The 144,179-nt window shown below is 44.9% G+C and overlaps 1 protein-coding gene across 1 annotated transcript; it reads right to left on the bottom strand.

Annotated features, from left to right (window-relative positions):
- Positions 1-26,556: 26,556 nt before the first annotated feature.
- SRD5A2 (steroid 5 alpha-reductase 2) lies at positions 26,557-124,856 on the bottom strand. Its single transcript, XM_073672827.1, is given in 7 exon segments — positions 26,557-28,449; positions 32,227-32,258; positions 32,261-32,377; positions 33,047-33,148; positions 33,393-33,556; positions 68,073-68,480; positions 124,751-124,856. Coding segments are annotated over 6 exon segments (726 nt in total). The 5' UTR covers positions 68,345-68,480; positions 124,751-124,856; the 3' UTR covers positions 26,557-28,410.
- Positions 124,857-144,179: the final 19,323 nt, after the last annotated feature.

Below are 144,179 nucleotides of genomic sequence, written 5' to 3'. Positions count from 1 at the left end.
ATTTGGGGGAAGGGAAGTGTTTGTATTAAATATGACACTTTGCAGAGGGAAAAAGAGGAGGGGGGTATAGCTGCACCAAATCAATGGCTGTATTTCTTAGTGACCCAACTTCAACAGTTCAAACTACTGCAAGGTAATATTGTGACCGTGCTGCAAGATCATACAGAAGGTATCCTGATTATCCCCTTTTTGGAGCTTGGCTACCTGGGGAGGCAGAAAAGAAACTTCCAACGATGCTCCTTATGATAAAGACATGGGAAAAATCTAAGCAGATGTTAGATATAGATGGATATACACTGTTTACCCCTATATGGCAAAACCCTAGACTTCCAGAGATGTTTAGATTAGAGGGCTTTAGTTCCTGGAGAAAAGCTGGTCTGGCTACTATTACCCAAGTCCAGATAAGTGGTATATTTAAAAGTTTCCAACAGCTAAAAGAGGAATTTCTGCTCCCAAATAAGTATTTCTTCCAATATCTCCAAATATGACATGCTTGGCTTAAACAAGACAAACTCAAAAAAATTTAAATAGATAATCATTTATTATTCTCTATGGTTACAAACCAGAGCCATATAAAAGGAGCCAGCTCTAGATTCTACAGACTACTACTATAACACTTTATTTCATTTCATTTCCATTAAGCCTTAAAGAAAAATGGGAGAAGGATATTGGTATAATTGATCTTGATCATTGGGACATAATAATGTCCTCAGTTGCACAGCTGTCCACTAGTGAAGCCCAGAGATTGTCACAGAACTCCCAAATTTCTCCATAAAATAGGAGTGTGAGCAGATGATGTATGTCCAAATTGTGGGATGGGTCCCCTGATATTTTACACATGTTTTGGGTATGTAGCTCTCTTGAAAATTTTTGAAAGCGCACTGTTAGTTACTTAAATGGTGTATTTGATGTAAGTATCCCAATGCAATCTATAGTTTGTGTGCTGGGGTATGTAGACAGAGTAATTGAAGACAAAAATGAAAGATTGGCGATTAAAAGGGCACTTTACCAAATAAGAAAAATTATAGCAACACACTGGTTGAGTAATTCTCCCCAAAAATTTAGAGAATTTAGTGAGAAGATGCATTTATTGGTTCGGCTAGAGGAAGGGGTATACAAAAAGGGAAAGCTTTGCACAAATATTATAAGATATGGGGAAGATGGAAAGCCTATCATGGTGCGTCGATTTTGTCATTACTAGGCTCTATATCTGTGTAAATTTCTTACTTTTAAATATGCTATAGTTGGAATGTTACATTAAATATATAACAGCCTAAGTTACACAGGATGAATATGGGTCTATGGAAAATGGATGTGAGCACACCACCAAATGCTAGAGTACAACAATCTGAGCCCACGTTTCTATGTACATGCCTATTGTCTTTGTATTGATAATGTGATAAATAATATACAGTACAGACCAAAAGTTTGGACACACCTTCTTATTTAAAGATTTTTCTGTATTTTCATGACTATGAAAATTGTACATTCACACTGAAAGCATCAAAACTATGAATTAACACATGAGGAATTATATACTTAACAAAAAAGTCTGAAACAACTGAAAATATGTCTTATATTCTAGGTTCTTCAAAGTAGCCACCTTTTGCTTTGATGACTGCTTTGCACACTCTTGGCATTCTCTTGATGCGCTTCAAGATATAGTCACCGGAAATGGTTTTCACTTCACAGGTGTGCCCTGTCAGGTTTAATAAGTGGGATTTCTTGCCTTATAAATGGAGTTGGGACCATCAGTTGTGTTGTGCAGAAGTCTGGTGGATACACAGCTGATAGTCCTACTGAATAGACTGTTAGAATTTGTATTATGGCAAGAAAAAAGCAGCTAAGTAAAGAAAAACAAGTGGCCATCATTACTTTAAGAAATGAAGGTCAGTCAGTGCGAAAAATTGGGAAAACTTTGAAAGTGTCCCCAAGTGCAGTTGCAAAAACCATCAAGCTCTACAAAGAAACTGGCTCACATGAGGACCGCCCCAGGAAAGGAAGACCAAGAGTCACCTCTGCTTCTGAGGATAAGTTTATCCGAGTCACCAGCCTCAGAAATCGCAGGTTAACAGCAGCTCAGATTAGAGACCAGGTCAATGCCACACAGAGTTCTAGCAGCAGACACCTCTCTTCAACAACTGTTAAGAGGAGACTTTGTGCAGCAGGCCTTCATGGTAAAACAGCTGCTAGGAAACCACTGCAAAGGACAGGCAACAAGCAGAAGAGACTTGTTTGGGCTAAAGAACACAAGTAATGGACATTAGACCAGTGGAAATCTGTGCTTTGGTCTGATGAGTCCAAATTTGAGATCTTTGGTTCCAACCACCGCGTCTTTGTGCGACGCAGAAAAGGTGAACGGATGGACTCTACATGCCTGGTTCCCACCGTGAAGCATGGAGGAGGAGGTGTAATGGTGTGGGGGTGCTTTGCCAAGAGTGTGCAAAGCAGTCATCAAAGCAAAAGGTGGCTACATTGAAGAACCTAGAATATAAGACATATTTTCAGTTGTTTCACACTTTTTTGTTAAATATATAATTCCACATGTGTTAATTCATAGTTTTGATGCCTTCAGTGTGAATGTACAATTTTCATAGTCATGAAAATACAGAAAAATCTTTAAATGAGAAGGTGTGTCCAAACTTTTGGTCTGTACTGTAGGTGTAATTAACTTTGTAAAATATTGCAGCCTCTAATTTTTGTACCATTGATTATTAAATTATACTAACAAGGTCTAGAACGAACAAATAGTGGGTGTGTGTGGGGGGAGGTTATATGGTAATTTGTGTTAATGTTTGTTTATGTTGTACTTGGAAAATTTCAATAAAAATCTTATTTAAAAAAATATATATATTATTATTATTAGACCCGAAATCAGCAAACAATTTTCCCTGGAGGTGGCTGCTTCATCATCTGGAGCAGGGGCGGTTCTCACACAAAAGTCTTCCTGCGTTTTTTTCTCCAAGATCTTCTCTTTCCCTGGAAGAAACTAATTGATTGGCGACCGAGAGTTGTTAGTGATCAAAATGGCCCTAGAGGAATGGAATTATTTATTTGAAGGAACAGTTCATCCGGTTGTCATGTATACTGACCATAAGGACCAGGCCTACTTACAGTCTGCGTAAAGGCTGAATCTGCACCAAGCTAGGTGGTCGCTGTTCTTTGCCCCCTTTGATTTCATCCTACATTTTTGTCCAGCTGATAAGAACATCAAGGCAGACGCACTCTCTAGGTCTTTTCTACCCTCTGATCTAAAGGTGGGTTTCCTCTCCACATTGTCACTGACAGGGGCATCCAGTTCATGTCTAGGTTCTGAAGAGCTACTTGTAAACTGTTGAATGTGGTCTTGGACTTCTTGTCTGCATATCACCCTCAGTTGGGCCACGGCCCCCTTATCAATATTTGGTCAGTATTCAGTCAGTATTTTTTCTCAGGAGTGGGAGCCAAAACCAGGTGGGGAACAATCAGAGAAAAGTTGTAATAGAAATAAGTGCACCAATTCTGCATTTATCACCCACTCCTGGTTTATGCTCCCACTCCTGAGAAAAAATACTGACTGAATACTGACCAAATACTGATAGTGGGGCCATGGCCCAACTGTCAGGTGGAGAGAGTTAACCAGATCCTGTCAACCTTTTTACGGCATTTCACTAATGTGCACTGTGAAGACACGGGGTCTTCCGTGAACATAATACTAAGACAACACAGTGTGAGGGTTAAACAGTGTGGCAATACTTTATTGAACCACCAAACAGACAATAACATATAGAACAGTCCCAGCAAATACCCAAGATGGTGCAAAATTACACAGTCTCACCCTTTCGCTGACCCGCCGGAATAGAACAACTGCTAATTTGGGACTTCCTGGGCCAACTACCTCAACCAGTGGCTCCTCGCTTTTGGTGGGCACCCACAGACTGCAGGTAGCGGCAAGCTTAGGGAGCTGGCGGTCCATTGAGGTACATGGCCAGGAGACCTGAAGATCCCACCCTGGCTTTCTCCGAACATATCCATGGATCCAGGTGACCGGATGGTCCCAACTTGGATTTCTCCAGGTGTATCCATGGGTTTCAGGTGACCGGATGGTCCCAACCTGGCTAACTCAAACATATCCATGGGACCAGGTGACCGGAGTGTAAAAATCCTGGCTTTCCCCAAATCTCTCCATAGGGTCAGTGATGGTCGAAGGAGCAAATCTGAATCCTCCCAGGCAGGGCAGTGTTCCCTTAGGCTGGCATCCTGTAGGATCCAAAGCTGTGTCCCTCGGGATGGAGCCATGCTACCAAGCTGACTGTCCTGAAGAGTCTCTCTGATTCTCTCTTAGTAGCACTATAGAAACCCCTTTTTTATATTTTTATATATATCCATCTGTGGCTCAGGTTATCATTCACATGTCAGGGGGGAAGGTAAAGGGCTCATGTCTCATTGTTTGAGCATTTTATTTTTCACAGTTTGTATACTACTATGTATACAATAAGTTGCAGTAAATATCAAGTCAAATGTCAACATTAAGGTTCATACAAATACTAGTCTGTCCTTCTTGACCCACCAAACAAACACATAAATTCAAAAGTCAGCACAAAGATAAGTGTATTTCTCCTGCCTTAACAAATCTAGATGTCTGGGTACCGTAATTAAGATTAGAAGCTGTGTCATGACATGCACCACGATGACTGGGTCAAGCTATTACCTTGAGCGGAGTTCACTTATAATAATCATGTAAGTGAGTCCTCCACAAAATCACTGTTCTTCATCTTTTATGGTCACCAGCCTGGTATTTCTCTTCCAGCGTTTCTGCCGTTCCCGCAGCCGATGGCCTCATTGAAGAATTATCCGAGATCTGGAGTGATACCAAAGCCGCTCTAGAGAGGTCCTCCGAACGAATGAAAAGGCATGCTGATAAGAGATGCCTGGATCCACCAACCTTTCAGCCATGTATGGCTCACTTCAAAATACATCCACCTGAAAATTCTGTCTTACAAGTTGGGCCCTCACTTCATCTGTCCTTTCGAGGTCCTCAAACAGCTCAACGCGGTATCCTACCAGCTGAAGCTCCCGGTTTCATTACACGTGCCTTACTTCTTCCACGTATCTCTCCTCAAACTAGTCGGTTTATCCTTTCTTTGAAGATCCGGGTACCACTCCTGAACCAGTCAGCTCCTAGGATATCTATGAGGTAGAGCGCATCTTGGCCACTAAAAGGGTAAGAGGAGAAACCTTTTTTCTAATGGATTGGAAGGGGTTCGGTCCCAAGGGGAGATCGTGGGAATCCAAGAAGAATATTCATTCCCCTCTTTTGATGGAGAGATTCTTTGCAGGTTTAAAGAAAAGGGGGTATAAAGTGGAGGTACTGCAGTGCCTACATCCATACGTATCTCTGCTCCCCCCCTCCGGCAGGGATGCCGACTTACTCATCACCCCAGCTGCCCGTTTGTGTCTCCTGTCTCTGCTTCCATGCCCCAGGGCCTGCGCCTTCCATGCAGGTCTCCTGGCAGTGCGCTTAGGGCCTTCGTACTCCCTCTCTCTAAAAGAGATAGAGCGCACTCTCCTAATGTGTCCCCAACCAAAAGGTAAGGTAAAGGTAAGTACTTAAGGTACTTCCACCTGTTGGGAGGTGCCTGAGCAACATTTGTGTTAGTTTGTTACTTGCCTGCCTGTTGTTAGGTCCCCTTGTCTGCTTTTTCTGATCATAATCCAATGTTGTCTAAACCTGTATCCTGCTTCCATACCTGACCTGTTTTCTATTCAGAGCCACACATTGTGTACCAGTACCAGTGGCAGTCTTGTTCTCTATACAGAACCGCACAGTCTGTACCCGTACCAGTGGCCGTGCTGTCCTCTATCCAAAGCCGCACTGTATGAACTCGCACCAGTAGCTGTCCTATCCTGTCTTGGACACTCTATCCAAACCAGCATCTCTTATCCTTGGGATCAACTGCTACTGTTCCACACTCTGCCCTGGAGTGGTACCTGTCAGCTACCTGCCGCACAAGCCTGAACTCACTATCAGAGGCTCCAGTGAAAACCAGGTAGATGCTTAGTTATGCCCCTCCAGGGTAAGCCCGGCCTGTGGCGCAGTGGGTCCACGATCCATAAAATCAAAGCAAGTAGGCTTCAGTATAGACAGCACAGTAGTCTCTCCACCTCTTTTGGCCATGCAGGCTTGGATGCTATGGTCCTTCAGTTCCTCTTTTTTTTTATAGCAGTAATTTTTATTAAAGTTCAATAAAGAATTCAACATAACAAACATCATATTGCATATTCATGTAACTTTACAAAAAATTTGTTGCAAAGTATTGGTTAAAATATAACCTTTTCTAATTCTAGGAAGACTCACTACAGCTGGGAACATCCCGATAAACACGTTCAGGATTGGGAGAAGCCCCAACGTCAGGCGCATCCTCACCTCTCTTTTTGGCCTTCCCACTACCAATAAACACTTTATCCAACCTTCAGTTTTAACAATGAAGTATTCACTTATGTCTCACCGACTGAAAGACAAAAGACAGAAAGATAAGGAGAGGGAGAAGAGCATAGGCGGATTATAGTGAGGGCAATCTGGACTACCGCCCGGGGCCCAAGGCTCCGGGGGGGGGGGCCATGACTAGATTGCCCTTATTATAATGTGTACCGCGCCAATGTGACGCACACATATCCCAGCAGGCAGAGGCGGGGGGCCCCCGGACCGCTCCCCCAGCAGCTGTCCAGGGCACTGCACCTGTAAACTTGCTTGTGTGCTGGCCCATCCACATCACAGCTAAGAGACACGGCCCTGTGCATGGCCGTGTCTGTTAGTGTAATGTTACGCAGTGTGCCCTGCACTGCTGCACCGGAGAGGAGCTGGACAACTGGAGCCGAGCCGGGGGTGGCCTCGCGCTGTATCTGGGGGGCGCCGTGCGACCTCCCGCTGTATCTGGGGGGCGCTGTGCATCCTCCCGCTGTATTTGGAGGGCGGAGTGCGGCCTCCCGCTGTGTATAGATGGCGCCGTGCAGCCTCCCGCTGTGTATAGATGGCTACGTGCGGTCTCCCGCTTTGTATAGATGGCTACGTGCAATCTCCCGCTGTGTATAGATGGGTACATATGGCCTCCCGCTGTGTATAGATGGCGCCGTGCGGCCTCCCGCTGTGTATAGATGGCGCCGTGCGGCCTCCCGCTGTGTATAGATGGCTACGTGTGATCTCCCGCTGTGTATAGATGGCTATGTGCGGTCTCCCTCTGTGTATAGATGGCTACGTGCGGCCTCCTGCTGTGTATAGGAAGATTATGTGGCAGCTCATATTGTATGTGGGGACTCAAACTGTATATAGGGGGATGTTAGCATACCTAATTGTGCTCAATATTAAGTCATACAATTAATGTTAAAAAAATAATTATAATTAATATATTAATATTGTGCAGAATTAATTTCACATGAACTATCACATGATCGATCAAAGGGGGATCACGTGACATGTCACGTGATACATCAGGGGTGTGGGGGGGGGGCCATACCTTCTAAACTGCCCGGGGCCCTTGCTACTCTTAATCTACCCGTGAAGAAGAGGGGGAGTAAAGTCCTGTGAACTGTTCAACAGTTATGTTGAGCCCAGTAATAGTCCCAAGGGTCGATTGTGTCGAAGAGAGTCACTTTATCATTTAGTACGGCTGACATATATTCCATCTTCCTAATATCAGAGATTCTACTCAACAGTTCCCGAAGGGAAGGGGGGGGCTCCCTTCCTCCAGTGCAAGGCTATCAGGCATCTGGCTGCCGTTAGTAGATGGAGCAGCAATATAGAAGAATTCTTACCCATTCCCTTTGGGATGACGTTGAGCAGGTATATAAGCGGGTCCAAGGGAATATCAGTGAATAATACTCTTTGAAGAAGGGATCTGACTTCTTCCAAAAACCCTGTGACCAATGTACAGGACCTGAAAATGTGTACCTGAGAAGCTCCCGAGGAGCCACTTAACCAGCAGACATCCGGGAGTCGGGGGGTCCATTTATGCAAGAGTTCTGGAGTGTGATACTAAAACATTATTATTTTATACTGTTTTTCCTTATACAATGTACATATGGATGTTTTAGCCGCCCTATTCCATATGGTCTGCCAGCACCGAGGTGAGATACCTACTAAGCAATTTCTCCCATCTAACCATGTAGGAGTGTTTAGGGAAGGGGCTGTTTTGAGGGGCATTAAGGATGGTATATATGCTAGAAATTAGTCCCTTGGTTGAAGGACTCCTCCTACATAGTATTTCAAAATCAGTTGGTCTGGATACTCTTGCGGAGCCAGTTAAGTTAAGGCTAAGTGTTTAATTTGTAAATATTGGTAAAATTCCCAATTCTTTATTGAGTATTTTGTTTTGATATCATCAAATGTTAAGATTTCCAGAGTATCTCTATTCACAATGTCCGCGTATCTAAAGAGGCCTGCTGATAACCAGGGATGTACCAATGTCGGATCTGAACTATTGGGTATTAGAGGCTGATAAATGAAAGAGACCATTGTTGAATTTAGCGAGACTAGACCAAATCGCTTCCTACAAGCTGAACAAATATCCCTAGTAAACTGGACGGGACCTAATTCAGTTCCTCTTTTGACACACTAACTTTGGGAGAGGGGCTGCATACACACATACAGTAATTCACTGATTTTCTTGAAGACTGGTCTTCTCCAGCATTCAAACTCCAAAACCTGTTGCATGACAAATAGCAGCATTAGCTGTGAACCACAGGCTGCACAGTCAAGAATAGAAGAAACTAACCCCTTCTCGAAATGCCAAATTTACATTTTTGCGTTTTCATTTTTTGCTCCCTTTCTTCAACGGGCCGTAACTTTTTTCATTTTTCGGTCCACATAGACATATGAGGGCTTTTTTTGCGGGACGAGTTGCATATTTAACTGACACCATTTATATTACCACATAATGTACTAGAGCATGTGAAAATTGTGAAAAACACACAATTTTGACATTGTGATTTAGGAATTGTTTTTATTGCATTACATTGTGTAGTGAAAATGACCTGGCATCATGATTGTCCATGTTGGTGCAATTATGGCGATACCAAGCTTGCCAATTATTTTTCATTATTTTAGTGGTGAAAAAAATGTCAGAAATTTGTACAAAAAAATATATATATTTTATTGTGTCACCATTTTCCGAGAAGCATAACGTTTTAATTTTTCAGTCAATGGGACTGTGTGAAGGCTTGTTTTTTTTCAAACACAAGATAACATTTTTAATTATATAATTTTGGAATAGATATAATGGTTTGATTGCTTATTACTACATTTTTTGTGGCATTGTGGTAACCAAAAACAGCAATTTTGGCTAGTTGTTTTTTTCTGTTTACAGTGTTTGCAGATTTGGTTAATTAATTTTATATATTGATTTATTAGACCTTTTGGGATGCGATGATACCACTTATATCAATTTTTTTTTTAGTTTTTTTTAATATCTATTTTAATAGGGGAAAACAAGGGTGATACAAACTTTCATGTTTTTTTTTTTTTTCATTTTTGTCATATTTTTTAAAACTTTTTTTTTCTTTTTACTATATTGCTTAGTCCTGTAGCATAGCTGGGAAGCACAAGGTTATATCTAGTGTTGAGCGAGCATGCTCGACACTGCTCGGTACTCGCCCGAGCATCACGCTACTCGGGATGTTCGGCGAGCACCGAGCATTTCCGGGTTACTCGGGCGGGAGCTCGAGTCTCCGCCCTGCATGTTTGGCGCTCTTTACAGAGCCAATGAACATGCAGGGATTGCCAGCCAGTCACTGTAATGCTGCAGCCATGTTGGTTGTAGGCATTACAGTGATTGGCTGGCCGCACAGCGTCACCTCGAGTATTTAAAACCGGGCGCCGCCATCTTGGACACAGTCGCTCCGGATTAGACAGTGTAGGGACAGCGCTGCTGATTTAGGGAGAGATATAAACTGTGAAATAGTTAGTGTAGGGTCTGTAAAGGCTGCCAGAACAAACAAACAGTCATTTTCAGGACTAATATCCATCCCAGATACCAGGCAGGCAGGCTGTATAGGAGACACAGTGGTTATACCAGCAAACGCTGCATTACAGTCCTGTGTGCTCCTGTTGCTGAAATTGCTGGACTTAGCACCAGGTGTCGGGGGCCAGGAAAAATCCTTTTTTTTTCATCTAAATCCTCCTTTTTTTTTCCTCCTTCACACTGTACAAATACCCGTCTTATTAACCTTTTGGTGTGTGTCCCCCCCCCCCCAAAAAAAGCGTGTCTCTGATTTTTCAGACACAAATATAACTGTTGTAAATAGTCTGGTGTAGGCTAGAGAAACAGAAGTGTTGTTTTGCACTTCCACGGTTCAAACCTCTGTATTATCCATTTTGGGCCATTTGTATCTAAAAAAAAAAACTGTTTGAGTGTGTCGCTCACTGTTCAGCTGCAAATATCTCTATTTAAAAAAGTGTGGTATACCCCAGTAAACAATAACTGTGGTTTTGCCATCCCACGGTAAAAAATCTCTATTATTCAGCTTTTGGTAGTTTTTTCCGTAAAGAAAAACAGTAGTGTCTCCTGACTGTTGTGACACAAAAATATATCTGTTGAAAATAGTCCTGTGTAGGCCCGACATCCCAGTGTGGTTTCGCAGTTCCACGGGTCAAATCGCTGTACTGTCCAGTTTTGGGCCTTTGGTATCTAAAAAAAAAAGCAGTTTGAGTGTGTCGCTCACTGTTCAGCCGCAAATATCTCTATTTAAAAAAGTGTGGTATACCCCAGTAAACAATAACTGTGGTTTTGCCATCCCACGGTAAAAAATCTCTATTATTCAGCTTTTGGTAGTTTTTTCCGTAAAGAAAAACAGTAGTGTCTCCTGACTGTTGTGACACAAAAATATATCTGTTGAAAATAGTCTTGTGTAGGCCCGACATCCCAGTGTGGTTTCGCAGTTCCACGGGTCAAATCGCTGTACTATCCAGTTTTGGGCCTTTGGTGTCTAAAAAAAAAGCAGTTTGAGTGTGTCGCTCACTGTTCAGCCGCAAATATCTCTATTTAAAAAAGTGTGGTATACCCCAGTAAACAATAACTGTGGTTTTGAGATCCCACGGTAAAAAATCTCTATTATTCAGCTTTTGGTAGTTTTTTCCGTAAAGAAAAACAGTAGTGTCTCCTGACTGTTGTGACACAAAAATATATCTGTTGAAAATAGTCTTGTGTAGGCCCGACATCCCAGTGTGGTTTCGCAGTTCCACGGGTCAAATCGCTGTACTATCCAGTTTTGGGCCATTGGTATCTAAAAAAAAAAGCAGTTTGAGTGTGTCGCTCACTGTTCAGCCGCAAATATCTCTATTTAAAAAAGGGTGGTATACCCCAGTAAACAATAAGTGTGGTTTTCCTCTTCCACGGTTCTAATCTACTCTTTATTACCCTTTTTCCATTGATAGAGCAAGTGTAAGCTATTTTACTTCATTTACAATGGGCAAGGCGCGTGGCAAGGGACGTGGAAGTGGACGTTCTGGTGATAGTTCGTGCAGAGGACGGGGCCGTGGCCAAGGTGAAAATGTGCCACAACCAACAGCCACATCTTCTCGCTCCCACTTCTTGACCGAATTACGAGGGAAGCACAGAGCAACACCAGTATTGAGAACTGATCAGTGTGAACAGGTTATTAATTGGATAGCAGATAATACTTCCAGTTACCTGGGCACCACCACCTCCGGTCTGTCTTCCACACGGTCAACTCTTAGTAGCCGTGAGTCTCGACCGCATACTCCTCCTCACCCTGATGCTCCTTCCTCCCACCATGCCGAGTGTCGTCAGACAGCAAGTGATCCCACACTTGGACACTGTGAAGAGCTGTTCACTGGTCCATTTCCATATTTGGGCCCCTCGCCTGATGCGCTTGAAGTGGTGGAAGAGGAGATCCCATGTTGCGATGCCCAAATATTTGAACAGCCACGGCCACAGGAAGTCGACGTTGGAAATCTGTCACAAGAGGTGGACGATGATGAGACACAATTGCGAGGAAGTGAGGAGGAGGATCGTGGTGCGCAAGTGGAAGAGGAGGAGGTGGTGGATGATCTAGTAACTGACCCAACGTGGAAGGAGGACATGCAGAGTGAGGCCAGCAGCACACAGGGGGAGGGAGGCAGAGTACCCCAACAGGCAGGAAGAAGCAGTGTGGTGGCCGCAGACAGAAGGCAGGCAACCGTTCCCCGTAACACCAACACGAGGGACGTTGCCAGTACAAGCGGTAGGTCTTCCAGAGTCTGGAATTTTTTTAAAGACTCTGCTGATAACCCCAAAAAGCCATATGTTCCACCTGCCATGCCAGCATCAGCAGGGGTGACAAAACTACCAGCCTGACCACCACCAGCATGATCAGGCACATGGCAGCAAAGCACCCGACTTTGTGGGGCGAAACCCAGGGTCCACGACCAGTGTCAGCGGGTGTCACCACTGCTTCTTCCACTGTTGTGCGTGCAATAGAACCCCCTGTTGTGTGTGCAAGGCAATCCCCTGTCCATACTGCATGTAAAGATGCCCCCTCCCTCAGTCTTCACTTGTTATGGCAGTTTCTCAAGAAACCGCATCAACGTCCACGTCCATGTCCCACCGCAGCGTTCAATTGTCCATATCCCAGACCTTTGAACGAAAGCGGAAATTCGCAGCTAACGCCCCACAGGCCACAGTCCTATATTCGCACATTTCACGACTGCTTGCGTTGGAAATGCTGCCTTTTAGGCTGGTAGAGACGGAATCCATCCGCAATCTTATGGCGGTGGCCGTCCCTCGGTACTCGGTCCCCAGCCGACACTATTTTGCCCGGTGTGCGATCCCCGCACTACACAAGCACGTGTCCCAAAGCATCTGCCATGCCCTCAACAGCGCAGTTACTGGGAGAGTCCACCTGACAACGGACACGTGGACAAGTGCTTGTGGCCAGGGACGGTACATCTCTCTGACGGCACACTGGGTAAACATAGTGGAAGCCGGTACCCAGTCGGACCTTGGGACCGAACACATCCTCCCCACACCGAGGATTGCGGGCCCTATGTCAGTCAGAGTTGCCCCCACAGTGTACAGCTCCTGCGCATCCTCCTCCTCCTCCTCATGTTCAGCCTCCATCTCAGATATCACCACATCAGTTACAAGCTGGAAGCATTGCAGTACTGCCTCCGCCAAGCGGCAACAGGCTTTGCTGAAACTCATAAGCTTAGGTGATAAACCTCACACTGCTTGTGAGTTGTGGACAGCTGTGAAAGAGCAGGCAGATCTGTGGCTGACACTGCTGAACCTACATCCCGGCATGGTCGTGTGTGACAGTGGCCGTAACCTGGTGGCGGCTCTGAGGCGAGGTGAGATCACACACGTACCATGCCTGGCTCATGTGCTTAACCTCGTGGTTCAGCGGTTTCTTAAATCGTACCCCGAGTTGCCAGATCTGCTCGTGAAAGTACGTCGCCTGTCAGCTCATTTTCGCAAGTCGGCTACAGCTTCCGCCGCCCTTGCTGTGTTGCAGCAGCGTTTACAGCTTCCGGCACACCGACTGGTGTGTGATGTCCCCACACGTTGGAACTCTACCCTCCACATGTTGCAAAGGATTTGTGAGCAGAAGAGAGCAGTTGTGAAGTACCAGCTGCAACAAGGCTGTCGATATTCAGGTCAGACTCCACACATAAGACCTCAGGAGTGGACCTGGATGTCTGACATATGTACCATCCTGACAAACTTTGAGGAGGCCACCAAGATGGTGAGTGGCGATGACGCCATCATTAGTGTCAGCATCCCACTTGTCTGTCTTTTGCAATGCTCTCTGCAGAGAATTAAAGAGGAGGCATTGCAGCCAGAGTATGATGAGATGGATCAAGAAGCCGTAGCGGGCGATTACACACAGCCCAGCCTCATCTCATCCCAACGTGCATTCGGGGACAATGAGGTAGAGGAGGAGGAGGAGGAAGAACAGGAGCTGCTATCATGCATTGTAGACGGTGGTACCTGTACAAGTGTCATACCGTCGGTTCAGCGTGGGTGGCCTGAGGACAGGGGGGAGGAGGAAGAGGAGGAGGAGGAGAGCATGGTCAGTCATCATCTTGGTGAGGACACGGAAATCTTTCCCGTTACCAGTCTGGCACGCATGGCTGACTTTATGTTACGCTGCCTTAACCGTGACCCTCGCGTTGTCAAAATGTTGGGTGACAGTCATTACTGGTTGGTGACACTTGTAGACCCCCGCTACAAGGAGAACTTTCACTCTCTTATTCCTGAGGTGGAGAGGTCTACAAAAATGGGGCAGTACCAGAAAGCCCTTGCTGCAGAACTCTTAAAAAAATTCCCATCTGAACACGCTAGCGGCAGAGGTCACAGTTCGTTGCCCAACCAAGGCGTACAGGCGAGAGAGATGAAACTCCAATCCAGCAGAGGCAGGGGAACACTGTCAACGTTCTGGGACAGTTTTCTGACACCCGCCCAGCTTACAGGCCCTGAGGCGCGGGTACTCTCACAAGGAGTGGAAAGTTTCAAAAGATGGTGAGGGAGTACCTTGCCGACCGTACCAGCGTCCTCCGTGATTCCTCTGTGCCTTTTAATTATTGGGTATCCAAGCTGGACACTTGGAATGAACTCGCTCTGTACGCCTTGGAGGTCCTGGCCTGCCCTGCCGCTAGCGTGTTATCGGAGCGTGTTTTTAGTGCCGCTGGGGGAATTATAACTGATAAGCGCACTCGCCTGTCAACTGACAATGCTGACAAGCTGACCCTTATCAAAATGAACAAGGGCTGGATTGGGCCAGACTTCTCATCACCACGAAATGACAGCAGAGTAACATAAAGTCAAATCCACTGTGTTATTTCGGGAGGTGTATTCACATGCACCGCTTCACACCCACACATGGGTATACGCTTCCTCGTTTCGGCTGTTTTATCTTTTTCTTATCCTCAGCCTCCACCACCACTATACCACCAGGGTGCCAGCATTGCAAGTTCCTTATTTTTGGCAGCTTTTGCTTTCAAGGCATAAGCAAATACTATGGGACACCCACTTCCCAATAATGGGACTTATGTTTGTAATATGCTGTACTGCATGGCTCTTGTAAGGGGCATTGCAAGTTGCTCCGTCCTAATTTTTGGCAGCTTTTGCTTGCAAGGCATAAGCAAATACTATGGGACACCCACTCCCCAATAATGGGACTTATGTTTGTAATATGCTGTACTGCATGGCTCTTGTAAGGGGCATTGCAAGTTGCTCCATCCTAATTTTTGGCAGCTTTTGCTTGGAAAGCATAAACAAATACTATGGGAGACCCACTCCCCAATAATGGGACTTATGTTTGTAATATGCTGTACTGCATGGCTCTTGTAAGGGGCATTGCAAGTTGCTCCGTCCTAATTTTTGGCAGCTTTTGCTTGCAAGGCATAAGCAAATACTATGGGAGACCCACTCCCCAATAATGGGACTTATGTTTGTAATATGCTGTACTGCATGGCTCTTGTAAGGGGCATTGCAAGTTGCTCCATCCTAATTTTTGGCAGCTTTTGCTTGCAAGGCATAAGCAAATACTATGGGACACCCACTCCCCAATAATGGGACTTATGTTTGTAATATGCTGTACTGCATCGCTCTTGTAAGGGGCATTGCAAGTTGCTCCGTCCTAATTTTTGGCAGCTTTTGCTTGGAAAGCATAAGCAAATACTATGGGAGACCCACTCCCCAATAATGAGACTTATGTTTGTAATATGCTGTACTGCATGGCACTTGTAAGGGGCATTGCAAGTTGCTCCGTCCTAATTTTTGGCAGCTTTTGCTTGCAAGGCATAAGCAAATATTATGGGAGACCCACTCCCCAATAATGGGACTTATGTTTGTAATATGCTGTACTGCATGGCTCTTGTAAGGGGCATTGCAAGTTGCTCTGTCCTAATTTTTGGCAGCTTTTGCTTGCAAGGCATAAGCAAATACTATGGGACACCCACTCCCCAATAATGGGACTTATGTTTGTAATATGCTGTACTGCATCGCTCTTGTAAGGGGCATTGCAAGTTGCTCCATCCTAATTTTTGGCAGCTTTTGCTTGGAAAGCATAAGCAAATACTATGGGACACCCACTCCCCAATAATGGGACTTATGTTTGTAATATGCTGTACTGCATGTGACGCGCCCCCTGGGCCGTGTGTACACGTGTGTGGAATACCCAGTGCCGGGTCTCTGGGGTCTGTAGTCTCCGTGGCGGTGACCCGGTCCCGTGGCTCAGGCTGGTCAAACCAGTGGCAGTCTTTCTTAGGTTTTGAGGTTAATTGTCCGACTGCGCCACCCGTGGATTGCGGTCAGGGAGTACCACCGCTGCGAGGCAGACCGCTGAGGCTGGTGTTGTGTGCGCAGCAGAGAATGGGATAACTCCCCACGGGAGGAGTATAGCCTCAGGGCAGTGAGTGTGGATGATGGGAGTGATGGTGCACGAGCGCAGCAGGAACGACTCAGAGTCTTTGCAGTGCAGTTCAGGGTCTTTACTGATGATTATAAGGTAGACCCTCCCGGGAGTACTGGCTAGCATAAGAGGCCTGGTCAGTCTGTGAGCAAGCAGGAGTTCCCCTGGCCAGGTGGAGTTGTAGGCCTCCCCGTCTGTCTGCACTCTTCCTGGCTACCTTGCTGTAAGCGGGTAGAAGTAGCCCACGTCCCTGAGTGTACTGTGTAGTGCTCACCCGTATGGCTGGTGACTTGGGGCCTTCTGTTAGCCTCCGCTCCACGACGGCGGTGCTGGTCCCTTGCTTGTGACTGAGCCTCCGGGCTTCTATGGCCAGAGGACCTGAAATCCCCTGCCGGCTGGTTTCTGCTGCTGGATATATAAGTCCTCACAGCCTCGGACTCCTGTGTCCGGTTCCTATTGTCTTCTGCCAGGGCGAGCTCTGCTCAGCTTCCAGCCCCTGGTCTTTAGCTCCTAGCTCCTACAGAGCTCCTTGATGTTACTTTCCCTTGCTCTCACTCTGACTCTGATTGTTCTCTGTTCTCTGACTCACTCAACCCCGCCCCAGATCCAGTTTATAAGGGCAGAATTCTCCCCTCCCAGGACTGGGGCAGGAGGATGTTGCATGTTTAAGGGATCCTGACCAGGAAACCTCCCACTTGCTCTCCGACGTAATATCTCTATTACTGTGGTGACCAGACCCCTGGGGTGCCACACATGGCTCTTGTAAGGGGCATTGCAGTTCCTCATAATTTTTGGAAAGCCTTCCATTCACTGCTTAGGCCAACAGTGCACAGGAGACCCAGTTGCTATAAATGGAAAAAAAGGTTTAGTTAACGCCCTCTGACCTCCATGTCATTTCCAAGGGGCATTGGAGTGCCTCAAAATTTTTGGTAGGCATTGCACTCACTGTATGCCCTATAACTGTGTAGCCGAACCGCTCCTTCTGTTACAGAAACATATCCTACAAGACTTATCTGGTTGACTGGCCTGATATTGATGTGAATGGTCCCTGTTCCTCCTGCTCTTTCTCCTTTGCCACTACCTCATCCATCATTTATCACCTGAAGCTTTGTTTTAACGGGAGTCATAGAACTTGGATAGTAGCAGGAAAACATCCAGCAATCCTCGGAGGAGGTAGGATATGCGCCAAAACGCTGACCACCTCAGGCCTAGCCGCTACTACATACATGCGCTTGCATTACAACAAAACAAAGCAGATGCTAACTTCTATCATCCTCATCATGCTCCTCACCTTGGCACTCTCAACTCCCCTGATGGAGAAGCCAGGGCCCACCGGAGGAGTCTGATAGTCCGGTGGGCTCGGCCAATGCTGCCCTAATGCAGGTCAGGCTAAGAAAAGTGTGGGAAAGGTTACCGGGACAAATAGGGGTGGCTGGGGATCGAGTATGGACACCCGGCCACCCCCTGGAGGCTGGGGAGCAAGCGGGGACACCCGGCCACCAGGCGGCTGGGGACTGAGTATGGGTACCAGGCCGCCGACACAGCCATGGCGTGGTGGGCAGATTCCGCCTCCACATGCCTAAAAGGCCCAATTTAAAGTGCAAGCAAGCAAACAGTATGGTATTGCAGCCTGGGGGTGGGTGGGTGGCAGGCTGCATACTTGCGCTTGCATTGCAAGGAATGGGAGAGGTACAATTGAACACTGCCCTGGGACAAGGACTTGAATGGGGATAGTTGCAAGTCTGCAACGACAGGTGCAAGGTGGGAGGCATCTTCGCATGTACCATGAACAGGGGTTTGGCATGCACACACTACAGCAGAATAGGCTCTCCTTCCCACTAAATGTACTGGGGAGGGCACAGGTAATGTTTTGGTATACGCGCTTAATCTTATGTATAAGGCACACCAGGACAAATAGGGGCGGCTGGGGACTGAGTATGGATACCTCGCTGCCGAAGCAGCCATGAGGTAGTGGCCAGCTTCGGCCTCCTCCAAACTAAAAGGCCCCATTTCAAGTGCAAGCTAGCAGTATGGAATTGCAGTCTGGGGGTGGGTGGGTGGCAGGCTGCACACTTACACTTGCATTAAAAGACAACATAGCAGATGCTAACTTCTGTCATCATCATCATGCTCCTCACCTTGGCACTCTCAACTCCACCGATGGAGAAGTCAGGGCCCACCGGAGGCCGGGATAAGAAAAGTGTGTGGGTGGATGTTCCAAGGAGAAATAGGGGCGGCTGGGGACCGTTTATGGACACCCGGCTGCCCCCAGGCGGCTGGGGACCGTGTGTGGACACCCGGCCGCGGGGCGGCTGGGGACCGAGTATGGACACCCGGCCGCCGGGCGGCTAGGGACTGAGTATGGATTCCAGGCCGCCAACACAGCCATGACGTGGTGGCCAGATTCCGCCTCCACAAGTCTAAAAGGTCCAATTTCAAGTTCAAGCAAGCAAGCAGTATGGTATTGCAGCCTGGGGGTGGGTGGGTGGCAGGCTGCATACTTGCGCTTGTATTGCAAGGAATGGGGGAGGTACAATTGAACACTGCCCTGGGACTAGAACTTGCATGGGGATAGTTGCAAGTCTGCATCTTTTGATGTGGCAAGGATCACTTATGATGGGCACACTTTTAGACAGTGACCTGGGAGTCAGAGATGCTTCCAGGGGTCTTCCCCATGCTGTTCCCATGTCTTTTCAGCACTTTATGCATGTGTCACACAGCACATGGCCAGATAACGTTGTAAAATGTTAAAATGACATTTCCCGGTGAATGCATTTGTCATAGTTGAAAGCAATACAAAAGTGCAAAAACGCATAAAAAATGCTACTTGTGAACATAGCCGAAGGTGTGGAGGAGTATTTTTGTTTTTGGTTATTTATTTTAACTTATACACAAGTCTTTTCCCTGGAAAGGATGTTCCTTAACATATTTCACAGGAAAAAAGTTTCACTTTAGTTTTTGAACGTTTTATTGTGAGCCCGTAAAAATGGCTTAATACCTCTGACCACGTTGTTGACAGCAGTGACCTGGGGGTCAGAAATGCTTCCTGGGGCGATCCCTATGCTGTCCCCATGTCATTTGAGCACTGTCACTATCGTTTTGGGCACTTGTTAGGCTTTTAAAAGACTGCCGGGGGTGCCACCGCAAAAATGCTCGAGTCTCCCATAGACTAACATTGGGCTCGTTGCTCGGGTCGAGCACCCGAGTATCACGGCGAGTTCGGCCCGAGCTTCGAGCACCCGAGCATTTTAGTGCTCGCTCAACACTAGTTATATCCCAACTCGGCAGTGTTTGATTAGAAGCACCTGCATGATTTCTCTTAAGAATAAGGAAGTAGATTCAGGGAAGCTGACCAGCCAAGACGTGAGCTATAACTAAGAGAGAGACGTCCCGGGCTCTCTCTATGAATGGAGTGATTGAGGAGTCAGTCAGTCTGCTGGATGTAGCAGAGGCAAATGGGTTAACTTGTGAATGCACAGATCGTGTGCGCCAGACTAGATGTGTCTATGATCTGAAAAGTGTTGGAAAGCCAGAATCCCTCTCTGAGAAGAGTCTGCACAGGCTGTGTGCAGAGGACCGCTAGTATCAGTGGTTGCTATGGACAATAGCTGTTTAGTTTGACTGAGCTGGGGCTAGCTCAGCCGTGTGTGAGTACCCAGAGTCTGTTCTGTTTAGTTAGTGCCTGGACAAGGCTAGGGTTTTATGATTCTGAGTTTGTTTTGGTGCTGTGCAATCTATGAAAGCAATAATAAAAACTGAACGTGTTTGGATCAGAGCTGTATTTTCTGTGTGAATGCTACCTATGGTCTAACTCCTAATGCTTACCAGAGAGAGTGAAACCCTACAGTCCCTACAATATTGATACATATAGTAAAAATCGCACTCTGCTTTGAAACCCAGCCACAGGCTGGGTTTCAATGGATCTTGGCGTTGGCAGGCACTGAGGTCTTAAGCAGACCAGCGGCTGCCAGAGCAACCCATCATGGCCCCGCAATTGTGTAACAGGTGTGCCGAAGTGCGCACAGAATGACATGCCCCCTGTCCTGGCGCAGTTATTGACAGTGACAGAGATAGACAGTGGCATTTAACAGTCATGGGTGGAGCTTGGTTCAACCCACGGCTGCCAGAGTCACATTCTGGTGGGTCAATTTTCAGAGCATTTTAGAGAGGCAGAGCCTCAAAAGCAAAGATGGTTAGAGGTTTATCCATCTGTGAACAACTGCGTCTAAAAATTGTGTAACTATTTCAGAAAAATGTTCTTCAGCATAAAATTGCAAAGACATTGAATATTCCATTATCTACAGATTTACCATCAAAAGATTCAGAGATGAGTTACCGGAAGGGGTTTGAGAAATCTCTATTTTGTGGTCCACTATATGTTCATAGAGCAGGGTGAGCAAAATATGCAGTTTAGATAGTCAGGTTTCTCTACTTCAATCGTTCATTGGCAACCCTCGCTTTTTTTAATGAAGTGCACCTTTAATATTCAGATTGTTACCAGATTAAGGTTGTTATCTTCTCCATAATCTGGTAGACCACAATCTCACTATACTTAAAGGGGTTATCGGTACTATTTTATTTTTCTTATGGAGCTAAGAACTTACAGGCAGGCTGTTGTTAACTCCCTGCCTGTTATGACCAGGTCTGGCTCAGAGCGGTCACGGACCACTCCTGCTGGCAATTCTGCTGCTTCATTTAAACACACATCAACAGAGCACCTTTTCCTCTTCTGGGCTGCTCTGTTGACAGAGCATAAGTGCCAACTTCATACTGACTGACAGTTGGCTCCCTGCCATAGGGAGTCGAGTGTCAATCAGCAGGACATTGACAGTAATGTCCTATCCGACAGAGCAGTCCATGACCCTTGGCCCATAAGAAAAAAAAAATAGTCACAGATAACCCTTTTAAGTTTGAGCTTGCCTGTGAAAAGCCTGTGTGTTTTGTTGGTGCTATCTCACATTTATTACTCTGTATAATCTTGATAAAGAACTCCTACAGGCCCAGAAAGTCGTTCTGAAAGGGAATTTAGTGCCTCTGCCTGTCATCGAGATCCCATTCGAGCACATCGCCATGGATCTAGTGGGACCCCTGGTCAAGTCCGCCAGAGGACATCAGTACATCCTGGTTGTACTGGACTATGCTACACGGTATCCGGAGGCCGTGCCACTATGAAACTCCTCCTCCTCCAAGTGTATAGCCCGGGAGTTGGTCCATATCTTTTCCAGGACATGGTTGCCTAAAGAGATTCTAACGGACCAAGGGACTCCGTTTATGTCAAAGGTGATGAGGGAGTTGTGCAGGATCCGTGGATGGAAGACTCCTTCCGGTGACCATCGTGCTCGTCACAGAGCCTGTGACCCTTCAGGTGGGAATGTTGCACTCGGAGAGGATCTCCTTCCAAGCTCTTCTCCTCGTCTGAGCGCAACTATTCCATAGGAGACCAAGAACTGCTAGCCATCAAATTGGTGCTGGAGGAGTGGCGTTACCTGCTAGAGGGGGCTCTGCTCCTGGTGGTCATCTATACTGACCACAAAAACCTGGCATATCTACAAAATGCCCAAAGACTCAATCCACGTCAGGCCCGGTGGTCTTTGTTCTTCGCCCGTTTCAACTCTACCCTTCATTACCGCCCTGCGGACAAGAACGTTAAAGCCGACGCTTTGTCCCGATCCTTCCTTTCTTCCGATCAAGAGGAGGAGCCTATGCATGTCATCGATCCCTCCAAAGTGATGAATGTGGCTCCCTTGGACCTGTCTCGTCTCCCACCCAGTAAGACGTTTGTAGTGGTTCCGGATCGTAAGTAGGTTCTTCACTGGGGTCATTCATCTAAACTAGCCGGCCATGCTGGCCAGTGGAGGACCTTCCTGCTCATTACCCGGCATTATTGGTGGCCTTCCCTGCGCAAGGATGTTGTAGACTTCGTCACGGCCTGTTCATCCTGTGCCCGCAACAAGGTTCCCAGACGTCTTCCAGCCGGCCGTCTCCTGCCTCTTCCCATACCTGCTGCCCCGTGGCAACACATTGCTGTGGACTTTATTACTGATCTTCCTGTTTCTGCCGATTGTACTGTCATTTGGGTGGTCGCTGACCGCTTTTCTAAAATGGCCCACTTTATCCCTCTGCCTGGTCTCCCGTCTGCATCTGTGCTGGCTAAGGACTTCTTCCATCACATCTTTCGTCTCCACTGCCTACCCCTCCACATTGTGTCTGATCGAGGGGTCCAGTTCACTTCGTGCTTCTGGAGAGCTACGTGTAAGTTGCTGGATGTCTCTCTGGATTTCTCCTATGCTTATCATCCTCAGTCCAATGGCCAAGTGGAACGCATCAACCAGATCCTTGGACTGACTACCAGTCCGCCAGCCTGACTACTAGTCCGCCAGCCTGACTACCAGTCCAGTCCGCCAGCCTGACTACCTGTCTCCGCCAGCCAAGTACACTCTCCAGCCCGACGGTCTGCCTACGGTCCAAACCCGCCAGTCTGTCTATGGGCCAGGCTTGCCTGCCTACCCTGAGAACGTACCAGTTACCTGCTGTGCCTACCAGCCTGCCTACCTGGAGGCTCCTGCCAGTTACCCGTGGTGTCTACCAGTCCGTCTGCCCAGATCACCCGTCAGCCTGCCTGCCGTGCTCATCCGCTGTACCGGTCAGTCCCTGCCTTCTGAACTGTGGGAGTCACCTGCTCTCATACAAGGACTGGCCTAGAGTAGCACCTGGTTCCTCTGCCCAGTCCTTCCCTGATTCACGGAGTCGATTGAGCCACCGTGCGACCTTGGTCAGTCCGATTTGATACCTAGTCACGCCCCTCTGGTCCCTCCTTGCACCGCAGCACAGAGGTTCCACCACCCGAATCCCTAACATTATGGAAGACTTCTTGCCTCATTCTGGTTGACAAGACTACTTTCCCAGCATCACTAAATGACTATCACCCTGTAGCCTTAACATTGCATGCTATGAATTCCTTGGAAAGATTAGTGCTTGCTTGAGTCCGAGGGTCAGGGCTTTTGCTGACCCCCTACAGATTGCTTACCAGCATAGATTGGGGGTGGACAATGCTGTTATATCTGTTACATACAGTACATTCATTTTTGGACAATGATGGAACCACTGTACGCGCAATATAGAAAGCCGGAAGGAGAAACGCGCGTAGAGGCGCTCGCACGGATCCCCAGCCTGCTCCACAATGCCAGCATGTCTCAAGGTATAGCACCTTTCTATTGAATATCTGCTATGCTTATTAGCCTCTAACTCATTAGGTACCTGCTTATGTGCTCTGTATATTATGATACTTTGAGAGCACCATTATTATTTCATACTTTTTGAATAATATGTAATACTAATAAGCATACATGCTGTCTCCTGATAACTTTCGAGTGAATCTTGTTGAGGATCCTATGTGTCTTTATTATGGGAATCCACCATGTATTACCATTTACAACAATTTTAGCAATTAGTTTTGTCTCACCTTATATGCCTTTTTCATTCATATGAGAATATATCTTTAATAAAATTTATTGTATGCATTATTAAACTGATCCCGCAGTTTTTTTGAATTTTTTTTTTTGATCTTTTGTTTAATTTTTAATGATTACAAGAACCTCTTGACATTTCTATTAGACTATTTTGGGACTTATTAACCGTATCATATTTTTCAGATCAAATTATTTCTCTTTTTTGGTTCACTGTACGCACAATGTTCTTTGACTTCTCCAGTGCATTCAATACCTTACAGCCACTCTTACTATGCAGAAAGATGACTGATATGAAGATGGAGGAGGGGATGAGAAATTGTATAACGGATTACCTATCAGACAGACCACAGTTTGTGGCAGATTATTGAACAGTGTAGGTGCCCTTCAGGGAACTGTGCTGTCGCTCTTTATTTTCACGTTGTATACAGCAGATTTTCAGTATAAAGCTGATTTTTGCCACCTCCAAAAATTCTCGGATGACTCCGTGGCAGTTGGATGCATTAGAGGGGGATGGGGTGAGGAGGAATATGGGAGGGTGGTGTCGGATTTTGTGGATTGGTGCCAGGCTAACCATTTACAACTAAACATAAAGAAAACTAAGAAGCTGGTGGTGTCATTATTGCAGGTCAGGAAGTGGAGCAGGTCGAGAATTATAAATATTTGGGGGTCCACTTGGACAGCAAACTGGACTGGAGGTGCCATACGGAGAGGATTTAAAAGAAGGGGGTGAGCAAACTGTACTTTCTATGGAAACTAAGGTTGTTTAATGTGTGCATCAAAATGTTAGAAATGTTCTACCAGTCCGTAGTGGCAAGTGCCATCTTTTTCGCAATCATATGCTGGGGAAATAGTGTGCGGGTGTGGCGCCCCTGAGGGTTCAGTCGCCACAGGGGTACTGCACCTCATATTGGGGTGTGGTATCTTCTCTCCAGGGTAAGGATGGAGCACCACACAGGACCCCAACCCACACACTCAACACTACACCACTCCAGTTCTGTAGGGGGCCTAAAAGCACCATAGTGCCACTCCGGTCCTGAATGGAGGAGTTGGGGGGAACCAAAGTTAGGGGGAACCAAGTAGTGAGTGAGGGTGGAGGAAGCGCTTTACTTTAGCACTTAATAGAATCATATATAACTGGAGGCCATTTTAATAGCCGGGTCTTTGGTCGTGGGTCTTTGGAACGGCAAGTCAGCGCAAAGCTGCTGCCGGCTGGAGGGTCCACGGTTCCCGGTCTCAGGCCTCGAGACAGGGGACTGGGGCAGAGTTAAAACCGGCTCTTTCCCCGGTCAGAGTCCAACCAAGAAGGCCCTGGAGTGGAGCAGAGGAGTTAAGCTCCACAGGCGAAAGGATCTCAGGGGGTGCGGACAGAGCAGAGTCACCACCTGAATACCTTATTCTGGTCCTGCCAGAGAGACCCTGCCGCAAGAGGGGGTACCGGTCCCCGATTATCTGACTTCGCACTTCACGTCTCTGTCGGAAAAGTCCGGAGGCTTATGTGGATCCCAGGGGGATACGGACGGAGCGGAGTCGCCACCTATATTCCCTAATCTGAGTTAATCCAGAGGGACCCGGCCTTACGCCAAGTTCTCACCACTAATAACCAAGAAGGGCACCCAGTCGGTCCGGGAGCTACACACTACCCATCAAGGACATCGCGGTACCCGTACGGGACACAGTGGGGGACACAAGGCGGGAAAAGCTTCACAAGGAGAGGAACACTTTACAAGCAGGGGGTCCTGTCAAGCGCTCCTGAACTACCTGGAATGTGCTGAACCCCACCCTGGCGGCCGCAGCTCGCCGTGTGACAGCAGAGAGGAGCTCTGAGCTGAGAAAGCACTACCGTAAGTAAAGACTTGGATGACTTCAAATCCTGCCTCTGTCTGTTCTTTCCTCCGCGGCTCTGCACCCGCCAGCGCTCTGTTCTGCCTCCCTTTTCCTACGCTGCCCTGAGGCCCCGCTCCACCTGTGGGGAGAGGCACCAACTAAGGTGCCTGACCACCGGCATCAGAGGACTGTAGCAGCGCTGGTGAGTCTCACCAGACACCATGGGTGGTGTCACGAACTTTCCCCTTTCCCATATACCTTTCCCCCAATTCCTTGCTTTTAAGAGTGACCCCAGGGTACGGCCCCGGGAGCCGGCCACCGCGACATCCCCCAAAACCAACAACAGGGCCCGGGCGCCGAGTCGTCCCCATCCCCTGGGCATGTCACGGGTGTCTGATGCTAATAAGCTAAACAAGCTTATCAAGAAGGAGAGCTCGACAGTTGGCTGACATCATGAAACTTTTGAGGAGGTAGTGGAGGAAAGAATTCAGAAGAAGTGTTTGGCAATAAAGAGCAATAACGCACACCCATTATATGAGCTGTTCATTAGGTGGAGGAACACCTTCAGCAACCTTCTACTAATCCTACTAAGGTGTAAGGAGGAAAAATACAGGAAATCGTTTGTGCCGACTGCTATGGGAATGTGCAACAATTACCTAAACGTGAAATTCTCCAAGTGACTGGTGTATTATAGGTGTCCTAATGGTATATTGTACTGACCGGTCATGAATAAGAATGTATGAGATTATACCTGCAAAATTTTTCTGTTATGTTGTAATTTATGTCTATTTTCTGCTGCTGTGATATTGTAATTCCCCTCGGGATCAACAAAGAGTATTGCATCGTGAATTAAACAAAACCACTCAGACAAATGTCATTTACATTGGGGTTGTTTTTATTATGTAAATACAATTGTCAGCAAAACAGAAATTACATGAGGAGTTTTTCAGATTTCCCATTTGTCCGGTTAGGAGTTTAGTGGGACAACTCTTCTTCTACGCTCTCTTTTTCTTAATTTTTCTTAGTTATGTTTTATTTTCAGCGCTGTTGTTTTTAAATGTAAACCTTCACCTTTAAAATATTGCTCAATCTAAAGGCAGCATGTTACAGGGCAGGAGATCCTGATTTATAAATTTGCGGTAAATGATTATTTGTAACTTACATTATTTTATCTATGCAGAAAATCAGCCAAGGGGGTAATGTGATAAAATAATAAAATAACCTTTCCTTGTTTACTTGGCTGAAGCAACAACCTTCCATTTAAACATGTGACTTTGTCCCGTCAGTTCAGCGTCAAAGCCAGGACCAGTGATAAGTAAAGGTTCTTTAATTATTGTTTTAGCACATCTGCGCCCCTCATTGACCTTTTCTTTTCTTTTTAATTTCTGCAATTTAAATCTCTGCTTATTCTACACTTATGATCTATGTGCACTAAATAAAGAAGATTTCTATATTCCACAATTTAATTTTCTTAAATTACCGTATTTTTCAAACTATAAGACACACCGGACCATAAGATGCATCCCAAATTTTGGGGTGGAAAATAGGAAAAAAAATATTGTTTATAAGATGGGGGTCTGTCTTATAGTCTGAATAGGTACTGTATCTTACCTGTGGGGCGGTGGAGCGAGGGTCACAAGAGGCAGGATCCTTCTGGAAACTGGTGGAAGTGGAGGAATGCTGCAGACCCTGGATACAAGAAGGTGGTGCTCCAGCAGCAGGGAGCTGTGGTGGTTGTGGAGCTTGATCGCAAGGTCCTCTGTTTCCTCCCTCCCTCAGGAACCCAGCGGCTGTAGCAAAAGACGTGAGATGCTGCGGGGCCGGTGCCTGTGCCTGGCTGGGGCCGGTGCCTGTGCCTGGCTGGGATCTGGCTGGGGTCAGTGCCTGTGTTGGTCCAGTGCGGGCTGTGAGTGGCGTGGCAGAGCGGCGTGCGCTGCTTTCAGGTGGCCACGGCCATCTTCCTGAAGCTGTGATCTACAGGAAAATGGCTGACCGAGCTCCCTGTGTGCCCATGCGCCGGCTCAGGCGGCCATTTTCCTGTACATCATGGCTTCGGGAAGATGGCCGTGGCCACCGGAAAGCGACGCACGCTACTCTGCCTCACCGCCGACAGCTAGACACCAGCCCCGCAGCATCTCACCTCTTCTTCTGCTGCTGCTGCGTTCCTGAAGGAGGGAGGAAACGGAGGGGCCTGCGATCCCGCTCCACCACCACCGCAACTATCCAGTAAGCTACGTTTGGACCATAAGATGCACACCCCATTTTCCTCCCAAATTTGGGGGGAAAAAAGTTCGTCTTATGGTCTGAAAAATATGTTAAGTGGTATTATATTTTGTGTGTTTGCAAATCTTATCACCATAGTACAATAGACCAATATTAGGTTTATTTTGACATTCAAAAAAAAGTTGTTTGATATTCTTCTAACTTCCAGATCTGTGCCGTACTTCTACAATGAATTCAGGAAATTAATTTTTTTCTTCTCCATTGTCTTGTTTTCTCTTATTTTTGTACAAAAAACATAAAAGAGAATATGGAACGGCGAGTAAGTGCAATACCATAAACTAATTGTTACAAATCAACATGAAATAATTAACATGATCATGTTAGTTGTAAAGTAATCACAATTTTTTTTAATTCATATATTGTGTAACTGTAAAACAGGCGGTCCATGGCCTTGCATATATGGAGTTAGAAAAGTCATGCTTAAAAAATGAAAGGAATCACAGCTTTCCTATTTTTGGGATAGTCTTTGAATTTTTGGAGGTAAAACCTAAAAAACAAATAATAATATTAGCAATGTAATAATAATAATATAAGTTTCACATTAAATAATCAGTTTAATACATTTTCAGGTTATTACAGTCATGTGGAACCCCAACAAGTGTAGTATTTTTGTTTTGATATAATCAACATCAAAGAAAATATATGTTAAAGGGGTATTTTGGTCTAAGTAAATGATCATCTCCACTGGATAGATGATAAATACAGTATTAGATCATTTTTTATCTGCTGGAAACACACTGATCACTAGACCTGTTGTGTATCTCACATGGCTCTTTCCTAGCCACAAGACGGCTTCTAGAGGGAAATTAACCTGGCATGCAAGTGATAACGTTCTCAGGCCACAATACCTCCTTTAACTGCATTTTCCATTATTTTATTACTGGCTGGAGGGGGGACTTTTTTATTACATTGTTTCTAACACTTGATACATTTATAACATTTTTGCTAATGCTTGATGTATATTTGTTACATAATATACATTACAGTTCTTTTGGCCAGTGATTTACGTGGAGGCCCAAAAGTACTGTGAATCCCGCCCCGAATGTCAGTTGACCACACCCACCACAAGTTTCCGTAGCCCATTGGTACCCCTGCCAGTGATAGAAGTTCCTTTTGAATGGATTGCAGTGGACTTGGTAGGGCCCATTGTAAAATCTGCTCGTGGCCACCAACATATACTGGTGGTCGTCGACTATGCCACCCAGTATCCGGAGGCTATACCGCTACGCCACACCTCGGCGAAACTGATTGCACGGGAGCTGTTTGCCATGTTCTGTCGCCTTGGACTACCTAAGGAGATCCTGATGGATCAATGGACCCCTTTTATGTCCAAGGTGACCAGGCAACTGTGCAAACTGCTAAAAATTAAACAATTGCGCACATCGGTGTACCACCCTCAAACCGACGGGCTAGTAGAACGGTTCAATAAAACCCTCAAGTCCATGTTTAAAAAGGTGGTTTCTAAGGACGGAAGGGATTGGGACATGTTGATACCCTATCTGATGTTCGCCGTCCGTGAGGTACCCCAGGCTTCCACAGGGTTCTCTCCCTTTTAGTTATTGTATGGCAGACACCCTAGGGGTCTGTTGGACGTAGCCAAAGAGACGTGGGAACAAGAGCCGACTCCACATAGGAGTATAATTGAACACATGGCTAGTATGCAGGACTGGATTGTGGCGGTCATGCTCATCGTGAAAGAACATCTGTTAGATGCCCAGGCAGCCCAGAGGCGCACATATCATAAAAGAGTGATCGGGTGTTAGTACTGGTACCCACAGCCAAGAGTAAGCTCATGGCCAAGTGGCAAGTGCCATATGAGGTTCGAGACAAGGTGGGGGAGGTAAATTACCGGGTGTATCAGCCCGGAAGGAGGAAACCTGAGCAGTTTTACCATGTAAACCTGCTAAAACCTTGGAAAGATAGAGAATGTTTAGTAACAGACGTCACTTCGGGCATGCTGTCAGAGAGTTCTCTACCTTCAGCCAGGGATGTGTCCGGGGGAGAGGTCAGAATAAGTGATGCTCTTACTAAACAACAGCGACGGGAGGCTCTCGCTGGTGCAGCAGAATACTGACATGTTCTCCAAGCTAACGGGTAGGACTACAGTTCTCCAACATGACATTGATTCTGGAGTAAGGGTGCGAATGAGACCATATTGGGTACCCGAAGCCCGGAGGCAAGCCATCACAGCTAAGGTAAAGCAAATGCTCCAGTTAGGCGTCATCGAGGAATCACGGAGTGAGTGGGCTAGCCCCATCGTACTGATTCCAAAACCAGACGGATCGTTACGCTTCTGTAACGATTTCCGGAAATTAAATGAAATGTCAAAGTTTGACCTTTATCAAATGCCAAGGGTGGATGAGCTGATTGAGAGACTGGGGCAGGCCCAGTACTTTACCACGCTCGATCTCACCAAGGGTTACTGCAGGTACCTCTTACGAAATCGGCGAAGGAAAAGACCGCCTTCATAACTCTGGAGGGTCTATATCACTATGTGGTCTTACCTTTTGGATTACATGGGGCCCTGGCTACATTCCAGAGGTTGATGGACATAGTGCTCAAGCCCCATCGGGAGTATGCGTCCGCGTATCTAGATGATATTATCATCTTTAGCACTGGCATACGCATCTATCCCAGGTACAAGTGGTGCTGGATTCTCTCAGAGCCACGGTGTTAACGGCAAACCCCAAAAAATGTGCGATAGGGCTAGAGGAATCCCGATATTTGGGGTATGTGATTGGCCGAGGAGTTATCAAGCCCCAAATCAATAAAGTTGAGGCCATAAAAAACTGGTCTAAACCGTCAAGTACAAAGCAGGTGAGGGCGTTCCTTGGCATCCTTGGGTATTACCACCGGTTTATACCTAATTTTGCTTGGAGAACGGCGGCCCTGAGCGATCTTTTGAAAGGAAAAAAAAAATCGGTAATGATTCGGTGGAACCCTCAGGGAGAAGAAGCCTTTCAGTTCATGAAGTTGGCCCTGTGTGGACAGCCGGTCCTCATCAGCCCCAACTTCAAGGAAACCTTCATTGTACAGACAGATGCATCGGAGGTAGGCCTAGAGGCGGTATTGTCACAAAAAGTGAATGGTGAAGAGGACCCGGTCACATACTTGAGTAGAAAACTTGTTCCGGCAGAGAAAAACTATAGCGTGGTAGAGAAGGAGTGTTTGGCTATTAAGTGGGCCTTGGAATCGCTACGTTATTATTTACTTGGGCGTTAGTTCCGCATGGTGACGGACCACTCAACCTTGGTATGGATGAGGAATGCCAAGGAGAGGAATGCGCGAGTCACCAGGTGGTTCCTGTCACTGCAAAATTTCAGTTTCTCTGTAGAACATCGCCCTCGGAAGTCGCAGGCAAACGCGGATGCCCTGTCCCTGGCACCCTGTATGGTGTCAAATGTTCAACCCCACAAGATTGAACAGAAGGGGGGGATATGTGAGACAGTGACCGGGATCGTATACGAGGGACGTTATATATCCCCCAGAATGTGTACAGAGTTCTTTTAAATCCATTGGAGTGCATTGCAGTCACAAACTCACCTGTGGCTGCAATGCAGGGATGAAGGTGAGCATTGACCTGGTCAGACTATCTGGCTAAGGCAGATTAGTAAAACCTGGCAGGGCCTTCATTTCTTGGAGGAGGTTACAGGAAGGCAGTGGGGCGGTCTCCTCCCTCCAACCCGGGTTTTCCAGTGGCTTACCACAAGTCCTTTAAAAACCCTGCACTAAGGATTAGTGTTGTTCAGTGTTTGGACCTGCTAGGAGGATAGCAGGAAAACTCGGCAGGACTGTGTATAGCTGAACCCACGCTTGGGAAGGCTCTGCACCCGTCAGGCTCTGAGCGGCCCGGCGCGGCCATTGCCCAAGACAACCATTGTGTATGGACTTCTGTTAACCCAGCTGTGAACCGGAGGTCTTTCTGTTAACCCGTGAGTTGCTGAAATAAAAGCTGTTTATGTTGGACTTGCTTGGGTCACTGCCTCAGTTACTGCACAGTGTGAACACCGCTGCCTTACAGTATGTACAAAGCAGCTAAATAAAAAAAATAAAGTCAACTAGTTTGTTTTCTCGCTCTAAAATTTCCAGAATTTGGTAAATTGCTGTTATTAATAAAAAAATATTCCCCGTGCTGACTGATGGCACCATGCAACTTCTAAAAAATAAATGTAGATACATCTCTGCTAGGAACTAGGTATTTGCTTTATTATTTTCACATAAATTTAAAAAAATTCTAACAAAGAGACAAAAAGTTGTGCCTTACTTGTGATGATGATAAGCCCTTGGCCCAATGCTAACTGTGGTAAACACTGCAAAGGCAAATGCTGGCAAAGACCATGTTGCTATAGCATAACCGTACCACTCCACAATTTCACCAAAGAAATTTGCTCCAGAAACAAAGTTAAACATTCCTCCTGTAAAGGAATGAATCATATTAACAAACCTCATTTGAACAGATGTATATCATGTTTGTAAAGCACTATGTTAATCTAGCAAAAGAGCAACTAAAATATGGTATCATTCATACGAAGACAACATTGATGTTGTGATAGAATTCTCAGGCTACACATGTAGACTCTGTTCATATCTTGTGGATGTGTTGTAGATTTTCCATCCAAATTTGTGGGTGGAAACAAAGCAGGTTATTATAGTAAAAGCCATGTGAATCAGATTTTACACAAAAAAAGTTTACTGGGATTGGCATAATGCTTAGTTTTGAATGCAGGGGAAGTGTGCGTTCTCGGCCTCCAATCCATTCGTTGTCTGTGGAACTGCTGGAGAAAGCACTTGGATATTTTTTCAGCAGTCCCATAGGTAATGAATGAAGCAGAGGTCAAGCATGCGAACTTCTATTGCATTCAAGATAGGGCCCTGCAAAGCTCCGTTCTTGAAATTGCTGACAGTCGAAGCGGTTGGATCCCCAGCTATCAGCAAGTTATCCAATATCCCATGGATGTTATCCAATACCATATGGATAGATGATTATTTGCTATTTTGTAAATCACCTTTTAAGGTGCAAAATGATTAGTAAATATTATTTTCCGATATGTACATAGGATCTATATAATCTGATCTGATTTTACCTTGTGGAATCTTGTAAGAGACTTCACTTGGTTTTCTTAATTTGCGCAGAATATGGTCACTGTGTATATTAATGCCCATTCCAAGAAAGAAAATGGCAAGCCCTGAAATAGGAATAAAGTTATATAAGATATGTAATATTGTAAGGTCGTGCATTTTATTGGCATTGTGAACTTTAGAACTACATTTTAACAGCATACAATAGGGAGATAACGTAGACAGGCAGATAGATAGACAGACAGACAGACGGGTAGATATAGATAGATAGATAGATAGATAGATAGATAGATAGATAGATAGATAGATAGATAGAAGCAGAGCTATAAAGCATTGACTCCATTCATTTACCTAATTGAAATCGAATATCCATGTACCAGTCATTGGGGTATGCAGCAACATATATCATGCAGTGACTTTGTAAGAAACCATTGTAAGAACAAAATATAAATGCCAAAGCTACTATAAATAATGGTATATGGCGTCCTCTTGTGAAGGCAGAAAAGATAAATGTCCTGAAAAAAAATGAAAGTTGCAAAGTAAGTGGCTGACAGATGTATCAATTTTCCATTTTATAATTTATTAAAATGAAATATTTTTAGCTTAATAAAATATTTACCGAAAATTCACAATCATTTAATAGGAAATATTTGGGGAAGTAGTTTGCCTTGATAACAGTTCTTCTTGAATGTCTGCACATCTTGTATTATCATGTACTATCTTAATACTAAAGTCACCCTTTTAGTTGTGTTTTGCTTTATTCAAGTCACTATTTGACCAGAGACTATAGTTGTTGGAGGCAGACCCTCCTGACTCATTAAAAAGTGCACCCCTAATTCATGACGAGAAAGATTTGTGGTAAGGCGCACTCCTCTTAATGAATCAGGAGTGTCTGAAAAGTTGCCCAGAACAAATCTTACTCCAGTCAAGTACTGGAGTAAGATTTGTGGCTTAAGGTATATCATAGGTCATTATGAATTAGACGAGATGTGCTGTCACACCCCATTCTGCCCCTGTCCTACCCCAGCTTTACCCATTTTAGCAAAGCTGGATGAAGCGGGCATGAAAGCGTTAAAAACTGAAACCTGGTGAAAACACATTAATGAATCTGTTGATATATTTTGTTTTACTTTCCCAAGTGTACCAAAAGAGTATTATATACTGTATGTATATAATACTTGTTCATTGTGCTATCAGGAACATGTGCCATTGTAACAAATAGGGCACATTTCACAGTCGTGTATTAAAGAGAACCTGCCAGGAGCTTTAGGGCTAGCAAACTAATCACATTACTGAATAGGGAAAGAAAAGAAAAGTCAATCAGAACTTCCCAGCCTCAAATACTACAGCTAGAATAAAGTAGATCAGGACATATCTAGTGGCACTATGCTCAAACAATTGAAAGAAAATGGTAATCATAGTAAGATTTTTTCAGTGACATTTAAATTATGCTAAATGCTGTCAATGGCCTACGTTGCTCGGGATGTGAGCGTGGGAGGAAAGTACAGGCACAACCACGAGTCTGTCATGGAGAACCAACAGAGCCTTATACATGCAAGGCAACAACAAACGTTTTAAATGCTGTCTTGAAGCTGTGGTGGCTAGCAAATCCACGTTAAACAGTCCATCCATTGTGTCACAGTCTTCACTACCCGCATGTACAGTATTACTGCACGAGACAAACCCACAAGAGAATAACCTAAACCTAAGAGCAGGCTCTGACTACAATCAGGGATTTTGAAAATGAATGAAGGAATTAGATGTGCTGCCACATCTAAGAGCAGAATGATATAAATACAGAGACCCTTATTCCAGCGATGCGTCTCTTACTAGGCTGCTTTTTGCAATTTTAATAAAATCACAGTTTTATCTCTTGCAGTTCTACCAGTTCTCTGAATACTGAACTCTGTATAACCCCACCCACACCACTGATTGACAGCTTTCTGTGTACACTGTGCATAGGCAGAAAGCTGCTAATTTTCCTGAGGGGCCACATGAGGGACTGTGACTGTTGTGGAGGCCGAACCAATAGGCTGAAATTAATTCTGCTCAATTAATAATTATTATTTTAAATTAATATTAATTGTATTACTTAATACTGAGCAGAATTAAGTATGCTGACACCCCCTATACCGTATGAGCCCCCACATAAACCTCTAAATACATTATGAAACCCCATATAGCCTCCCTATATACAGTATGAATCCACACATAGCCCCGCTATATACAGTATGAAACCATCCAAAGTAAATATATACAATATTTTATTAATCAAAGACACATTTTAAAACATGATTAACACAGAGGAAAAACAAGACAGATCTCACCATATCAACTGGTAATACCAAATTACTCCAGATGGAGGCGCTAGTGCTCCCTACAAATTTATAGCAGGATAAATGACTACAACAGATATCAAGACATCCCATAGAGGTTTATATGTATGCGTAACAATAAAGTGCCAAGCGACTAAGGTGCATTTAAATTTATGGACCACAGATCCCTTTTAAAGCTGAAATAGACTTCCTGCAAAGGTGATATGCAACCAATAATGAATTAAGTGACATACATATCAATAATTAAAATTCAAAACCATGAAAAAAGGGAAAAAAAATTGTGCTAGACAGTAGGGTTGTAATGCCAATAATACGTTGTTAACAAAAAAAACAAAAAACAGGAAGTTCCCGTTCACTGTGTGTGTGTATGTGTGTGTGTGTGTGTGTGTGTGTGTATGTGTGTATGTGGTGTGTGTGTGTATGTGTGTATGTGGTGTGTGTGTGTATGTGTGTGTGTGGTGTGTGTGTGTGTATGTGGTGTGTGTGTGTATGTGTGTGTATGTGGTGTGTGTGTGTGTATGTGGTGTGTGTGTATGTGTATGTGGTGTGTGTGTGTGTATGTGTGTATGTGGTGTGTGTGTATGTGGTGTGTGTCTGTGTGTATGTGTGTGTGTATGTGTGTCTGTATGTGGTGTGTGTGTATGTGTGTGTGTATGTGTGTGTGTGTATGTGTGTGTGTGTATGTGTGTGTGTGTATGTGGTGTGTGTGTGTATGTGGTGTGTGTGTGCGTGCGTGTGTGTGTATGTGTGTGTGTGTATGTGGTGTGTGTGTGAGTATGTGGTGTGTGTGTGTGTGTGTATGTGGTGTGTGTGTGTGTGTGTATGTGGTGTGTGTGTATGTGTGTGTGTGTGTGTGTATGTGTGTTTGTGTGTGTATGTGTGTGTGTATGTGTGTGTGTATGTGTGTGTATATGTGTGTGTGTGTATGTGTGTGTGTCTGTGTGAGTGTGTGTATGTGTGTGTGTGTGTATGTGTGTGTATGTGTGTGTTTGTGTGTGTATGTGGTGTGTATGTGGTGTGTATGTGTGTGTGTGTGTGTATGTGTGTGTGTGTATGTGTGTGTGTATGTGTGTATGTGTGTGTTTGTGTGTGTATGTGGTGTGTATGTGGTGTGTATGTGGTGTGTATGTGTGTGTGTGTGTATGTGTGTGTGTGTATGTGTGTGTGTATGTGTGTATGTGGTGTGTGTGTGTGTATGTGTGTGTATATGTGTGTGTGTGTCTGTGTGAGTGTGTGTATGTGGTGTGTGTGTGTATGTGTGTGTATGTGTGTGTGTGTCTGTGTAAGTGTGTGTATGTGGTGTGTGTGTGTGTGTACCTGAAGCACATTTTCACTTTCACTTTGCAAGCTCATAGACAGGATCCTAAGGTCCTAAGCTAAGCTAAGAAATATCAGTTGTAAGCTGTGTTATCTTTGTTCCAGAATAAATATATATTCACTGTTGAACAGCTGAACAGTACAGAGATGAATCTGCTGCCAACAGGTTATGGGCCCAGAAGCCCAAAGACCCAGAGAACAGACAAGAGAGAACAACAGTGTACTAAGAAGAAGAAGCAAAGATGGTCGCCTGCAGCAACTCTGTGAAATTCACAGTGCCAAATATGACTAACCAGAACTACCAATTCTGGAAATTCAAGTTTTTTACTTTAGCATTTGTAAGCCAAAACCAGGAGTGGAACAATCAGAGGAAAAGTATAATGGAAACACGTCACCACTTCTGTATTTATCACCAACTATGTTTCAAACAACATATTGGGGTGAAGCAATTATGACAGCTTGCTATCTTCAAAACAGACTACCAGGTAAAGCTACTGAGAAAATTCCATTTGAGCAATTTAACAGTAAGAAGCCAGAACTACAACACATAAGAATATTCGAAAGTAAAGTATTTGTACATATTCCTAAAGAAAAACATACCAAGTGGGAATCTCATGCAAAAGAAGGTATCCTGGTGGTCTACAGTTAAACCCGGAAAAGATATAGAATCCTGCACCCAGAAACGAACAAGGTCACAATAAGCAGAGATGTAATGATTGATGAAAACTCAATTTTTATGACATCATACCAGAAGTCCAGCTGAAGCAACAACAATCTCAGTCACAATTTCATTAAAAAGGATGTAGCAGTTTGGTTAGGTTCTTCAACCACTGAAGAAGCAGCAGAAGAAAAATCAGGTGAACTTGAAATCAGGAGCTGGAGCTCGTCAAGATCAAACAAGGGTATACTAGTTAAGGGTCTATCGTACTTTGTCAAAACACTACCTGTGTCAGAACCGCAGTCATGTGATGAGATGCAACAGCAACAACTACCTGTCCATGAAAAACTGAAATGGATTAATGCTGATAATGAGGAAATGAAGTCCCTTCATCAACTTCAAACTTGGAAACTCACCAAACTAGCACAAGGCAAGAAAGCAATCAAATGTAAATGACTTTTTAAGACCAAGTATGACTCTGAAGCCAAGGTTCATAAATTTAAAGCAAGATTAGGCGCAAAAGGATATTATCAGAAATATGGTGAAGATTATGATGCCACATTTTCTCTATTTACAAAGCAGACCAATATCAGGTTTCTAATGGCTAAAGCTGCTGTACAAAATATGTTTGTCAGACATAAAAACTGCCTTTTTAAACGATGACATTGAAGCGGACTTGTACATGACTCAAGAAAAACAGGAGTAATACACCAATAGATTAAAAGTATATTTTTTATTGAAAAAGTAAATAACACCTCACCCAGTATAGTTACAATCAGACACACACGCCCCCTGGAAGAAGCGAATGCAAAACGCGCGTCGGGGCATCTGCCCATCCAGATGCCAGTACTAACCCAGGTACTAGCTCCATACATATCCACATGCATGACTGTCTATACATGCCTCTGTATAAAATGTCTTTATGGTAATTCCGTTTGGAATTATGCACATATGTCACTTTAGATCCTCTTTGATGCACTATTAGCACTTTAACTATCTCTATATATAACCTTCTATATGTTGCATATCCACACTGGTGGAATCGTCTATATGTTGCATACTAATACTGGTGAAATATAGTGCCTAACCATCTATCATAACACTATACATTCTGACTATATATAATTATTTATACCCTTCTGTCTATATTATTTATTTGTTAGACTGTAATCTCCCCTACAAAATAATCATTTGATTAATTTCTGATATAAACCTATTTATTATAAGGATTACACGTATTAATTTGATGTAATATTCTTCACCATCCACTAGATGGCCACAGTGTATTAGTCTATGAAATTTAATAGAATGACATAGTACCCTTTTGATTCCTCTACCATGCATGGCTAATTTTGGCTGACTGTAACTATACTGAGTGAGGTGTTACTCTGCGTTATATTTATTTTCCCCATATCTATTTTTTAATTCATTTTTATTTACTTTTTCAATAAAAAATATACTTTTAATCTATTGATGTATTACTCCTGCTTTTCTTGGATATATTTCGTTTTTGGGAGTACCTTTACAATATATATGGTCAGAAATAGGCATTAAATGACTCAACCCAAAGGTTATATTAAAGAGAGTGAAGAGAATCTCGTTTGCAAACTACAGAAAATCTCTCTATGGTCTTAAGCAATTGGCAAGAGCATGAAACACCAAAATGAACTAAGTCTTATTGGTCTTAGAAGGATTAAAGAAGGATTTAAAGAAGTCTTAGAAGGATTTAGAAGAGGTCAAGTAGATCTGTGTTTATACACAAAATGTACAGACGGAAAATGGATGTATATTCTCTTATATGTGGACGATGTGATTATGGTTCATCAAGAGGAAACAGAAATTGCAAAGATGACTAAAATTCTGAATCAGCATTTTGAAACTAAAGACCTTGGAAATGTGACATATTATCTACGAATTCAGGTCCAAAGAGAAGATGGAAGCTTTCTTCTAAACCAAAGTGCAAAAATCAACTCAATTCTGAATCAGTTTGGAATGTCAGAAGCCAAAGGTATATCAACACCAATGGAATCATCCTACATAAAGTTGGAAGAAGAAGATCATCTGTTACCTAACAATAAGCCGGACACTTCTATACATAGCAACTATGACTTGACACCGGATATCGCTACCACAATTGGAATTCTCTGCAGATTTGTGAAAAAAACACGGCAAAAAGACTGGAATGTGTTACGCTCACGCCCGGACTGACTAGCGTGAGCGTGGTTAGTGGTCCCACTGGGCCACGAACCGAGGAGTGCCTGGAGGGGCGTGACTAGGGGCCTCGCCAGATCTAACCACGATCACACGAAAGCTTAATCGACTCCGTGGTCCGAGGAGGGAGGTGGCCTAGGTGCTACTCCAGGTCAGACCCCGGTCACAGCTGTTGACCCACACCGGGGAATGCAGGAACGGGCAGGTTTGGCTGGTATGCAGACAGGCGGGTACTGGGAGGCATGGCTGGTATGCAGACTGGTGGGTACTGGCAGGCATGGCTGGTAAGCAGACTGGTGGGTACTGGCAGGTACGGCTAGTATGCAGACTGAACGGTACTGGCAGGTAGGAAAACAGGCTGGATAGGGAGCAGTACAGACTGGGATAAAGGAACAGAGCCGCAGGTACGAAGGGCAAGCGGAGCGGGGCAGAGCAGAGCAAAGCCGCAGGTCCGGAGGGCAAGCGGAGCGGGGCAGAGCAGAGCAAAGCCGCAGGTGCGGAGGGCAAGTGGAGCGGGGCAGAGCAGAGCAAAGCCACAGGTGCGGAGGGCAAGCGGTGTGGGGCAGAGCAGAGCAAAGCTGCAGGTGTGGAGGGCAAGCGGATCGGGGCAGAGCAAAGCCGCAGGTGCGGAGGGCAAGCGGAGCGGGGCAGAGCAGAGCAAAGCCGCAGGTGCGGAGGGCAAGCGGAGCGGGGCAGAGCAGAGCAAAGCCGCAGGTGCGGAGGGCAAGCGGAGCAGGCAGAGCAGAGCAAAGCCGCAGGTGCGGAGGGCAAGCAGAGTGGAGCAGAGCCGCAGGTGCGGGCAGACAGGATAGGGCTCTGTTCACATGGAACAGACTGGGAAACACAGGAAGATAGCTAGAACACAGGAGGTAGATACAGAGGCAGGGAAACGGGACAAGCAGAACCAGATACACACAAGGTACTTGCTATGAAGTAGCGAGTGGACACAAAACTCACAAACAGAAGTACAGAGACAATAAGTAGGAGTTAGGAACTGGTTCAGACACTGCAGGAAAAGGAAAGGATCGGACATAGAGACAAACGGGTAATGGGCTAGGACACAGTTCAGACAGGAACTGCCTCAGGAACGAGCCTGGGCATTCAGTCCCCAGGGTGGCGGAAATAGACAAGAAGTCACAGATACAGGTAATGGGCGTGGATACTCAGCCCCCAGGGTGGCGGAAACAGACAAGATTCAGGTCAGGACCTGGCAACTCAGTTGCACAGAACACACTGAAAGAAAGTGTTGCTCAGGCACCTCCCACTGGGTGGGGGAGGTTTAAGTTTCCAGTGACTCACAACAATAGGCTGGGGATGCACTAGGACTATGCCCACTGCAAGTTTAAGAATCAGGAAGTAACAGTGCCACCGCCCTAAGCCAGTAGACAAGAGACACGCACACAGCAAGCAGAGGAGTACGATGCACAGCCTGGACTGACAGGTAAGTTGGCGGTCTTGCATCATGGGAGATGGTAATCCATGCCAGCATGCCGCCAGGGATGTTACAGAATGTTGTTGAGAGAGTTCTTTTGATATTTGAAAGAGACTCGAGACATACATTTAAGGATATCTGCAATAGGAGATCTAAAAGTCACAGGCAATGTGGATGCAGACTGGGCTGGGACTTAAGTGATCGTAAATCGACAAGTGGCTATTTGTTCAAGCTTGGAGTAAGTTCAATTTCTTGGTCTAGAAGAAAACAGTTGTCTGTAGCCTTGCCATCTACAGAAGCAGAGTATGTGTCTGCAACCCACGCAAGTCAAGAGGTCATTTGGTTAAACCAATTGTTAGGCAATCTTGGTAAGCTATCAATTCAACGGATGGTGATTTATGAAGACAACCAAGGATGCATTAAACTTGCATGCAGTGAAAAGATCAATGCGAGACCAAATGCAGTGACGTTAAACATCATCACCTGAGTGATTTGATACAACGTGGCATAATTGAATTTGTTTATTTCAAAACCGACCAGATGATAGCTGATGTTATGACAAAGCCACTTCCAAGAGCCAAATTTGAAGAATTCAGAACCTCATTTGAAGAATTCAGAACCTCTGTGGGACTAACAGGATAAGTAGATATTGAGTGGAGGTGTTGGAATAATGCTTATATATTGCATCAACTACTGTTTATTACTGTTTAATAGTGCTTGGTTTTCTGTCTCCAGCAGTAGTGTTGTATTGCCAATAATGCATTGTTGAGGAAAAAAACACAGAAAGTTCCTGTTCACTGTGTGTGTGTAGCTGAAGCACATTTTCACTTTCACTTTGTAAGTTGACAGACAAGATGCTAAGATCCTAAGCTATAAGAAATACCAGTTGCAAGCTGTGTCATCTTTGTTCCTGAATAAATACATATTCACTGTTGATCGACTGGACAGTACAGAGATGAATAATCCGCTGGCAACTTTAGTGACTCTGCCCATTGTGACAAAGTCACGCTTAGACTCAGTGATGTGAAAACATGTGAGTTCTGCACAGTCGGTGCAGAGAGAGTTAATAGAACCACTTTTACAAGGGAATGTTTGCAGTGGATAACGAAAGTGCAGGGCGGGACGTTATCCACCATACCTCCAATCCGGGGAGAGTCTGGGCTTTAAATAACCAGCCCTGACACTCAGGTGGGGTCAGAGTGTGGAAGCAAGCTCATGAGAGAGAGGAACTTGTGTTTGTGCTGAAACTGGACCGTGTGCTACTGCTGACCCTGAGTGGCCGGACCTCGGCCGAAGTAAGGACTGTACTGCACCTTTTTCCTTTTGTTTGTTTTCCTGTTATGACAGAAAGCCTATGTTTATGTTTTGCACTTGGCTATGCTTTATGCTGCTTCTTTTAATAAACCACCAAGTGACTTAAAGAGACAGTGTCCGGTATCTACCTCTGAGTGCCGCAGAGTGAGAGACTCTACCACACCATGTAGATGAAACGCCTCTTTCAGAGCTGCTGAGCTTTCTGACTGCCGACATGACTTCAGAGCTGCTGGCAGTATCAGATACCAGGAGCAGTGGCAGAATCTCAGCCCTGGGCTCGGGGAAGGCAAGTAAAGTGCGGGTTGTTTTATTATAACAAACTGCCCAGTGACCAAAATTTTCTGAAATGGGACAACCCCTTTAAAGCATTTTATTTTAAATTTCTTATCCCTCATTGTATATAGCCCTACTGTGCCCTGTGCTTTTGTTATATTAAGATGGTAGAATGATGTGTACAATTGTTTGCAGCCATGTTTAGGTTGAACTTTATTCAAAGGTCATTTCTTTCATAGTTTGATGGTTGTAACCTTTAATAACAATAAAGCAGACCCATAAAACCATGGTGATAGTCTATGTCACGTCTAAGCCTGGCCTTTGACTCAGGTGTTCTTTTTGATCTACCCTGAATTGTTTTTCTATGGTTCTTGTTGAGGTGCCGCCACAACACCAGTGATCACTCTTGCAAGACTTGAACAAATAGTTAGAGCGAGGTTTTTGAAGTTGCGCTTCATTAACAATGACATTGTTGAATTAATGCATGTACAGTGACATGGCCGTATATTTGTAGCATAAGATACACCATAACTGTAATAGCTGCACTTATCTGCACATGTAGTCTAGTGTATTTAACAATTTTAATATATTTACAGTCTCTTCATTGTTAGGGAATATATCAAATTAAATATTAATGTAAAAAGTGATATTACTATAATATTCAGGGTAAAAATGTGTGGCACTATCTTTTCAGTTTGTGTTAATACACCGCGTGCAGAATTATTAGGCAAATGCGTATTTTGATCACTTTGATACTTTTTATACATATTGTCCTACTCCAAGCTGCATAGGCTTGAGAGCCAACTACCAATTAAGTAAATCTGGTGATGTGCATCTCTGTAATGAGGAGGGGTGTTGACTAATGACATCAACACTCTATATAAGGTGTACTTAATTATTAGGCAACTTCCTTTCCTTTGGCAAAATGGGTCAGAAGAGAGATTTGACGGGCTCTGAAAAGTCCAAAATTGTGAGATGTCTTGCAGAGGGATGCAGCAGTCTTGAAATTTCCAAACGTTTGAAGCGTGATCACCGAACAATCAAGCGTTTCATGACAAATAGCCAACAGGGTCGCAAGAAGCGTGTTGGCCAAAAAAGGCGCAAAATAACTGCCCATGAATTGAGGAAAATCAAGCGTGAAGCTGCCAAGATGCCATTCGCCACCAGTTTTGCCATATTTCAGAGCTGCAACGTTACTGGAGTATCAAAAAGCACAAGGTGTGCAATACTCAGGGACATGGCCAAGGTAAGGAAGGCTGAAAAACGACCACCTTTGAACAAGAAACATAAGATAAAACGTCAAGAATGGGCCAAGAAATATCTTAAGACTGATTTTTCAAAGGTTTTATGGACTGATGAAATGAGAGTGACTCTTGATGGGCAAGATGGATGGGCCAGAGGCTGGATCAGTAAAGGCCAGAGAGCTCCACACCAACTCAGACGCCAGCAAGGTGGAGGTGGGGTACTGGTATGGGCTAGTATCATCAAAGATGAACTTGTGGGACCTTTTTGGGTTGAGGATGGAGTGAAGCTCAACTCCCAGACCTACTGCCAGTTTCTGGAAGACAACGTCTTCAAGCAGTGGTACAGGAAGAAGTCTGTATCGTTCAAGAAAAACATGATTTTCATGCAGGACAATGCTCTATCACATGCATGCAACTACTCCAGAGCGTGGCTGGCCAGTAAAGGTCTAAAAGAAGAAAAAATAATGACATGGCCCCCTTGTTCACCTGATCTGAACCCCATAGAGAACCTGTGGTCCATCATAAAATGTGAGATCTACAGGGAGGGAAAACAGTACACCTCTCGGAACAGTGTCTGGGAGGCTGTGGTGGCTGCTGCACGCAATGTTGATCGAAAACATATCACGCAACTGACAGAATCTATGGATGGAAGGCTGTTGAGTGTCATCATAAAGAAAGGTCACTATTCTGATCACTAATTTTTTTGGTTTTTGTTTTTGCATGTCAGAAATGTTTATTTCTAAATTTTGTGCACTGATATTGGTTTACCTGGTGAAAATAAACAAGTGAGATGGGATATTTGGTTTTTATTAAGTTGCCTAATAATTCCGCACAGTAATAGTTACCTGCAAAAACAGATATCCTCCTAAGATAGCCAAATCGATAAAAAAGCCCACTCCAACTTCCAAAAATATTAAGCTTGGATATTTATGAGTCTTTTGGGTTGATTGAGAACATAGTTGTTGATCAATAATAAAAATAATCCTCTAAAATACAACTTGCCTAATAATTCTGCACACAGTGTATATTAAGTGAGGATGTGCTTCAGAATGTGCTTCAGAATTCAAGGATTAAAAATGTTTGGACAGAAAATTCTGCAAAGACAATTCATGGCTTCTAGGAACTTCAGTGAGTGTGCAGTCCTTATGTACAGTGGACTGGTCAAGGACAACACAATAACCATAAGTCAACGTGTGAAAAAACTTGCAAACTGCATTAGTCTTGTTTGTTTTGTAGACAAGACAATGCAAGTCTAAAATAGTTCCAGATGGCACATAGTCCATGCACCCATCCATGATGTACATGTGGTCACGGCAGTAGTGTTGCTACCGGTAGGCCGGAAGGTCTGGTTATGCCCGAACCTGTGCTCAGGGTCTCCCATCCAGAGCTACCACAACCCTTAACTATTCGGTAGGGCGGTAGAGCAAGGAGACACGGTCTCCCTTCACTATTAGTTTCATTTTTGTAGAACATATGTCGCTTTATGTCTGCGGTACACAAAACGGCAGAGTGATGCAGGGACAGAAGCGCTGGCGCACGCACATGATGTTCACCGGCGCTTTGCATGAGGAGTCATCAGGATCCTGGATTAGGTGAGTATATGATGTTTTTATTTTAATTAAAACTTGTGGAGGGAATCATATAATATGGGGGCACCTCATACATTGTAGGAACAAATGTGGGAGGCCCTCATACATTGTGGGGACTACTGTGGGTGGCACTCAAACTGTGGGGTTATTGTGATGGCTTCTCGTACTGTGTGGGAGCTACTGTGAGCTACTGTGTGGGCTACTGTGTGTGGGCTACTGTGAGGGACCATCATAAAGTGTGGAGGCCATTATATAACATGGAACTAATGTGAGGGCCATTATAAAATTTGGGGCCTACTGTGGGGGTCATCATATAATGTGGGGACTACTTTGAGGGCCATTATATAATATAAGACCTAATGCAGAGGCCATTATACAGTGTGGGTTCTATTGTGGGAGCCATTATACAGTGTGGGGGTTACTGTGGGGACCATTAAACAATGTGGCTGCTATTGCAGGGGCCATTATACACTACAGTGGCCATTATTCACTGCAGGGGCCATTATACAGTGTGGGTACTACTGTGGGGGGTCATTATACTATGTATTGGGAAGCTGTGGGCCCATCATACTGTGTATAAGGGAGCTGTAGGCCCATCATACTTTCTATAGGGGAGCTATGGGCCCATAACACTGAGTATAGGGGGAGCTGTGGGCCCATCATGCGGTATATAGGGGAGCTGTGGGCCCATCACACTTTGTATACGGGAGCTGTGGGCCCATCATACTGTGTATAAGGAAGCTGCACATGGGGTGACTCAGAACATTATTAAATGTAAAAGAGATGGTCCACTACATTGTATAATGCATCCATCGATTTACACTTTTTGAATAGTATTTTTGTAAATACATACTGCTGCCATATGTGCCTGTGAGCGGCGCTATCACTGCTTGCTCAGTCCGCATCACGCGAACCCCAGCTGCAGCAGCTGCTGAAATCCGCTGATGTCACGTCAACTTCAAGACTTCCTTGATTCACCCAGGCGTGACCCAGTCGCACGCACCCTCCGTTTGACTGGGCTGTGGGCAGCGTTTCACCTCACGTCACAGCACAGTATCCAGTGCGCGCTTTCCCTCTCTCCTCTGCTTTCATTGGCTGCAAGTGCGCACTGGATACTGGGCTGTGACATGCAATGAAACGCCGCTCGCTGCCCAGTCACTCGGGGGGTGCGTGCGACTGGGTCACGCCTGGGTGAATCAAGGAAGTCTGGAAGTTGATGTGACATCAGCGGATTTCATCTGCGGCTGCAGCCGGGGTAACGTGATGCGGACTGAGTGAGCAGCAATAGCGCCGCTCACAGGCACATATGGCAGCAGTATGTATTTATAAAAATACTTATTTAAAAGATGTAAACCAATGGGCACATTAAATGGCCACTTAAGGAGCATTATTGAGCAACTCAAAGTATTGTGACTGTCAAAGATGCACATGAGGCATTATCCCTTTAGGGGTAAAAGGTGGACACTGTTTGGTTTCTAGGGTATTTGCACTGATGCATTTGCATTGATATTTTCAAATTTTCTAGAGGGTCATTTTACCATCTAGCAAGCACAGAGGAGCCATTTTACTTTGTAAAGGGCATAGTTGCGGGCATTACTATGTGAGGCAGAAAGAGGAGTGCTGTTTTTGTGCCACACTGGAGGTGCAGTAATAGGGACACACACGGCAGCATTGGGGTATCAGCAGGAGGAGTTTGTGCAGGTTAGGAATAGATGGGGACATTGCATAAAATGTAAGAAGTCAGATGTGTGTTTGTTGTAATCTCTGCAGACAAGTCGTGGCTGTAAGTTGACATGTCGGTTTGGCAACATGGACAAGACGGGAAACGTGAATGACTCCATCAGAAGTAATGTCAGCTTTAAGCCACCATCTATAACTGTACTGTAATCTCTTACTGATATCTACCACTACAGTATATGGTCACCATATGGCGGTTATACAAGGGCTTCTCACTAAATTAGAATATCATGAAAAAGTTAATATATTTCAGTTCTTCAATACAAAAAGTGAAACTCATATATTATATAGAGTCATTACAAACAGAGCGATCTATTTCAAGTGTTTATTTCTGTTAATGTTGATTATGGATTACAGCCAATGAAAACACAAAAGTCATTATCTCAGTAAATTAGAGTAATTAACAAAAAACAGCTGCAAAGGCTTCCTAAGCGTTTAAAAAGGTCCCTTAGTCTGTTTCAGTAGGCTCCACAATCATGGGAAAGATTGTTGACTTGACAGATGTCCAGAGGGCAGTCATTGACACACTTCACAAGGAGGGTAAGGCACAAAAGGTCATAGCTAAAGAAGCTGGCTGTTCACGGAGTGCTGTATCCAAGCATATTAATGGAAAATTGAGTGGAAGGAAAGTGTGTTAGAAAAAGGTGCACAGCAAAATTAAAAGCTGGAAAGTTGTCAGATATGCTCTTCTGTGACCCCAACAGTTATTAATTTATTTTTATGAGGGGTGGGGGGGCCCAATTAGAACTTCTGCTATGGGGTGGGGGGGCCCAATTAGAACTTCTGCTATGGGGCCCCATGATTTCTATGTACATACCTGAACCTCTGGCTCACAAACAGAGTCACATCTGCAAATTCAGGAAGTAACTGGCCCAAGAATTCATATACTTGTGTTAACTTGGCTTTCATGAGATTCTCGGCCACATTGGGAACAAAAGGAAAGTAATAACTGCTAACAGTGAAGACCTCAATTGTGAATCATTGGATTTATTGTAATGTATTCTTCCAGAACAGTACTTTAGATACTTTCATGGTCTGCAGATTTCTGATATCCTACAGAGTGCCTGAGCCACTTTATGGTGGTAATATTCAGTTAGGCTATGTGCCCACGATGCAGAGATGCTCCGTATTTTTCCTGAGCGTTTCTGCATCTCCCTGGCAGAAAAAAACGCATGCTGATTTTACATGCGGATTGTACATGCGTTTTTCCTGCCAGGGACAAGCGTAGTTGAAGCGTTTTGATCATGCGATTTCGCATGCGGGTTGTCAAGCGCTTTCCAAGCGATTTTAGCATCACTTGGAAAGTGCTTGACAACTTGGTCACACTATATAAATCCATGCAACCGGCATGTATTTATATAGTGTGACCATAAAAGAATGGTCACATGACTAATTGACGTCATGGCAGGTCCTTTTAGACCATCGGAAGCCACGACTGATCGCTATGGAGACCGGGGGCCATCAGAAGGTAAGTATAATGTATATTTTTTATTTTAATTCTTTTTTTTACAGGTACTATGGTACCTGGGTCTGGAGGAGAGTCTCCTCTTCTCCAAACCTGGGTACCATCTGCACAATGAATCACTTAATATCCGCATGTGCACATGTAGTGATGCGAATATTATGCGATTCAATGCAAGTCAAAAAGCCATGATTACGCAAAATAATTGGTAGTCCTGCGGATTTTTCCGCAATGATAATCCACAGCGGAAATTTCTGCAGCATGTGCACAGCACATGCGGATTATCAGTGGGGAACATAGCAGACCTTCTACCAAGCGTTTTTAAGCGTTTCTGCAGCAGAATAGCTGCTGCAGAAATGCTTAAAAAACGCATAGTGGGCACACAGCCTTACTGTATGGTGTTCGTTTACTTTTTTTAATGGAATAATGTGGTAGCAGGGGGTCTACTTTCTTGACTAGTCAGCATGAGGATGTTATTTATTTTACTCACTTATATAGCACCATTAATCAGCGCTTTACAGACATTATCAGCACTGTACCCACTGGGGCTCACAATCCAGATTCCCTATCAGTATGTCTTTGGAGTGTGTGAGGAAACCGGAATACCCCTTAAGGCCCCGTCACACTTAGCGACGCTGCAACGATCCCGACAACGATACAACCTGTCAGGGATCGTTGCTGCGTCGCTATGTGGTCGCTGGTGAGCTGTCAAACAGGCAGGCTCACCAACGATCAGGGGAGCAGCGAATCTTTCCACGATGTCCCGCTCCTGGTTACGAGCCTGCTGAAGCAGGAGCAGGCTGGTAACTATGGTAAACATCGGGTTACTAGGGGCACACGCGCACCTAGTAACCCGTTGTTTATCATGGTTACCACTCTGCTACAGTGAGCGGGAGGTTACTGCTCACTTTAGCAGGCTCGTAACCATGATAAACAACGGGTTAATAGGTGCGCGTGTGCCCCTAGTAACTCGATGTTTACCATAGTTACCAGCCTGATCGCTGCTCCCGCTGGTCACAAACAGCGATGTGTGCTGACCAGCGGGAGAGCAACGACCAAAAAATGGTCCAGGACACTTTGCAGCGATCAGCGACCTCACAGCAGGGGCCTGATCGTTGCAAAGTGTCACACATAGCGACATCGCTGGTGAGGTCGCTGTTGCATCACCAAAACCGTGACACAGCTGCGATCTCGCTAGCGATCTCGCTATGTGAGACGGGGGCTTTAGATCTCAGTCCAGAGCCTATCACCTAGCCAAATCAGTTCTCATACTTTGCATTCACAAGGGCCAACAGCCCGAAACACCGTGTTTGCAAATTGAGATTCTGATTTGGCTTTTATCCTAAGTTATATTGCACGACTTGTTAAAGGGTTGATTGCGACTTGTAGGATTGCTGCTTACAATAGGTGGCGCTATAGAGTTCATATGAAGAGCCAATTTGCATGGGAGAAGTTAAACATTCAACTGTCTCCACATCTGTCACAACTACAATGGAGAGAGCCACAAACACGGTCTTTCTGGATTGCAAAAGGGTTTTAAAGGAACGTCCTGATAGATATCCTATAAAATGGAATCAGCATCTATTAGAAATTGATGGTAGTTTCAATTTGTCAATAGTGTAAGGGAGCTTTAACACTGCATTTTGACACCCGTTCGTTGGTCCTGCTGGGGCTTACATCCTAACCCCCCACAAAACTGGATTCGAGCATACAGTATGTGCTGATGGGGCCATAGACTATAATGATGCCAACAGAGTGAACATGTGCTCTGTCGTGCATCATTTTTGTGTGTGTATGCCTACTGGAGGTGGAATCTCAGACATAGTAGTAGACGATTTTTGTGAGAGCCACAGAGAGACAGGAGCTACAAGCGGACAAGAAGCTAGATACCGTGGATCTGTTTCTCAGTGGAGAGTCCCAGAAGGCATATTTTGATTTTAATGAGCAAGATGCCAGACAATACTCCAAAATCAAAGGGGAATTTCTTTCTCTCCAATGGATTACCCCTGGGTTTAGAGCTCAGCAGTTAGACACATGGACATTCCAGCAGGATAAACTGGTGAGATCCCAGATGTACGATATGTTTTATCTAGCTAAAAAAGTGGCTGCAACAGGAGGTCGCTACTGCAGGCCCACTGTTGGAAAGAGTAGTCCTGGACCAATATAGTAGTGGAGCAATATATGAACATGGAGGACTATCTTCAGGGTAACTCTCTTACCCAGCTCTCCCTTAGAGGTTTTTGCAGGAGATGTTAATGTCCCACATCTGAAATTAGTCTCCATGACTTGCCAGACTCTAAGGATAACTTGGACAGCCCAATTCAGGGACCTCATGGTAACCTATACACAAGGAAGGGTAAAAGTAACAAAATTAATGTCCCTGGTAAAGGAACACTCACAACAAGCTCAGGAGAGTCAGTCCCAGGTTTACAATAGCTCTGCTAAAATAAGGAGCTTCAATATTGGTTACAGGGTCTTTGAAAATTAAAATTCTGACTAAATGGCATGGGCCTTATGACATTGTGGAAAAGGTGGGAGCGGCAAGTCACCTGATATTTCAGCCAGGGAATTACAAGCCCTACCAAATTTATCATGTGAATCCGATAACACTCTGGAAGGACTGGGAGCTGATGGTAGTAGTCTACAATATTTGTGCAGTTAATTGTATTTCTAGTGTCCCTGAAGTAAAAAATGTCAGCTATGTTATCAGGTGCTCATGTATAAGGGGTAAAGGAATTTCTGCAGAACAATATAATTTTTCCGCAAGGAGAAATGTTACCCCTTAGATAACGGTCTGACGCCTCTCACCGAGCCAAACCAGAACTCACACTTTGCACTGATGAGGGGCAGCACCCGGAAACACAATGTCTGCAAACTGAGGTTCTGGTTCTGGCTTATATCCTAAGTCAAGTGATAAGGCTCGTTAAAGGGTCACTATTGACTTTTAGGGTTGCTACTTCCTGTAGGTGTCACTATCGTTCTGGTCCTCTTCCTCTCTGAAGAGATAATTTGCATATTTCTCAGAGGAGCATTGCAGCTTTAAAAGTCTCCTCACCTTGACATGCTTAAAGGAGTTGTCTACTACTTTTTACAATTGCCCCAATGTATTTACCCTGTGATTATAAGTCTTTTTGTAATTACCTTTGGCAGTCTTTATTGCCTGTGAGTGGCGCTATTGCTGGCCGTTCACAGGCATCACATGACCCTCGGCATGACCCTCGGCTCTGACATCCGCTGATGTCACGTCAAGTTCCGGCTGCAACTGGGCATGACTCAGTGCTGCATTCCACAGTGAGTGATGGGCTGTGGGCGAGGTTACCCCGCGCGTCATACCCAGTATCCACCGCGCGTTTTCCCTCTCCTCATTCATTGAGAAAGCGCGCAGTGAAGAAACAGGCATTCCTCACATGTATTAAAGCTGTCAAACAGTTGCAAATCATGCACACAGCGCGACTCAAACATAACACCCGAGCACGCTGAAGATACTCGGGAAACACCCGAGCATGCTCGTAAATCACGAGTAACAAGCATGCTCACTCATCACAGGTCCGACTCCTCACCAATCACATATTAACAATTCCCATTGAAAACCATATCACATACATAGCGAGCAGTTTTAGTTTTGGCCAAAAGATTTTTTAAGCCACTACCATGACAAGGTAGACTCTTCTGGTAGGACCATACTCTACTCTAACCTATTAAACATTTCTTAAAATATCCAGTACTCTTTTTAGGTATAGTTTTATTTATTTTTCTTTAAGGGAATGTGTCACATAATTTTTTTCAAATGATCAATAATATCACATACAACGGACAAATACCGTCACACCATGGCCAGACCATATATTACCATCACATAGTGACCAAATAATACCACATACAAGGAATACCGCCACACCATAACCAGACCACATATTACCACCACATAGTGACCGAATAATACTACATACAAAGAACAAATACTGCCACACCATGACTGGAGTACATATTACCACCTCATAGTGACCGATTAATACCACATACATGAAGCAAATACCTCCACACATGACCAGACCACATATTGCCACCACATAGTGACTGAATACTACTGATCATTAACAAAAAATCACAATACTAATATTACCATAAGTGCCATTATACACAGTAGCTCTGTACATAGTATACAGTGTATAGTGTCAGTGTACAGGTAATACAGTGATCACCAGTGACATTATACACAGGAGCTCTGTATATAGTGTCAGTGTATAGGTAATACAGGGATCATCAGTGACATTATACACAGGAGCTCTGTATATAGTGTCAGTGTACAGGTGATACAGTGATCACCGGTGACATTATACACAGGAGCTCTGCATATAGTGTCAGTGTACAGGTAATACAGTGATCACCAGTGACATTATACACAGGAGCTCTGTATATAGTGTGTAGTGTACAGGTAATACAGGCAATACTAGTGACATTATACACAGGTGCTCTGTATATAGTGTCAGTGTACATGTAATATAGTGATCACCAGTGACATTATACACAGGAGCTCTGTACATAGTATATAGTGTATAGTGTCAGTGTAGAGATAACACACTGACTCATCAGTGACATCTCTAGTTGAAGTCCTTCATCTTCGCTTTTCTCCTTCATCCAGCTCAGACCGTTATCACTTCTTCCAGCCGGGACTCGTCTCTGCAGAAAATAACATTCAGTTATCTAGAGTACATTCCCCAACTTTTACATTACGCAGCTGAATACAGACGTGCACCCACGATTAATATATAATTAGTTATTATGCAACCTACCATTTCATTGTACTCTTTCCCCAATTCATTACCAGTCACACTCCGTCATCCTCAATGCCCCCACCCACTCTCCCGATTCATTATATTTACATGCCCCCCTCTGCCTCAATTCATTTTGTCATGTTTTCTCTCTCTCCCACCCCCACTTCATCATCATTTACTCTCCCCCACCCCCAATTCATCATTTGTTGTCCTCCACCCTCAATTCATTATCATGTGCTCTCCCCACCTCCAATTCATCATTATTTGCGCTCCCCATCCTCAATTCATTATTTGCTCTCCCCACCCCCCACTCCCAATTAATAATTTGCTCTCCCCACACATTCGTCATTTGTTCTCCCCCCCTCCACTCCTAATTTATTATTAGCTCTCCTCACTCCCCATTCCCAGGTCATCATATGCTCATCCCACTCCCCACTCCCAGTTCATCATATGCTCTCCCCACCCCCCACTCAGAGTTCATCATATGCTCTCCCCACTCCCCACCCCCAGTTCATCATATGCTCTGCCCATCCCCCACCCCCGTTCATCATTAGCTCTCCCTACCCCCCACTCAGAGTTCATCATATGCTCTCCCTACTCCCATTCAGATTTCATCAGATGCTCTGCCCACCCCCACTCCTAGTTCATCATATGCTCTGCTCACACCCCACCCACAGTTCATCATATGCTCTGCCCACCCCCACCCCCAGTTAATCATTAGCTCTCCCTACCCCCCACTCAGAGTTCATCATATGCTCTCCCCACCCCCCCACTCAGAGTTCATCATATGCTCTCCCTACTCCCCCACTCAGAGTTCATCATATGCTCTCCCTACCCCCCACTCAGAGTTCAACATATGCTCTGCCCACCCCCACTTCCAGTTCATCATAAGCTCTGCCCACCCCCCACCTCCAGTTCATCATTAGCTCTCCGTATCCCCACTCAGAGTTTATCATATGCTCTCCCCACCCCCCACGCAGAGTTCATCATATGCTCTCCCCACTCCCCACTCCCAGTTCATTAGCTCTCCCTACCCCCGCTCAGAGTTTATCATATGCTCTCCCCACTCCCCACCCCCAGTTCATCATATGCTCTGCCCATCCCCCACCCCGTTCATCATTAGCTCTCCCAATTCCCCACTCAGAGTTCATCATATGCTCTCCCTACTCCCATTCAGATTTCATCATATGCTCTGCCCACCCACACTCCTAGTTCATCATATTCTCCACTGACACCCCACCAACAGTTTATGATTAGCTCTCCGTACCCCCACTCAGAGTTCATCATATGCTCTTGTGCGACGCTGGAAGCCCTACCCTGGGAGATGGGGGACTCGGAGCCGGGTCCTGTGTTGTAGATCGGGTGCAGCCGTGGCCCGGACCCGCTCCGTGCCCAGGGCCGTCGCACTAAAAAAAGGATGGTATGGGCTTATCCGGGTTGAGTGGCTGATCTCGACTACACCACCTGTGGCACCTGGTGAAGGCCACCAGCGCTGCTGCAGTCCGCTGAGGCAGGGTGTTATTGCAGCCATCGTTGTTACTACTCCCTACAGGCGGAGCAAGGCCTCAGGGCAGAGGGACAGGATGGAGGGGGTAGTAGTCTAGGAGGTCTGGTGCTGTGTACTGCGGTGTAATGCAGAATAAAGAGTCCGGAGGCCATAGGGGTTAACTTCCAGGGTTTTTACTCATGGTGGAGATTGCAGTTGAAAGGCTTCTCGCTGCTCCTCGCGGAGTTCTGCGGTCACCAGAGACGGGGGGGGGGGTCCGACAACCTCCGAGTAAGTCCAGTGTTCAATCAGGACCCCGCACCAGAGTGTTCCTAGACTTCAGACCGGGTCCTTTCCTGTCTGTGTGTGTGTAGATAGGCAGGGTCTCCCTCTGAACTTCACTCAGAAAAAGGGTACGGGTGGCAGCTCCACTCCTTCCGTTACCCGGTGGGATCCTCAGGGCCTACCGGACTTCCCTGACCAGGACGTAAAGTGGCAAGGTCAGGTGTCGGGGGCCGGTACCCCTCTTGCAGCCGGAATCCCTCTGAATAAATCAGGTTGGCAAGGACAGGTGGCGTATACCGCTCCGTCTGCATCCCCCCGGGATCCATTTGCGGTGGAGCTACACTCCTAAGCTCTGGGCCTTCTTGGTCATGGTCCTCGACCGGGCTGAGACATACATTATCTGCAACCTGCCCCTTGACCCAAGGCTAGGGTACGAGGGCCGTGCCTCCATCCTCTGCAGGTCCACACAGGATCCACGCTCAGGGAGGAAGGTCACGGTCAAAGAACGATCAAAGAACCCAGAACCAAGATGGCTGTGTATTAAATATGAAATTTTAAGTGTCACTAAAATGTGAATCCTCCACCCTCACCCACTAATTGGTTCCCCAGTCTCCCAACTTCCAGCAGGGGCAGCACCTAGCGCCTAATAGCCCCCTCTGGTTGGAGAAGTGTGGTGTTGGATGTGGAGGTAGGTCCCTGACCATCGCACTGTTCTTACCTCAGAGGAGGAACACTACACCCCATAAAAGAGGTGCAGCATCCTTGTGGCGGTCAAACCCTCAGGGGTGCCACACTCTCCCTACCCCCACTCAGAGTTCATCATATGCTCTACCCACCCCCACTCTCAGTTCATCATATGCTCTGCCCACCCCACACCCCCAGTTCATCATTAGCTCTCCCTACCCCCCACTCAGAGTTCATCATAGGCTCTGCCCACCCCGACTCCCAGTTCATCATTAACTCTCCCTACCCCTACTCAGAGTTCATAATATCCTCTCCCCACCCCCACTCAGAGTTCATCATATGCTCTCACTACTCCCATTCAGATTTCATCATATGCTCTGCCCACCCCCACTCAGAGTTCGTCATATGCTCTGCTCACACCCCACCAACAGTTCATCATTAGCTCTCTGTACCCCCACTCAGAGTTCATCATATGCTCTCCCTACCCCCACTCAGAGTTCATCATATGCTCTGCCCACCCCCACTCCCAGTTCATCATATGCTCTGCCCACCCCACACCCCCAGTTCATCATTAGCTCTCCCTACCCCCCACTCAGAGTTCATCATATGCTCTCCCTACCCCCACTCAGAGTTCATCATATGCTCTCACTACCCCCCACTCCCAGTTTATCAAATGCTATGCCCACCCCCCACCCCCTGTTTATCATTAGCTCTCCCTACGCCCCACTCAGAGTTCATCATATACTCTCCCCACCCCTACTCCCAGTTCATCATATGCTCTGCCCACCCCACACCCCCAGTTCATCATTAGTTCTCCCTATCCCCCACTCAGAGTTCATCATATGCTCTCACTACCCCCCACTCCCAGTTCATCAATTGCTCTGCCCACCCCCCACCCCCTGTTTATCATTAGCTCTCCCTACGCCCCACTCAGAGTTCATCATATACTCTCCCCAACCCCCACCCCCAGTTCATCATTAGCTCTGCCCATATCACATTCCTAGTTCATCATATGCACTGCCCACCCCATGAAGACCATTTAATTAATTAAATAAAAAATTCCATACTTACCTCTCATAGGCGCAGCTCCACTTCTGGACTGACATCCTGGCGCTTTATGCCGGCGAGTACGCGATGATGTCATCACGTACGCACCGTTTCCAGCGCGTCACAGATGAGGCGGATGAACTCCCTTGGAGCTGCACGGCCGTTTGGCCATGAGAGCTCCAAAGTTGAAGCTCCCTGCGCTGGTGGCAACGGCACGCCGGCACGCGATACCCCGTGGCCCGGTGAGCAGAAGCACAAGCGGGGGCCCCGCTCTTTACTGTTGTTCACTGGGCGCCAAACAGCAGTAAGGGCAGTAATGCCCTGATGGTGGCCCTGGTGCCAATACCAGTGTGACACCCCAGGGGTCTGGTTGTCACAGTGATAGAGATATTACGTCTGAGAGCAGGTGGGAGGTCCTTTGGTCAGGGATCCTGTGCATGCCACACCTCCTGCCCAGCCTTGGGAGGGGAAGAACTTCCCCTGTATAAACCCGGGGCTGAGGCAGGGTTAGTGAGTCCAGGAAGAGTAGAGACAAGAGCAGCATAGGAAGCAGCAGAGTCACAAGGAGTCAGGGGCTGGCAGCTAAAGAGCTCGCCCTGACTAAGAAGATTCTTTACCGGACCCGGAGTCCGAGGCTGTGGGGACTAACTTCTACCCAGCAGCAGAATCCGTCAGGCAGGGGATTTCAGGTCCCCTGGCCCAGAAGCCCGAAGGCCCGGTCACACGCGTGGGACCAGCACCGCCATCGTGGAGCGGAAGCCATTAGAAGGCCCCGAGTCACCGGCCATACGGGTGAGCACCACACGGTACACTCAGGGACGTGGGCTACTTACATCAGCTTCTAGCAAGGTAGCCAGAAGAGTACAGTCAGCTTGGGAGGCCTACAACTACGCCTGGCCAGGGGAGATCCCATCTGCTCAAGGACTGACCAGGCCCCGTTCGCTAGCAAGTACTCCGGGAGGGTCTATCGTTGTTACCAGTAAAGACCCTGAACGCTACCATACCGTCTCTGAGTGGTTCCTGCTACCCCCATCATCCACGTCGGCTGCCCTGAGGCCATACCCCTCCCGTTGGGGGTTATACTATCACGCTGCACCATCCTTCCACCGGCCTCAGCGGTCTGCCCTGCAGCAGCAGCCCCCTGGCTGCATTCAACGGGTGGCGTAGTCATCAACCATTTTCTACCGCTAACAGACTGCCGTCCAGTTTGACTCCCTGGGCACGGACCGGGTCACCGCCACGAGACTACAACCCTAAACAGATCCGGCTCCGGGTAAGCTCCCGCGTGCGCAACGCAGCGCGACACAGGCCCAGGGGCGCGTCAACTTTGGCGTAGTCGGCAGGATCACGTGCCCGCAACCACCGGGTACTGCGTGCCTGAAAAGCAAAGACTGTTCAAACTTACCAGTGGTGAAGATTCCCGCCATCGGTGAAGATTCCCGCCATCCGGCGCCATCTTCAGCCTTCTTCCCGCCATCGGTGAAGTTTCCCGCCATCCGGCGCCATCTTCAGCCTTCTTCCCGCCATCCGTGGAGTTTTCCCGCCATTGGACGCCATCTTGAGGACGCCGCGCGGGAAGAAGAGGGGCGTGGACTCCGAAAGCGCGCGAGAACTGAAGCCCCGCCTCACGTCCGGACGTTGCGTAAGGTCCTGGAAGGAGCCCAGCAGACGCCGACGTCACAGGAGCGCGACGGAAGGTCCTCAACCCTGACGATCCACTGCGGAGCCGCGGCCTACGGAACAGGATCATCGCAAGGTAGGCCACGGTCCACTAGGGGGGAGGAAGATGTCGGATACGGAGGAGAGCTCCACTGCCTCAACCCCCGCCAGCGCTACCGCTGTTGCAGTTATGCCCTTCACCATGCCCTATATCCCGGGAGCAGCTTGGCTACCCCAGTACTCAGGGGAGTCACATACCCTGCATGACTTTAGAGAAAAGCTGGATAGCCTCTTCCAGGTGTACCCCCTCACAGAAGAGCAAAAAGTGAGCATCCTGGTGGCCCAACTAACTGGGGCAGCCAAAAGGGAAGTAAAATCCTGGCCACCTGGGAGGAAGACTGTCGCAGGGATACTAACCCGGCTGAAGGACACCTTTGATACCCGCACCTCAGCCGAGATTAAACTTAGATTCTACGGGTGCAAGCAGCGAGCGCATGAGAGTATAAGGGACTATGCACTCAACCTACAAGAGGCCCTGAGGGCCATTAAGCAGACCGACCCTAATGGAGTGGGAAACGAGGACAGGCTGTTGACCGAACAATTTATAGAGGGTTTATATTGCAATGCCCACCGCACCCAGTTGCGGGCAATGGTCTTACAGGACCCTCATCTAGAATTTGCACAGTTCAAGGACAGAGCCATCCGGGTGCTCCGAGAACCGGCACCAGGTGGCGTTGTGACCCACAGACGCCCCACTACCACTTACTACCAGGAGGCGGCGCCCTTGTCAGCAGGGCCTGTGGGAGCTGATGCGCAGGCTTTGGACAATGACCAGGCTCTAGACCTACACCATCAGGTCCAAGAGCTAGCTAAAAGCGTTGCTGCGCTAACCCGAACTGTGCAGTCTTTACAGGTTTCCACTCCAGGGAAGATCCAGCTGGCATCCGGACCGGAGGACATCCCGTGGCGTCGACCAAGGAGGACCCCACCGGCCAGAGGAAGACCCAGTGACCGATACAGCGAGGACGGACGACCCATCTGCCGCCGCTGCAATCAACCCGGACATATGGAAAGGTACTGTTCTTTAAACGGGCACAACCTGGGGTAGAGGGCCAACCCCCAGGAAAAAGATCACCAGGCCCATCGAACTGGCGCGACAGATATGTGGGAGGACGTCCAGTCTTGCCTGTGGTACTGGATGGCATTCCCATGAGTGCCCTACTGGACACCGGGTCACAGGTCACCACCATCCCGTACGTGCTCTTCAAGCAGTACTGGAATGACTCGGATATTACCCGCTACCCTGACGACGACTTGAGTATCATCGCCAGCAATGGTCAGCCCGTGCCACAGATCGGATTTAAAGAGGTGACCATCAAAATTGGTAGAGTCGAACTGGCCGCACAGGGACTGATCATTGTAGATATTGACAAACATGAGAGTCACCCAAAAATAACTCTAGGAACTAATGTAATTGAAAATTGTCTTGCAGAGGTGATTTTCCTTTTACAGCAGGTTGCCAAGAATGCCAGCTCCGGCGAGCAGCGGGTGCTCCAGAAAGAGATCCGGGCACTGATGCAACGGCAACAAGTGGAACTCTCCGGCGGTGAGATTGGTAGCGTAAGAATGTGTGACCCTTTTCCTATTGCCATGCCCCCAAAAAGTGAAATGATGATTTGGTGCCGGGCAGCTATTGGTCTGAGAGGTAGAGATTACCAGGCAATGGTAGAACCAGTTTACTCAGACAGTAGGCCCACCATTTTGACAGCACGGGGGGTGGTCAATGTACGCCATGGGAGGGTGCCCGTTCGCATAATAAATATCGGGGAGAGGGAAGTGTACCTGCCCCGGTATGCCACGCTAGCCAAATTATATACCACTAATCAAAATTCTATACAATCTGTGGAACCCTTGCCTCCATCTCACCCGGAGGAAGGTAACGGCTCTAAGAAAGACATGGAGGACTGGTGTCAGCAACTACATCTGGGTACTGACTCCACTCCCTCACACCAGAAACAAGGAGTCTATCGGGTGGTTCAAGAGTATGAGAGAGTGTTTAGTAAACACCCGTTAGACTTCGGGCGAGTCAAGGGGGTAGAACACCGCATCCCCACGGGAGATCATCCTCCCATAAAAGAGAGGTATCGACCCGTACCCCCTGCACATTACCAACACGCCAAGGGGATGCTTAGAGACATGAAGGAGGCTGGGGTAATCCGGGATAGCTGTAGCCCCTGGGCAGCCCCACTAGTTTTAGTCAAAAAGAAAGACAACACCATGAGGATGTGTGTAGATTACCGGAAAATCAACCGTATCACACACAAGGATGCGTACCCCTTACCAAGGATAGAGGAGTCATTGGCTGCTTTAAGATCTGCTAACTTCTTCTCTACCTTGGATCTCACTAGCGGGTACTGGCAGGTTCCTGTAGCAGAGGCGGACCGGGAGAAGACCGCATTCACCACCCCGATGGGACTTAGCGAGTTCACCTGCATGCCGTTCGGACTCTGCAACGCCCCAGGAACCTTCCAACGATTAATGGAGTGCTGTCTGGGCCACAGAAACTTCGAGACGGTCCTGTTGTACCTGGACGATGTCATCGTATACTCCAAAACTTATGAGGACCACCTGAAACACCTGGCGGAGGTGTTCGAAGCTCTGGCGAGTTACGGCCTAAAGGTGAAACCCTCCAAGTGTCACCTCCTGAAACCAAAGGTGCAATACCTGGGACACGTGGTGAGCGCTGACGGAGTGGCTCCCGACCCCGATAAGATCACCGCAATTAAGGGATGGCCAAGCCCCTCCAGCATAAAAGAAGTGCGGCAGTTCCTAGGGTTGGTAGGCTACTACCGAAGGTTTATTCCCGGTTTCACCAAAAAGGCAGCACCTATGCAGGACCTCCTGATAGGCCAGTCCCGGAAGGCCAAGAACCAGAAGCCGCCCTTCAAATGGGAAAAGCTAGAAGAAGAGTCCTTCCGCCAGCTGAAGATGGCCCTCACGGGGGATGAAATCTTGGCGTACCCGGACTATAGCCAGCCCTTCATCCTCTACACCGACGCCAGTAACATCGGGCTAGGAGCCGTACTGTCCCAGATTCAGCAGGGGAGAGAACGAGTAATCTCCTATGCCAGCCGAAAACTGCGACCCACCGAAAGGAACCCCGAAAATTACAGCTCATTTAAGCTAGAGTTCCTGGCCGTGGTATGGGCAGTCACCGAGCGCTTTAGGCATTACCTCGCTTCTTCCCGGTTCACCGTATACACGGATAACAACCCGCTGACACACCTGGACACGGCAAGACTCGGTGCCCTGGAGCAGAGGTGGATGGCCCGTCTGTCCAACTACGAGTTCACAATTAAATACCGGGCAGGGCGCTCCAATACCAACGCGGACGCCCTGTCCAGGATGCCCAACCTGCCGGACGGAGGAGAAGATCCGGAGGGACTGGAAGAAGTTGAACTCCCTGCGTTCCACCGTCATGGGACTATCCAGTATTCCCACCGGGTAAGGAGTAAGCAGGCTGCTACGTTGAACCCCTTACCTCACTACAACTGGGCGGAAACGCAAGACAGCGACCCTGCCGTCCGACTGGTGAAGGAGATGCTGACTCGCCCGGAGGCTAGCCTGGAATCAGACGCTCCAGAGGAAGCCAAACAACTATGGGCAGAGAAGAGTCGACTGTTCCTTTACAAGGGGAAGTTGTGCCGCAGAATGGTTAACTCCAGGACGCATGAACTACTCTGGCAAGTAGTGGTGCCACGAAGAGACGCAGCCATGGTGATGGAGGCATACCACGACGGAGCTGGACACTTCGGGTGGAAAAAGCTGGAGTTCCTGCTGCGCGAGCGGTTCCACTGGGTAGGCATGAGGGGAACCATCGAGAAGTGGTGCAGAGACTGTGGCCCGTGCAATCTGAGAAGGAAGGACCGGGCCAGCCAGAAGACTCCCCTGCAGTCCATCGTCACCCGGCAACCGTTGGAACTGGTAGCCTTGGATCATGTAAAACTGACCCCCAGCAGAAGTGGCTACGTCTACGCGTTAACCATCGTGGATCATTACTCCCGGTTTCTGGTTGTCGTCCCCGTCAAGGACTTAACGGCTCGAACAGCAGCTAGAGCCTTCCAGCAGCACTTTTGCCGTCCACACGGGTACCCGGACCAAGTGCTGACGGACCAGGGACCTGCCTTTGAAGCGGAGGTCTTCCAGGAATTCTGCAATCTGTATGGCTGCCGGAAGATAAGGACGACACCCTACCATCCGCAAACTAATGGACTTTGTGAGAAAATGAACCAGGTGGTAATGGATCTTCTAAAAACGTTGCCCCTGGAAGAACGCAGTCTGTGGCCTGAGAAGTTGCCCGATCTGGTGGACCTATACAACCACATCCCGGTAGGTTCCACCAACTGTACCCCGGCTTACCTAATGAGGGCAAGACCTGGTAAGTTACCTGTTGACCTGGAAATGGGAGTCCTGACGCCCGAGGACACTTCACCAGAAACGGACTGGGACACAGAGAGGCAGCAGCAGTACCGGAAAGTACAGGAGAGCGTGGAGCGAAGTCTCTGTCAGGCTAGGGAAAGACAAGAGAAGACTTACAACCAGTATGCTCCCGCTGTTCCCCTGGTACCCGGAGAGCAGGTCTTGAAGAGGAAGAGACGGCTCCACAAGTTGGACGACCAGTGGGAGAAGGACCCGTACACCGTACTGCCCTCAAGCCACGAGAACCCGAAGGTCTGTACCATCAGTAAAGACGGAGGGGAAACCACAGCCATTGTATCCCGGGACCACCTGAAGAAGTGCCCCGAACAACTGAGGAACCCTGAGGAGGAACAGGAAGACCATCGACCCGTGGAAGAAAGGGAAGATATGGTTAGTACCGTGCTCGGGGACTTCCCTCGGTCTTGGACTCAAGTCAATGGTGCAGTTGTGGTACCCGTACTCACCTTCCTCCAACCATCATCCCAAGAACCTACGGAGCAACGGGTAGAGCTGGAAGAGCAGCCGGTCCAGGAGGCAGAAGACTCCACCCAAGCGGAACAGGAGAATCCACCCTCTGCTTATAGTGAGCCTGCCGTACCCCTAGTGAGACAAAGAGCCGGTAGACAGCTGCCCAGTTTACCCTTGACAGCTCCTACACCCTGTAGTTCAGGGCCAGACAGTCAGCTCCGTAGGTCCACTAGGGCCACTAGAGGCCAGTTACCCGCACGTTGGAGGATCTAAATGTTTAAGTTGTTTTACAATGTTTACCTGTTTATTGTTGCTTGTGTGTAATTTTGTGTTTCTAGTTGTTTTTAGGAGTCTTCGGTGGATTTACCAGGAATCCTTTGTATATAGTTGGAGCGTAACCCAGGATGGACTAGAGACTGTTAAGGACTCGGGGTAGGACAGACCCCTACCTGGTTACGTCTCCCTGTGTTGGTGAAATGGACACCTTTGCTTTTCTTCAAAGACTGCACCCGGTTGCGGACATCCGTGACCATCTTATTGTGTTTCCTTATTGTATTTTATTGTTCTTTGATATACCTTGTTATATTTTTCTAAAAAGTGTTTAGTCCCGGAGTACTAAATTTCACTAGGGGGGAGTGTGACACCCCAGGGGTCTGGTTGTCACAGTGATAGAGATATTACGTCTGAGAGCAGGTGGGAGGTCCTTTGGTCAGGGATCCTGTGCATGCCACACCTCCTGCCCAGCCTTGGGAGGGGAAGAACTTCCCCTGTATAAACCCGGGGCTGAGGCAGGGTTAGTGAGTCCAGGAAGAGTAGAGACAAGAGCAGCATAGGAAGCAGCAGAGTCACAAGGAGTCAGGGGCTGGCAGCTAAAGAGCTCGCCCTGACTAAGAAGATTCTTTACCGGACCCGGAGTCCGAGGCTGTGGGGACTAACTTCTACCCAGCAGCAGAATCCGTCAGGCAGGGGATTTCAGGTCCCCTGGCCCAGAAGCCCGAAGGCCCGGTCACACGCGTGGGACCAGCACCGCCATCGTGGAGCGGAAGCCATTAGAAGGCCCCGAGTCACCGGCCATACGGGTGAGCACCACACGGTACACTCAGGGACGTGGGCTACTTACATCAGCTTCTAGCAAGGTAGCCAGAAGAGTACAGTCAGCTTGGGAGGCCTACAACTACGCCTGGCCAGGGGAGATCCCATCTGCTCAAGGACTGACCAGGCCCCGTTCGCTAGCAAGTACTCCGGGAGGGTCTATCGTTGTTACCAGTAAAGACCCTGAACGCTACCATACCGTCTCTGAGTGGTTCCTGCTACCCCCATCATCCACGTCGGCTGCCCTGAGGCCATACCCCTCCCGTTGGGGGTTATACTATCACGCTGCACCATCCTTCCACCGGCCTCAGCGGTCTGCCCTGCAGCAGCAGCCCCCTGGCTGCATTCAACGGGTGGCGTAGTCATCAACCATTTTCTACCGCTAACAGACTGCCGTCCAGTTTGACTCCCTGGGCACGGACCGGGTCACCGCCACGAGACTACAACCCTAAACAGATCCGGCTCCGGGTAAGCTCCTGCGTGCGCAACGCAGCGCGACACAGGCCCAGGGGCGCGTCACCAGTGACACAGCAAGCTTTAGGTTTTTCTATTTTTCCCTCCCATTGTTTTTTGTTTTAAATTATTGTTTATCATTTGCTCTTTTATATTTAACTTGAGTGCTCTATGCAAAAAAACCTGTTTCACTTGATTCATTTTTTTCAGGAGATATTCCACATTATGTCCTGAAGCTTCATGGGTGCCAATAATGATGAGCAGGACTGTAAGTAAGGAAGGTACTTGAGACATAGCGCAGCATAACAAAGGGACTACCTAATTCTGTATCTCAATATGGGAACAGTGAGAATAAAGAAAACCTATCACTAAACAAGAGGACAGGAATGGATGTACATAAGAAGAGGATGAATGTTGTTGGAATGAGACACCATATAATTTGGAAACTGGTAACTGAGATAAAAAAAAAACCTTTAAGTAAAAAGGGGAATATTAAAGGGATGAGCGTCAGGAAATGAAAACAGATCTTATTATTAGAGTAGTGGGTGAGAACAATTAGTCAGTAGTTCAGGAGAATTTTTACACTGGGATCTGTTTTCTGGGCTCCTAGGTCATACAAACGTGATAAAACATTTTAGTTTTTTGTAAAGCATAGACTCAGACGTCAGCTTGGTAATGTAGATGACATGTCCATGGTCTATAGATTAGCAGCTAAGCATGTTCTGCAATCAAGATCAAATTGGAGGATGGGGTTGGGGTTATATAACAGGACCAGGGGAACAATAGTTGGTGGTGTACATTTCCCCTAGGTCCTTGTCACATGCGGTGTAAATGAAGCAGCCAGACAGTTTTGTAGCAGGGAGCTGTGATGACTGGCTAATCACCTGCAATGCTTAGGAATGCTATAAAAGGGCACAGAGTCCACAAAGTGAGGGCTCTTTCTCTGCTCCTGGAAAGCTGCATTGAGTAAAGAAATGTTGTATTTTGTTTTTCTGGTGTACGGAACCAGTAAAACTGGTTGCAGCCGGTTGTACCAAACCTGTCTGGTGTGAACTTTGCCTGAAATGCTATCCCGTGAGTTAATTCCATAACCCGGGCACTGGATGTAATACCCAAGTTTTATTTCAGTCCTTGGAGTTGGTTCAATCTGACAATGTGGCCATTGGACCAAAAAAGGTTGTGATTCCCTGGACCAGGGTCTTACCTGGAGTCATATATTTTAAAGGGTAAATGTACTTTCAGGTAATTTTTCACAAAAAGCTGTCCTCTGTGTGTACTTGAGGAATAACAATATTTCTGCCAATTACATGACTTTTTTCTTGCATTTTCACCTGTTTTCTCCAAGATCCTATCCCAATATGTATTAGATGTAATAATATTAGCAAATACCTACAATTAGAAATCTAATATAGTTCTTCTGATTCACTATCTCTCTTTCCTCATGTGAAGGCATTGCAGTAGCTTAGGTGTCCATGGTTATTATGACCACTAGCAGGATATTTACACTGTGTTCCAAATTATTATGCAAATAATATTTTCTCAGATTTTCCCAAATTACCTATATGAATTGCAGTCATTGTAAGTTTCCAGTCAAATAACTATTAGAGTACAATTGAAAGGTTTTTGTACAAACTGCCTATGATAACAGTATATTTTTAAAAAAAATAAAAAACTCAAACTGCACTCAAAATGCATGTTCCAAATTATTATGCACAGCAGAGTTTTCAACCTTTTCATTTTAATAAAGAACAAAAAAATGGTCATTTTTGAAATTATAAGCATTAGCATTAGTAATTTTTAATTTGTATACAAAATGAGGCCCGTGGTACACCATGGCTTAGCCAAGAGAGTGGTGCACGGTTACACCTCCTAATTTTCATATTGGGGGACATCCACTGCTTCTGATTGACAGTGATTGCTTCCAGTGTGTGTGTGAGTGCGCACTGCCTGTGCCCAGCCACACATGCACACAGTGACCGCGCATTCTCCATCCCATCTTCTTTCTGCTGATGCAGCTCACTACACTAATACACCCCGAAGCGACTTCAGAGAAGTCCAATGAGGAGGCATAACTGTGCATCAAACTCTTGGCCTCACTATGGGTGCACCATAGCCCCCTCATTTGTGTACGAATTAGAATTTATTTTTTTCACCTATTGTACTGGTAACAGGTACAGTGCTAGTATGGTATGTAGGGGCTTTCCCTACAACACTGTATAGCCCAATTAAAATGCATTTTGGAGGTGATGGACTCCCTTTAACTAGGAACAAAAATCAATAAATTAAAGAGTGTTGTTGCTTGGTACAATGCATTCACTGAAATACTGTCCCTATCACATTAAATATGAAGAAGTTCCACATACTGGCTTTTTTTTGTTACAGAGACCCCAATGAACAACCATTAAGCATTATCATCAAGTCTCTGTTCTGGGAATATATGTATATATATATATATATATATATATATATATATATATATATATACAGTATGTGTGTGTATATATATGTATATATATATCGAATTATATATACATTTTTCTATATATTTATATATCTATATATAGATATATATCTATATATCTATATATAGTATTTTTCCTTTTTCATTGTTGCATTAGCAATCATGAGCGAAGGGTCGTACTTCTCTACAATCTGCAGTAGCTGTTGGGGCAAACTTTGCTTTTTACATTTATTTTGATATCATTTGTCTGTATTTAAAAAGCAAAACTATATTTATTACAGATGTGCTATTTAATGTTCAATAATGTTATCAAAATGTGACTAACGTATCTAAAGATACATGCTTATAAACTATGTGCAAATGTTATTCCCCAAGTGCCCACCTCAGGGTCCACAGATGAAGGGCACTATTTGCTCTCAACATCTTGTTGATATGGGCACACACTGTATATAGAGCCCTATTCCCTCTGAGTTTATTATCAATGTAGAAAACTTGCGCTATCCAAATTTATCTTAGAACTATAAAATATTCAAAAATTGCATAAAAATAAGTACATTGTTACTTCTTACCTTTGAAAATAGTGTCCACAAAACATGAAGAGCAGCTTACTTCCAACACTATCAAATGACTGACTATACAGTATAGCCACAAAAGGAATTAGGAAGGAAGGTAGCTCCTGGATCAGCCAGCCCCACTTTGCTGGAATGCCAGTTTGTGTATGCTTTTTTTCAATATGCTTCCCATAAAGTGCTGGTTCTCTCAGTTGACTTAAAAAAAATAAGAATCCTACAGTGAGTAATAATATACTCATGTAAAAGTCTAAATCTTGGGTACAGTACATTCTTCAGTTCAACGTTGACTCAGGATCACAAGCTGTGTTGCACTTCTCAGGAACACGGGAGTGTTGTCATCTCCACCTCTTCAATCACTATGAATACTTGTAGAAACACCACTACTGAGCTGCTGAAGTTTCCTTCCTGGGAAAAAAATGCACAATGAGAGTGGAAGCCAAAAAAAAAACCTTTCACAACTGACTATAAACACTACATGCAAACTGCACACTATACAATTAATAGTAGAAGTTTTACTCTTCGCTCAACTTGAAAGTATATTTTTGGAAGGGGGGACTACATTCATTCATGCATGGTAACAAGCTTATTTAGTATAATGCTTGCTTCATGTAAAATCTCTAATGTAGGGACATATATAATATATTTCCATTTCCAATTTTAACCCCTGCATGACCTTGGGATTTTCCATTTTTGCATTTTTGTTTTTTGCTCCCCTTCTTCCCAGAGCCATAACTTTTATTATTTTTCCATCAATGTGGCCATGTGAGGGCTTGTATTTTGCAGGATGAGTTCTACTTTTGAACGATACCATTGATTTTACTATATAATGTACTGGAAAACAGGACCAAAATTGCAAAAAAAAGTGAAATTCCACAATTGTTTTTTTTTTTTTTTACGATGTTCACTAAATGCTAAAACTGACCTGCCATTATGATACTCCAGGTCACTAAGTTTGCAGATACCAAACATGTATAGGTTCTTTTTTATTTAAGTGGTGAAAAAAAATCCAAAGTTTGTAAAAAAAACTTGCCAACCAATCGTTGCCCTGCGATCATGTGACAGGGACGCCGATGGGTGTGGTTTGTGATGTGCTTCCGGTGCGATAATGTTAAATGCCACTGTCAGAGATTGACAGCAGCATTTAACATGTTAACAGCTGTGGGTGGATCGTGATTCCACCCACAGCTGTTGGGGGCACATGACACGTGATCAAATCAGCTGTCATGTGCCGGAAAAGATGTAGGCTCAGCGCCGGAGGATACACGATCTATGACATACCTATACGTCATAGGTCGTAAAGGGGTTAAATAAAATTGAGGATCTAGGAATAAATCATATATATTTTCCAGAAGTAGCACATTGTACATATAGTACATTAGTTACAACACCAGTCTTTAAAACACCAGTACTTTACACCTCTTGTCACCTTCATGCAAATTCACTGCATAGCATAGCCTTTTGTGAAATTATGTTTGTGGTATAAAGCAGAGCCTTAAAGGGGTTGTCCACTACTGGGATAACCCCTTCTCAATCCTTATGTTTGCTCCAGTAAAATAACAACACTTATACTCACCTCCAGAGCCTGCACCATTCCATTGGTGTTGGCACTGTCTTTCACGGGGCTCGCGTAATATTAAGCCAGGTGAAATCAACGTCCGCTTCACTCTCCCCACCTTCGTTCACTTCCTCTGAATTTATGTGATTTGTTCGAAGGTGGGGAGAGTGGAGCGGCCACTGATAGGCCGCATGGCTCACGAGTACCTCGGGAGAGACAGTGCCGATACCGCTGGAATGGCGCCTTCACTGGAGGTGTGTATAGGTGTTTGCCTATATATCTAAATGGGAAAGTGAGAGAGAGGAATAAGCCAATGCTAGACTTCTCTGGCAGCAGCTTAGCTATCATGGGAGCACAAGATCCAGCATTCACCCCACCTTTGCTGGGCAAAATCCAAGTCTGCTGAATTTTTATCTAATGTCTATAGCCAGTCTTAAAGGTTCTCTGTCAATACAAAATGACTGTTCAAACCAAGTACAGGCAGCTAGCGTGTCTAATGGCGTGGCCAAATATTTAAGTATACCATCCCACCTGCTTCTTTTTCCTCTATTTCCACCTCCCCTCTTTCTTTGATTTACAGCTCTGGCTTCATAAATCGGAGATATAGGAAAAACAAGCAGGTGGGAAGGTGTATATAAATGACTGCCCCCCCCCCCCCCCTGTGGGGCACCGAGCTACGAGACTTAGTTTAAACAGTCAATCTGTGCTGACAGAGTCCCCTTAAGGGGAACCTGTCCAGCTGAAAATGCTGTGTATGCAGGTGGCTTGTTATAGAGCAGGAGGATCTGCAAAAACTGATGTGCTAAGATGCATATCCAGCTGAAATAGCTGCTGGTGTCAGTGGGCCCCCATCCCGCACAGCCTGGTTGCCGTTGCACTCTCTGTGACTGTGATTGTTATGCCCCTGCTTGGCAGTTGTTATAGATGCCATGCCAAACCAGTAATTGCATATTCAGAGGTGTACCTGAAGCTCATGGGCAGAAATGCAAAATCTGTAGTAGACCCACTTTTATGCTTTAAGTGGATTTTCTGGTTATTTATCCTATCCAAAGCCTGAGAGATACGGCCAGATAAATCTAAAGGCCCCCCATACATATTAGACTAATGTTGGCCATACCTAACTTTATAGACAGATTCAGCTGACAGTCTTATGTGTATGAGCTCGCCAACCGACTGATGGTTGGGAGAGATGTCGATTTCACATGTCCGATTTTGGATAGTCCATTGTATTGTTTTCCTGTAGATAAGCTGCCAGATGAAAGGTCTGTCAGTGGTTTTCTCATAGAGAACATTGGAGCACTAGGCCGAACAAGTCCACCTGTGTATGGTAGCAGGGGCGGACACAGACTGTAGTGGGCCCCTGTGCAAGAAATTTTGGGGGGCCCCCCCTGCCCTTCATAAGGCAACAAAGTTATGTAAACATAACCCCCCATGTGCATCTCTCACCCCCCCATGTGCAGCTCTCATCCCACCCATGTGCAGCTCTCATCCCACCCATGTGCAGCTCTCACCCCCCCATGTGCATCTCTCACCCCCCCATGTGCATCTCTCACCCCCCCATGTGCATCTCTCACCCCCCCATGTGCATCTCTCACCCCCCCATGTGCATCTCTCACCCCCCCATGTGCATCTCTCACCCCCCCCATGTGCATCTCTCACCCCCCTCATGTGCATCTCTCATCCCCCCGTGCATCTCTGATTCCCCCCACTCATAGTTAATTAATTGTATTTAAAAAAAATAAAACTTGTTATACTTACCCCCATGCAATCCCTGCAGAATCCTGGCGCTCGTCCACGTCGCTGCCACCAGGTTCTCCTGACGTTCGGCCATGTGACGGCGCCACATACATAGCCATCAGCTTTTGTTTTGGCCAAAAGATTTTTAAAGCCGCCACCACGATAAGGTAGACTCTTCTGGGCGGGCCCTACTCTAACCTATTATAATTTTCTTAAAATATCCAATACTCTTTTTAGATATATTTTTATTTAGTTTTCTTTAAGGGAATGTGTCATATACATTTTTTTTTAAATGACCAATAATACCACATACAGGGAATACCGCCACACCATGACCAGACCACATATTACCACAACATAGTGACCGAATAATACCACACAGAAGGGAGAAAAACTGCCACACCATGACCAGACCACATATTACCACTACATTACTAATATTACCACCACATTACTAATATTACCATAAGTGTCATTATACATGGGAGCTCTATACATGGTATGTATAACGTAAGTGTCCAGGTAATCTAGTGATCACCAGTGAAATTATACACAGGAGCTCTGTATATAGTGTCAGTGTACAGGTAATACAGTGATCACCAGTGACATTATACACAGGAGCTCTGTATATAGTGTACAGGTAATACAGTGATCATCAGTGACATTATACACAGGAGCTCTGTATATAGTGTCAGTGTACAGGTAATACAGGGATCACCAGTGACATTATACACAGGAGCTCTGTATATAGTGTCAGTGTACAGGTAATACAGGGATCACCAGTGACATTATACACAGGAGCTCTGTATATAGTGTCAGTGTACAGGTAATACAGTGATCACCAGTGAAATTATACACAGGAGCTCTGTATATAGTGTCAGTGTACAGGTAATACAGTGATCATCAGTGACATTATACACAGGAGCTCTGTATATAGTGTCAGTGTACAGGTAATACAGTGATCACCAGTGACATTATACACAGTGTACATGTAATAGACTGACTCACTGGTGACGTCTCTAGGTGAAGTCCTTCATCTTCGCTTTTCTCCTTCATCCAGCACAGACCGCCATCACGTCTTCCAGCCAGGACTCGTCTCTGCATAAAATAACACAGTTATCTAGAGCACATTCCCCAACTTCTACATTACGCAGCTGAATACAGACGTGCATCCACCATCAATATATGGTTAGTTATTATGCAACCTACCATTCCAAATATAAATTGTAATCCACCACTGTGCCCCCATTAACTGTAAATAGGCACTTAATATATAATTTAATTAGAACCTCTACTCTTTCCGCCAATTTGTTACCAGTCACACTCCTGCATCCGCAACGCCCCCTACTCTATACTTCCTGCTCCCCGCATTCAATATTTACATGCACCCCCTGCCCCAATTCATTATATCATGTCCGTGCTCTCCCCACCCCATCATCATTTATCATTTACTCTCCCCCACCCCACATTCGTTATGTGCAGCTCATTATCCCCCTACTCCCAATTCCCCCATGTGCAGCTCTCAAACCCCCCCCATGTGCAGCTCTCATCCCCCCCCATGTGCACATCTCTCACCCCCTCCCCCACATGTGCCCCTCTCGCCCCCCTCCCCCACATGTGCCCCTCTCTCATCCCCCTCCCCCACATGTGCCCCTCTCTCATCCCCCTCCCCCACATGTGCCCCTCTCTCATCCCCCTCCACCACATGTGCATCTCCCATCTCCCCCCCACACATGTGCATCTCCCATCTCCCCCCCCACACATGTGCATCTCCCATCTCCCCCCCCACACATGTGCATCTCCCATCTCCCCCCCCACACATGTGCATCTCCCATCTCCCCCCCCACACATGTGCATCTCCCATCTCCCCCCCCACACATGTGCATCTCCCATCTCCCCCCCCACACATGTGCATCTCCCATCTCCCCCCCCACACACGTGCATCTCCCATCTCCCCCCCCACACACATGTGCATCTCCCATCTCCCCCCCCACACACATGTGCATCTCCCATCTCCCCCCCACACACATGTGCATCTCCCATCTCCCCCCCACACACATGTGCATCTCCCATCTCCCCCCCACACACATGTGCATCTCCCATCTCCCCCCCACACACATGTGCATCTCCCATCTCCCCCCCACACACATGTGCATCTCCCATCTCCCCCCCACACACGTGCATCTCCCATCTCCCCCCCACACACATGTGCATCTCCCATCTCCCCCCACACACGTGCATCTCCCATCTCCCCCCCACACACATGTGCATCTCCCATCTCCCCCCCCCACACACGTGCATCTCCCATCTCCCCCCCCCACACACATGTGCATCTCCCATCTCCCCCCCCACACATGTGCATCTCCCATCTCCCCCCCCACACACATGTGCATCTCCCATCTCCCCCCCCCCACACACACACACACATGTGCATCTCCCATCTCCCCCCCACACACACACACATGTGCATCTCCCATCTCTCCACTCCTAGTTAATTGTATTTTAAAAAAAATAAAACTTGTTATACTTACCCCCATGCGATCCCTGCAGAATCCTGGCGCTCGTCCAAATCGCTGACAGCAGGTTCTCCTGACTTCCGGCCATGTGACGGCACCGTCACATGACCGGAAGTCAGGGGAATCATGAAGGCGCTGCTGCAACAGCGCAGCTCAGCGCTGAAAAGTCCCGGACCCGGCGCATAGCATGGGGCCGGGGGCCCCATGAGGAGAGAGACGCACAAGAGGGGGGCCCCCGAGGGGGCCCCTACCGGCCGGGCCCCATACTGGAGTCAGGGCAGTCATGCCCTGATGGCGGCCCTGCTGGAGGGGCCCCCTCTCCCTCGGGGCCCCCGTTCAATGAACCGGCTGCACGGGCGGTAGTTCCGCCCCTGTATGGTAGAGCCGGCTGAGATGGCTTAAAGTATTAAGTCGAGGTTTCTGTCAGAATCCCCAAAAAACTGTATTCCGACAGGGACCCGATGAAGCCATTCACTTGCATGATCCGACTGACTCACTGTGGACACTGTCTGGCCTCCATCCTGACTGTACTTGTCTTTTTCAGACATGCACAAAAACCTGGTTTACCAAACCTAGCCTAAACCGAAGGCAGAAAGCATGATCTGAGTTGATTACCGAAAAACAGAGCAGCTTCACAGTTTTATCACGTTAGATGGTACTCTTATGTTTTTCATTTGTAATATTTTGTGTAGTAGTCATTATTATCATCCTATTTATTTAGGCAAAAACATCTTAAATATTAAACTAGGTCAAGGATTCTTAAAGGGGTTTTCTGGTCTTAAGCTATCATCCAAGACTGTGCACTGCGTGCAATTTTAGGATTCACAAGTCTGCAGTCACATAGAGTGGGAGGGAGCCTATTAGCTGATTCATGCTGCCCAAACTCTTAGACACTGGCTCCTGTATGCTAAATGTCTATATTTTACATTGAAACATTGTTGCAATTTCATAGAAAAACAAAATCGAAAATGTGGCCAGAAATTAGGTGACTAGTCCAAGAGGCGGGTTTCTACTCTCTCCTGTTACAAATCCTTTTGTCAGTATAGCCAAGCGGGCCGGGAGAAACCAGCGGGAACCTGGCTCTTTGATAAGTCACCTCACTCCTGGTTGCAATCCAAGTATGTTCTTCTCTGAAACGCCAGTGTTTCAGAGTAAATCGTAGATATTTAGAATGCAGGAGCCAGTCTCTGATTCATGCTGCCTTTAGACATGATGGGGATATCTGAGACGTGGCTGGACGAGAGCCATGACTGGCAGTTAATTTACAGGGCTATAGTCTGTTCAGAAATAACCATACAAACAAGCGAGGGGGGGGTGTGTGTTTATATGTAAAATCATCCTTAAAACCCATCTTGCGGGAGAATATATGTGAATCTAATGAAAATGTAGAGTCCCTGTGGGTGGAGATAAGGGGAGGGGGAAAAAATAATAAATTACTGATAGGGGTTTGTTTTAAGTCTCCAAAAATAATGGAAGCAGCGGAGAATATCCTCATAAAGCAAATAGATGAAGCAGCGACTCAAGGAGAAGTCACTATTATGGAGGACTTTAACTACCCTGAAACACATTGGGGGAAAGAAACCTGTTCCCCAACACACTCAGACTGGGTCACAGTTAACAGTGGGGTACCACAGGGGTCAGTATTGGGCCCCTTTCTTTTTAACATATTTATTAATGACCTTGTAGGGGGCATACAGAGTAGTATTTCAATATTTGCAGATGACACTACAGGAGGATCTATGTAAACTAGAAGCTTGGGCTGATAAATGGCAAATGAGCTTTAATGGGGATAAATGTAAGGTAATGCACTTGGGCAGAGGAGATAAAATGTATAATTATATGCTTAATTGTAAAACACTGGGGAAAACTGTCACTGAAAAAGACCTGGGTGTACTGGTGGACGACAAGCTCACGTTTGGTGGCCAGTGTCAGGCGGCTACTACAAAGGCAAATAAAATAATGGGATGCATTAAAAGAGGCATAGATGCTCATGAGGAGAACATAATTTTACCTCTATACAAGTCATTAGTGCGACCACACTTAGAATACTGCGGGCGCAGAGAAGAGCGACCAAGGTTATTAGAGGACTGGGGTGTCTGCAATACCAAGACAGGTTATTACACTTTGGGTTATTTACTTTGGATAAACGAAGGCTTAGGGGTGATCTTATTACTATGTACAAGTATATGAGGGGACAGTACAAAGAACTTTCTACTGATCTTTTTACTCTGAGGCCAGAGACAGGGACAAGGGGGCATCTTCTACGTCTGGAGGAAAGAAGGTTTAATCATAATCAGAGACGGGGATTCTTTACTGTAAGAGCAGTGAGACTATGGAACTCTCTGCCGCATGATGTTGTAATGAGTGATTCACTACTAAAATTTAAGAAGGGCATGGATGCCTTTCTTAATAAGTATAATATTACAGGTTATATACACTATATTCCTTGATAGGGCGTTGATCCAGGGAACTAGTCTGATTGTCGTATGGAGTCAGGAAGGAATTTTTTTCCCCAATGTGGAGCTTAGTGTTTGCCACATGTTTTTTTTTGCCTTCCTCTGGATCAACATGTTAGGCTATGGGTTGAACTAGATGGACTTAGTCTTCCTTCAACCTTAAAAACTATGTTACTATGTTTAGTTCATGCCGTATGGATCAGCTGTCAGGTTCCTTTACACATTACCATATCATAAACATATTTTAAGCCAGTATGAATTAACTATAGATCGAGGCTAGACGTCTTATTTTTCCCTGAAATGTTCCTTTCCATTAGCTCTACCAGAAAACATTGGCGAAATATTCATATTATTCATAATTTTGTAATCATTTTAACAAATAGTCATTCAGAGAACATCCCAGGATTTATCTATTTTTTTCCCATCCTAACTTTCTCTCTCCAAACCTCAGTGGAAATGTAAATAGCAGAAAACTCTACAGAATTTCTTTCATTCAGGAAAAATACAGAATTCAACTATTTATGAGAGAGAGTGGAGCCTAATAATGTTATAGAAGAAGATGATTAGAATCAACTGATTCAATAAAGGTAGCATATACAGTTATATGAAAAAGTTTGGGCACACCTATTAATCTTAAGCTTAATGTTTGATAAAAATTGGTGTTTTTGCAACAGCTATTTCAGTTTGATATATGTAATAACTGTTGGACACAGTAATGTTTCTGCCTTGAAATGAGGTTTATTGTACTAACAGAAAATGTGCAATCTGCATTCAAACAAAATTTTACAGGTGCATAAGTATGGGCACCCTTATCATTTTCTTGTTTTAAATACTCCTACCTACTTTTTACTGACTTACTAAAGCACTTTTTTTGGTTTTGTAACCTCATTGAGCTTTGAATTTCATAGCCAGGTGTATGCAATCATGAGAAAAACTACTTAAAGTGGCCACTTGCAAGTTGTTCTCCTGTTTGAATCTCCTCTGAAGAGTGGCATCATGGGCTCCTCAAAACAACTGTCAAATGATCTGAAAACAAAGATTATTCAACATAGTTGTTCAGGGGAAGGATTCAAAAAGCTGTCTCAGAGATTTAACCAGTCAGTTTCCACTGTGAGGAATATAGTAAGGAAATGGAAGAACACAGGGACAGTTCTTGTTAAGGCCAGAAGTGGCAGGCCAAGAAAAACATCAGAAAGGCAGAGAAGAAGAATGGTGAGATCAGTCAAGGACAATCCTCAGACCACCTCCAGAGAGCTGCAGCATCAACTTGCTGCAGATGGTGTCACTGTGCATCGGTCAACTATACAACGCACTTTGCACAAGGAGAAGCTGTATGGGAGAGTAATGCGAAAGAAGCCGTTTCTGCAAGCACGCCACAAACAGAGTCGGCTGAGGTATGCAAAAGCACAATTGGAGAAGCCAATTTCTTTTTGGAAGAAGATCCTGTGGACTGATGAAGCCAAGATTGAGTTGTTTGGTCATACAAAAAGGCGTTGAACATGGCGGCAAAAAAACAGCATTCCAAGAAAAACACTTGCTACCCACAGTAAAATTTGGTGGAGGTTCCATCATGCTTTGGGGCTGTGTGGCCAATGCCAGCACCGGGAATCTTGTTAAAGTTGAGGGACGCATGGATTCCACTCAGTATCAGCAGATTCTTGACAATAATGTTCAAGAATCAGTGATAAAGTTGAAGTTACGCAGGGGATAGATCTTTCAGCAAGACAATGATCCAAAACACCGTTCCAAATCTACTCAGACATTCATGCAGAGGAACAATTACAATGTTCTGGAATGGCCATCCCAGTCCCCAGACCTGAATATCATTGAACATCTGTGGGCTCATTTGAAGAGGGCTGTCTATGCTCGGCGACCATCAAACTTAACTGAACTGGAATTGTTTTGTAAAGAGGAATGGTCAAAAATACCTTCATCCAGGATCCAGGGAATCATTAAAAGCTACAGGAAGCGACTAGTTGCTGTTATTTTTGCAAAAGGAGGATCTACTAAATATTAATGTCACTTTTCTGGTGAGGTGCCCATACTTATGCACCTGTCAAATTTTGTTTGAATGCAGATTGCACATTTTCTGTTAGTACAATAAACCTCATTTCAAGGCAGAAACATTACTGTGTCCAACAGTTATTACATATATCAAACTGAAATAGCTGTTGCAAAAACACCAATTTTTATCAAACATTAAGCTTAAGATTAATAGGGGTGCCCAAACTTTTTCATATAACTGTATCACACTCCCTTTTAGGGTAAAAGTGGAAATGCCGTGTAACATTTTGGAATACTATTGGCTTTAACCACATATAAACAAGTCTTAAACTATTTTTGAGGATGCACAAATAAGAGATTGAGCACATTTGCTAATATTACATATGAAACTAATGTTGTACATCTGTTGAGGGTCTCGATACACCCAAATGAACTTGACATTGTTCACTAATCCATTTCTGAAGACTGTGGGCCTGATTCATCAAAATATTTTTTGTTGGAAAACTGGAGTAAAACACTTTGCACAAATATACTGTGACTTTTCAATGTGAATTTGCGCAAAAATGTTACATCTTTAGGAGTTTTCACAGCAGCTCTACCAAAATGGGTAGCAGGTGTGTCAACTAACATCTAACAAATTCATCAATAGTGGCGGTGTTTTTTACACTGGAAATTATACTGGAAATGTCAGTTCTGGCGAGGCCCAAGGAGGTGTTAAGAAATGGAAAAGTGAAAAGACTCACACAGTTAATGCCTAACAGAGTGTCTGCAAGCGAACACCGCCATCTGCTCGTCGAAGATGATAGGAAAAGTGAAAGCGGAGAGAATTGCATTAGCAGGAACTGAAGAGTGAAGTGCATGTTCTCTGGGAGAAGATATTAGAGGAGACACCAGGTCAGGTGATAACTGTGTCACAGTTAGAAATTATAATAGGCCCAAGAGGGCAGAGAAGTAGCGGAGTTGGCACCTGAATCTGTAACAGGACAGACGTGTGGTGCAATAAGGTTGGCTCATAGCCGCCATTACAAATGATCAGACTGAAGTGAAGAATCAAGTAACCAGATTCAAGTGGAGAACTGAGTGACCAGACTTATGTGAAGAATCGAGTAGCCAGGACCGAGCAGAAAACCGATTGACCAGACCCGAGTAAAGAATAGAGAAATCAGATCCGAGAGTAGAATTGAGTGACCAGATCTAAGAGAAGAACCGAATGACTAGACCGGAGCTAAGTGAACAGAGCCAGAACCGAGTGAGTGGGAGCCAAGCCACGAGAAGCGAGCAGGCTGCGTTAGAGGGACATTCGTGAGATCCGCAAAGTGAGGTGCTGAAATACGGTACACAGGTGACCAGACACGTGGTTAAGGGAATGGAGGCGACCAGCGCAACGTGTGCTAGAAGCGACTCACCAAGAAGAGACTTGCAGCATAACGATGTAGTAGAATAGACTCCCGTTAGGGCCTGGACAGCATGCATCATTACCACCAGAGTGACAGGGTAACGACAACAACAGTTACACGACTGACTGTGATGCACTTTTGGACAAAGTAATAGAATAAAGATGCTTGTATCTATTGTAAATGTTTTGTGCCTTGTATGATAGGGTTTAATTGTTATATATGTTACTGCTACTTTAATCCGAAGAAGTGAGTTACATTCAAATTGTAAAGCATCTTTTTGCACTCTAATAACCCGCTAACCCTGTTTAATTTTGTATCTGAATTCTTTAAATTGTTGTGTTAGAGTAATGAGTAATCTTTGGTTAAGTTACCAATGTACCCTCATCTGCGCAGTTGCATCCTAAGCACCTGTTTACAGAGGTGCAAGCCAGTGAGAATTTACACCGAATACATTAAGTACCATGTGCCTCTTAATGAATTTGGTACATCCTACTCCAAAATGTCCCTCCATTAAGACTTGCTTGTAAAATGATGATATTGATGGATCGGGCCCAAGCTCTGTGCACATCTCATCCAGCTAAATGTAAATGTATACAATAGGCTCCATTCACCTGCATATGTAGCATGCGATCTGGGCGGCATGGTGGCACAGTGGTTAGCACTGCAGCCTTGCAGCACTGGGGTCCTGAGTTCAAATCCCACCAAGGACAACATCTGCAAGGAGTTTGTATGTTCTCCCCGTGTTTGCGTGGGTTTCCTCCCACACTCCACAGATATACTGGTAGGGAATCTAGATTGTGAGCCCCGATGGGGACAGCGACGATAATGTATGTAAAGCGCTGCAGAATATGTTAGCGCTATATAAAAATAAAGATTATTATTATACAATGAAAGTCTATTAGCGATGTATCTGGATGTATGCCTATACAGCGGGATATAACACATACCGTATATACTCGAGTATAAGCTGACCCGAATATAAGCCGAGGTACCTAATTTTGCCACAAAAACCTGGGAAAACGTATTGACTCGAGTATAAGCCTAGGGTGGGAAATGCAGCACCTACTGGTAGATTTCCTCATCCTGGTAAGTATTGCCCACTCATCCCCAATCCTGGTATGCATTGCTCCCTCATCCCCAGTCCTGGTATGCATGGCCCCCTCATCCCCAATCCTGGTATGCATGGCCCCCTCATCCCCAATCCTGGTATGTATTCCTCCCTCATCCCCAATCCTGGTATGCATGGTTCCCTCATCCCCAATCCTGGTATGCATGGCACCCTCATCCCCAACCCTGGTATGCATGGCACCCCTCATCCCCAATCCTGGTATGCATTGCACCCTCATCTCCAATCCTGGTATGTATGGCACCCTCATCTCCAATCCTGGTATATATGGCATGCCTCATCCCCCAATCCTGGTATGCATGGCACCCCTCATCCCCAATCCTGGTATACATGGCCTCCTCATCCCCCAATCCTGGTATGCATGGCCCCATCGCTGCACACATAAAAAATAAACACTTATAATCACCTTCCTTCCTCACCTTTGCTCCAGCGCTGCATCCTGTTCTGCTGCAGCTGCTCACAGCCATGTGCTCTCAGACGCTGATGTGAGCTGCCGGCATATTCACTCCTCTCCACGCCGGGACTATGGGCATGGAGAAGAGTAAATATTCATCCTCTTTAGTAGCGGGCACTGTCAGCAGGAGCCGCAGCTCAGCTCTCCTCTGTGCCCGCTACTAAAGAGAATGAATATTCATTCTTCCCCACGTCCATGGGAGTGTAGAAGATGGAATATTAATTTATCTTTAGCAGCAGGCACACGTGGTGGCTGCAGCAGCCGCTACTGCGTGTGCCCCGCTCCTCCGCCGCCGCAAACCCCCCACCACTATCCACCACTGGAATTTCTGTATGCTTGAGTATATACCCGAGTATAAGCCGAGGGTGGCTTAATGAGCACAACAAATGTGCTGAAAAACTCGGCATATACTCGAGTATATACTTCCATCTGAGGTATACCTTGAGATCTCCCTGATGTAGGCCTCTAGCACAAAATCTTAGATAATGAGAACAGAGACTTATAAGATAACAAGCTTTAATAAATAATGTTGTTTAGTCAGTTAAGGATATAATCAAAGAACTGCATACCCAATATTGGTACTAGTAAACAATATTTAAAGGGATTGTTCAATTTATTTTAAAAGATGTGTCAAAGCCAATATTTGTTGGCACTTACTTATATATTAGTATTACAGGTTATCCTCCTACATTTGTTATAGCAGACTTCTACAGACTGCACAGCTCTCCTGTCCCCAAAATGGCAGCGTATAAAGATGCATGTGATCAGACCTGACCATCAGCCTTCTCCAGTTATTTTTTGTGGAATTATATCAGACAAGCTAGCCATCGCTTCTGGTTTATATCCATGAGGCTTTAGAGTCCATGACCCTGTGCATGATTGTCCTTCCTTTTCACCTCTTTTGGCAGGCATTATCTACTTCAAGAACTGACTGCTGACTTGCTGTCTGATATATCCCATCCATTCATCCATTCATAAATTTTGTTGTCCTCACATAAACAGTGTTATTCACTTCATCACTTAGTGATTTTATTTAAGTTGAGGTAAGTCTGAGACCAATGGCTAGCAGTGAACCAGGTCTGACTCAGGCTACAACCAACTTTAATATCTACAGACTCATGGCAAAGCAAGTAACAGCACAGTAAAAAAAAAATCCTAGGCCATCTAGCCTCTGAGCAAACACAGTACAGTCATGGCCAAAAGTTTTGAGAATGACACCAAAATTATATTTTCACATGATCGGCTGGCCTCTGGTTTTTATTAGTGTTTGTCTGATGTTTATATCACATACAGAAATATAATTGCAATCATATTATGAGTACCAATAGGTTATATTGACAGTTAGAATGAGTTAATGCAGCAAGTCAATATTTGCAGTGTTGCCCCTTCTTCTTCAAGACCTCTGTAATTCTCCCTGGCATGCTCTCAATCAACTTTTGGACCAAATCCTGACTGATAGCAGTCCATTCTTGCATAATCAATGCTTGCATTTTGCCAGAATTTGTTGGTTTTTGTTTGTCCACCCATCTCTTGATGATTGACCACAAGTTCTCAATGGGATTAAGATCTTGGGAGTTTCCAGGCCATGGACCCAAAATCTCTATGTTTTGTTCCATGAGCCGTTTAGTTATCACTAGTGTTGAGCATTCCGATACTGAAATATCGGGTATCGGCCGATATTCGCGGTATCGGAATTCCAATACTTAATTCCGATACTTTTGCAATATCGTATACCGGAATCGGAAGTTCCCATAATGCAATGAGCCATTTTCATTTTATTCAGCCAATGAGAATCCTAAGAAGTGTGGGCACATCCTGTTAGGCATGTAGGCATGGCTGTGATTGGCTGCTGAAATGATGTCATGATGCACTATAAAAGCCGCCGCCGCCATTTTGAGCTCACTCTGCTGTGAATTCAGTTAGGGATAGGACGCTGTTGTTCTGAGGGACAGTTTTAGCTACCTATTTGGTCTATTCTGCTTAACCCAAGCTACTTTATAAATCGCTGTGCCTTGCAGTGCTAGTGCACAGTTCTCTGTGCTGTTCACCGCTTTCTGCAAGGTCTCTGTGTGTGAGTGCAGCTCACCCTGTAGTGTGTGCTTCAGCCACGTCTGGTTATAGTGCACTCAGTGTGTGTCACTGCCTCATACATTGTACTTTTTTGCCAATTCATAATTTTTCCTGATATCTCCTATTAGTGTGGTGGTTCCATCCGTATTCAGCTAAATTGGTTCCAAACACACTATATAGGAGTAGTTAGAGGAGCCTTTCTGCAGCATTGGGCCCTGCAGCCCCAGCCAGATTAGTATTAGCCTATTTTTTGTAGCCTCATCTATTGCATTGTAGGTTACCTTCCTACATTGTAATAGCTACAAAAAGTTTGTGATACTATTGTTATTACATCTTTAGGCACATCCAGTGTCTTTTTGTGACAAAAAAACCCTAAATAAAGTTCACCAAACACTCCACTTTACAGTTGTGTAGGCCACATTAGTTCATATTAAAGTCTAGTCCACACTTTATAAAATTAGTGTTTCTTATACCTGTTAGCAGCTGTTCAGGAATAAGCACACTAAGCCCTTAGTACTTTTCTGCCTATCTTTATCAGTCTACCAAGATGAAGAAGGCAGGGAGTAAGGCATGTGGTCGTGGGCGTGGGCATGGGCGTGGAGTTTCTGCAGGGAGAGGACGTGAGGATTCTGTACCTGCAGGGAGAGGACGTGGGGATTCTGTGCCTGCTGCGGGCACCAGTGACTCAACATCCCCCAGTTTTACCAGGGAACAGTCCTTTATGCGCAGCTTTGTAGGAGCTAGCCGTACCCCACTGCTGCGGGAGGACCAAATTGAAGCCGCTGTCGGATGGATGGCAGCTAACGCATCGACTTCAATTAGTTCCAGATCCTCTCAGGTCCTGAGCACTGAAGAGCACCCATCTGTCTCTTCACCACCTGCCAAATTGCCCAGGCAGTCAGAGAGCCCTGGACAGGAGCCATCTCTACTTCTGTTCTCTGAATCTCTTGGCTTGGAAAGAGGGGGCCAGCCAAGCAGAATTCGAGAATTTGAAGAAGAGGTAGTATGCAGTGATGCGCAACCGTTTTGTCTCTCTGAATCTGAAGAGGCGGGTGGGCCAGTGCCTATGGTCAGCAGCACACCTCAGTACGCATCTGATGATGAGACTCAGGTGCCACTTTCTGGTGCGTACTGTGCTGTCGAGACTACCCAGGAGAAGCAGTTGTTTGAAGAGGGTGGTGTAGATGATGAGGTCCTTGACCCATCATGGCGTGAGGGACAGGAAGGTGGTGGGAGCAGCTCTGAGGAAGAGATTCCCCGATCAGCCCAAAAAGGAGGGAGAGGGAGGGGGCAGACTTGGTTGCCTGTAGCCTCCACTTCGGCACCCATTAGGAGCATGGTTCTTCCAAAATCCAAAGCGGGCGCTCCCAAGACTTGCAGTGCCTGGTCCTTTTTTGACACAGTTGCAGATGACATTTGCTTTGTCAAATGCAAGCTGTGTAATCAGAAGGTGAAAAGAGGGAAAAGTGTCAGCAACCTCAATACCACAAATATGTGGAAACATGTGCGGACCAAGCACGTGGTGGAGTTACAAAAACACACTGAAGACCTAGGCCAACCTACAGCGCCACCTACCACCTCTTCAGCTCGTGTTGTAGCCTCTTCCTCCAGCTCACACACAGCTGGTTCGGCTTCCTCACAGGATCGCCATGGAAGAATCTCTGGCACTGTTGTACAGAGACACAGTGTAATTCCACCAACAGCACCACTTTCCCAGTCATCCTCACACTCCCAGGCCAGTCTACAGCCATCGTTAGCACAGGCATGGGAGAAAAGGCGCCCATACTCGGCAAACCACCCCCGAGCACAGGCTCTGAATGCTGGCATTGCTAAACTACTGGCCCTTGAAATGCTATCATTCAGGCTGGTGGAGACTGACACATTCCGTAACTTTATGGCATTGGCAGTCCCACAATACAACGTGCCCAGCCGCTTTTATTTCAGCAGGCAAGCCGTCCCTGCCCTGCAACATCATGTGGAGGGAAAAATTAAACATGCGCTACAAAACGCCGTCAGTAGCAAGGTCCACCTGACCACCGATGCGTGGACCAGTAAGCATGGACAGGGACAATACCTTTCCCTCACTGCCCATTGGGTAAATGTTGTGGAGCCGGGTACAGATCTTGAGAGTGGCGCTGTACGTGTTCTGCCAACTCCAAGGATTGCAGGAATCCAGTCTGTACACATTGACTCCTCCTCATACTCCAGTTCCTCTGAATCAGCGCTGCAGGAGCCGTCACGGTCTACCTCCACATCGACCCGTGAACGGTTACCTGTTATGGTGACCAATATGAGCACAGCCGTGGCCAAACGTCAACAGGCCGTATTAAAATTAATTTCTTTGGGGAATCGAAGCCACACAGCGCAGGAGCTCTGGAATGCCATCAAGCAGCAGAGCGACGTGTGGTTTGTGCCAGCGAATCTCCAGCCAGGCATGGTAGTGTGTGACAATGGCCGAAATCTGGTGGCAGCTCTGGGCCTAGGCAACCTCACTTACATCCCATGTATGGGACATGTGCTCAACTTGGTCGTGCAGAGTTTTTTGAGGGACTATCCGGATCTTGATGCACTGCTTCACGAGGTCCGCATAGAGTGCGCTCACTTGTGGCGTTCCAGCAATGCAAGATCACGCATTGCAGCTCTGCAGCACCGATTACGTCTTCCGGAACATCGCATCATATGTGACCTACCCACCAGGTGGAATTCAACGTTACATATGTTGGAGAGGTTGTGTGAGCAGCAGGCAGCAGTAATGAAGTACCAGCTGCAGCAGGCGCAAACAAGTCGCAGTGAGCGCCGTTCACACTTCACCACCACTGAGTGGGCCTCTATGAAGGACATTTGCCACGTTTTGCGTGCCTTCGATTATTCCACGCGGATGGCGAGTGCAGATGATGCACTAGTCAGCATGACTATCCCCCTTATCTGCCTGCTTGAAAAAACACTGCAAGCACTAAGGTTTTGGAAGAGGTGGAGGATGAGGAGTCACAAATGCCATCTGCTTCTCTACAGTCTGCGCAACGTGGTTCCTCACAAAGGCCTAGGCAGGGGACACTTTGTGAGGAGGATGAGGAGGAGTCAATGGATGAGGAAGACATCTGTCCAGAGGAGGGAAGTACACAATGCTCTAGTAGTCAGTATCTAGAGCGAGGGTGGGGTGATGCAGAGCAGGCAGAGATCACGCCTCAAGCAGGGGACAGCGTTTCTTGGCCAGTTGGCAGTCTGCAGCACATGGTTGATTTCATGCTGCAGTGCCTGAGAAACGACCGCCGCATCGCCCACATTCTCAACACGGCTGATTATTGGGTGTCCACCCTCTTAGATCCTCGCTACCGGGACAACTTACAAAGCCTCATAACACCGTTGAACCGGGAGCGTAAAATGCGGGAGTACCAAGACGCACTGGTGCATTCCATCATGTTCTCCATTCAAACCGAGAGCAGTGCTGCTAGTGCTTTACAAAGCAGCTCAGTGCGTCGAGGCAGTTTTGTGTCCCCGCCGCCACAAATGTCTACACCATCACAGACGGCTCCAGTCAGCAGAAGGCAACGTTTCCGTCAGATGGTGACAGACTACATGTCTTGCCCTCTTAGTGTACTCCCAGACGGCTCTTCTCCCTTCAAGTTTTGGGTCTGTAAGCTGGATACATGGCCAGAGCTTAGTCAGTATGCATTGGAGGTGCTAGCTTGCCCTGCTGCTAGTGTATTATCGGAACGCGTCTTTAGTGCCGCAGGTGGTATACTAACAGACCGTCGCATGCGACTATCCTCCGATAACGTTGACCGGCTTACTTTTCTCAAAATGAACAAGGCCTGGATCTCTCATGAATTTGCCAGTCCTCTTCCAGAATAAATAATTGGTTGGCAACAGTATCCAGGTCTCCTGTTCTGTTCATGTTTCTACCACCTGAACTGTAATCCCTGAGCTCCAACACCGCCAGTTGGCGCTCGGAAGTGCCGTCTGCACAGTCAACACTTGCTGCCGTGTCATTGGGGTTCAGTAACGTCAGCTGTTCCCCTGCTGTGCGGACGGCAATTTCTCCTGCTCTGTCCACATTCTCACTACTACAGATTTTAAAGTTGCTCCAATTTCACCTCTGGCTCCTCTGTTTTCAGTATTATCCCTGAGCTCCAACACCGCCAGTTGGCGCTTGGAAGTGCCATCTGCACAGTCAACACTTGCTGCCGTGTTATTGGGATTCGGTAACGTCAGCTGTTCCCCTGCTGTGCGGACGGCAATTTCTCCTGCTTTGTCCACATCCACTGTACTACTGATTTAAAACCTCCTCCAAATACACCTCTGGCTCCTCTGTTTTTAGTATTTACCCTGGGCTCCAATACCGCTAGTTGCTGCTCAGAAGTGCCGTCTGCACAGTCAACGCTTGCTCCAGTGTTATTGGGGTTCAGTAACGTCAGCTGTTCCCCTGCTGTGTGTCCGGCAAATTCTCCTGCTTTGTCCACATCCACTGTACTACTGATTTAAAACTTGCTCCAATTACACATCTGGCTCCACTCTGTTTTTAGTATTTACCCTGGGTTCCAGCACCGCCAGCTGGTTCTCGGTAGTTCCATTTGCTCTTGTACCTTCTACTACCCATCCGGGTTCCAGTACCGTCAGCTGGTTCTCGGCAGTGCCTTTGGATTAGGTGCCTCCTTCTCGGTATCCAAGTTCCACCAACGTCTGCTGGTTCTTGGTAGTGCTTTCTGACACAGGTACCTCCTGCTTAGTAACCGAGTTCCAGTACCGTCAGCTGGTTTTCGGCAGTTCCATTGGCTCTTGTACCTTCTGCTACCCATCCGGGTTCCAGTACCGTCAGCTGGTCCTCGGTAGTTCCATTTGCTCTTGTACCTTCTACTACCCATCCGGGTTCCAGTACCGTCAGCTGGTTCTCGGCAGTGTCTTTGGCACGGGTACTCCCTCCTGCCCAGCCTGGTTCCAGCACGCCAGCTGTTTCCGGGTAGTGTCAACGTCACTTTGCCTCCAATGTGTTGTCCTGTCGTGTGGCGGTCGGGTTAGCCGACTCTATGGTGCCTGCAGTTTAGGTGACTCCTATGTGGGCTGCGGGATCTGGTAATGAAGGCTGGTTCCATAGTGCCAATAGGACAAGCACCACCAGTAGGACTGTGGGTTTTGGTAACTGCGGCCGGCTCGCGGCCTTGAACTTTTTTTTACATGGGTACCTTCTGCTACCCATCCGGGTTCCAGTACCGTCAGCTGGTTCTTGGCAGTGCCTTTGGATTAGGTGCCTCCTTCTCGGTATCCAAGTTCCACCAACGTCTGCTGGTCCTTGGTAGTGCTTTCTGGCACAGGTACCTCCTGCTTAGTAACCAAGTTCCAGTACCGTCAGCTGGTCTTCGGCAGTTCCATTGGCTCTTGTACCTTCTGCTACCCATCCGGGTTCCAGTACCGTCAGCTGGTCCTCGGTAGTTCCATTTGCTCTTGTACCTTCTACTACCCATCCGGGTTCCAGTACCGTCAGCTGGTCCTCGGTAGTTCCATTTGCTCTTGTACCTTCTACTACCCATCTGGGTTCCAGTACCGTCAGCTGGTTCTCGGCAGTGACTTTGGCACGGGTACTCCCTCCTGCCCAGCCTGGTTCCAGCACGCCAGCTGTTTCTGGGTAGTGTCAACGTCACTTTGCCTCCAATAAGTTGTCCTGTCGTGTTGCGGTCGGGTTAGCCGACTCTATGGTGCCTGCAGTTTAGGTGACTCCTATGTGGGCTGCGGGATCTGGCAATGAAGGCTGGTTCCATAGTGCCAATAGGACAAGCACCCCCTGTAGGACTGTGGGTTTTGGTAACTGCGTCCGGCTCGCGGCCTTGAACGTTTTTTTACATGGGTACCTTCTGCTACCCATCCGGGTTCCAGTACCGTCAGCTGGTTCTCGGCAGTGCCTTTGGATTAGGTGCCTCCTTCTCGGTATCCAAGTTCCACCAACGTCTGCTGGTCCTTGGTAGTGCTTTCTGGCACAGGTACCTCCTGCTTAGTAACCGAGTTCCAGTACTGTCAGCTGGTCTTCGGCAGTTCCATTGGCTCTTGTACCTTCTGCTACCCATCCGGGTTCCAGTACCGTCAGCTGGTCCTCGGTAGTTCCTCAGCTTTCTTGTACCTTCTGCTACATTTCCAAGTTCAAGCTTTTTGAAATGGTTCTTGGTAATCACTCTGGATCTCCCTGACGAGGACCCTGAAGACGAGGACCCTGAAGACCAACCCTAAGAAGATGAGGACCCTGAAGACCACCCCGAAGAAGACGAGGACCCTGAAGACTACCCCGAAGAAGACGAGGACCCTGAAGACCACCCCGAAGACGAGGACCCCGAAGACGAGGACCCAGAAGACCAACCCGAAGAAGACGAGGACCCCGAAGACGACGACCCCCGAAGACGACGACCCTGAAGACCACCCCGAAGAAGACCAAGAAGATGACCCTGAAGAAGTTGACCAAGAGGACAAAGAAGAGAAGACAAGCACCAAGATACAGAAGAACAAGAGACAGAAAACCAAGAAGCAGAAATACAAGAAGCTGCAGAACAAAAAGCGGAAGAGCATAAGACTAAAAATCAGAGCAAAAGATAATATCTAAATTATAAACAGAAGATGACTAAGCAGTGTATGGGGGTGAGTCCGTTCCTCCTCGTGGTGCCCCTGGAAAAGACCTGCTGCTGCAGGCCAAACTGAACGCGGACAAATCCTGTTGTAAATCTGTTGTGATGGGCAGAACGAAAGGTGTAATGTCCAACCTTTTATAGATAACAACTACAGGAATGCCTGTCACAAATAAGAATATGATGAAGAAGAAGAATATGAAGAAGATGAAGAAGTAGAATATGAAGAATGAAAAAAAAAGAATAATACGAAGAAGGTGAAGAAGAAGAAGATGAAGAAAATGAAGAAGAAGTGGATGAAAAAGATGCTGAGGATGATGAAGGAGAAAGTGTGGGAGAAGTAAAAAAGAAGGTGAAGAGCATGGAAGTAGTGAAACATAAATATCTGACAAAATATAAAAATACTTAACAAAGTCAATATTTCCGTAACTCAGAACGTCTTTAAAAAAATATTAATTCCTGCTATTCCATTTGATTGGGCTAAACCTCTATGCCTTTATTGTCTCCCCCACCTCCCCCAATACATTCTACATTATTCTTAGTTGTTTTCCTTCATGTAGAATTAACCTACAAGGAAAGAAAGGGTTTATTTTCATTCCGATATTTCTGTCCCCTTGACTTGCATTGGTTTCCGGTATCAGAATCGGCGATATCCGATACTTTTTCGGTATCGGTCCGATCCAATCCGATCCGATATTTCCCGATATCGGAAGGTATCGCTCAACACTAGTTATCACCTTTGCTTTATGGCAAGGTGCTCCATCATGCTGGAAAAGGCATTGTTGGGCGCCAAACTGCTCTTGGACGGTTGGGAGAAGTTGCTCTTGGAGGACATTCTGGTACCATTCTTTATTCATGGCTGTGTTTTTAGGCAAGACTGTGAGTGAGCCGATTCCCTTGGCTGAGAAGCAACCCCACACATGAATGGTTTCAGGATGCTTTACAGTTGGCATGAGACAAGACTGGTGGTAGCGCTCACCTCTTCTTCTCCGAATAAGCTGTTTTCCAGATGTCCCAAACAATCGAAAAGGGGATTCATCAGAGAAAATGACTTTGCCCCAGTACTCAGCAGTCCACTCCCTGTACCTTTTGCAGAATATCAGTCGGTCCCTGATGTTTTTTCTGGAGAGAAGTGGCTTCTTTTCTGCCCTCCTTGAAACCAGCCCTTGCTCAAAGAGTCTCCGCCTCACAGTGCGTGCAGAAGCACTCACACCAGCCTGCTGCCATTCCTGAGCAAGCTCGGCACTGCTGGTAGTCCGATCCCGCAGCTGAAACAGTTTTAAGATACGGTCCTGGCGCTTGCTGGTCTTTCTTGGGCGCCCTGGAGCCTTTTTGACAACAATGGAAGCTCTCTCCTTGAAGTTCTTGATGATGCGATAGATTGTTGACTGAGGTGCAATCTTTGTAGCTGCGATACTCTTCCCTGTTAGGCCATTTTTGTGCAGTGCAATGATGGCTGCACGTGTTTCTTTAGAGATAACCATGGTTAACTGAAGAGAAACAATGATACCAAGAACCAGCCTCCTTTTAAAGTGTCCAGTGATGTCATTCTTACTTAATCATGACTGATTGATCGCCAGTCCTGTCCTCATCAACACCCACACCTGTGTTAATGGATCAATCACTAAAATGATGTTAGCTGCTCCTTTTAAGGCAGGACTGCAATGATGTTGAAATGTGTTTTGGGGGTTAAAGTTAATTTTCTGGGCAAATATTGACTTTGCAAGTACAGTAATTGCTGTTAAGCTGATCACTCTTTGACATTCAGGAGTATATGCAAATTGCCATTACAAAAAATGAAGCAGTAAACTTTGGAAAAATTACTATTTGTCTCATTCTCAATACTTTTGGCCATGACTGTAGATCTTCTATAGCTACACATCAAATACCATTTCAAAATTCATACACATTTGTAAGGGGATGAAGAAGTGAAGGAACACATACAGGTGCTTCTCACAAAATTAGAATATCATCAAAAATGTAATTTATTTCAGTTCTTCGATACAAAAAGTGAAACTCATATATTATATAGAGTCATTACAAACAGAGTGATCTATTTCAGGTGTTTATTTCTGTTAATGTTGATGATTATTGATTACAGCCAATGAAAACACAAAAGACATTAGAATAATTAACAAAAAACACCTGCAAAGGCTTCCTTAGTGTTTAAAAAGGTCCCTTAGTCTGTTTCAGTAGGCTCCACAATCATGGGGAAGACTGCTGACTTGACAGATGTCCAGAAGGCAGTCATTGACACACTCCACAAGGAGGGTAAGCCACAAAAGGTCATTGCTAAAGAAGCTGGCTGTTCACACAGTGCTGTATCTAAGGATATTAATGGAAAGTGTGGTAGAAAAATGTGCACAAGCAATCGGGATAACCGCAGCCTTGAAATGATTGTTAAGAAAAGAACATTCAAAAATTTGGGGGAGATTCACAAGGAGTGGACTGCTGCTGGAGTCATTGCTTCAAGAGCCACCACACACAGACGTATCAAGGACATGGGTTACAAGTGTCGCATTCCCTGCGTCAAGCCACTCATGACCAATAGACAACGCCAGAAGTGTCTTACCTAGGCCAAGGAGAAAAAGACCTCGACTGTTGCTCAGTGGTCCAAGGTGTTGTTTTCAGATGAAAGTAAATTTTGCATTTCTTTCGGAAATCAAAGTCCCAGAGTCTGGAGGAAGAGTGGAGAGGCACACAATCCAAGCTGCTTGATGTCTAGTGTGAAGTTTCCACAATCAGTGATGGTTTGGGGAGCCATGTCATCTGGTGTAGGTCCACTGTGTTTTATCAAGACCAAAGTCAGCGCAGCTGTCTAGCAGGAAATTTTAGAGCACTTCATGCTTCCCTCTGCCGACAAGCATTTTGAAGATTGAAATTTCATTCTCCACCAGGTCTTGGCACCTGCCAAAAGTATCAATACCTGGTTTACAAACAGCAGTATCACTGTTCTTGATTGGCCAGCAGACTCGCCTGACCTTAACCCCATAGAGAATGAAAAAAAAAAAGTTTTTCAAGCTGGTGTTATAAAGTATTCTATTTCTCTGAGATAATGACTTTTGTGTTTTCATTGGCTGTAAGCCATAATCATGAACATTAAAAGAAATAAGCACTTGAAATAGATCACTGTTTGTAATGACTCTATATAATATATGAGTTTCACTTTTTGTATTGAAGAACTGAAATAAATTACATTTTTGAGGATATTCTAATTTTGTGAGAAGCACCTGTATAACAGTATTTAAGGATGAGTAACTGTGCGCGAACACCGCCACCTACTGATCAAGGACAAAAGAGAAAGTGAAAGCAAAAGAACTGTATTAGTGGGAACCTATTAGTGGTAACCTATGTTCCCACAGGAAGGGGATTGAGAAGACACCAGGTCAGTTGACAGTTGTGTCACAGTTACAATATATAAAAGTCCTGGCCAGGCCAAGAATGGAATAGTTGGTACCAGAACCTGTACCAATCAAGTAGTGTGGCTGTGAAGTGGGCTTACAGCCATCCTGGAAACAGAAGGGTCCGAGAGTGGTCAGATGTCAGAGAAGGCTTGAGCTGTGAGGAAGATCCATGCCGCACACTGGTAGAAGTCCGTGACCAGCGCCAGTAGAAGACTGTAAGCAGCGCCAGTAGAAGATGGTAAGCATCACCAGTAAAAGACAGTGACCATTTCTGAAACAGGCATGGGAGATGATTTGGCTGTATTAGAGGACTATTCTGGAGGGTCGTTACTTCCAGTGTAAATGTACGGTACACGGTGTCGGTTGGGGCCATGCTTCAGTGAGCAGAGACAGCCAGTGCAAATTGTATGCTTTATGCTTTTTAAATCGCATATCTAGAACTTGCGGCCCAGCGGGAAATACTGGTGATCCCCGCTAGGGCCAGTGTAACGATCAGAGGAGTTTACAGAGACTATGATGGGGATGGGCCTAGTACTGGGAGTGATGCTAGTTAAGCTGAGACATAAAGGCATTGATAGTCGTTTGACTGCTAGATAATAAGAACATTAAAAATACTGTATATAATAGAGCATTGCATAGATATTATACTGTTATTCATAATACAGTGCTTCTATATATACTGTATATGTACTTATAGATACATTTTCTTTCTGTGCTAGTCAAATAAATAGTGTTGGTTAAGTACCACTGTCTCCTCAATGTCTGCGCTGTTGCATTCAAGTAACATGATCATGCATTGCCGAGAGCAATCCTCATAATGTGAATAACTCACATAGTTTTGGCCATGAGGTAGGGGATAACTTTCTGATTGCTAGGGGTCAAGCTGCTGGGACTCCAACTAATCAACAAAACCGGGGCTCTGAAGCGAAGTAAAAGGAGCAAAGGTCAATCATGCGCACTGCCACTCATTGATTTTTAATGGTACCACCAGATATAGCTGAGCGCTGCACTCGGCTGGTCTTCGGCACTCTCATAAGAATGTCACGCTGTCTCTGTATACTGGAGGTAGGGGGCCTAAGCTGACCCTAAGCTGGGGCCCTGACTAATCCCTCAACCTGGAGGTACTGTTAAAGGTACAGAGGTCCAGGCCGCCAGCGTAACCCCTACCTCCTGAAGATCCCTGCACCTCAGTAATCTAGTCCTGAGAAGGACCCCGATCACAACCAAAGGGAACAAGAAATAATATGCCCAAAGACAGTATTTAGACGAACGAGACAGTACAAGGGAAAAACCAAAACCACCTTGCATACAAACAACTTCTCAACTACAACAGAGGGAAAACCAACGGGAAAGGAGATAAATGATAAAGCGAGGAAAGGGAAAAAAACACTTCCAAGTACACTTATCTCAGCAACTCCAAACACCACGATCCGCTCTGTCAGTCTGAATGAAATGCTTTCACCGACACCTCCCAGACAGACCAGCAGGTATATGAAGGAGTCTCACTACAGAAGTATTGATTGCAGCTGGGCGAGGCTGGACCTCATCTAGCCCAGAGAGAGAGAGAGAATTAACTCCCTCACTGCCGAGAAACACAAAGCACCAACAAGTCAGCTGCGAGAAGTCAGGCTGTGTACTCGTGACGATCTTCGTGGCAACACACCCGTGACAGTACCCCCCCTTCTACGAGGGGCCTCCGGACCCTCAGGGCCAGGTTTATCCGGGTGAGTCGTGTGGAAGGCCCGAACTAATCGGTCTGCGTTAATATCCGACGCAGGAACCCACATCCTCTCCTCAGGACCATACCCCTTCCAATGAACCAAGTACTGAAGGGACCGGCGATTAAAGCGTGAATCAATGACCCTCGATACCTGGAACTCCAAGTTACCATTGACAACCACTGGAGGGGGAGGTAAAAGTGACGGTACCACCGGCGCCACATACCTCTTAAGCAATGATCTGTGAAACACGTTGTGAATTTTAAACGTAGGGGGGAGGTCAAGACGGAATGCCACCGGATTAATAATAGAACTGATTCTGTACGGCCCGATGAACCTGGGACCCAGTTTCCAGGAGGGAACCTTAAGTTTTATATTCCTGGTAGACAACCATACCCGATCGTTCACACTTAGGTCCGGACCAGACACTCTCCTCCTATCAGCCATACGTTTGTATCGGTTCCCCATAGTATTTGTAACATACCTGGCGGCGTCCTTGCATGGTGGTCCATCTCCCACTGTGCAAGAGGGCGCACTTGATCTCCTGTCCAGAATATCTCTCTGGCTTCCCTCCATGCTGTCTGTTTGTGTCTGTTTCTGCTGCTTAAGGGCGGCGCCCGATCACTTCCTGCCTTTTGTACCTGCTGTGGGTCACACCCCTTGTGCGTCCTCAGCCTATTGCTGTCTGTCACTTGGTATATAGCTCAGCAGCTCCCTTCTATCCCTGCCTGAGCATAGTGGCTTCCTCCAGTGAGTCCGACCTAGTGTACTCTGAAGCAGAGGTTACTCCTGAGTCTCTACACCCCTCCGACCAGGCGGAGGACCTCCAGTTGTGTTCAGAATCCTTCGGGGTGCCACCTGGTGGTGAATGGACAGAGACTTACCTATATCCTGGATCTGATACCTCGCTTGCTTCGTCCAGTGAGTCCGACCTAGTGTACTCTGAAGCAGAGGTTACCCGTGAGTCTCTACACCCCTCTGACCAGGCGGAGGACCGCCAGCTGTCTCCAGAACCCTTCGGGGTGCCACCTGGTGGTGAATGGACAGAGACTTTCCTATACTCGGTACCCGATACCTCGCCTGCTTCCTCCAGTGAGTCCGACCTAGTGTACTCTGAAGCAGTTGTTTTCTCTGAGCCTCTGCATTCTTCTGACCCGGCGGAGGACCTCCAGTTGTTTCCTGAATCCTCCGGGATACCACCAGATAACAAAGAGACAGTGACTTTTCCTCATTATGTACCTGATAACCCGTCTATTTCTTCCTGTGAGCTTGACAAGATGTACCTCGAAGCAGAGATTACCCTTAAGTCTCTGTCCCCCTCCAACCCAGTGAACGACTGGTCCTCGAATTCCCTGCGGAAGATTCTGGCAGGCCTGAAGAAGAGGAGGCGTAAGGGGGGAGGTACTGTAACATACCTGGCGGCGTCCTTGCATGGTGGTCCATCTCCCACTGTGCAAGAGGGCGCACTTGATCTCCTGTCCAGAATGTCTCTCTGGCTTCCCTCCATGCTGTCTGTTTGTGTCTGTTTCTGCTGCTTAAGGGCGGCGCCCGATCACTTCCTGCCTTTTGTACCTGCTGTGGGTCACACCCCTTGTGCGTCCTCAGCCTATTGCTGTCTGTCACTTGGTATATAGCTCAGCAGCTCCCTTCTATCCCTGCCTGAGCATAGTGTTTTCCTTCAGTGTGTGCTTGCACTCTGAAGGTGCCAGGTCCCGTCTCTTGTCTCCTGCTTTTTGTATCAGTTCCCGTGTCTGAACTGAGTCCTGTATGTCTCCTGCTTTGCGGTATCAGCTCCCGTGTCTGAACTGAGTCCTTTCTGTGTTCTCTTGTCTGTCCTGTCTGAACACGCTCCTAGCCTGTTCCTCCTGCCTTCTAGGGGCCGATTACCTAGACCCGTTCCTGTATCTTGTCTGACCTGTCTGAACACGCTCCTTGCCTGTTCGTTCCGCCTTTTAGTGGCCGTTTTCCTAGACCCGCTCCTGTGTCTGGTCTGTCCTGTCTGAACACGCTCCTTGCCTGTTCGTTCCGCCTTCTAGTGGCCGATTTCCTAGACCCGCTCCTGTGTCTGGTCTGTCCTGTCTGAACACGCTCCTTGCCTGTTCGTCCCGCCTCTCTGGGGGCCGTATTCCCAGACCCGCTCCTGTATCCCTCTGCAGTGTCGGTCTCCTCCGTACACTCAGTTCCAGTCTGAACTCTCTCCTGTCCTTTACCTGTTTTGCCTCTATGTCCGTTCCCTTCCTTTTTCTGCAGAGTCTGAACTCGTACCTAACTCCTGCTTGTTGTCTCTGCAAGTACTGTGTGAGTATCTGGCTCTGTCTTTCCCTTCCTGTCTGTTCCGTGTGAACAGAGCCCTGTCCTCCCTGCTCAGCCTTGTCTGCACTCTAGCTGTGCTTGCCTGTAACCCTCTGCCTGTATTGTTCCTGAGTCCCGGTGTGTACTGGGTCCTATCCCGCCTGTGTTCCTACCTGCTAGTGCCTCCCTGTCTGCACTCTAGCTGTGCTTGTCTTTACCCCCCTGCCTGCATACCCGCCTGCCTGCATACCAGTCGTGCCTGCCTATACCCACCAGTCTGTGTGCCAGCCTACCAGCCTGTTCCTGTATTCCCCTGTGTGGGTCAACAGCCGTGTCCGGGGTCTGTCCTGGAGTAGCACCTGGTCCCTCTGCTCGGTTCCTCCTTGGTGCACTGGCATCGTATGCCGTCGTGCGACCCTGGTCGGATCGGGTGAATACTTAGTCACGCCCCTCCAGGCATTCACTCTCCGGCACGGTCCAGTGGAATCACTACCAATCACACGCACACGCCGCTTAGCCCGGCCGTGTGCATAACAGTATTCAGATTCTTCAGCACCCCTCTCCATACTGAAGCGAGTGATGAGGAAAATCGTTCCTCCTCAGGAACCCCCGAAGAGCCCCCCCCACTGAAAGTACAAAACTGGGGGTGAAAACCATATGCCCCAAAAAACGGGGACTTACCAGTGGACTCGCTCCGCCTATTATTAAGAGCAAACTCTGCCAGAGGTAAGAAAGAAGCCCAGTCCTCCTGGTTCTCTGACACAAAACACCGGAGATATGTCTCCAAGCTCTGGTTCATACGTTCCGTCTGACCATTGGTCTGAGGATGAAAAGCCGATGAGAATGACAACTGCATCCCCCGCCGTGCACAAAACGCCTTCCAGAACTTAGACACAAACTGAGACCCCCGATCAGACACCACCTCGGAGGGTACCCCGTGAAGCCTCACAATCTCCCCAATGAACACCTGCGCAAGAGTTTTAGCATTAGGGAGAGCCGGAAGAGCGATAAAATGTGCCATCTTGCTGAACCTGTCCACTACAACGAGTATGACCGTTTTACCCGAAGACGGAGGGAGGTCCGTAATAAAGTCCATAGACAGATGAGTCCAAGGACGCTCCGGGATCTTCAAAGGTAAGAGGGCCCCAGACGGACGGGTATGTGAGGTCTTAGAGCGCGCACAAACCCCACAGGACGCGACAAAAGTTACCACCTCCTTATGTAAATTAGGCCACCAAAACCGACGCGAGAGGAGATCCACAGTTGCTTTACTCCCCGGGTGTCCTGCAAAAACTGAGTTATGGTGTGCCTCGATCACCTTTTGTCGCAACTAATCTGGAACAAACAATCTCCCTGGAGGTCCAACAGGGGCGTCCCCCTGAGCCTCCAATACCTCCTCCTCCAGCTCAGAGCATACTGCCGAAACCACCACCCCCTCCTGAAGGATAGGAATCGGGTCGTCCGTATTCCCGGCCCCCGGGAAACTACGAGATAAGGCATCCGCCTTTACATTTTTTGACCCAGGACGATATGTAACGACAAAATTAAACCTGGTAAAAAACAATGACCACCTAGCTTGTCTGGGATTCAGACGTTTCGCGGACTCCAGATATAGCAGGTTCTTGTGATCGGTGATGACGGTGACCGGATGAACTGCCCCCTCCAGAAAATGGCGCCACTCCTCAAAAGCTAACTTAATGGCCAAGAGTTCCCTATTGCCGACATCGTAATTCCTCTCAGCGGACGACAATTTTTTAGAGAAAAAGGCGCACGGATGCCACTTACCAGGGGACGAACCTTGTGACAATACTGCTCCCACCCCTACCTCGGAAGCGTCTACCTCTACAATGAATGGCTGAGACGCATCAGGTTGAATGAGTATGGGCGCCGAGGCAAAGCATTTTTTCAAAGAGGAGAATGCTTGACAAGCCTTGTCAGACCACCTAGAAAAATCCGTCCCCTTTTTAGTCATGTCAGTGAGAGGCTTAACCATGGACGAGAAATTACGAATGAACTTTCGGTAATAATTAGCAAACCCCAGGAAACGTTGTAGTGCCTTAAGATTCTCTGGCCGATCCCACTCAAGAACTGCCCGCACTTTCCCAGGGTCCATACGAAAACCGGACGCTGAAACCAGGAAGCCTAAAAACTGGAGTTCCTGTACGGCGAACACACACTTTTCCCACTTGGCATACAGTTTATTATCCCGCAAGATCTGTAACACCTGCCTAACGTGCTCCTGATGAGACACCAGATCCGGCGAGTAAATTAGGATATCATCCAGATATATGACAACAAACTGTCCCACCAAGCGGCGAAAAATGTCATTAACAAAGTGTTGGAACACCGCCGGGGCATTAGTCAGACCGAATGGCATGACAAGGTTCTCATAATGCCCCTCCGGAGTGTTAAACGCCGTCTTCCACTCATCCCCCTCCTTCATCCTAATCAGATTGTACGCCCCCCTGAGATCCAACTTAGAAAACCATTTGGCGCCCACGATCTGATTAAAGAGATCGGGAATAAGTGGGAGCGGATACGGATCTCGGACCGTAATCCGATTAAGTTCACGGAAATCCAGGCAAGGGCGTAGGCCTCCATCTTTCTTCTTAACAAAGAAGAACCCCGCAGCCACCGGTGAAGATGAAGGTCTAATATGCCCCTTAGCCAGACTTTCTGAGATATAATCCTTCATGGCCTGCCTCTCAGGACCAGAAAGGTTATACAACCTAGCTTTAGGTAACTTGGCCTCTGGGAGCAGTTTTACAGAACAGTCATACACGCGATGAGGAGGTAGTTCCTGACACCCTTTCTCCGAGAATACATCCTCAAAGTCCGCCAGAAATGGAGGTAAGACCCAAGGAGTAACCGCACCAATGACCGTGTTCATGCAGTTTTTATTACAGAATTTACTCCATTGGCTTATCTCCCTGGTTTGCCAATTAATAACCGGGTTATGCTTAGCTAACCAAGGAAGGCCCAACACAATAGGAGTGGGAAGACCCTCCAACACGTAGCAAGACAACAGTTCTTTATGTATTGCCCCCACTTGAAGTTTTACGTCATGCACAACTTGCAAAAAACTTCCCTGCCCGAGAGGCCTGGCATCGATCGAGAATATGGGGATGGGTTTAGCCAACTCACTCAACCGCATACCTTGAACCCGGGCAAACCGAGCATCAACCAGATTAGCCCCGGCCCCACTATCCAGAAGAACAGATATCCTCTCAGTTCTCGTACCCACCACCACCTCCGCCGGTACGAGAAACTGAGACGAACCTAGGGACGAAATACCTACTCCCAGATTGCCGTCCACCACACAACCTGGGATCAACAGTTTTCCGACGACTCTTCACTCTGCAAGGGACGGGATGGACACCCCCCAATAAAATGTCCCTTTCTCCCGCAGAAGAAACACCTTCCTGCCTTATGGCGCACCACCGGTCCCCTCCCCCGAAATGATGTCCCTCCTAATTGCATAGGCTCCTCTGGACTGACCAGGGGAACCACCATATGAGGGGACCTTGTAGGAGGTGGAGTCATCACAGGGGGTAGAGTTATCCCGCACCTCTCCCGAAGCCGTCTGTCCACGCGAATAGCGAGGGCCATAGCGGCTTCCAGAGACACGGGAGAGTCATACTGTGCCAACACATCCTGTAATTTGTCGGATAAACCATGACAAAACTGGCTCCTAAGAGTCGGGTCATTCCACTGGGTGTCCGTGGCCCACCTACGGAACTCCGAACAGAATTCCTCCGCCGGACGATCTCCCTGCTGGATCCTACGTAACTTAGACTCAGCAAGGGAGATCCGATCTGGGTCATCATATACGAGTCCCAGGGCAGCGAAAAACCTATCCACTGTCTGGAGAGCCGGGGAACCCGGGGGAAGAGAGAACGCCCAAGATTGTGGGTCCCCTTGTAGGAGCGAGATGACAATTCCCACCCTTTGTTCTTCACTCCCCGATGACCGAGGCCGCAGCCGAAAGTACAATTTACATGCCTCCCGGAAAACAAAAAACTTGTCCCGCCCCCCAGTGAACCTATCAGGGAGAGCTACTTTAGGTTCTGGTCCGGCTTGCTCCTGAGGATGCCAAACCTTGGACCTAACGTCCGCCAGCTCCATGGACAAACTCTGCAATTGCCGAGCTAGACCGGCTACTGGATCCATAGTAGCTGGAGAAAAACTAAGTGGGTCGGTGAAAATGTCACGCTGTCTCTGTATACTGGAGGTAGGGGGCCTAAGCTGACCCTAAGCTGGGGCCCTGACTAATCCCTCAACCTGGAGGTACTGTTAAAGGTACAGAGGTCCAGGCCGCCAGCGTAACCCCTACCTCCTGAAGATCCCTGCACCTCAGTAATCTAGTCCTGAGAAGGACCCCGATCACAACCAAAGGGAACAAGAAATAATATGCCCAAAGACAGTATTTAGACGAACGAGACAGTACAAGGGAAAAACCAAAACCACCTTGCATACAAACAACTTCTCAACTACAACAGAGGGAAAACCAACGGGAAAGGAGATAAATGATAAAGCGAGGAAAGGGAAAAAAACACTTCCAAGTACACTTATCTCAGCAACTCCAAACACCACGATCCGCTCTGTCAGTCTGAATGAAATGCTTTCACCGACACCTCCCAGACAGACCAGCAGGTATATGAAGGAGTCTCACTACAGAAGTATTGATTGCAGCTGGGCGAGGCTGGACCTCATCTAGCCCAGAGAGAGAGAGAGAATTAACTCCCTCACTGCCGAGAAACACAAAGCACCAACAAGTCAGCTGCGAGAAGTCAGGCTGTGTACTCGTGACGATCTTCGTGGCAACACACCCGTGACAAAGAATGAATGAGCTGAAGTGTGCATGATCGACCTCAGTTCTCGGGATTGGTGGTGGTCCGACACCCAGCAATTGGGAAGTTGTCCCCTATCCCATGGATGGGTGATTACTATCTCACTTGAGAGTGCCTCTTTAATAGTGTTGAGCCACCCCCGTAGTGTTCGGGTTCGGTTCGGTTCGTCGAACACCGGGATGTTCGAGGAACTGTTCGTCGAACTGTTCGTCGAACACCTTAGAACACCGTCGAACACCGTTAAAACCAATGGCAGGCAAACAAAAACACATAGAAACACATAGAAAACACCTGCAAAGGTGTCCAAAAGCTGACAAACTGCTCAGAAGACACTCTCTTTAAAAAAGCCGGCCGGCAAATTCAGCAGCGGCATACACCGGTACCCGACAATTTAGACAAGAAGGAATAGAGCCTCACACATAGATTAGATAGATAGAAACATGTCAGTCACACATATAAGAAGCACAGTGACAGTGTTGGTTACTGCACTTGTCATTTAGTGTAAAGGATTTATTAAAAAAAATATTAGTGTTTTCATGCACCATCTCTTTAAAAAAGCCGGCCGGCAATTCAGCATCTGTACCCGACAATTTAGAACAGAAAGAATAGAGCTTCACACATAGATTAGATAGATAGAAACATGTCAGTCACATATATAATAAGTACAGTGATAGTGTTGCTTACTGTACTTGTCATTTAGTGTAAAGGATTTATTTAAAAAAATAATAGTGTTTTCATGCACTGTCTCTTTAAAAAAGCCGGCCGGCAATTCAGCAGCGGTACCCGACAATTTAGAACAGAAAGATAGAGCATCACACATAGATTAGATAGATAGAAACATGTCAGTCACATATATATGAAGTACAGTGATAGTGTTGGTTACTGTACTTGTCATTTAGTATTAAAATAAAGGATTTATTATTAAAAAAATTGGCGTGGGGTTCCCCTTAATTTTAGGCTCTAGCGGAGGTTAAGCAGACGGCTGGGGCAGATGTTTGAAGCCTGGGAAGGGGGTAATACCCACGGAGCTTCCCAGGCTACTAATATCAGCCCCCAGCTGAATACATAGCCTTTACTAGCTATTAAAATGGGGGACCCCCCCAAAAAAATGACGTGGGGTCCCCCCTAATTTAATAGCTAGCAAAGGCTAGGCAGACAGCTGGGGGCTGATATTAATAGCCCAGGAAGGGAGCCATGAATATTGGCCCCCTCCCAGGCTAGAAACACCAGCCGTCAGCCGCCCCAGAAATGGCGCATTCATAGGATGCGCCAATTCTGGCACTTAGCCTCGCTCTTCAACGCTGCCCTGGTGCGGTGGCAGGGGGTAATAGGGTTGGGGTTGATGTCAGCTTATAATGCCAGCTGACATCAAGCCCAGGTTAGTAATGGAGAGGCGTCTATAAGACACCCCCATTACTAACCCCATAGTCAAAGTTAAAAAAAACACAAACACCCAGAATAAAGTCCTTTAATTGAAATAAAGACACAATCCTTTATTGTTCTAAATTAAACCATACTTACCATCACGCCCATTCCAGCTGAAGCCAACGATCTCCTGCAATAAAAGAAAAATAATAAAGCAACCTCATCCTTACCTTTCCATGGTTCCCACGACAGCTTCAGCTCTGCTACATCGAGATGACAGGCTGGACCGCAGCAGAACGCTGCCATCCAGCCTGTCATCCCGCAGACACTGAGAAGCGCAGGCTTGCTTGCGCTGCTCAGCGTCTCTCTGTGACGACATCCAGATGAGCCGAGTTCATGTCCAATGAACTCGGCTCACCTCATGCACGTCACTGACAGCGTGGGAAAATTCTCACGCTGAAGCGCTGATTGCAGGAGAATTTTCCCACGCTGTCAGTGACGTGCAGGAGGTGAGCTGAGTTCATTGGACATGAGCTCACCTCATGCACATCACTGACAGCGTGGGAGAATTCTCCTGCACTCAGCACTTCAGCGTGAGAATTTTCCCACGCTGTCAGTGACGTGCATGAGGTGAGCCGAGTTCATTGGACATGACTTCGGCTCATCTGGATGCCGTCACAGCGAGACAGTGAGGAGCGCAAGCATGCCTGCGCTTCTCAGTGTCTGCGGGATGACAGACTGGATGGCAGCGTTCTGCTGCGGTCCAGCCAGTCATCTCGATGTAGCAGAGCTGAAGCTGTCGTGGGAACCATGGAAAGGTAAGGATGAGGTTGGTTTATTATTTTTCTTTTATTGCAGGAGATCGTTGGCTTCAGCTGGAATGGGTGTGATGGTAAGTATGGTTTAATTTAGAACAATAAAGAATTGTGTCTTTATTTCAATTAAAGGACTTTATTCTGGGTGTTGTGTTTTTTTTAAATACTTTACTAGAAATTCATGGCGGTCATGTCTAATACTGGCGTGACCCCATGAATTTTGGGCTTGGGGCCAGCTGATAATACCAAGCTGGCCCTAACCCCTTTATTACCCAGTGAGCCACCGCACCAGGGCCCTGGATGAGTTGGGTACAGCGCCAGAAGATGGCGCTTCTATGAACGCGCCATTTTCCGGGGTGGCTGCGGACTGCAATTTGTAGCGGGGGGGGGCCCAGAAAGCTTGGGCCTCCCTGCGCTGCAGATTCCAGCCCCCAGCTGCCTAGTTGTACCTGGCTGGACACAAAAATAGGGCGAAGCCCCACGTACTTTTTTTTTAATTATTTCATGAAATTCATGAAATAATTAAGAAAAAAAGGCCTTCCCTATATTGTTGTGTCCGGCCAGGTACAAATAGGCAGCTGGTGGTTGGGGGCAGCCCGTTCCTGCCTGCTGTACCTGGCTGGACACAAATATAGTGCGAAGCCCCACTTCAATTTTTTTTAATTATTTCATGAAATTCATGAAATAATTAAGAAAAAAAGGGCTTCCCTATATTGTTGTGTCCGGCCAGGTACAAATAGGCAGCTGGTGGATGGGGGCAGCCCGTTCCTGCCTGCTGTACCTGGCTGGACACAAATATAGTGCGAAGCCCCACTTCAATTTTTTTTAATTATTTCATGAAATTCATGAAATAATTAAGAAAAAAAGGGCTTCCCTATATTGTTGTGTCCGGCCAGGTACAAATAGGCAGCTGGTGGATGGGGGCAGCCCGTTCCTGCCTGCTGTACCTGGCTGGACACAAATATAGTGCGAAGCCCCACTTCAATTTTTTTAAATTATTTCAGGAAATTCATGAAATAATTAAAAAAAAATTGACGTGGGGCTTCGCACTATATTTGTGTCCAGCCAGGTACAGCAGGCAGGAACGGGCTGCCCCCAACCACCAGCTGCCTATTTGTACCTGGCCGGACACAACAATATAGGGAAGCCCTTTTTTTCTTAATTATTTCATGAAATAATTTAAAGAAAATTGACGTGGGGCTTCGCCCTGTTTTTGTGTCCAGCCAGGTACAACTAGGCAGCTGGGGGCTGGAATCCGCAGCGCAGGGAGGCCCAAGCTTTCTGGGCCACCCCCGCTGCAAATTGCAGTCCGCAGCCACCCCGGAAAATGGCGCGTTCATAGAAGCGCCATCTTCTGGCGCTGTACCCAACTCATCCAGGGCCCTGATGCGGTGGCTCACTGGGTAATAAAGGGGTTAGGGCCAGCTTGGCATTATCAGCTGGCCCTAAGCCCGAAATTCATGGGGTCACGCCAATATTAGACATGACCACCATGAATTTCTAGTAAAGTATTTAAAAAAAACACAACACCCAGAAAAAAGTCCTTTAATTGAAATAAACACACAATTCTTTATTGTTCTAAATTAAACCATACTTACCATCACGCCCATTCCAGCTGAAGCCAACGATCTCCTGAAATAAAAGAAAAATAATAAAGCAACATCATCCTTACCTTTCCATGGTTCCCATGACAGCTTCAGCTCTGCTACATCGAGATGACAGGCTGGACCGCAGCAGAACGCTGCCATCCAGCCTGTCATCCCGCAGACACTGAGAAGCGCAGGCTTGCTTGCGCTCCACAGTGTCTCTCTGTGAGGGCATCCAGATGAGCCGAGTTAATGTCCAATGAACTCGGCTCACCTCATGCACGTCACTGACAGCGTGGGAAAATTCTCCTGCACTCAGCGCTTCAGCGTGGGAGAATTCTCACACTGAAGCGCTGAGTGCAGGAGAATTCTCCCACGCTGTCAGTGACGTGCAGGAGGTGAGCTGAGTTCATTGGACATGAGCTCACCTTATGCACGTCACTGACAGCGTGGGAGAATTCTCCTGCACTCAGCGCTTCAGCGGGAGAATTCTCACGCTGAAGCGCTGAGTGCAGGAGAATTCTCCCACGCTGTCAGTGACGTGCAGGAGGTGAGCTGAGTTCATTGGACATGAGCTCACCTTATGCACGTCACTGACAGCGTGGGAGAATTCTCCTGCACTCACCGCTTCAGCTTGAGAATTTTCCCACGCTGTCAGTGACGTGCATGAGGTGAGCCGAGTTCATTGGACATGAACTCGGCTCATCTGGATGTCGTCACAGAGAGACGCTGAGCAGCGCAAGCAAGCCTGCGCTTCTCAGTGTCTGCGGGATGAGAGGCTGGATGGCAGCGTTCTGCTGCGGTCCAGCCTGTCATCTCGATGTAGCAGAGCTGAAGCTGTCGTGGGAACCATGGAAAGGTAAGGATGAGGTTGCTTTATTATTTTTCTTTTATTGCAGGAGATCGTTGGCTTCAGCTGGAATGGGCGTGACGGTAAGTATGGTTTAATTTAGAACAATAAAGGATTGTGTCTTTATTTCAATTAAAGGACTTTATTCTGGGTGTTTGTGTTTTTTTTAACTTTGACTATGGGGTTAGTAATGGGGGTGTCTTATAGACGCCTCTCCATTACTAACCTGGGCTTGATGTCAGCTGGCATTATAAGCTGACATCAACCCCAACCCTATTACCCCCTGCCACCGCACCAGGGCAGCGTGGAAGAGCGAGGCTAAGTGCCAGAATTGGCGCATCCTATGAATGCGCCATTTCTGGGGCGGCTGACGGCTGGTGTTTCTAGCCTGGGAGGGGGCCAATATTCATGGCTCCCTTCCTGGGCTATTAATATCAGCCCCCAGCTGTCTGCCTAGCCTTTGCTAGCTATTAAATTAGGGGGGACCCCACGTCATTTTTTTTGGGGGGTCCCCCATTTTAATAGCTAGTAAAGGCTATGTATTCAGCTGGGGGCTAATATTAGTAGCCTGGGAAGCTCCGTGGGTATTACCCCCTTCCCAGGCTTCAAACATCTGCCCCAGCCGTCTGCTTAACCTCCGCTAGAGCCTAAAATTAAGGGGAACCCCACGCCAATTTTTTTAATAATAAATCCTTTATTTTAATACTAAATGACAAGTACAGTAACCAACACTATCACTGTACTTCATATATATGTGACTGACATGTTTCTATCTATCTAATCTATGTGTGAAGCTCTATTCTGTCTGTTCTAAATTGTCGGGTACCGCTGCTGAATTGCCGGCCGGCTTTTTTAAAGAGACGGTGCATGAAAACACTATTATTTTTTTTGATAAATCCTTTACGCTAAATGACAAGTACAGTAAGCAACACTGTCACTGTACTTCGTATATATGTGGCTGACATGTTTCTATCTATCTAATCTATGTATGATGCTCTATTCTGTCTGTTATAAATTGTCGGGTACCGCTGCTGAATTGCCGGCCGGCTTTTTTAAAGAGACGGTGCATGAAAACACTATTATTTTTTTAAATAAATCCTTTACACTAAATGACAAGTACAGTAATCAACACTGTCACTGCACTTCTTATATATGTGACTGACATGTTTCTATCTATCTAATCTATGTGTGATTCTCTATTCCTTCTATTCTAAATTGTCGGGTACCGCTGCTGAATTGCCGGCCGGCTTTTTTAAAGAGACGGTGCATGAAAACACTATTATTTTTTTTGATAAATCCTTTACGCTAAATGACAAGTACAGTAAGCAGCACTTTCACTGTACTTCGTATATATGTGGCTGACATGTTTATATCTATCTAATCTATGTGTGAAGCTCTATTCTTTCGGTTCTAAATTGTCGGGTACAGGTGTATGCCGCTGCTGAATTGCCGGCTTTTCATGTTTCACTGTTGGCACTGTTCCCATCGATTTGGGCAATCACTGTAATGCCACAACCACCATGGCTGTGGCATTACAGTGAGTGGCAGACAATCCCTGCATGATTGGTGCTCTAAATAGCGCCATACATGCAGGACACGCTTTTGGTGCACGAACAGTTATCGAACATAACCTCGAACAGCCGAATTTTTTGCAAATCGTTCGGGTTCGTCGAACAACTCGAACACCGCCCAAAACAGCTCGAATTTGAGATTGGCGAACAGTTCTAGTCGAACACCGCTCATCTCTACTCTTTAATGAAAAAGAATATTATTCTTCTGGCAATTACTAATTTCCCCTGAACATTACTATTATCTCATACATATGTGTGTAACATCCACTATACTATTACTGTTACAAAAGTATCATTGTTCCTACGTTCTGCAGTAGCTTTGGCCTTAAAAAGCTTGCATTTCTGCCAAAGTATTTTTCTGTAATCTCAAAGCTGCATTTGTCCTGGGAAATTTTGCTTTTCTTGTGAACAAATCTGTCAAGAACTGATTTTTAATATATACCACAGTAGATGACAGCAACCATTTGTTGCCACTTTCAAATATAAAAGTAACACTGGATATTACAGGAGGAAAAAGAAAAATCTATGAAAAGTGTGACCAAATTGGTCTTATTCTAGTTTTTTTTTCTCTAACAGTTTTATTAGACATGTTAGGCTCTATTCATCATTTGCAGTTTGTTTGTTTTTATTGTCAGTTTTCTTTCTTAATTTTGTGGTACTCGCTGATGTTTTATTGCACCAAATTCATCAAAATGATGCACATGGGCCTTGTTTCATCAAGATTGTTTTTGTTCACACTGGGGAGGGGAGTTGGAGTCAGATGCTCCTGATTTTTTAGGTTGTGTTGCCACGATGAGCTATTGGTGAGTTTTTTATCTTGTAGATTTTCTGCACCATTTCTGAACCTATCATGTAAATTAGGTTACTTGCATTTTTTTATTGCATTTTTAGTGTGTTTTTTTATACAGTCATGGCCAAAAGTGTTGGCACCCTTGAAATTGTTCCAGAAAATGAAGTATTTCTCCCAGAAACTTATTGTAATTACACTTGTTTTGTTATACACATGTTTATTTTCCTTGTGTGTATTGAAACAACAAAAAAATGAAAAAAAGGCTAATTGGACATAATTTCACACAAGACCTCAAACATGGGCCAGACAAAATTGTTGGCACCTTTAAAAAATGTGGGTAAACCACTTTATTTGAAGCATGTGCTGCTCATTCAAACTCACCTGTGGCAAGTAACAGGTGTGGGAAATATAAAAATCACATCTGAAAGGAGATGAAGAGGGAAGAAGGTGACTCAATCTTTGCATTGTGTGTCTGTGTGTGCCACAATAAGCATGGAGAACAGAAAGCGAAGAGAACTGTCTGAGGACTTTAGAACCAAAATTGTTTAAAAATATCAACAATCTCAAGGTTACAAGTCCATCTCCAGAGATCTTGATGTTCCTTTGTCCATGGTGCACAACATAATCCAGAGGTTTACAACTCATGGCACTGTAGCTAATCTCCTTGGACATGGACAACAGAGAAAAATGTATGAAAGTGTAAGGAGATGACCAGCTGCCATGTTTCCCCTGAAGACATCAATGCTGCTGTGGTATAGAATGTGAATAATGTTTTGTTCCTGATATGTTTCCTTGTGGGCTGTATTATTAACAAACTGCCACAAGAAGCCACTGTCTAGAATATAGGTGAAAGGTGAAGTTTGCCAGTAGCATAGCAGGCATTTATGACACTGTGAGAGTTAACTATGTGTGAGGACAGCACATTAGGTGGGCACTTTAGGAATCTCTGGGTAGTTTCCACAAGCAGGAAGTGAGTTCAGTCAGTGGTGTGCAGTACTTCGGGAAGACTGACGGGCTCTATTCTGGCTGCTAGGGTAGACATGGGCCTAGTATCTCGGACAGTGGATCATCAGATGGAAAAATCCCTCCACAAGAGTCTCCTTCACTGGCCTGGGAACCTCGAGAGAGTCATTGAGGATCTGAGGTCATACTCTGTCTGCAGGCTTGCAGAAGAAATTAGGACTCAAGTCTAGGACGTGGGGAGAACTAAGATCCGGATATACTGTCTTTGGTTCGGAAGATTCTCTAGGGCTAGAGAACAAGGCAACAGAGATGCTTCACCCAAATTGGGAACCAGGGCTGACGTATCAAGTACCTGCGGGAAGGATGACAACCCGTTGGGCCTTATCCTTTATACCTGCCTGTAAATATTGTAAATACTGCCAGTTACCAAATAAAGTTCCAGTTATCATTTTGAACTTGGTGTTCCCTGAATTTGAATTCATTGCTGTCCTGATTCCAGAAGAGAAATTCCTTGAGTCAGAAGAGACCGGCTGGTCAGAACTAAGTGGAAAACACCACATACACCGCAGCACACCAGAGGGAGGACACACTTTGTCTGTAGGGTGCCAAAGCGAGCATGGGCTACAGTTTGCCCATGACTACCTCGCTGGGGCACCTTACATTAGGTTGCAGGAGGACCCTCTGCTGACCCAGAGACATAAAAAACTAAACTGCAATTTGTCAAAATGTATGTGAATAAGCCAAAATCCTTCTGGGAAAGCGTCTTGTGGACAGATGAGACCAAGATAGAGCTTTTTGATAAAGTACATCATTCTACTTTTTACCGAAAATGGAATGAAGCCTACAAAGAAAAGAACACAGTACTTACAGTAAAACATGGTGGAAGTTCAAAGATGTGTTGGGTTTCTTTGCTGCCTCTGCCACTTGGTGCCTTGACTGTGTGCAAGGCATCATGAAATCTGAAGACCGCCAATGGATTTTGGGTCACACTGTAGTGCCCAGTGTCAGAAGGCTGGGTTTGCTTTCTAGGTCATGGGTCTTCCAGCAGGACAGTGACCCCAAACATACTTCAAGAAAAACCCAGAAATTAATGGAAACAAAGCACTGGAGAATTCTGAAGTGGCCAGCAATGAGTCCGGATCTAAATCCCATTGAACACCTATGGAGAGATCTTAAAACTGTTGTTGGGAGAAAGCACCCTTAAAATATGAGAGACCTGGAGAAGTTTGCAAAAGAAGAGTGCTCCAAAATTCCAGTTGAGAGGTGTAAGAAGCTTGTTGATGGGTATAGAGAATGATTGATTGTAGTTATTTATTCCAAAGGGTGTGCAACCAAATATTTAAGTTGAGGGTGCCAACAATTTTGTCCGGCCCATTTTTGGGGTTTAGAGTGAATGTATGCCTTTTTCTCCCTTTTTTGTGTTGTTCAAATACACAGAAAGGAAATAAACATGTGTATAACAAAACGTGTAATTGCAATAATTTTCTTGGAGAATTTCTTCATTTTCTGGAACAATTTCAAGGATGCCAACACTTTTGGCCATGACTGCATGCATTTTTATTGCGTTTCTTTTGCTTCATTTTTGTCTCTTGTTGGAGTGTCTTGCTTTTAATAAAGCTGCTTTGTTTTTGATACTTCCTGGTATTTGTCTTTGGCAAAACTTTATTGATATAGTCATGTGCATAGTACATGAGTTTTTTATGTGTTTTTGACACAGCGGGAATGATTAAAAATGCATGTGCGTTTTTTACATGCAGCTTTTCTTCATCTAATGTAAGTATATGGGAAAAATCTGTACATAAAACTCATCGTACCTGCAAGAGAAATCGACATGTTGCGAATTTGAAACGCGCACAGCAGGTCAGTTTACGCTGAGTAAAAAAGAAGCACAGTGGGCAGGAGATTTTTATAAATCCCATCCACTTTGCTGAAACTGTAAAGCGCTGCATTTTGGACGCTGCGAAGATGTACAGCATCAAAAACTCACTAAAAACTCATTGTGGGCATAAAACCTTAAGACGCACATACCTCCTAAAGGGAATCTGTCAGCAGATTTTCCTATCTATTCTGAGGGCAGAATAATGTCAGCAAATAGACCCTGAATCTAATGACATATCACTTTGTTTACTGGGAGCAGACGTTCTGACTCAGAGTTTTTAGATTTAGCAATGCAGCACAGATGAAAAAGCTAACCCCACCCACATCAGGCTGCGTATATACAATGTCCTTAGACAGTGAGCTGCTTATCACAGGAGGAGGAGTCCTACTTGGACCCCTTATGATGCTGTGTCCAATAAGCTCCTGGTGCTAAAACAATCATTTCAAGTAAACAAACAGGACAGACCTTGATAAACAAGGCATCATTGTAATGTATATTTTATCCACTACCTCATCCTGCCTTCAGATTATATAGTAAAAACCTGTACCTCAACACAAAACTAAGTTCAGTTAGTAAATTTCTGGAGTAAGGTATGCCACAGCTCATAATGCAATAGACGAACTGTGGCATCATGACCCTGTTCGGAACCCATCCTCACCAGTTCTGGCCATTTTGCCGGAGGTGGGAGAAACGGCAGTAAAAGCGTAAAGTCACAAAATTTTTTTGCAACTCTGTGTTGTATAAATATGTTGTGACTTTTAAAACCGATTTACCACAGAATTCTGGCATAATCACTTTGATGATCCGGGGCCAGTTTTCATGAATTTTGTGGAAAGTCAAAAACATTTTTTTTCTGTTTTTAACCCTTTTTGTCACTTTTTTTTACGTAAAGTCGGATGTTTTTCAAAATGTTGCAAAAATTGCTGGTGTATATAAAATCACTCTGGGGGTGACTAGATTACATTTGCGACAAATTTTGTGACTTTTTGAAAACTCGCAAATGATGAATCAGGCAAAATCATCTGGAAAACCTAAACCTCACTTACAGCGGTAAACTTAAAAAAAAAAGACTTAAAAGAAAACGCAAAAGGAAAGATGAATTTGGTGTAAACAAAAAATAAGCGAAAAACGCCAAAAACTTGACATAAAAACAGACGCAAATGCAATAATGAGTCTGGCCCATTGTTTTTATGGCCCATTCCCTTAGCAATAATCACAGTCCCACGCCCTATAAAGAATAACGCTAGAGGAAGGATACAGTCAGGTTTGGAGGAAAATTGTACCATCTAATAGCAAACATAGCGACTTCAATTGCACTGTGGCTCAGTGGTTAGCACTGCAGCCTTGCAGCGCTGGGGTCCTGGGTTCACATCCCACCAAGGACAACATCTGCAAGGAGTTTGTATGTTCTCCCTGTGTTTGCGTGGGTTTCCTCTGGGTTCTCCAGTTTCCTCCCACACTCCAAAGACACACTGATAGGGAATGTAGATTGTGAGCCCCAATGGGGACAGTGCCTATAATGTCTGTAAAGAATGTGGAATTAATAGTGCTATATAAGTGAGTATAATAGATAAATAAATTGTCTTACGTGTTCAGGGCAAACATATATACAAATACAAGGATGAAGATTGAATCTAATTATCTGTTAAGGGGACGGTTGCAAACAACTTTATTATAATGGAACGCAACCGACCCCGGGGTCTGCGATGCAGCCTGGTGGACTGCGACCGAACACCTTCCGGGTTAGAAGGTAAAACAACCAACTTAAATAACAATCCCCTCCATGTTACAGCACACTGGAACGGGAATAGGGATTCACACTATCTCCGTTAACTGCACGAGAGATGTGCGATAAATAAAGTATCTGTAGTCCTGTTGCAGCACAGGGACTACACAGTTGGCGCTAGGATGCGTGTGTGACTCACGCCGGCGTATAAGTGCTCCCAGCTGGTGTGCTACTGGACTGAGGAGTATCTCTCCACGTGGCTTACAGGCGGTGCCAGGAATACGGCGTCTGCAGACTGCTCGGGGTGTATGGCGACCCCTTAGTCGGAGCCAGACTGTCAGACGAAGCTACCTGCCTATTTCCACTAAAGCACCCGTGGAGCTCAAACGACCAAGCTTCCACACAACACCATCACTGATCAATGATCAGAGCGCGCCGCCATGTTTGTGGGCGGGCTATTTAAAGATTAAGCCCTGCCCACCGTCGCACTATTGGAGACGTCACCCATGACCAATCAGGCGGTGCCAGGTCACCAGATCAGCTGACTCCCAAACCACCAATCACGGTCCGCCATGTCACGGGCATGCTCAGTGCAGAGAATCCTGGACTTGGGCTGTAGCAGCCCTGTTTCCCTCCGCAACCTACGCTTCATGTTGCTAGAGATAAAGACCCAGGAAACAACTCGTCCATCTCGTGCACCAGCTAGGCGTTGGGACTGATGAAAATGCTGAGCAGCATCATCCCTGGCTGGTCCAGATTGGGAGACCACAGAATCCCCTGATGGCTCTGAACCCATTTCAAATCCAGCAAACGCCTAGCATGTCTATCTACCACTTTTGTTGACAAATTGGCCCATATTTATTAAGCAGTTTACAGTTCTTGGCATAATCTAAGTCCCAAAGAGCTGCAAATTGCATAAACTTAGTTTTTTGCTCCAACCAAGCTAGAAGTTGAAAACGTGTACATTGCAAGCCTGCACAAGATGTGGCCCATGGGCCCACAGAGAGCAGGGAGACTCCAATTTTCATTTCCTTACAATAAAAATGTATTTGGGTCTTTGAGACACAAATTTATTTGAATGCAAGACAGGGTCAAAGGAGTGCTCATCTGCCCCCGCCCCGACGTGCAGCAGTGTGATGAGTTCATCACACTGTTGACATCATCACACTGCTGCTGTCAACACAGTGCTGTGCAGAGGTGGCAAGGACACGATGGGTAATGATTAACATGGAGGAGCTGAAGAGTACATGTCCTGACAATTACTGTTGATAGGAGGGCAGGTAAGGGGGTATGGAGCAGGGTGTTACTGCGAGGGCAATTGGTGCAGAACTGAGCAGAAACTCTCCAAATTGTCCTCAAATACTCAAAACTTGGTTCTGGTGATGTATTCATGCAAGTACCCCTTTAAAAAATTTTGCGGCCCTTGCGATTAGTTCAGCATGACAGCGTGGGCCTTGGACAGGAAATTCATGATATATAAAAATGATATAGAGTAGCAGGAAAGAAGCATAGCCATCAACTTTTAGACAGATTTATTATGTTTTATGCCAGAAAATGTTGTAAATTGTGGCTTAAATCTGCACCTGTTCATATGAGATGTAGATTTCATTTTCTGAATTTAGGACCGTCTAACTGTGGAGTGAGCATTTTAATAAACTTGACACAATTTGCTACAGTTATCTTTTTTATTTTAGCCAAAATACCAGACTTGATAATACTTTATGATAATGTATGGTTTTCAAACTGGTGCCAAGTTCTAGTACTGCTATTACCTCCCTAGTTACTTTAGGTCACAATAGAGTTTGGAACGGCCAACACTAAGGGCCAGAAAGTAACATTTTTGATGTGATTGAAGTAAAAATTGTTCAAAAAGCCATGAGATTTTACACTAGGACAAAGGAGAACACACAGGGAAGGAGAGAATGTTGCCAAATGCTGTTCTTTTGTGATACCAAATATAAAGGTCCATGAGCCTTTAACGAGGCTCAATGCAAATGGGCTGCAAATTGCCACAATCAACATGAATGTGCCGGTTGCGGCGGGTCCCACCCTATTTCGAGATCCCACCCTATTTCGAGATGTTTTAAAAGAGGTCAAGCTTCACAACAACCTCATAGGGAGCAAGCTCCAAAAGGCGGTGACGCCAGTGAAATTAGTAAACATGGCTCCATGGTTAGAAATTTACCCAGAACGACAGAAAGCGAAGTTACTATTTAGGGGTTTTAGAGATTTTTTTTGGCCCTATTTTTGATGGTAAGGGTTGGATGTGGACTGATAATCTGAAGTCAGTAAAACTAAATGAGCAAGTAGTAAAAGATAAAATTAAAACAGAAATGATTGAAGGCAGGTTTGCCGGTCCATTTTTAACGCCTCCATTTAAAAATTTTTGTTTATCCCCACTTGACTTGGTCCCTAAAAATGAACCCAATAGTTTTTGATTAATCCACCATCTTTCATATCCTTTGAAATTTTCATTAACCCCTTTCTGACATTGTCAGTAATAATATGTCCCTGTGCTCTGGGCCCATTGGACCAGGTACGTACTATTACCCACAATGTGAATGCGCCCGCACAGAAGCAAAAGTGAAGCAAAAAACAATGCTTTATCACACCGCCAAACCAAAAATGGAATAAAACGCGATCAAAAAGACAAATGTAAGTAAAAATGGTACCGCTGAAAACGTTATCTTGTCCCTCAAAAAACGAATCTCCATACAGCTCCATCAGCCGAAAAAAGAAAAAGTTATGGCTTTCAGAATAAAGCGATGCAAAAAAAAAAATTTTTTATATAAAATTGTTTTTACTGTTTAAAAGCGCCAAAACATAAAAAACAATATAAATGTAGTATCACTGTAAACATACTGACACGAAGAATAGCGCTGCCTTATCAATTTTACCACATGTGGAACACCAAAAAAAAACAAAAAAAACATTCCTGAATTGTTGGTTTTTGTTTATTCTGCCTCCCAAAAATCGGAATAGAAAGCGATCAAAAAATTTAATTTGCCCAAAAATGATACCAATAAAAACGTCAACTCGTCCCTCAAAAAACAAGTGCTTACATGACTCTGTCGGCCGAAATATGGAAAATTCATTGCAAAAACTAGTAAAAAGAAAGCATCTTTTAGTGTATGACAGCTGCCAAACATAAAAACCCAATATGAATCTGGTATAGCAGTAATCGCACCGACCCGAAGAATAAAGTCATCTAATCTCTCTTTATCGCATGAGAAACGGCGTAAAACATAAACTCTAGGGTTAGGGTTGTGTTAAGGCTGTGCTAGGGTTAGGGATGTGCTAGGGTTAGTGACGCGCCCCCTGGGCCGTGGGGTACCCGGTGCCGGGCCGGTAGATGCTGGGGGGTGATATCACGGTGGCTGGCCCGGTCCGTGGCCGAGGGCGGTCAATAAAAAGGGGGATTATTTATAGGGGATTTTTAGTAAGTTTGTGACGCCACTTGTGGAATGCGGCTAACGGGAGCCGCCGCTGCGGAGCAGTCCTCTGGAGCTGGTGTTACGGCAGCAGGGATGGTGTGGCTCTCCACAGGTAGAGCTAGCTCCAGGGCAGTGTAGGGGTAGATGGTGGATGCTGGGGAGAGACGGCAGGATGGTCCCGGAGGAAAGACGGACACTCACACGGGGGTAAGCTTCAGTACCTTTAATGGTGATGATGCAGGCACCGTCCAGGGTACTCCGGGCGAAGGGTGCACTTTTGGACTCTCCCCAGTGAGTGGGTGTAGGGCCTCCTGATCCGTTGCTTCCTCTTGCTAAGCTTCTGACCTGCCTGGAGCTAGGCCTAGCTTGGTTACTGTCTCTCTCTTGCACCTGCTGACCTGGTTGTAGGGCCTTCTCTTGGAGATCACTCTCCCTGGATGCTGGGGCCTCCGTGACTCCTAGCCCTGGTCCTGTAGTCAGCGTTTGGTAAACCTGGGACCTGCAGTCCTCCAGGTGTCCGGTGGTCCCTACTGGGTATAAAGAGACCCCGTAGGTGCGGACCCGGTGTCCGGTATATATCTCGGGGTGAGCCTGGTATGCTCCTCTGCCCCCTTGCTACTTCTTCCTTCTCCTCTCGCCTTCGGCCACACTCGGGGCCCTCACTAGGCTTCACCTCGTGCTGTAGGCCTTGGCTCGCCTATGCACCGCAGCAGCGTGCTGCTCTTCGCTGCTCTTTGAGCGTCAGCACGCTCTCTGCTCACAGACTGAGCTCTGACTGAGCTCCAAACTAAACTAAAAACTGCACTGCCTCACTCCTCCCTATATATATCCCTATCAGGGCTCCCTCTGCTGGTCTGAAGTGGTAGGGTGGAGGTGTGTGAATGTGTGAGGGCCTCTTGTGGAGAAGTCCATCCATGCACCCTTCTGGGCTCTGTGGCACCAATGTGTTGCAGGGCGCCACATTAGAGTTGTGCTAGGGTTAGGTTTGTGCTAGGGTTAGGGTAGTGCTAGGGTTAGGGTTTAGTGTTGAGTGAATTTATTCGGCATTTCAAATTCAGGTTCGTGTTCCGGGTTCTGTCTTGTTCACGCCAAAAATTCGGCTCTGCCCATGAACATCCCTGATTTGCCACCCTGTCATTCAGAAATTCGCTCAACACTATTAGGGTTGTGCTAGAATTAGGGTTAGGGTTGTGCTAGGCTTAGGGTTGTGCTAGGGTTAGGCTTGTGCTAGGGTTAGGGATGTGCTAGGGTTAGGGATGTGTTAGGGTTAGGGTTGTGCTAGGGTTGGGGTTGTGCTAGGGTTGGGGTTGTGCTAGGGTTAGGGTTGTGTTATGGTTGTGCTAGGGTTGGGGTTGTGCTAGGGTTGGGGTTGTATGAGGGTTGGGGTTAGGGTTGTGTTGGGGTTGGGATTTTTTGAAAAGTAAAGAAAAAAAATGATGACAATATGGCGACTAGTGTTGAGCGCAAGTCCTCACTACTTCAGTTGGCATCGGCTGCTCGGGTATGCACCGGGTATCGCGGGTGCTCAAGTGACATGCTCAAGTCTCCGCCCCATATGTTTCGTGGCTGATATACAACCAAAAAAACCTCGCGGGGATTGCCTGCCATTCACGAACGATCCCTGCATGTTTTTTTTGGGTGTCTAACAACCGTGAAACATGCGGGGAGGGGACTCGAGCATGTCACTCAAGCACCCGCGATACATGGTGCATACCCGAGTACCCGATGCAAACTCAAGTAGTGAGCACTTGCGCTCAAGACTAATGACAACTTATTCAATATGATGACCTAATGTTATCAAATTCTGTGTCGTACCTCTGGGTTCAAAATGATCACTATACCCCCTGATAAAATCCTTGAGGAGTCTAGCTTCCAAAATTGGGTCACCTGTGGGGGGTTTCCACTATTTAGGCACATCAGGGGCTCTCCAAACGCGACATGGCGTCCGGTCTTGATTCCAGCCAATTTTGAGTTCAAAAAATCACACAGTGCTCCTTCCCTTCTGAAACCTGCCGTGCGCCCAAACAGTATATTTTCCCCACACATGGGGTATCAGCATACTCAGGAGAAATTGCACAACAGTTTTTGGGGTCCATTTTCTCCTCTTACCCTTGTGAAAATAAAAAAATTGGCGCAAAAATATAATTTTAGTGAAAAAAGTTTGAGGTTTTTTTTTTCACGGCTCTACGTTATAAACTTCTGTGAAGCACCTTGGGGTTCAGGCTGTTCACCACACATCTAGAGGGGTTTAGTTTCCTAAATGGGGTCAGTTGTGGGTGGTTTCCACTCTTTAGGCACATCAGGGGCTCTCGCGAAATGACGTCCGGCAATTATTCAAGCAAATTTTACATTCAAAAAATCAAATGGCGCTCCTTCCCTTCTGAACCCTGCCTTGTGCCCAAACAGTGGTTTTCCCCCATGTATGAGGTATTGGCTTACTCAGTAGAAATTGCACAACAAATTACATGGTGCAATTTCTCTTGTTACCCTTATGAAAATGCAAAATTGGGGGCTGAAAAACATTTTCGTGGGAAAAATGTGAAAATTTTATTTTTACGGCTCAATGTTATAAACTTCTGTGAAACACCTGGAGGTTCAAGGTGCTTACCACACATCTAGATAAGTTCCTTGAGGGGTCTAGTTTCCAAAATGGTGTCTCTTGTCGGGGGTTTCCACTGTTTAGGCACATCAGGGGCTCCCCAAACGCGACATGGCGTCCGCTAATTATTCAAGCAAATTTTACATTCAAAAAGTCAAATGGTGCTCCTTCCCTTCCGAACCCTACCTTGTGCCCAAACAGTGGTTTTCCCCCACATAGAACTTCCTAACAAATATACATTTTGGTTCCAAAATTGTGCTGATGTAAAGTAGACATGAGGGAAATGTTATGTATTAACTATTTTGTGTGACATATCTCTCTCATTTAAGGGCATGAAAATTCAAATTTTGAAAATTGCAAAATTTTCAAAATTTTCACCAAATTTCTGATTTTTTCACAAAGAAACGCAAGTGATATCGAAGAAATTTTACCACTATCATGAAGTACAATATGTCTTGAAAAAACATTCTCAGAATCAGTGGGATCAGTTGAAGCGTTCCAGAATTATTACCTCATAAAGTGACAGTGGTCAGAATTGTAAAAATTGGCCTGGTCATTAATGTGCAAACCACCTTCTGGGGTAAAGTAAAATGACTCTGTAGATAAATAGGACACATCAGTGGTTTATGCGTCTTTTGACAAGGCATTGGAATTTTTGCGCAGGTTCGGTCAGGGAACTTTGTTGTCAAAAGCCAATATTAAGTCAGTTTTTTGATTATTGCCAGTATCACAGGAAGGGTTTAATTTATTTATTTCAGTTCGATGGTTATTTTTATTTCGACAAAGCCTTCCCATGGGTTTTTGTTTATCTTGTTTTTATTTTGATTTTACTTTATTTAGATGATTTTTTATTTTTTGGGTTTCAGATTCAGACAGTTGTAAGGAATTGTTGGAAACTTTTATGTTGGTCATGGATAGATTTGGTATCCCGCTGGCAGCGGAAAAGACAGTGTTTCCATGCACTTGTTTGGATTTTTTAGGTATCACTATCGATACAGTCAAAATGGAATTTAGATTGCCAGCTTCAAAGATTGTCAGTATCGACGGTTTAGTTGATTCTCTTTTGAGGTCACGTAAAGTACGATTGAGAGAAATGCAGTATTTATGGGGCACATTGGCTTTCACGGTCGGTAGAATTTTTCCCAGACGGCTATATGATTCCACAAGAGGTTTGTCTTCCCCCTTTTCTCATATTCGGATTACCAGGCCAATTAAAGAGGATTTAAAAATGTGGCGTGAATTTTTATGTGAGTTCAATGGTCATTCTGTATGGCAGGATAAGTTTGTGGAAGAGGAGGTTCTAGGTATCCTTATAGACTCTAGTTCGAGTTATGGTTTTAGTGTTTTCTGGGACAATCATTGATGTTCCACCCCTTTGAGTTTCAATTGGGTTCAGGGCAAGTTAAATAAAAATCCTATTTTAGTGGAATTATTTCCGATTATTGTGGGCTTGTCGTTATGGGGCCAATCATTTAGGAATAAAATAATTATTTTTCATAGCGTTAATAATGGTGTTATCTTTGCTATGAACTGTTTGACATCGAAATGCTGGAAAGTCAGAAGCCTGTTAAGACAGATGGTGTTTATCTGTTTGCGTTTTAATATTTTATTGAAAGCCAAGCACGGGCATAGGCCTAATCATTTAATTGTGGATTCTCTTTCCAATTGCCAGATGGAAATATTCTGGAGTTAAGCTCCGTCAGCGGATGAGAGGAGCCTGGAATGCCCCTTTTACTTGTGGAAATTGATAGGGAAGTAGTAATGAAATATCTTAAATTTTCAATTTCAGAAAAAACATGGTTGGACTACTTAAAAGCATGGGAAATATGGGTTAATTTTTGTAGTTTGAAAGGTCAAGATGACCAAAGTATTAATTTGAATATCGCGTTGTCTTTTATGTTAGATATATTAAAAAAAGTTTTTTCATTCAGCTATGTGTCAAAAATGTTAGCTGGAATTTCTTTTTTCAGAGGTGGTTAGATGTAAAGCTTATTTTGAGCTTTTTTCAAATTAAACAATTATTAAAAGGCCTCAGGAGAGAAAAATATAGAAAAGATGCAAGATGCCCTATTACGTGTTACTTGTTGGCTAGAATTATTAGTCTGTGCCCGTCAGTTTGTTCTTCTCTGAAGCCATTTTATTTAAAGCAGCGTTTGCAACAGCATTTTTGGAGCATTTCGACTTGGGGAATTTACAACTCCTAATAAGTCAGCAGTGTCAAATTTGTCACGGTCGGATGTAATTCTATCCGATAATGCAGTTCATTTCAAAATTAATAGGTCCAAAACGGATCAGTTGTCCAAAGGGGTTCAGTTAAGGCTGACCAGTCTACCAGGATACCCTTTTTGCCCAGTTAGGCTAATTTCAAATTTTATAATAGTAAGGCCCAGTGTACCAGGGTCATTTTTTATTCATGTTAATGGCACACCTTTAACTAGATTCCAATTTAATGCAGTTTTACAACAGTGTTTAAGCTATTTGGGTCTAAAAGATTCAATGATCTCTTCGCATTCATTCTTCATAGGTGCTGCGTCAGAAACATTTAATTTGGGTTTAGAGGATTCATTATTAAAAAAAAATGGGTAGATGGTCGTCGAATAGATTTAAAGGATATATTAGACGCCTGATTTAATTCTGTGTTAATTATATGTTTTCCGTAGATATCCGAATGAAGATAGTATGGATTGTCGGGCATTCATTCATATTTTGGGCACATACAAGAGCAGCTGGTAGATCTTATGGGGCTAATCTATCTTTTGAAAGAAATCAAACAAGACTTTACTGGTTGGGTGTGAGAGATCTTAAATGGTTGCAATTGGATGAGATTATTAGCAATAAGGTTAATAGTTGGCCAATGCCTGATGTTATTATCATCCATGCAGGTGGTAACGAAGTAGGCCACATGAATACATCGGCTTTGCTATTTCAAATGAAGCAAACTTTTTTGAAATTGAAATGGTCCCTCATGGGTTGCTATTTATGTGTTTCTGAGATAATTCCACATTTGACATGGGTGGCACATAAGTTCTCTTTTATGGATAGAATTAAGAAGAGATTGAACAGAAGTATGTCCAAATTTATGGCCGCTAATGATGGTTCTTTGTTCAGACATTTGTTGAAGGGTTATATAGATCAGACGCAGTTAATTTATGTGAAATAGGCTTAGATATTTTTAATTCAGGTATACAGAGCTTGGTTGAGAGGCGGTGTTGCTTGGGGGGCCATGCCGGAAAAGTTTCAGTATGGCTGTTGGAGTCACCCATCTAACGCTGGTGGGCAGGATTTTAAGGGTTTATTGTTTGATGATTTATTAAATGGATTAATAAAATTATTAATGGTTTAATATTTGGAATGTAACCCTGAATAAACACTGCGGCCTTTTAATCCAATCTGTGTTTACAGTGTCATTATTATATCTATTAGTGTCTTTATTTGTAACAGATTAACAGTAGTGTGATCCCAATAATAATAATAGTAATTGCTAAGCAGAGAGCCTTGCAGACAGCTACTGTAGTGTCAAAATTATGCTGCTATTACACATCTATATAACAACTGTGATATCCAGACTCACTATTTGAAAAATATACACTATGGATATATAGTGCACACCACTATAAAACAAGGAATGTACCACATTTTATTAATTCATATAAAAAAACGGAAACCGAAATAAAAACATGAAAAAGCATCCACATTTGAGGTCACCCTAAAATAAATGCTATTGCTATAAAGCATGGTACAAAGGTCAATAAGCGCAATAACACGATACAATATCATTTGTGGATACAACCCAATACACACATAATAGATAACTGAATGAAGGTAGCTGCACTATATAACCATAGTGTGATCTCTGCTTTGTGATAGTATTCCCTGAAGTGCAGTTCTTTAATGAAGAAATAACACATAAGCACAATTACGTCCGATGGCGCAATGGCTGCTTTATTGTAACCTGGCTATATAGTGGTATTCAATAGTATGCATGTTTATGGATTTTCTAATTTGGTTATTTGTGATATGAAAATGTAATGTCAATCCCTGCTGGCAGGCTCTGACTGATACATTGGGGTACAGGTGTATCCCGCAAGGGGCCTCTGTGCAGAAGTTGGTCCCCCACTCCCATACATGTGTTTGGCACAATACACTTAATGCTACATGTACAGACAACAGCAGCATCTTATCATTATTTTAATAACTACTCAGCCTATTTGTGCTAAATTGTGATCAAAGGTCAGATAACATTACATGTAACTGAAAATTGGGTCCCCAGAATCAATGTCACTGGTGGGCTCTTCACACCTCAGTTCAACACTGCTTGCTGTATGAAAGCCCTCAAGACCTGCAATTGTGTCAAAACTGATTATGGCGTTAGAGAACTTGCATTCTGTTGTACTACCACCGAACCTGCTGCACTGCAAAGTTAGAGATCAAGAATTCGGTCCAGTACTGCAGATGAATTGCTATTGTGTATAGTAAACATAATGTGATATCAATTCGTGTTTTTACGCTAGGAGTATTTTGGGTTGTTTTTTGTGTGCCTTACTTGTTTACTGACTGCATTAGACACTTTAACCTGCCTTTTCTATAATTCCTCTTTGAGAGTACCGTTTTGTGTGCAATTTTGGTGGTTGGCTCAAAGAGGTGTTACTCTATGTACTTTAGGACAAGAAATTCTGTAGTCCAAATTCAAATAAAAAGCAATGTGCATCTATCCTTACTAATTAAGGTTACATATGGATTATCCATCAGAGATTTGCTGCTCCGTATTTGTCTTTTTCCTGTTTAGTAACTAGGACATCTGCCAATGCAATGAGTGTAGTATTAGCAAATTTTAGAAAGACAAGCCGTCAAGTTCACAAAAGACTAGGGCAGGAAAATTAAGCAAGACTTTATGAAGAGATATTGCTACTTACAAGCCACTGTTTCTCTATCACGCACACCAATTCATCTGTTGTTTCATACAAATCTAAGGTCATCAGTTGCCCTTTTAAGCATACAAAGTTCCAGTAGTTATTTATTAACTTGCAGTTACTCTATGTACATTGAGATGACATCCCTGGTATAATCTTACACTAGTAAGAGTTTGGTTTGCTTGGAAGATTTGAACCTTGGCTTTTTAGCCAAGATCAAATTCCATGGCCAGACAAAAGTATATACATCATGCATTGTGTCCCAGATATTAGCACTTTTTTTGACACTTTGTGGATTTATTTCTGAATAGATTTATTTATTGATTTTTAATTTAAAGACGATGTGTGAAACATATGGAATATACCTGTATAGAAATTCTTATTAGAAATTTGAGGTTATTTTGGGAGGATGTTGACTAAATATAACTAGTACAGAAAATTTCAAATTCGCCAGCTTTGACAAATATTTCCCAAAAATGTGACTTTCCAATGTAGTTAAAACATTAATTTATCAGAAACGATTAGGCTCTCAGGACTAAGGGGACTGTATTGAATCTCTTTCTAGATCTTTAGTGCAAGCACAGCTTCAGAAATTTCAGAGTGACCTCAACTTATATGGCTAGAAGAAAATGGTTTGTTAACCAGTGGTAACTAACAACCTATTTAATAACACACTACACTAACAGGCATATTAGACTACTTAAATTGTAAAAAAGGTCCAAAAATTAACACTTTTTGGGAGCAGATGCTTGCCCTGCTAATGTTTATACACAGGTGGTACAAACGGAAGAAGCCATGACTTTTTCACAAGGTGTGATGCAAAAATTGTTGTTGTCTGCCAGAACAAAATTGGGCACCATGGACTGGCTTTGCACTGGCTACTCCAACTATCAGGTCCCAAGAGACTCCTGGCCTTCACCCTTTATCCCCTGTGCATGGGACGTGGATCTTTTACACAGAGGCCCTGTGTTCAGTCCTCAGAATAGTTACTGCCAAAGGAGCAGGAATGGTCAGGTCTCTGGGTCAGAACCAGGACGGAAGAAAAAGGTCAAAATTGTAAGGCAGTAAAATCATCAGAAAATGAGCCAATCACATGAGGATGTGGTCTGGCTGACAAAAAGATGAACATGAGGAGAAGTGGTAGGAAAATTATTTGAGACTTGCTCTGATTTCTGGCTGGCTTGCTTTTCCCAAATGAACTGGGGATGTTGCTTCTTGTGGTAATGGAGAGCCATAGTTCCTGGTATATGCAACCCAAGACGTCCAAGGCTTATTTTCTTCCTGTAGAGCGCCAAAGAATAATCTAGCAGAAATGTGCAAAAGAACTCCCATACCCAAGGTGACCACATGTACAACTCAACACCACCATGACCAGAACTTTAGGGCGATGTTGAGCCTCCTCCACAGCAGGAAGTGCAGCATTACCTGCTCCAGAGCCAATTACAGAACAAGAAGATTTTGCACCAGAGGATCTTTTAGCTGCAATATTTTCTGCACTGTTAATTGCCAAGGCCAACACTTTCCTCCTCTGATGACATGACCTCCATGGCACTTTTATTTGATTCCCATTTCTTGTCCATCAGTGAATCATCATCATCCCTGACTTGGCTGACAGTTGCCTGTGTATAAAATGGCTTGAGCTCCTTGCTTGATTCGCACCAAAAGATTTGCCCTGTCTCAGAGTGCTGCTACCACTGACAATGCCCCTACCACCATGGCTGGCAGAGTCAGCAATACAACGTGGCATTTGAATCTTATCCTCCGTCTTCTGCAGCTCTATGTCATCTGAGTATAAAGGCTGAATGTTCATCTCTTCTAAAAAGTCAAAGACTTCTACCTCTCCTGGATCTCCTCATACCTCTGCAACAACTGGACATTTAGTGTCTCCCACTGCCACACTACCTCATCATCCCACCCTCTCTCTGTTAGTGTCCCTAAGGACTCTATTCTGAGACCTCTACTTTTCTCAATCTATATCTTTGGCCCATGGCTTCCAGTACCATCTATACGCTGATGATACTCAGATCTACCTCTTTGGCCCAGATGTCACCTCTCAGCTGTCCAAAATCCTTAATTGTCAATCAGGCATATCCTCCTTCTTCTCATCACACTTCCTAAAGCTCAATGTGGACAAAACTGAACTCATTGACAAGGCCAAACTTTTTAATTCCTATTTTGCATCAGTTTTCTCTCAGAAAGAAAATGTAACATCAACTGATCTTCAGTGTCCTATTAAAGGAATAGAAGAATCCAGGTTATCTGTAAACAGAGAGATTGTGAGGGAATATTTAGCTAACATAAATGAGTTCAAGTCTCCAGGTCCAGATGAATTACACACCAGAGTACTGAAGGAGATCGTAAAAGAAATTTTAGAACCACTCTCCATAATCTTTGAAAATTCTTGGAGAACAGGAGAAGTCCCAGAAGACTGGAGAAGAGCAAATGTTGTTCCTGTCTTCAAAAAGGGGAAGAAGGTGGACCCAGGGAACTATAGGCCGGTGAGTCTTACTTCTATAACAGGAAAGATCTTTGAACAAATTATTAAACAACATGTATGTAGGTACCTGGATAAGAATGAAGTGATTAACCAGAGTCAGTATGGGTTTGTAACTAACAAGTCATGTCAGACTAACTTAGTTTCCTTCTATGACAGAATCACTGACTGGGTGGATCAGGGAAATGCTGTAGATATAGTATATCTTGACTTCAGCAAAGTATTTGACAAAGTATCTCACACCATCCTTATTGAAAAAATGACCAAGTATGGAATGGACAAGGCAACTATTAGGTGGATTCATAACTGGCTTAGTGATCGGACTCAAAGAGTGGTCGTAAATGGCTTCACATCCAGTTGGATGAATGTCTCAAGTTCGGTACCACAGGGCTCTGTCCTGGGACCTGTATTGTTCAACATCTTTATCAATGATTGAAATGAAGGAATTGAGGGTAAACTGATTAAATTTGCTGATGACACAAAGCTAGGAGGGACAGCTAACACTAGAGAGGAGAGAGAGAGGATTCAAAAAGACCTAAATAAACTGGAGCAGTGGGCAGCAACTAACAGAATGGCTTTTAACAGGAAAAATGCAAAGTACTACATCTGAGCAATAAAAATGAAAAAAGCATATACAGTATGGGAGGAATAGAGCTAAGCAACAGTACATGTGAAAAAGACTTAGGTATACTAATAGATCATAGACTGAACATGAGTCAACAGTGTGATGCAGCAGCAAAAAAGGCAAATACAATTCTGGGATGTATTAACAGAAGCATACAGTCTAGATCACGTGAAGTCATTATCGCACTTTACTCCTCTTTGGTCAGACCTCATCTGGAATACTGTGTTCAGTTTTTGGGCACTACATTTTAAAAAAGACATTGACAAACTGGAGCAAGTTCAGAGAAGAGTGACCAGAACGGTGACCGGTCTGCAAACCATGTCCTATGAGGAACGGTTACAGGATTTGGGAATGTTTAGCTTGCAAAAAAGAAGACTGAGAGGAGACTTAATAGCTGTCTACAAATATCTCAAGGGCACATTGTAGAAGGATCATCTTTATTCTCATTTGCACAAGGAAAGACTAGAAGCAATGGGATGAAACTGAATGGGAGGAGACACAGATTAGATATTAGAAAAAACTTTTTGACAGGGTGATCAATGAATGGAACAAGCTGCCACGATAGGTGGTGAGCTCCCCTTCAATGGACGTCTTCAAACAGAGGCTGGATAGACATCTGTCTGAGATGATTTAGTGAATCCTGCTTTGAGCAGGGGGTTGTACCAGATGACCCAGGAGGTCCCTTCCAATTCTACCATTCTATGATTCTATGATATGATTCATCATCTTTCCTCCATCGCACCTAAATCCTCTACCTGATCTATCTATCTATCACAATAAAATATATCACGCTTTCCCCTGTTCCACTGCCTGCTGCCTCGGAGTAACCCTCGAATATGCCCTGTCCTTCAAACCGCACATCCAAGCTCTTGCCACCCCCAACTCAAAAATATTTCTAGAATCCGTCCTTTCTTCAACCATTGTTCTACTAAAATGTTAGTGCATGCCCTCATTATCTCCCACCTCGACTACTGCAATATCCTCCTCTGTGGCCTCCCTGCTAACACTCACGCACCTCTTCAATCCGTCTTTAATCTCTTTCTAACATGGGGCGTATTAATAGATATCTGTGCCCTGAGCCTATTGGACCAGATACGTGATAATACGCCCTTGCGATTGTGCCCGCACACAGTCTGTGCGGGCGCGATCGCCGACAGGTGTCAGCTGATTGTCACAGCTGACACCAGGTACTATGTGCTAGAAGTGGTCCCGCACCGCTACCAGCACATTAACCCCCAAAATTCTGCAATCGAAGTCGATCGCAGCATTTCAGGAGCATGGGGAGGTAAGCGTCGATACATACCTCCTCTCCGGCGTCCCACGCTGTCTGAGCCAGGTCCCTGTGGTTGTCATGGTGACCCAGATGTCGTCATGATGACATCCAGGTCACCAGACAGGAGAAAGTTGCTTTAATCATGCACAGTGCGTGATCAAAGTAACTTATCCCTGTGCAGCGCTGACAGGCTGTATAACACAGGGATGCTGCTGCATCCCTATGCTATACAGCTGATCAGACTGCAAAATGTGAAAGTCCCATAGTGGGACAAAGTGTAAAAGTTAAAAAAGTGTCAGAAAGTGAAAAAAAAATGAAAAAATATTTTTTTAAATAAATTAAAAAAATAATCCCAAAAAAAAAAAAATATATTGTACCCATGAATAAATATTATTCTGAAAAAAAAAACAATTAAAGTATGCATATTTGGTATCGCCGCATCCGGAACGATCTGACCTATAAAACTGTCCTGCTAGTTAACCCCTTTAGTGAACATGGTAAAAAAAAACGAAGCAAAAAACGATGCTTTATCATCATACCGCCAAACAAAAAATGGAATAAAACGCGATCAAAAAGATGATGGAAATAAAAATGGTACCGCTGAAAATGGTAAAAAAAAAGGTATAGCTCTCAGAATAAATGCAAAAAAAAATATTTTTTCTATAAAATACTTTTTATTGTGTACAAGCGCCAAAACATAAAAAGATGATATAAATGTGGTACCGCTGTAAACGTACTGACCCGAAGAATAAAGCTACTGTATCAATTTTACAACACGCGGAATGGCATAAAAAAAAATCCCCCAAAAAACAATTCTTGAATTGTTGTTTTTTGTTTATTCTGCCTCCATAAATCGGAATAGAAATCGATCAAAAAATGTCACGTGCCTGAAAATGGTACCAATAAAAACATCAACTTGTCCTGCAAAAAACAAGCCATCACATGATATATGGCGATGCAAAAAAAGCGTCTTTTAGTGTGTGACAGCTGTCAATCATAAAATCTCGATATGAATCTGGCATCGCTGTAATTGCACTGACCTGAATAAAGTCCTCTAATCACTTATACCGCACGAGAAACAACATAAAAAATAAACTCTAGGGTTAGGGTTGTGCCAAGGGTTAGGGTTGTGCTAGGGTTAGGGTTGTGCTAGGGTTAGAATTAGGGTTGTGCTAGGGTTAGGGTTGTGCTAGGGTTAGAATTAGTGTTGTGCTAGGGTTAGGGTTTTGCTAGGGTTAGAATTAGGGTTGTGCTTGGGTTGGAGTTAGGGTTGTGCTAGGGTTAGGGTTGTGGTAGGGTTAGGGTTGGGTTAGGCTTAGGGTTGTGCTAGGGTTAGAGTTAGGGTTGTGCTAGGGTTAGGGTTGTGCTAGGGTTAGGGTTAGGGTTGTGGTAGAGTTAGGTTTTAGGGTTGTGTTAGGGTTGTGTTAGGGTTAGGGTTGTGCTAGGGTTAGGGTTGTGCTAGGGTTAAGGTTGTGTTGGGGTTGGGATTTTTTCAAAAGAAAAAAAATTATGACAATATAACGACTAGTGTTGAGCGCAAGTGCTCGCTGTTTGAGTTTGCATCGAGTGCTCAGGTATGCATGTAGTATCGCAGTGATGTGTTGTACATCTGGGTTCAAAATAATCACTATACAACCTTGATAAAATCCTTGAGGGGTCTAGTTTCCAAAATGGGGTCACTTGTGGGGGGTTTACACTATTTAAGCGCATCAGGGGCTCTCCAAACGCGACATGGCGTCCGCTCTCAATTCCAGCCAATTTTGCGTTAAAAAAATCACACAGTGCTTCTTCCCTTCTGAACCGTGCCGTGCACCCAAACAGTGTATTTTCACCACATATGGGGTATCGGCGTACTCAGGAGAAATTGCACACAAGTTTTTGTGGTCCATTTTCTCCTCTTACCGTTGTGAAAATAAAAAAAATTGGGGCTAAAGCATAATTTTTGTGGAAAAAGTTAGATTTTTTTATTTTCACGGCTCCAACTTCTGTGAAGCACCTGGGGGTTTAGGGTGCTCACCACCCATCAAGATAAGTTCCCTGAGGGGTCTAGTTTCCAAAATGGTGTCACTTGTGGGGGGTTTTCATTGTTTAGGCACATCAGAGGTCTCCAAACGCAACATGGCGTCCGCTAATTATTCAAGCAAATTTTACATTCAAAAAGTCAAATGTCGTTCCTTTCTTCCAAACCCTTCCCTGAGCCCAAACAGTGGTTTTCTTCCACATATGGGGTATCGGCTTACTCAGGAGAAATTGCACAACAAACGGTATGGCGCAATTTCTCCTGTCACCTTTATGAAAATGCAAAATTGGGGGCTGAAAAACATTTTTGTGGGAAAAATGTGAAAATTTTATTTTCACGGCTCAATGTTATAAACTTCTGTGAAGCACTTGGGGGTTCAGGGTGCTCATCAAACATCTAGATAAGTTCACTGAGGGGTCTAGTTTCCAAAATGGTGTCACGTGTGGGGGGTTTCCACTGTTTAGGCACATCAGGGGCTCTCCAAATGCAACATGGCGTCCGCTAATTATTCAAGCAAATTTTACATTCAAAAAAGTCAAATGGTGCTCCTTCCATTCCGAACCATGCCGTGCGCCCAAGCAGTGGTTTGCCCCCACATATGGGGTATTGGCGTACTCAGGCGAAATTACACAACAAGTTTTGGGGTCCATTTTTCCTGTTACCCTTGTGAAAATAAAAAAAATTGGGGTCTAAAGTAACATTTTTGTGAAAAAAGTTAAATGTTCATTGTTTTCTTCCACATTCCAAAAATTCCTGTGAAGCACCTGAATGGTTAGTAAACTTCTTGAATGTGGTTTTGAGCACCTTGAGGAGTGCAGTTTTTAGAATGGTGTCACTTTTGGGTATTTTCTGTCATAAAAGCCCCTAAAAGTCACTTCAAACGTGATGTGGTCCCTAAAAAAATGGTTTTGAAAATTTTGTTGGAAAAATTAGAAATCGCTGGTCAACTTTTAACCCTTATAACTTCCTAACAAAAAAAATTTGGGTTCCAAAATTGTGCTGATGAAAAGTAGACATGTGGTAAATGTTATTTATTAACTATTTTATGTGACATATCTCTCTGATTTAAGGGCATGAAAATTCAAAGTTTGAAAATTGCAAAATTTTCCCAAGTTTCGCAAAATTTCTGATTTTTTTCACAAATAAACGCAAGTCATATTGAAGAAATGTTACCACAATTATGAAGTACTATATGTCACGAAAAAACAGTCTCCGAATCAGTGGGATCTGTTGAAGCGTTTCAGAGTTATTACCTCAAAAAGTGTAAAGAAAGGAGAGAACAGGGCGCAATGGGTGACTCAGTATTGCAATTTGTAGAGGGTTGTGGGGATGGCTACTAACCTTATGAAGTTGTGCACCTCTGCACAACCCCAGTGTAAAGCTCCACAAGCTCCGCTCTGTTGGTGGCTGTCATCTATTTCCAGCGGCGTTCACAGATCCTGATCTCTTGGTGGTATATCACGTGGTCAGGTTAGTAGCATGTAATGCCGAGATAGACGCCCAGCTTCACCAACACCCCCGGCAGCGTTCCGGAGGGGTTAAGGCAGCGCAGCTTGGAAAACCAGGGTAGTAATTTTAATTAAATTGCTCCCACAGGTGAATAAACAATAGATTAAAGGCAGCTCTACCGCACCCCAACAGGGGGAAAAGGACAATCAGTGAATATGAATAGCGGTACCAGAGCGCCAATAACAGGGCAAAAATATTAAAAGGACTGATTTATTAATACACACACAACGCGTTTCGGTGGACACAGCCACCTTCATCAGGTGTGACAAGCAGCAAACAATTGATCCTTATATACATTTGACTAGGTATACAATTACTTAAAAGGGGCGGGGCCAGATACAGAGTAATACCTCTATATTAACCCCTTGAGTTCATATATGCTCAATAGAGTAAAAAGGATTGTTATAAAATAATGCCTAATGAAGCATATAGGGTTCTTATAAAAAGGATTCGCTGTAAAAAAAAACAACTTGTGAATCCTATAATCTTAATACTTCATAGGATATATTGTCATCTACCACCCTATATTTTAGATTATATAAAAAAATAATAATAATAATAATTTTTACATACAACATAAAACAATGCATAAACATAAAGTTATAAAATTACAATCAGTTTCTATCATTGTAATTAGGAAAAGTAGACGAAGAAAGGAAAGAGAAAAAAAAAGAGAAAAAAAAAAAAAAAAATTCCCAAAAATTAAAAAAAAAATAAAAAAAAATTAAAAAAATTAAAAAAAAAATTCCCAAAAAAAAAAATTAAAAAAAAAATCCCCCCCCCCAAAAAAAAAATAAAAAAAAATAAAAAATTTTTCTTTAAATTTTTTCTCCTTTCTCTCTCTCCTCCCTCCTCCCCTCCCTCTCTCCTTTCCCCTCTTCCCTCCTTCTCTCTCTCCTCCCCCCTCCTCCTCCATATAAAAGATATATATAATAAATTTGCTAAAATATGAAAACAATTATTTAAAAAGTTGTCTTCTCTATATTAAGGTTCAAACCTTCAGGAGACAAGGTTCCCATTTTGAAAATCCAATAATTTTCACGTGTAATGAGACGATTTAGTCTATCAGGGTGTGTATCAACTATATGATCAATGATAGTTAGTTTTAGGTTATTAGGATTTTTTTGATGTTCTTTTAAGAAATGATTAGAAACACTATGTAGGGGAAAGCCGTTTCTAATGTTTTGGCGATGTTTATTTAATCTTGAGTGCATTTCCTGGATAGTGCGGCCAATGTATTGCAGGCCGCAGGTGCACTGGAGCAGATAGATCACATATGAGGACTGACATGTAAGTCTAAAGCGAATGGGATATATCTCTCCAGTGACCGCAGAGACGAATGTTTTGGCTCCGTTATCAATGGATTGACAGCATAAGCATTTAGGGACATTACATTTATAACATCCATTATTGCTAATAGGAGCTGAATGGTTCGGTCTTCTACCAATTGTTGTATTGCTAGGGGCTATATAGTTTCCTAGATTTTTACTCCTCCGATATATGACATGAGGAAATTCCGGTAAATGACCAGTTAATATTGGATCATTACTTAAAATGAACCAGTATTTTTTTAATAAACTGGATAACACTTGAGCAGGTTTACCATAGGTAGTAATCAGATTTAAACTGAAATCGTTGTTTGGCTCTTGGCTGGTATTCTTGGATTTGTTGATACACAGGTTCTGTGATAGGGATCTAGTTTTGGAGAAAGCATCCTCTAATAATTTCCGGGGGTATCCCTTAGCTCTAAAACGTTTTTGTAAAACCTTAGATTCCAGAAAAAAATCCGAATCATGTGTACAATTTTTTCTGACACGCCAATATTGACCATATGGAATATTTCTAATCCAGCTGGGTAGATGGCCACTGTCAAATTCAAGATAGCTATTTACATCCACTTCCTTAAAGTGGGTAGATGTGGATATTTTACCCGAATTGTCTATATTTATCTGAAGGTCAAGATATTGAATATTACTCTCAGATATGGTAGAGGTAAAGGAAAGACCCCAGTCGTTAGAGTTTAATTCATCAATAAATTTGGCAGCCTCCACAGTATTTCCCCTCCATATGATAAACAGATCATCTATAAAGCGGCGGTACATAACGATGGGTTTATCGGCGCCGAGGGATTGCGCGATGTGGATAGACTCGAATGCCCCCATATATAGATTTGCATAACTGGGGGCAAACCTCGTCCTAGAACAACTAGGGATAATCCATCATCCCCTATTCTAAGCAATGATACTGATAACCATACAAAACAAGTGAATAGTTTTCAAAAACAGTTTTTTATGAATAAAAAACAACAAGCAATATATGAGACTCATAAAAAGAAGTTATCCATTAACAATAATTACAAGAAAAATACTGCATTTAATTCTAATTTGGAAAAAAATATTGACCTTATAATAGAGGGAATGTGTATGGAAATTACTCCTCCCTCCATACTGATTACTGATCCACCTATTTTATCCACACAAGCAGCAGATGTAGAATTTATTGCTAATCCGCCTACTATTTCCACACAAGTAGCAGATATTGATGAACTGAACTTCACATTACATATTAACACACAGGAGATATCCCATAGTGGATCTAATATCTCAGAGCTTTCTAGTGCAATACAGATTCCTATTGCTGGGGAGTTATCTGGACAGATCCCGTTAGCGGATACACTGTATATTTTTAATCAAGGGAGACCTTCTGATAAAACAAGTGGTATAAACCACATGAAACCCCCTATAAACAGAATGACATCCTTGGAATTATCTCCGATTTTGAATGAGAATAGTATCTTGATAAATCCTCAAACACAGAATGCAGTTGCATCTCAAACTAATAAAACGAAAATTACACATTTTTTTCACGTGGTCCCCGGACGTTGTCCAAAACGAAAAAGAAATTTAGGGGATGTAGAGGGAGTGGAAAAACCTGAGGCCTCAATAACAAAAATAGTCCAAATGCCGAAATTGAGACACAATCCAAATATAAAGAAAATGAAATCTTGCCAATGAACCAGAATACAAATTCCCTGCAGATAGAAACCCCTATCGGTTGTGGGGGTATTTTTAATATTTCTAGCTATATGCTATCTGAAGCTGAACAATCCTTGTTAGGTCGAGGATTATCTTTCTGTCCAGCTGTCCCATTTAATAATTTCACTTTGTTCTGTGATTTAAATGAATTTATAAGGAAATTGACACTAAAAAGGCATTTTCTATTGGAAGATAAGAGAAAATCACATCCTATTAGTTCATGCTCAACAGTATCCCCCTCCATTCAAGAATCTAATACACCAGGCCCCCCATTACTGGACCCTTTCACTCATGTAAATGTGAAGGGGAAAAATAATTTCTATCCATTACATCACAAAGGTTCACACCTTGAAACTTTCCAACAATTAATTTTGAGGGACCTTAGGACATTCCCCCCAATTTCAAAAAAAGTGAACAACTTGAGCTACCAGGAGAAATGTGCATTAAAAACCCTTCAGGATAATAAAGAAATAATTATAAAGAGAGCAGATAAGGGAGGGGGGACTGTGATAATGAACAGGGGCTGGTACATCAAGGAGGGCCTCAGAATCTTAGACGACTCAAACTACTACGTGAAATTAGAAGCAGACCCATCTGTAACCATTTTTTTGGAGTACAAAGGACTTGTAGCAGGGGCCTCTACAGCTGGCTTCCTCAATAAAAAAGAAAAATCCTTTTTAGACATTAAAAAATTCAAAGTCCCTTATTTTTATTTTTTATTTTTTACCCAAAATTCTTAAAGATAAATTTAATCCCCCTGGACGTCCTATTATTTCTGGTATTAATTCTATCACATCCAACTTATCCCACTATATTGATCTTTTTTTACAGAAGTACGTTTTATCCCTAGATTCTCATTTAAAGGATTCCACACATTTAATTACAATATTGAGAGAATTACCCCCTCTTCCAGGCTGTCTTCTTATTACACTCGATATAAGCTTTCTTTATTCCAATATCACACATGTATTGGGTTTACAGGCAATTAAAATATTCCTAGATGAGGACCCTAACTTACAAGATCCTCAAAAAAACTTTTTATTGAGGGGTATAACTTTCATTCTTGAGAACAATGTATTTTCTTTTGAGGGGGTGATGTATCGGCAGCTGAGGGGCTGCGCGATGGGGACGAGGTTTGCCCCCAGTTATGCAAATCTATATATGGGGGCATTCGAGTCTATCCACATCGCGCAATCCCTCGGCGCCGATAAACCCATCGTTATGTACCGCCGCTTTATAGATGATCTGTTTATCATATGGAGGGGAAATACTGTGGAGGCTGCCAAATTTATTGATGAATTAAACTCTAACGACTGGGGTCTTTCCTTTACCTCTACCATATCTGAGAGTAATATTCAATATCTTGACCTTCATATAAATATAGACAATTCGGGTAAAATATCCACATCTACCCACTTTAAGGAAGTGGATGTAAATAGCTATCTTGAATTTGACAGTGGCCATCTACCCAGCTGGATTAGAAATATTCCATATGGTCAATATTGGCGTGTCAGAAAAAATTGTACACATGATTCGGATTTTTTTCTGGAATCTAAGGTTTTACAAAAACGTTTTAGAGCTAAGGGATACCCCCGGAAATTATTAGAGGATGCTTTCTCCAAAACTAGATCCCTATCACAGAACCTGTGTATCAACAAATCCAAGAATACCAGCCAAGAGCCAAACAACGATTTCAGTTTAAATCTGATTACTACTTATGGTAAACCTACGCAAGTGTTATCCAGTTTATTAAAAAAATACTGGTTCATTTTAAGTAATGATCCAATATTAACTGGTCATTTACCGGAATTTCCTCATGTCATATATCGGAGGAGTAAAAATCTAGGAAACTATATAGCCCCTAGCAATACAACAATTGGTAGAAGACCGAACCATTCAGCTCCTATTAGCAATAATGGATGTTATAAATGTAATGTCCCTAAATGCTTATGCTGTCAATCCATTGATAACGGAGCCAAAACATTCGTCTCTGCGGTCACTGGAGAGATATATCCCATTCGCTTTAGACTTACATGTCAGTCCTCATATGTGATCTATCTGCTCCAGTGCACCTGCGGCCTGCAATACATTGGCCGCACTATCCAGGAAATGCACTCAAGATTAAATAAACATCGCCAAAACATTAGAAACGGCTTTCCCCTACATAGTGTTTCTAATCATTTCTTAAAAGAACATCAAAAAAATCCTAATAACCTAAAACTAACTATCATTGATCATATAGTTGATACACACCCTGATAGACTAAATCGTCTCATTACACGTGAAAATTATTGGATTTTCAAAATGGGAACCTTGTCTCCTGAAGGTTTGAACCTTAATATAGAGAAGACAACTTTTTAAATAATTGTTTTCATATTTTAGCAAATTTATTATATATATCTTTTATATGGAGGAGGAGGGGGGAGGAGAGAGAGAAGGAGGGAAGAGGGGAAAGGAGAGAGGGAGGGGAGGAGGGAGGAGAGAGAGAAAGGAGAAAAAATTTAAAGAAAAATTTTTTATTTTTTTTTATTTTTATTTTTTTGGGGGGGATTTTTTTTTTTTTTTTTTGAATTTTTTTTTTATTTTTTTTATTTTTTTTTTATTTTTTTTTTAATTTTTGGGAATTTTTTTTTTTTTTTTTCTCTTTTTTTTTCTATTTCCTTTCTTCGTCTACTTTTCCTAATTACAATGATAGAAACTGATTGTAATTTTATAACTTTATATTTATGCATTGTTTTATGTTGTATGTAAAAATTATTATTATTATTATTTTTTTATATAATCTAAAATATAGGGTGGTAGATGACAATATATCCTATGAAGTATTAAGATTATAGGATTCACAAGTTGTTTTTTTTTACAGCGAATCCTTTTTATAAGAACCCTATATGCTTCATTAGGCATTATTTTATAACAATCCTTTTTACTCTATTGAGCATATATGAACTCAAGGGGTTAATATAGAGGTATTACTCTGTATCTGGCCCCGCCCCTTTTAAGTAATTGTATACCTAGTCAAATGTATATAAGGATCAATTGTTTGCTGCTTGTCACACCTGATGAAGGTGGCTGTGTCCACCGAAACGCGTTGTGTGTGTATTAATAAATCAGTCCTTTTAATATTTTTGCCCTGTTATTGGCGCTCTGGTACCGCTATTCATATTCACTGATTACCTCAAAAAGTGACAGTGGTCAGAATTGTAAAAATTGGCCTGGTCATTAATGTGCAAACCACCCTCGGGGGTAAAGGGATTAACTCTGCAGCATGACTAATCCATCTCTCGCCTCGATATTCCTCCACTTCTCCCCTCTGAAAATCCATACATTGGCTCCCAATTCCCCAACATATCCAGTTCAAACTATTAACATTGACCTATAAGCTGTCCATAATCTGTCTCTTCCATATACACTGTATCTCCAAACTAATCTTCTGTTACCTTCAAACACGTAATCTCTGGTCCTGTCAAGACCTTCTTCTCTCCTCCATACTTATACGTTCCTCACCCAATCACCTCCAAGAGTCCTGAGCATCCCCCAAACTCTGGAATTCTGTGCCCTAACACGATTATCTGCCAGTTTTTGAACTTTACTGAACTTGAAAATGCTTCTGCACTGACCCCGCTGTCACCTCACCATAGCCTGCAATAGCCCCCTCACCACCAACAGAGCTACCACAACTACCCCCTCCCAACCTATTGTCTCCTTCCCCATTATCCAGTAGACTGTAAGCCCGCAAGGGCAGGGCCCCCTCCCCTCTCCAGTCTGTCATTGATAGTTTGTTCATTGTAATTTATATTTGTGTTTTGTATGTAACCCTGTCTCTCATGTAAAGCACCATGGAATCAATGGTGCTCTAAAAATAAATAATAATAATATTAATAACTGGAAAAAGTTGTTCTGGTGTAGTTTCTTCCTTTGCCCCTGAGGTTCTGTGGGGTTTGGGACTAAAGGGCAGAATAGGTGTCATTGTCGGAAATTTCGCTATGTACAACATTAAAGGGGTTTTCCCACAAACAAAAGTTCATTTTACTCCATGGCTGTGTTTGACCATGTACAGGGACATGGTCTGATCATACCAAAGCTCCTGGGCAGGGGCGGAAGCAAAAGAATATACAGGCACTGCAGCAGGGGATCACAGAGGATTCATTTTGTGAGGTACAGTAAAACATTGTTTAAAAACAGGCAGTGAAATGTTTTACCTCACAAAATGAATCCTGTGCGATCCCCTGCTGTAATGTCTGTATAGTCTTTTGCATCCTCCCCTGCCCAGGAGATGTGGTATGATCAGACCATGTTCCGTACACGGTCAGACACAGCCAATTATTAAAATTAACTTTTGTTTGTGGGAAAACCCCTTTAAGTGTTATGGTGGAGGAGGTGGACTGAGCAGAACAATGACTCCAGGTGATGGTGTCGCATGTGATGAGACGAGTGTTGTGACATATTTCATTATGCCCTCCATTTCCCCTATTAATATGCTTTCCAGAGGCAAAAGAGGGCAAGTGTGACCTGCTGTTATGTTCTGCTACCAGAGCTAAGGAAAGAGAGGAGATCTGTCCCTACGATAGAACTCAGCTTGATCCCTACGATGTAACAGGGGACCTGATCCTGCGATCAGACCTGCTAAAGTCCTAAGCTAGTCTGTACGGAGACCTATAGATGTGGGGAAGGAATCCCTACAAGTACTAAGGACTGGGAGGAAAATGGGACACCTCCTAACAGAAATAGTAGCAGACAGACGAACAAACAAAATATAAAGAACACAGAGGTCCGTAGACCAAGCAAACTAACAGAGTAGATACAGAGCACAGGCTAGCTAGAAAGTAGTTATACAATGCAGTCCAGCAAAGCCAGAAGGGCGGAGCAGGATTAAATAGGCCAACAAGGTCATGTGACCAGCAAAGGAAAAAACCTAAGAGCAAGGTTCTAACAGTACCCCCCCTTCTAAGAGGATCCTCCGGATCCCCTAGGACCAGGCTTATCAGGAAATCTCCTGTGAAACGCTCTGATAAGTCTGGACGCGGAAACATCATCCGACCTCACCCAAGAGTTATCCTCGGGTCCGAAACCTTTCCAGGCCACAAGATACTGCAAACTACCACTATACCGTCTAGAGTTAAGGATGCGAGAAATTTCATATTCCCTGTCCTCCACCACCGGAGGAACAGAGGCAGAGGCGTCACAATCCGATACAACCGCTTTTTTCAACAGAGAGACATGAAATACCGGATTTATTCTCCAGGAGGTAGGAACCTCCAACCTAACAGCAGATTGGTTGACAACCTGAAGCACCTTAAAGGGCCCTACAAACTTGGGACCCAATTTCTTAGAAGGAATCCTCAACCGCAGATTCCTAGAGGACAACCAAACCATGTCACCAACAGCGAACAAAACCTCCTGTCGTTTCCTATCAAAGTAGTCTTTAGATTTTCTGTTGGCCTCCTGAAGATTACCACGCACATCCGTCCAAACTCTCTCTAAATCACCGGAAAAATTCTCCTCCTCAGGCACGGCAGATCCCAACTTGGAGAATGACCCAAACGACGGATGTCTCCCAGAACAAAAAAAAAAAGGCGAACAACCAGCAGAAGAAGATGTATGGTTGTTAAGAGCAAATTCAGCAAGTGGCAGAAACTCAGACCACCCCTCTTGATTGTCTGCCACAAAACAACGCAAGAACTGCTCAACATCCTGGTTTTTCCTTTCTGTCTGGCCATTAGATTCAGGATGATATCCGGACGAGAACGACAAATGAACTCCCAACCTGTCACAAAAGGCACGCCAAAAACGAGCCACGAACTGAGGACCCCTATCAGAAACAATGTCAGTAGGAACGCCATGAAGTCTGACAATTTCCTTGACAAAGGCCTTAGCGAGAGTTTTAGCGCAGGGCAGTTTGACGAAGGGAACCAAGTGACACATCTTGCTAAAACGGTCCACGACCACCCAGATGACAGTAAAACCCTCAGAGGGGGGAAGGTCAGTTATAAAGTCCATAGCCAAATGTGTCCAAGGAGCACTGGGAACCTCCAAAGGACAAAGCAACCCCGCAGCAGGAGTATGTGAGGACTTAGATCTAGCACATATAGTACATTGACGCACCCACTTAATGACTTCCTTCTGCCATCCAGGCCACCAAAAACTGCGACCCACCAGTCTCTTGGTCTCAGAGATTCCGGGATGACCTGCCAACCGAGATTCGTGACACTCAACAAACAAATCTCTCCTAAAGGTCCCAGGCACAAACAACCTCCCATGAGGAGTGTTAGATGGGGCATTCTCCTGTGCTTTAAGAATCTCATCTTCCAAAACGGAGTCCAAAGCAGCTATCACAACACCTTCTTGTAAAATGTTCTCCTCTTTCTCAGCACCGACTATGGGAGAAAAACTGCGAGACAAGGCATCCGCCTTAACATTCTTAGTACCAGGGATGTAAGTAACGGAGAAATTAAACCGCGAGAAAAACAGTGCCCACCTAGCCTGACGGGCATTCAGGCGCTTGGCAGCATCAAGATATATCAGATTTTTATGATCCGTAAGAACCTGAACGGGAAATTCCGCACCTTCCAAGAAGTGGCGCCAGTGTTCAAATGCGAGATTAATAGCCAATAATTCCCGATTACCAATATCGTAATTCAGTTCAGTCTCCGAAAATTTTTTTGAAAAAAAAGGCACAGGGATGTAATCCATCCCCGTTATCCTGAGACAATACTGCGCCAACCCCCACAGAGGAAGCATCAACCTTAACCAAAAACGGCTTAGTCACATCAGGCTGCATAAGGATGGGAGCAGAGGTGAACCTCTCCTTGAGATACACAAAAGCTTCAATGGCCTCAGAAGACCACTGAACCGCATCAGCACCTTTCCTGGTGAGATCGGTCAGAGGTTTGACAATACTAGAAAAATTTTTTATGAATTTTCTGTAATAATTGGCGAAACCTAAAAACCTCTGTATCGATTTCAAACCAATAGGCCTAGGCCATTCCTGTACAGCTTGAACTTTAACCGGGTCCATCTCAAAACCTTCGCTGGAGATAATGTAACCCAAAAAACTAATTCTCTGTACAGCGAACTCACATTTCTCCAGCTTAGCAAAAAGCGAATTGTCCATTAATAACTGTAATACCTCACGTACGCTCCGCCAATGAGACTCCAGATCCGGCGAATAAATCAAAATGTCATCCAAATACACAACCACATTTTTGCCGATCAAAGGTCTAAGGATGTCATTAATAAGATTCTGAAAAAATGCAGGAGCATTAGTAAGACCAAAAGGCATAACCAGATTCTCAAAATGACCCACAGGAGTGTTAAAAGCAGTCTTCCATTCGTCACCCTCCTTCATGCGCAACAGATTGTATGCCCCCTTAAGGTCAATTTTAGAGAACCACTTGGCCCCCATTAACTGGTTAAACAGATCAGGAATCAATGGCGGTGGGTAAGGATTGCGTACAGTAATTTTGTTAATCTCACGAAAATCCAGACAAGGACGTAAACCGCCGTCCTTTTTTTTTACAAAAAAAAATCCAACCGCCACAGGAGACTTAGAGGGCCTAATGTGACCGGCGGCCAAACTTGTCTGTATGTATTCCTCCAAAGCCTTCCTCTCAGGAATAGTAAGGTTAAATAAACGACTTTTAGGAAGAGTCGCTCCAGGGACAAATTCAATAGAACAATCATAGTCTCTATGGGGAGGCAAAACCTGCGATTCCTTCTCAGAAAAAACTCTCCAAAAATCCTGAATAGGAACAGGCAATTCTCCCCTATCCAAAGCTGCAATACGCCCGTTACAACACTTGTCATAACATTTATGGCTCAAGGATTTAATTTCACTGGTAGACCAATCCAGTACAGGATTGTGAAATTTTAACCAGGGCAATCCCAGTATTACTGGAGAAGGCAAGTTATTCAAAACTACCAAATCCAATTTCTCATGGTGAACACCATTAATAGTGAGAGGAAATTCACAGACCTTGAGAGTAATATTCTTCAAAGGGGAACCATCCACAGAAACCACAGCAATGGGGGATGATAAAGGTTCGGGTTTTAAATTGAGTCTTTCCAAGAATCCCCCATCAATTACATTCAGAGTAGACCCACAATCAACAAACACCCGAAATTCCATTAATTTTTCCTGAGCAATCGTGGAAGCAGCTAAAAATATACCCTTGGAATTTAAATAGGCAATACGGGCATGACTGACCATTTTTTTTTCTTTCTTCATACGAAGCTCACAGCCTTTAATCAAATGACCAGATTTTCCGCAATAGAAACACAAGCCTTCAGAAAATCTACGGTCTTTTTCTTGAGAGCGAGGTGCCACCGATCCAATCTCCATCGGTTCACCACTGTTAGTACACACATTCTCATAACCAGAAACTGACATAGCAGAGGATTTGCGCTCATTAACCCTTGCACGCAGTCTCCTATCCACTCGTATAGCTAATTGCATAGCCTGTTGCAAATCTTCAGGTGT

Source organism: Phyllobates terribilis, unplaced genomic scaffold (assembly GCF_046119375.1).
Source record: "Phyllobates terribilis strain yellow unplaced genomic scaffold, ASM4611937v1 Scaffold_3__8_contigs__length_932513732, whole genome shotgun sequence".
Lineage (NCBI taxonomy): Eukaryota > Metazoa > Chordata > Amphibia > Anura > Dendrobatidae > Phyllobates > Phyllobates terribilis.
The sequence above is the reverse complement of the archived record's forward strand: the minus strand, read 5'-3'. Positions and strand labels throughout refer to the sequence as shown.